This window comes from Nycticebus coucang, chromosome X (genome assembly GCF_027406575.1).
Source record: "Nycticebus coucang isolate mNycCou1 chromosome X, mNycCou1.pri, whole genome shotgun sequence".
NCBI lineage: Eukaryota > Metazoa > Chordata > Mammalia > Primates > Lorisidae > Nycticebus > Nycticebus coucang.
In genome coordinates, this window is record NC_069804.1 from 54469722 (window position 1) to 54602053 (window position 132332).

The 132332-nt window shown below is 46.1% G+C and overlaps 6 protein-coding genes, 1 non-coding gene and 2 pseudogenes across 14 annotated transcripts; 7 read left to right on the plus strand and 2 right to left on the minus strand.

The window, feature by feature from the left end:
- The first annotated feature begins 348 nt into the window (after positions 1 to 348).
- FTSJ1 (FtsJ RNA 2'-O-methyltransferase 1) lies at positions 349 to 11651 on the plus strand. 3 transcript variants are annotated; one of them, XM_053580734.1, is made up of 13 exons: positions 349 to 555; positions 2174 to 2378; positions 2665 to 2734; positions 2821 to 2914; positions 3244 to 3322; positions 5022 to 5074; positions 5160 to 5213; positions 5300 to 5402; positions 5505 to 5588; positions 6528 to 6631; positions 6732 to 6929; positions 7969 to 8010; positions 11057 to 11651. In XM_053580734.1, exons 2-12 carry the CDS (start codon positions 2258 to 2260, stop codon positions 7999 to 8001), a joined length of 993 nt encoding a protein of 330 aa, XP_053436709.1. In that variant the 5' UTR covers positions 349 to 555; positions 2174 to 2257; the 3' UTR covers positions 8002 to 8010; positions 11057 to 11651. The 3 variants fall into 3 exon arrangements, with proteins under 3 accessions (XP_053436709.1, XP_053436710.1, XP_053436711.1); XM_053580735.1 differs by having other exon boundaries at positions 11132 to 11651; XM_053580736.1 differs by having other exon boundaries at positions 6534 to 6631.
- An 18258-nt stretch (positions 11652 to 29909) lies between these two features.
- Positions 29910 to 29971, plus strand: LOC128578796 (U7 small nuclear RNA). Its single transcript, XR_008377911.1, has one exon. It is a non-coding gene; the product is annotated as a U7 small nuclear RNA (small nuclear RNA).
- An 8086-nt stretch (positions 29972 to 38057) lies between these two features.
- Positions 38058 to 50804, plus strand: PORCN (porcupine O-acyltransferase). Of its 3 annotated transcripts, XM_053579287.1 has the most exons (14): positions 38058 to 38201; positions 38897 to 39069; positions 40617 to 40809; positions 41201 to 41244; positions 41616 to 41797; positions 41878 to 42008; positions 42122 to 42139; positions 43496 to 43621; positions 43773 to 43873; positions 45094 to 45170; positions 45257 to 45320; positions 45415 to 45500; positions 46549 to 46659; positions 50669 to 50804. In XM_053579287.1, exons 2-14 carry the CDS (start codon positions 38934 to 38936, stop codon positions 50768 to 50770), a joined length of 1371 nt encoding a protein of 456 aa, XP_053435262.1. In that variant the 5' UTR covers positions 38058 to 38201; positions 38897 to 38933; the 3' UTR covers positions 50771 to 50804. The 3 variants fall into 3 exon arrangements, with proteins under 3 accessions (XP_053435262.1, XP_053435263.1, XP_053435264.1); XM_053579288.1 differs by lacking the exon at positions 42122 to 42139 and having other exon boundaries at positions 38069 to 38201; XM_053579289.1 differs by lacking the exon at positions 42122 to 42139 and having other exon boundaries at positions 38103 to 38201; positions 40688 to 40809.
- Positions 50805 to 52069: 1265 nt separating this feature from the next.
- On the plus strand, positions 52070 to 61429 carry EBP (EBP cholestenol delta-isomerase). 2 transcript variants are annotated; one of them, XM_053579290.1, is made up of 5 exons: positions 52070 to 52208; positions 54579 to 54905; positions 57789 to 57825; positions 57930 to 58060; positions 60932 to 61429. In XM_053579290.1, the coding sequence occupies exons 2-5, from the start codon at positions 54605 to 54607 to the stop codon at positions 61153 to 61155; spliced, it is 693 nt and encodes a 230-aa protein (XP_053435265.1). In that variant the 5' UTR covers positions 52070 to 52208; positions 54579 to 54604; the 3' UTR covers positions 61156 to 61429. The 2 variants fall into 2 exon arrangements, with proteins under 2 accessions (XP_053435265.1, XP_053435266.1); XM_053579291.1 differs by lacking the exon at positions 52070 to 52208 and adding an exon at positions 52715 to 52847.
- Positions 61430 to 68836: 7407 nt separating this feature from the next.
- Positions 68837 to 69295, minus strand: LOC128577199 (high mobility group nucleosome-binding domain-containing protein 3-like; annotated as a pseudogene).
- Positions 69296 to 71083: 1788 nt separating this feature from the next.
- LOC128577195 (40S ribosomal protein SA-like) lies at positions 71084 to 72251 on the plus strand (annotated as a pseudogene).
- Positions 72252 to 77102: 4851 nt separating this feature from the next.
- Positions 77103 to 96455, plus strand: TBC1D25 (TBC1 domain family member 25). The gene is made up of 6 exons (XM_053579286.1): positions 77103 to 77383; positions 78961 to 79070; positions 81332 to 81486; positions 94145 to 94272; positions 94413 to 94601; positions 94858 to 96455. Exons 1-6 carry the CDS (start codon positions 77261 to 77263, stop codon positions 96217 to 96219), a joined length of 2067 nt encoding a protein of 688 aa, XP_053435261.1. The 5' UTR covers positions 77103 to 77260; the 3' UTR covers positions 96220 to 96455.
- Positions 96456 to 108018: 11563 nt separating this feature from the next.
- Positions 108019 to 112117, plus strand: RBM3 (RNA binding motif protein 3). Of its 3 annotated transcripts, none has more exons than XM_053579292.1 (7): positions 108019 to 108143; positions 109468 to 109587; positions 109857 to 109963; positions 110603 to 110708; positions 110805 to 110895; positions 111271 to 111356; positions 111706 to 112117. In XM_053579292.1, the coding sequence occupies exons 2-6, from the start codon at positions 109485 to 109487 to the stop codon at positions 111329 to 111331; spliced, it is 468 nt and encodes a 155-aa protein (XP_053435267.1). In that variant the 5' UTR covers positions 108019 to 108143; positions 109468 to 109484; the 3' UTR covers positions 111332 to 111356; positions 111706 to 112117. The 3 variants fall into 3 exon arrangements, with proteins under 3 accessions (XP_053435267.1, XP_053435270.1, XP_053435269.1); XM_053579295.1 differs by having other exon boundaries at positions 108109 to 108143; positions 111274 to 111356; XM_053579294.1 differs by lacking the exon at positions 108019 to 108143 and having other exon boundaries at positions 109448 to 109587.
- Positions 112118 to 112431: 314 nt separating this feature from the next.
- LOC128577198 (ubiquitin-conjugating enzyme E2 variant 2-like) lies at positions 112432 to 114355 on the minus strand. The gene has a single exon (XM_053579296.1). It carries the CDS (start codon positions 113677 to 113679, stop codon positions 113254 to 113256), a length of 426 nt encoding a protein of 141 aa, XP_053435271.1. The 5' UTR covers positions 113680 to 114355; the 3' UTR covers positions 112432 to 113253.
- Positions 114356 to 132332: the final 17977 nt, after the last annotated feature.

The window sequence follows — 132332 nt, forward strand, 5'->3', positions numbered from 1 at the left end:
AGCATCCACGCGCTCGCGCGTTTAACTTTCGTTACTCGCAAGTTGACATCACCACCAGCGGTTATTTCGCTTCTCGGCACGCATAAAATGAATGGGCACTATGCTTTTTCCATCTGGAGAAATGTAGTCCGCAGGCTCGAAGACCACCGCGGTCCAAAAAGGGAGGGGCGGAGGAGTAAATCGCTTCCGGCCTTGAAGCAAAATAACCTTTCTTGGGCGTTGCTACATTTTAACCACCGGGCGCGCGAGCTTAGCGCTTTGGTCGTACCGTTGCATGTTGGGAATAGTAGTTCTCAACACCCGGATATGTCGACACAAAATGACAGGATACACGTTGTATGTTAATTTAGGTCTGGGCCGCGCTAAAGTCTCAGCCTTTGACATGCAAACTGTGCCATGCCGCACTAACCCTTAGGCGTGCATGATACGCGTTCGGGTCAGCCACGAACGCAAACTGAAGCCCTGCGAGTTCTCCTGTGTTTGCCCTTTCACCCAGGCTCTGGCTGCTAGCGGACCAACCTCCTTCCTCTGGCTCCCCCGGTTCCGAAAGCTAAGGTAAGTCCTGGAGCGCGGAGGACGCGGATCCAGGCTGAGACTGTAAGGCACACCTGCTCTGTCCCGCGGGTAGGGGAAGGAGGGAGGTCCGCCCTTTGTGCTGCAGCTTCATAGTCCGGGTGGCTAGCACCGGGTGGGCTTCAGTACTCCCAAGGTTTGTCAGCAGAAGAGGATCAACATGCAGGGTGGGCTCAGCAGAAGAGGACCAATATGTAGGGTGGGCTCAGCGGGCGGGCTGGGGGTCACAGAGGTCCACGTGTCCGTGGACCTCCCTGTGAGAGATCTGGTGGTGCCAATGGCGCCATGGTTTGGGGGGTATTAGGAATGGGGTTTTGGTAGGAGGGCTATTAATGGAAAGCTGGGTGGACCACAAGAATAACAGAGGTCAAGAGGAGTGTTACTAGATAATCAATTGGGGCTAATAAAAGTGCTTTAGTAGACACATTCATGGGACCATTGGGTATATGTTCACTGATTGATTAATGAGGAGGTGGTAGAGTTAGCACCAGAATATAATAGGTGAATTGATTAATGAGGAGGTGGTAGAGTGGGCATCTGGAATATGATAGGAGGTGGATGGAGGCATGATGCCTGAGGGATCAATGGAGGTATAACTCACAATGGGTTAGTGGGGAGCAATGGAGCATGGTAATTGAAAGGAAAATGGCAAGGCTATCAAGGGAATATAGAGAAGGATGGAGATCAAGATCAAGGAACTAATGGGAGTAGTGGTGAAAGAAGAAACAATGAGAAGCTGATAGGATATTGTAGTCAAAGAGTTAATGTGAGCTATAGGACTCAAGGAATTAATGGGGACTGAGTGAGCAAAGAGACATCTAGTAAGCTGTTGGGGGTGTGATCATCTGGTGTTCAAGCAGTGGAGGGTGCAGTGAGTGGTGAGTGGAAAATGGGGAACTGAGGTGTGATCATGTGAGAGTAACAGGAGTGTGTATTAATGAAGGGGTCGCAGGGCTAGTGGAGTGGTCTATGAGGGGGTCAGTAGGAGGGCTGAGCTATGAGGGTTTATAAATCAGTAATTGAGTGCTTATGGGGAGCTACAGGCATTAATAGGGGTTGATAAGGATATAGCAATAAAAGAATTACTGGGGACCTGATCATTTTAGGGATTAATGGGGAACGGAATCCTAGGGGCTGGGGAGTGCAATGAGGTAGTATTAGGATAATGGGAGTCAAAAGGAATTAGTTGGACTAATAGGGCTATATGAGTCTAGGGGCAATGGCGACAACTGGGGAAGTGTCACTGAGATGTTAATAGGGATAAGGTGGACAAAGAAGGGTTGATAGTGGGAGTGTAACAGGGTTTAATATGTGGAGTGTGGGTGACAGCAATGGGAAGTGGACTGGGTCACTGACGGGTCCTCTATGGGATAAGTGTTGGGTTTGTGGGGTCTTTAGGATAAACTGTGAGGTAAGTGATAGAGGAAGGGGGATCTGTGTGAGCTTTGGAGCCTGTAAGAGCTCAGTGATAGGGTCCTTTAGGCCCTATAAAGTCAGTGGGGTCAATGCCAGAGCCTTAGTTGGCCCATCTGCTGAGTAAATTGTTGCATGAGTCAGATGAGACCAGTTTGGTTTGTGTGGTTATCTCCACCCTGCAGAGCTAGGTGGTGTCGCACTCACCTGGTTACAGATACTGGGCAATATCAGCTGGCTGTTGGAGGTCCTTGGGCAAACTGTGTGTGAGATGGGACGTACGTCGAAGGACAAGCGAGATGTCTACTACCGCCTGGCCAAGGAGAATGGCTGGCGTGCCCGCAGCGCCTTCAAACTGCTACAACTTGATGAACAATTCCAGCTTTTTCAAGGTCCCTAACTGGCAGATGAGTTACTGGGAATTTGGTGTGGGGTGGGCACTGGAGACAGATAAGTGGGCTGGGTCTATAGAGCTTCCAGTGGTAGGTGGGCTGATTCAAAGGGTCTCTGGAAGCAAGGAGACAGACAGGAAGATGGCAGAATACCTGTGAGGAGTTTGGACACTTGGGCAGTGGAGAGATGTAGGTGCTCCCCAGAGGAAAGGGGTAAACTTTACAGAGTCCCCAGGTTGAAGAAGTGGGTGCAACTGACCAGTATACTTTTGCTATGTGTGCCCAGGTGTGACACGGGCAGTTGACCTGTGTGCAGCCCCAGGCAGCTGGAGCCAGGTACTGAGCCAGAAGATTGGGTAAGTGTGGGGCTCCCAGATGGGAGGTCTGGGAGGGCAGGGGCCCAGAAGTGAAACTGGGTTGACATGGGCTGTGTCATCCACAGAGGCCAGGGTTCTGGCCATGTGGTGGTGGCTGTGGACCTGCAGGCTATGGCTCCAGTACCAGGTGTGTTACAGATCCAGGGAGATATCACCCAGGTGAGAGCATGGCTGAGGGAACTCGGGTATCTCCTGGGTAAAGGCCCCCACATGGGAGCTATGGAAAGGAGAAGAGAGACAGAGTGATAGAAATAGAGAAAGACAAAAACAGAGACAGAATAACTGCAGAGAAACAGCCAGCAGTTCGTCATCACAGAGAGACAGCAAAAAGTGATTACACTGGGTCCCTAGAGATGGAACTTAGTCTTAGATGGGCAAAGACTGAGAATTTGGCTGACCCAGGGACAGTGGGCCAAGGCCATCGGCAGGTGGGGTTCGAGGGCAGCAGAGGGAGGCCCTGGGGCCATTCATCCTCCCTCTCTCCATAGCTATCCACTGCCAAGGAGATCATCCAGCATTTTGAGGGCTGCCCTGCGGACCTAGTAGTGTGCGACGGGGCTCCCGATGGTAAACAGCAGCAGGGGGTGGGAGGCCAGGCAGGGGCCCTTGTGTGTCCTTCTCTGTATCTCCCACTTCGGTTGACCTCTTCTGCCTCTTCAGTTACTCCTTGCCTCTCCCCTCCACTCTCAGCTTTCCCCCACATTGGGCAGCTTTTCCCTACCTCTGTCTTCCTCCCACCCACGTCCCACCCTTTGGTTTTGTGTCTGTTGTTTGCCTTTCCCTCTTCTCATCTCTCTGCAAACATGAATTTCTATGGTAGTGTTCATTCATTGTTTCAGTTATGAGCTATCCATTCAATACAAATTTACTGTGCACCTGTTGTACTGGGAAAACATTTATGAATAAAATTCTACCAGTGTCTGACTTCTTGGAGCTGATGTTCTAGTGAAAGCAAGTGGAAAAGAAAATAGATTGAGCCATGTAGAATGTTAAAAGGTGCTAGGTACCATAAGGAAACTGATGAGCAGAGTGGCGGGTAGGGGATATCTGTTGAAATGTTCAATATTATGGATAAGGAAGTCCTCACTGCCTTGGCAGCAGAGACCTGCAGGAGGTGAGAGAGTAAATCATGGGTATATCTGAAGGAAGAATCCCAGCCCATGCCAAGGCCCTGAGGCAGGAAGGTGCTTGGTATGTGTGAGGAACAGTGAGGAGATCAGTGGTTGAAACAGAGTGAGGGGGACAGTGGTAGGAGGTGAGAACAGAGATGACAAGAGACAGGTGTTGGAAGACATCTTGGGCCATAGTGAGAACATTGGCTTTTTCACTGAGATGAGAGTTTGGAGAAAACCATGTGAACATGGGTGGTTGTGCCCTGCTCGGGTTATGAAAAGACCCCTTGAGTTACTGTGAGCGGGGTGAGGGATGAGGGCAGAAGCAGGGCCTCAGAAAGAAGGAGGCTGCTGCAGTCGTCAGAGGACTGATGACAGTGGGGGCAGTAGTGGAGAGAAGAGGGTCAGGTTAGATCTTTTTTTTTTTTTTTTGAGACAGAGTCTCGCTGTGTCACCCTCAGTAGAGGGCCGTGGCGCCACAGCTCACAGCAACCTCAAACTGTTGGGCTCAAGCGATTCTCTTGCCTCAGCCTTCCAAGTAGCTGGGACTACAGGTGCCCACCACAACACCTGGATATTATTAGAAATGAGGTCTCCATCTGGTTGGAGCCTGTGAGCTCAGGCAATCCACCCGCTTCAGCCTCCCAGAGTGCTAGGATTACAGGCATGAGCTCCCGTACCTGGCCAGGTCAGATCATCTTTTGATAGTAGATTTGCTAAATGGCTTGAGTGTAGGTGTGAGGAGAGGACATGGGGCAGCAGCATCAAAGGTAACTAAGGTTTTGAATCTGTACAACTAGAAGCATCAGATGAGATGGGGAAGATGGTGGGAGGAGCAGGCTGAGAAAGGAAGGTCAGGAGTTTGGTTTGGATGCGTTAAAGATGTGGAGTCTGATCTATGAATCTGGCATTCAGGGCAGCAGTCGGGGCTAGAGGTAGGAGTGATAATGGTGCTTGTGCATGTGATTGTTTAGAGAGTTAAAATGAGTTCCGAAAAGTTTGGAGCTCAGAGTATGCATCCAGTTGGTGGACAGTGATTTGCATCCAGAACCTTAGCAGAAGAGCCTAGGAAATGTTTTTAAGCTTCTAATCTCTCTGATACAAGAAGACGCAAGGATTGGAAAGGCCCCCTAACACTGTCCCTCTCGCTGCAGTAACTGGCCTCCATGATGTTGATGAGTATATGCAGGCCCAGCTCCTTCTAGCCGTGAGTAACTCTGGCCTCCCCTGACCTACTTTGGCCCCCTCCTGGCTATCTCCACCTCAGCCTTAGCCATCCGTCCTGCCCACAGGCTCTGAACATTGCTACACATGTCTTGAAGCCGGGGGGCTGCTTTGTGGCCAAGGTAAGCCTCAGGGAACCTGATACCCTATAGAGAGAGGTCCATGAGGTCTGCCCTTAACCCCTTCATTTTACTTCTCTACCCCACAGATATTCCGAGGCCGGGATGTGACGCTTCTCTACAGCCAGTTGCGTGTCTTCTTCTCCAGCGTGCTCTGTGCCAAGCCCAGGAGCAGCCGGAACTCCAGCATTGGTCAGTGGTGGGGATAGACCAGGCAGACAGAGGGGGTTCTCAGGGACACAACATGAATAGGGTGGAAGTAGCAGCACTCCTCACTCCAGTTTTCTTCCACAGAGGCCTTCGCTGTCTGTCAGAGTTATGACCCTCCTGAGGGCTTCACTCCAGACTTGTCCAGACCCTTGCTGGACCATTCTTACGGTGAGAGCATGGGCCCATCCCTGGGGAAAATATGCCCCCTTATATAATTTCTGTCCCCTAAAAGCCCACAGTTTCCCCCACTGGTGGGAATTCTTTCCCAAGAGGATTCTCAGCCCCACCTCTGGTAAAACCTTCTCATGGATATTTTGTCCCAGGAGGGTCTTAAGCTTAGGCAGTCCACTAGAGGTAATCTTAGACCTGATGAAAATTCTGTCTCAGGAGGATGCTAAGCCTTTCCCCAGTGGACACTCTACCTGCCTAAGGAAATTCTGCCCTAGGAAGACTGTCAATCATATCCCCAGTGGAAACTTTGCCCTGTGTGCAACTTCTGCCCTAAGAAAGTCATTAGCCTCACCCTTAGTGGGAATTGTTGGAGAGACAAAGTACCTGCCCCTCCTACCACATTCTTTTTTTTTTTTTTTTTTTTTGTGACTTTTGGCCAGGGCTGGGTTTGAACCCACCACCTCCGGCATATGGGACTGGTGCCCTACTCCTTGAGCCACAGGCGCCGCCCTGTTTTTGTTTTTTTTTTATAAGTCAGAGTCTCTGTCATAGCTCACAACAACCTCAAACTCTTGGGCTCAAGTGATCCTCTTGCCTCAGCCTCCCGAGCAGCTAGGACCTCAGGTTCCTGCCACAATGCCCAGCTAGTTTTTCTATTTTTAGTAGAGACGGGGTCTCGATCTTGTTCAGACTGATCTTGAACTCCTGAGTTCAAGCAACCCACCCACCTCGGTCTCCCAGAGTGCTAGGATTACAGGCGTGAGCTAGTGCGCATAACCTGAGACCACATTCTGAGAGTGAGGCGACATAGGATAGAATATTAGAGCAGGGAGCTGAGGATATGTGGGGAAAACTTGGCCCATGCTGCATCCTGCATTGTGACTGGCACCAAGTATCCTACTCTTGTCTTCAGTCTTACCTCTCCCTCTTCCTAAGACCCAGATTTCAACCAGCTGGATGGTCCCAGCCGCATCATTGTGCCTTTTGTGACCTGTGGGGACCTGAGCTCCTATGATTCGGATCGCAGCTACCCACTGGATGTGAGTGCCCAACCGATAGTTAGGCAGGGGTGGGGGGAGGCTGTCCTAGGTTCCCAGGTGTTCATCATCTCCCCACCTCTCACGTCTTGTGTCCCCACAGCTAGAGGATGGCTCAGAGTACAAGTATACTCCACCCACACAGCCTCCCATCTCGCCACCGTACCAGGAGGCTTGCAGGTTGAAGAAGAAGGGATGGCTGGCCAAGGAGATCCGCCCTCAGGACCACCCCATCAGCAGAGTGGATACATTGCCCCAACCCCTGGCCGCCCCTGAGTCTCACACCCTGCTGGCCCCTGAGGTCTGGAAACATGGTTCTGAGCTCACTTGACCCCTTCCCAGTTTGCCTCTTTCTGCCCCAAATCACATGGTTTCTGGGGCTAAAATTCTTTTCCCTGCCTCCTAATAGCTATAAAAATCAGTGGGTAGGCTTGGCGCCCATAGCACAGTGGTTACAGTGCCAGTCACATACACCAAGGGTGGCGGGTTCAAACCCAGCCCGGGCCAGCTAAACAACAATGACAACTGCAACCAAAAATTAGCCTGTTGTTGTGGCGGGTGCCTGCAGTCCCAGCTACTTGGGGGGCTAAAGCAAGAGAATCACTTAAACCCAAGAGTTTGAGGTTGCTGTGAGCTTTGACGCTACGGCACTCTATGGAGGGCGACATAGTGAGGCTCTGTCTCAACAACAACAACAAAAAAAAATCAGTGGGTAAAACCAAGCTTAATGAATGGAAAAGTTCAGCAAAATATCTGAGTCCTGGGTGGCGCCTATGGCTCAGTCGGTAAGGCACCAGCTCCATATACCAAGGGTGGCGGGTTCAAACCCGGCCCCTGCCAAACTGCAACCAAAAAACAGCCGGGCGTTGTGGCCGGTGCCTGTAGTCCCAGCTACTCGGGAGGCTGAGGCAAGAGAATCGCCTTAAGCCCAGGAGTTGGAGGTTGCTGTGAGCTATGTGAGGCCACAGCACTCTACCGAGGGCCATAAAGTGAGACTCTGTCTCTACAAAAAAATATATATATATATCTGAGTCCTGGCTCAGTGCCCATAGCTGAGTGGTTAGGGCACTGGCCACATACACCGGGGCTGGCAGGTTCGAACCTGGCCTGGCCTGGCCTGCTAAAACAACGACAACAACAACAAAAAATAGCTGGGCATTGTGGCAGGCACCTGTAGCCCCAGCTACTTGGAAGGCTGAGGCAAGAGAATTGCTTAAGCCCAAGTTTGAGGTTGCTGTGAGCTGTTAACGCTACAGCACTCTACTGAGGGCGACATAGTAAGACTATCTCAAAAAAAAAAAAAAAAGAATCTGAGTCCTTTTTTTTTCCCCCTTGGGTAGATGGAAGACAATGAAATGAACTGTTCACCTTAATCCATTAAGGTAAGTTTGCCTTTTGGATTGCAACACATATGAAACAGCAAGGCAGTTTTTCAGGTTTGGAGATAGAGCTGGAAGCAAAATGGACAAGTATCTCAGCCCTCATAGAGCTTTCAGTTTAGAAAAGAAGAAACAAAGTCATAGTTTCATAAAAAGTCTATGAGTACAGGAATTTCTCTATACATACATACTGTATAGCTTGTATTTCACTATATCTGTACAAGTTTGGATAATTAAGTTCATGAACTCATCCTAGAAAAAGTGCTGCATATCTCATTGCTGAATACCACTACGGTTACCTTAGAAGTTCACCCCTTGGGAAACTATGCACCCATGCCAGCACCTTGTCCACCTTTCAAAGCAAATTTTAGAACTCGTTTTCTGGAGTCATTATACAGCACACATGCAGCAGCAATAATGAATGCACTCAGCAAGATACCACTACAAATTGACTCAAACACAGCTGTGAGACACTAATATACCAAGGTTACAAAACCATACCGAGTCATTTGTACATTGCTGCTGATGTCAGCACACTGTGGCAAGTTTGTGAACTTAATTGTCAGACCTCCTATGATGACAGCTCTGATGGCCATTCCAGTTAAAGAGTTCCACAATTGCGGGCGGCGCCTGTGGCTCAGTGAGTAGGGCACCGGCCCCATATGCTGAGGGTGGCAGGTTCGGACCCAGCCCCGGCCAAACTGCAACAGAAAAATAGCCAGGCGTTGTGGCTGGCGCCTGTAGTCCCAGCTGCTCGGGAGACTGAGGCAAGAGAATTGCGTAAGCCCAAGAGTTAGAGGTTGCTGTGAGCCGTGTGACACCACGGCACTCTACCGAGGGCAGTACAATGAGACTCTGTCTCTACAAAAAAAAAAAAAAAAGAGTTCCACAATTGCTTTGAAAGGTGGACCAAACACTGGCATTGGTGCATAGCTTCACAAGAGGAGTAACACAAAGGTGACCATAGTGATATTCAGCAATGAGTTATATAGCACATTTGCTAGGATGAGTTCTTGAACTTAATTGTCCACCCTTGTATATATGTAACATTAATACAGGATATGAAAAATTTTTTAAGAAAGTAAAGCAGGGCTCAGCACCTGTAGCTCAGTGAATAGGGTGCCAGCCACATGCACAGAAGCTGGCGGGTTCAAGCCCGGCCCAGGCCTGCTAAACAACAATGACAACTACAACCAAAAACAGCCAGGTGTTGTGGCAGGTGCCTGTGGTCCCAGCTGCTTGGGAGGCTGAGGCAGGAGAATCGCTTAAGCCCAAGAGTTTGAGGTTGCTGTGAGCCATGATGCCACAGCACTCTACCAAGGTCAACATAGTGAGACTGTCTCCAAAGGAAAAAAAAAAAAAAGTAAGTGAAGTAGGGTGAAGAGAATCAGGAATTCTAGGCATGGCAGTTTGCACTTTTTAAAAAGAGGTTGTCATGAAGTCCTCACTAAGGTTATGTTTGAGCAAAGACCTAAAGGCGCTGAGGGAGAGAACTTGTGTTTATCTGGGATAAGAGCATTTAGGGCAAGGGAAGCAGCAGAGTCTGAAAGGTGAAACAACCTGGTATGGGAGGAAACAGCAAGGGGGCCAGTTTATATATACCTGAATGGGCTAACACTAAAACGTTAGAGGATGCCCCTTTCTGTCTGTCCCAGCACATTATTCAAACTAAGTTTTCCATTTAAAAAGCTATGTTTAGGCCAGGTGCAGTGCCTCATACCTGTAATTATAGCACTCTGGGAGGCCAAGGCAGGGGGATTACTTGAGCTCATGAGTTTGAGACCAGCCTGAGCAAGAGTGAGACTCCCATCTCTTCTGAAAAACTAACTGGGTGTTATGGCAGGCACCTGTAGCCCCAGATACTCAGGAGGCTGAGGCAAGAGGATCCTTGAGCCCAAGAGTTTGAGGTTGTTGTGCGCTATGATGCCACAGCACTCTATCCAGGATGACGGAATGAGATTCTGTCTCCAAAAGAAAACAAAAATGAAAATTGTTAAAAATTAAAACAGCAAATCACAGTGGGAAAAGATATTTACAATCCCTATACGTAGTGTTTGTAATATTAAAAAAGGTCCTATAAACCATAAGAAAAAACATAAGAATGGCAAATAAGTACATGAAAAGCTGCTCTCATCAGGGAAATGCAAGCTAAAACTAAGAAGACTGACAACACTAAGTGTTTGGAAGGATATACAACAATTGCAACTGTTGTACATGCTGCTAGGAGCATAAAATGGTGCAGCCGCTGTCTAAAACTATCAGGCAGTGTCTACTGCATGTATGCCAATTCCACTCCTAAGAGATGAGTACTAGAATGTTCCTAGCAGCACTATTTGTAGTACCTCCTTTTTTTTTTCTTTTTTTTGTTTTTTTTTGGAGAGAGAGTCTCACTCAGTCACCCTGGGGTTGAGTACAGTGGTGTCACAGCTCACAGCAACCTCAAACTTCTGGGCTCAAGTGATCCTCTTGCCTCAACCTCCTGAGTAGCTGGGGCTACAGGCACCTGCCATAACACCCAGCTAGTTTTTCAGTTGAGGCGGGGTCTCGCTCTTGCTCAGGCTGATCTTGAACTCCTGAGCTCTGGTGATCCACCCACCTCAGACTCTCAAAGTGCGTTCCCAGCCTGCAGTACCTTCCTTAAATCGTAGTGTGTACCCTGTTTCCCCGAAAATAAGACATCCTCCGAAAATAAGACCTACTTACAGGACCGATAACATGTCCCCTGAAAATAAGACCTAGCGCATCTTTGGGAGCACACTTTAAAATAAGACACTGTCTTATTTTCGGGGAAACGGTAGTATATTCACAGTGAAGAGACACAGCAATGAGAATGAATACCCTATAGTTACATAAGTTAACACCTAATAGTTACTCATTAAGCTGAACATCATATATATGTTTTATGCATTTTTCTATATATTACGGTTCACAATAAAAGTAGGGGAAAGTTCACAAAAATGTTAGCCACTTGAACAGCGATTATAGTACAAGAAAACGGGAACATATATTTTTGTTTTAAAACTTCCTTTTTCTTTGACCTTTTGGTTAGCTGGCATGCTGATACAACTCAGAAACAGCTCGCTATCAGGAAAACCGGAACTTGAGTTGATGAACTTGTTTTCAGATATCTCATCAATGGGGCCTGAATGAACAAGCCCTGAGTAGGAATCTGCATCAATCATCATGAAGACAATAAGGAAAGAAAGACACCACAGAAATCTGTGCTGCAATAGGAATTGACAATACGGAAAGAAACACACTGCAGAAATCTGTCTGTGCTGCAATAGGAATTCTTGAGTGAAGTCTTACCTCTTCTCTAAACCTCATCAGGGATGTCCAGATTATATCCAGAATTTCCCCTGAAAGCAGAGGGTCTTAACCTGTATAGGAATCAGGGGTATTCATGAACTTGATGAAGGAAAAATGTTACATGTTTCACTAATGTAACAGAAATGTAGCCTTACTCTCAGTTACAAATGCTGGCAACTAATGGCAATAGTAAAAGCAGTACTTGCAACTTTCCCACCAATACTGTTACTTTTTATGCTACATTACAATTGTTGCAGGCATCTTGAAATACTATTCACATTCATCACCACTTGAAATGATAGCAGATCTTATAATTTGATGTACTAATAAATTGACCAGTATTATACTACATCTCTGTTTTGTTTCAGTTTAATATGTGGTGATAATTGTATTTCAGTGTAATTGGCTCCATTGTAACCCTATGTATTTGTGTGCGCGCGCACATGTGTACTTTTTTTTTGAGAGTCTCACTATGTCGCCCTCAGTAGAGTGCTACGGTGTCACAGCTCACAGCAACCTCAAACTCTTGGGCTTAAGAGATTTTCTTGCCTCAGCCTCCCAAGTAGCTGGGATTACAGGCGCCCGCCACAACACCCAGCTATTTTTCTGTTGCAGTTGTCATTGTTGCTTAGCTAGCCTGGGCTGTGTTCCAACCCACCAGCCTCAGTGTATGTGGCCAGCACCATAACCACTATGCTATGGGTACCCAGCCATACACACGTGTATTTTTTTTTTTTTGAGACAGAGTCTCACTATGTTGCCCTCGGTGGAGTGCTGTGGAGTCACAGCTCACAGCAACCTCCAACTTCTTGGCTTAAGCAATTCTCTTGCCTCAGCCTCTCAAGTAGCTGGGACTACAGGTGTTTGCCATGATGCCCAGCTATTTTTTTGTTGCAGTTGTCATTGTTTTAGCAGGCCCAGTCCACATTTGAACCTATCTGCCTCAGTGTATGTGGCTGGTGCCCTACCCACTAAGCTATGGGTGCGAAGCCACACATAGGTGTACTTTTAAAAATGTTCTGATGGGGGCTGGACACTGTGGCTCACACCTGTAATCCTAGAACTCTTGGAGGCCAAGACGGATGGATTACATGGACTCACAGGTTCAATGATGCCATGGCTATGACTCTATCTCAAAAAAATAAAAATTAAATAAAAATTAAAAAAATATTCTGAGGCTCGGCACCCGTAGCTCAGTGAGTAGGGTGCCAGCCACATACACTAAAGGTAGCGGGTTTGAGCCCAGCCCGGGCCTGCTAAACAACAATGACAACTGCAACCAAAAAATAGCCGGGCATTGTGGCAGGCACCTGTAATCCCTCCCAGCTACTTGAGAGGCTGCGGCAAGAGAATTGCTGAAGCCCAATATTTGGAGGTTGCCGTAAGCTGTAATGCCACAGCACTCTACGGAGGGTGACATAGTGAAGCTCTTGTCTCAAAAGAAAAAGAAAATTCTGAAAAGGGGTCCACATATTTAACCAGATACCAAAGGATTCCCCAGAACAAATTATTTTTGTTAAGAACGGCTCTTAAATGTCAGTGGGCCAGGCACAGTGGCTCATGCCAGTAATCCCAATACTTTGGGAGGCTGTGGTAGGAGTATCACTTGAGGCCAGGAGTTTGAAGCCAGCCTGGGCAGCATAGTGAGACCCCATCTCTTAAAAAAAAAAAAAAAGATAAAATGTCAGTAAATCCGCATGCAAGTCATGAATTTCTGCAACTGGCGAAGCAAACTGCAGTAGCTGATAGAAACTCCACAACTATACAGAACTGTTTTCTGCAGCTTAATGCTATGTCTTTAGAAACTCACTTTCTCTGTGACCCAAGGACTATCCACACCTCAATCCAGTGACCTGAGGAATTGCCACATCCCAGTCTGTGTGACCACAGGAGTATACACACTCAAGTCTGTGACAAGCAGTGTCCAATCCCCAGTCATAAGTGGTGTTTAAACTTTGGAGTGTATTTATAGGTGTGTCTATACTCCAGTCTCCGACCACAGGAATAACCACACCCTGGTCTGTGTGACTCCAGGAATGTCCAAACCCCACTCTATGTGGGTCAAGGAGTATCCACACCACGGTGATGTAATTCAGGGGTCTTCTCACCTAAGTTGGTATAACCTAACCACAAGAATGTCCACACCCCAGTCTGTGTGACCCCAGGAACGTCTGGCAGAATTGTCCACACCAAAGGCTATGTGATCACAGATCCATCCACACCCATTACAGTGCAAATTCAACAGTGCTCACAAAAGTCTGTGAGACCCCAGGCTTTGTGAGTCCAGCAGTGACAATGGCTTAGTCTGGAAGACCACAGGAGTTAACACAGCCCAGTCTTAGTTCCATGATTGTGCATACCTCAAACTGTGACCATACAGTTGTCCAAACCCCAGTTCCAGTGACCCCACAGGTGTCCACAGCTCAATGTGGTGTTCTGAGAATAGTTTTCCGCATCTAGCAGCCTCAGAAGCATCCACTCCCCAATCTCTATGCCCCCAGGAGGGTCCACACCAAACTGTCTGCAACAGAAGTAATGTCCAGGCTGGGTGTAGTGGCTCATGCCTATAATCCTAGCACTCTGAGAGGCCAAGGTGGATTGATTGCTTGAGCTCAGGAGTTTGAGACCAGACTGAGCAAGAGTGAGACCTCATTTCTACTAAAAATAAAAAAAACTATCCAGGCATCATGGCAGGCACCTGTAGTCCCAGCTATCAGGAGTCTGAGGCAGGAAGATGGCTTGAATGCAGGAATTTGAGGTTGCTGTGAGCTATGACACCATAGCACTCAACCCCAGGATGACTTGAGTGAGACTCTGTCTCAAAAAAAAGAAAAAAGAACAAAAGAATGTCCAATTCCCTGTGTATGTGACCCCTGTGTCATGCAAACCCATAGTCTCTGGCCATAGGTGTGTCTACACCCCAGTGTCGATGGCCTCCAGAGGGTGTACTCCCCCATCTGTGACCAGGAGGCTATCTACTCCTCTGTCAATGTTACCACAAGAGTGTGAAACTCCAGTGCTGGTGACTACTGGTGGGTCTACAGTCCAGTTTGAGTGATCCAGGGAAGGACACATCCCCAACTGTGTGACCAAAGGAGTCTCCATACCCTGGTGTCTGTGACCACAGGGGAGTCAATTCCCCAGGCAGTATGACCAAAAGAGTACCCACGCCTATCGGGATGTCCAGACCAGTGTCTATACACAAGTGAGTATGACCCAAACAGTGTCCACAATGCAGTCTCTGTGACTCCAGGAATGTTCCTAATCCAGTCAGTGTGAGTCTAAAAGTGTCTACCCTGAGCCTCTGGGACATGTCCCTTCCATAATCTTTGTTACTCAAGGAGCATTCATGCCCCAATCTGTGTACCCAGAGAATATCTGTAGCTGGGCCTGAGTGACCTCAGCCATGTCCACATCCCAATCTGTGTCACCCTCCACATGACCACATCCCTATCTGTGTGAACCCCCAAGAGCAGTGATTTTTAACCAGTGTACCTCGGCACACTGGTGCACCATGAGAAGATTTTAGGTGTGCCCTGAAAATTTTAAAGATCATTTTTGTCAAGATAGTCTCACTTTCACCCTGGGTAGAGTCCTATGGCATTATCATAGCTCATAGCAACCTCAGTCTCTTGGGCTCAAGCGATCCTCTTGCCTCAGCCTCTCAAGTAGATGGGACTACAGGTGCCTGCCATGACACCTGGCTAGTTTTTCTATTTTTAGTAGAGATGGGGCTAGTTTTTCTATTTTTACCAGAGACAGGTGTCTTGCTCTTGCTCAAGCTGGTCTCAAACTCCTAAACTCAAGCAATCCAGAGTGCCTCGGCCTCCCAGAGTGCTAGGATTACAGCCATGAGCCACTGTGCCCAGCCTAAAGATCATTAATTAATTATTTTTGAAAGGAATCCAAAGCACATTAAGCATATTTTTTTTTTTTTTAGACAGAATCTCACTATGTCACCCTCAGTAGAGTACTGTAGCATCACAGCTCACAGCAACTCAAAATTCTTGGACTGAAGCAATTCTCTTGCCTCAGTCTCCCAAGAAGCTGGGACTACAGGTGCCCATCACAATGCCTGGCTATTTTTTCTTGTTGTAGTTGTCATTGTTGTTTGGCAGGCCCAGGCTGGGTTCAAACCCGCCAGTTCCGGTGTATGCGGCTGGTGCCCTAGCTGCTGAGTTACAGGCACTGAGCCTAGTATATTCTTTTTTTTTTTTCTACTTTTTTTGATCAACATAATTTAAGTGTGCCACAGAAGTTTAACTATAAGTTCAAGTGTGCCATGAGATAAAGGTTGAAAAACACTGCCCTAGAGTCTCCACCCTCCTGTGTAACCCCAGGAGTGTCTATGTCACAATCAATATGACCCCAGGATTTCTTAGTCCCAAATCTAGTGACATCATGAGTGTCCACACCCTCACTTGCGTAATACCAGGAGGGTCCACACCCCAGGCTGTGTAACCCTGGGAGGGGCCATATACCAGTATGAACCCAGGAGTGTACTCTTTCCAGGCAGTGTGACCCCAGGGTGGGTATGTACAGAGGAAGAGTGATCCAGGCAAAGAGGAAAGCCTGTGCAAAGGGCTCAGCACCTATAGCACAGTGGTTATGGTGCCAGTCACATACACCAAGGCTGGCAGGTTCAAACCCGGCCCGGGCCAGCTAAATAACAATGACAACTGCAACAAAAAATAGCCAGGCGTTGTGGTGGGCGCCTGTAGTCCCAGTTAATTGGGAGGCTGAGGCAAGAGAATCACTTAAGCCCAAGAGTGTGAGGTTGCTGTGAGCTGTGACACCATGGCACTCTACCAAGGGCAACATAGTGAGACTGTCTCAAAAAAAAGAAAGCCTATGCAAAGGCCCTGAGGCAGGAGCATGCCTGGCACATGTGAGGGATGGCAAAGAGACCACTGGGGAAGTAGCAGAATGACTGGGGCGCCACTGGTAGAAAGTGAGCTCAGAGAGGTCCTGTAGGGCCTCGTGGGCCATGGAGGGGACTTTGGCTTTTTCTCTGAGAGTTACAGGCCATGGCAGGGCTCTGAGTGGAGGAAGGCTGTGGGCTGTCATGGATTCTAAGAGGATCCCTCCCTTCAGTTGCTGTGGTGTCGTTACCCAACTGTTTTTGTTTGTCAAAATTAAAGAGAACACTAAAAGGTTGAACATTACTGTATGGAAATTGTAATTCTTTTAATATTTAAATTATAACTTTTTTTAAAAAGTGCAATACTCTGGCTGGGCGTGGTGGCTCATACCTGTAAACCTAGCACTCTGGGAAGCCAAAGCAGGTGAATCCCTTGAGCTCAGGAACTTAAGACCAGCCCGACTGAGCAAGAGTAAGACTTCATCTCCACTAAAAATAGAAAAAATTAGCTAGGTGTGATTGCACATGCTTGTAGTCCCAGCTACTCAGGAGGCTGAGTCAGGAATTGCGTGAGCCTGGGAGTTTGAGGTTGCAGTGAGCTATGATAATGCCACTGTGCTCCAGCCTGGACGACAGAGTGAGATTTTATCTCAAAAAAGAAAAGTGCCATACTTTGGAAGCAATGAAGAATTGTATGTCTAGAAGAGAGGTTGCAATTAGGCCTTTTGTTACCTCTACTCTCCCCAGGCTTTCTGCATAGACATGTGTCAGGAATGCACCTCTGCAGCTGCTTGAGGTAGCACTTCCTTTGTTTGCTGTGTACTGAATTGGGAATTCAACAAATTCCTATGTTGAAGCCCTAACCTCCAAAATGACTGTATTTGGAGATAGGGCCTTTAAGGAGACAATTAAGGTTAAATGAGGCCATAAAGCTGCGGCCCTAATCTGATAGGACTGGTGTCATCCTAAGAGAAGAAAGAGACTCCAGAGTTACTTCTCTATCTCCCTGTGTGCACACATAGGAAAGGCCATGTGAGGACACAGAAAGAAGGTGGCCATCTACAAGTCAGAAAAAGAGGCCTCACGGGGCAGTGCCTGTGGCTCAAAGGAGTAGGGCACCGGCCCCATATGCCGGAGGTGGCGGGTTCAAACCCAGCCCCAGCCAAAAACTGCAAAAAAAAAAAAAAAAAAGACCTCACCAGGAACCAACACTACTACCAGCACCTTGACCTTAGACTTCCAGCCTCCTGAACTGTGATAAAATAAATGTCTGTTGTTTAAGACACTCAGTCTGTGATATTTTGTTATAGAAGCCTGGGCAACTGTTAACAATACCGTGTAGCTCAGGTTCAGGGCTGATTTCAAGAGACTCATCTTGGCAATGGGTGCTCAAGTGGAAGAAGAAAATTTTGCCACACTCTCCTTGTCTAGTTGAAGAGGGCTCTGGAGCTGGGGGGCAGTTAGTAGCCCAGAAAAAGCCTGAGATGAGATCCACAGCACTTCCGTGGGTTCTGGGAGCTATGTCCATGGAACATTCTCAGCCACATTGCCAGATGAGTAATAATGGCTTGGGAAGCTTTCCAGAACTGCCTCGAGGCTTTCTCTAACACTCTACCCACACCTGTTTCCTGCCAAGTTGTTCTCCAACAGAAGACAGGCAGGTTTAGAACCATTGATGCCTTGGTTCAGAGGAATAGGTGTAATGGTGTAATTTCATGCTGGTGACAGCCCAAGGGAAGAGGTGTCTGAGTCTCTCTAGATGGGTCTCTCTAGATGACACAGTGGCTGGGGACAGTGGAATGAATCATGGGTCACCTCTCATGACTCACAAGAAAGTTCTGCCAGATACAGGAGCTGAGAGCCATTACCAACCAGGCAGAGTTGGTAGATAATAGCCTTAAAGGATAACTGGCCGTGCATGCCTGCACAAGGGTGCACATACCAGCCCATGTGAGATTATGTGATGCATGCATAGTGTGCTTACGTCCCTGTGTGCACATTTACAATGCTTTTGTGCATGCATATGTACATGGCACATGTGTGTGCATTTGGACTTTGCTGTTTCGAATGTTAGTGTGGTTATAAGCATATGTGTGCAACCCAAGTTCAAGTGTGCATTCTTATGGCAATGCTAGGGTGCAGCAAGTACATGAGGACCTGTACCATGACAAGGGTATTTGTGAAAAGCAATTGTGGGTATGCATGAGCATGTGCTTATGTGTGAGATTCCATGTGCAAACCCTTAAGGCCATGGGTGTTACCCTGAGTATTTATGTCTGTGTGTACATGTGTGTACCTGTGTATGCCACATGCATGGCTGTATGTGAGTACATAGGTGCAGGGGAGCCAGTGGTGCAAACTTGTGTGTCCAGAGTCCATACATGCATACCCTCAGGTCCCCATGCACATGCAAGTGTGAGTGAACTGGTGCACACACAGGGCTGGGCCTAGATGTCCGTACACATATGTGCATGGTTTGGGGGACTTCCCTTGGCCTGGGCACCTATGAATGCACATCTGTGTGTGCACAGATGCACAAGTGGCCAGGATCCTACACTGTGGTGTCCATGCATGTGTACCTCTGGGCAGCAAGTGTGTGCACGAGTGCAGGTGTGTACACATAGCCCTGGGTGCCCACAATGTGTGTGTGTGCATGGATGCCTGGATCTTGATATTTGTACACGTATACCCTGTGTGAACATGCATGTGTATATAGGTGTGATCAGGCGGGTCCACGAACACAGGCCTCAGTGTCTGTGCAGGTACCACTGGGTGACCGTGCATAAGTGTGTGCGTGGTTTCAGGTGTGGCCATGGACCTGGGTCTGGGCATATGTGTATATGTTGCTAGAAGTCCATGCATGTGTGTCCTCATGTGTTCAGCCATGCTAATAGCCTGGGTCATGGTATCTGTGCATGTGTACCTTTGGGGACCACTATGGCATTTATGTATATGTGGCCCTATGTGGAGGATGGGGTATAGATTCACTTGCACCTATACCAAGCTGGCGACCATAAGGGAAATCAAGGAATGTTCTTCCTCTAGGAATCCAGGTTTGGGTGGGGCCAAGGGAGTAAAATTTGGGACTGTTTTCCTTTTCTCAAACCTTGTAACTCCGGACCAAGCTAGAGCTTGGAAAACACCCCTTCCTTCCTTCGACCTCCTCCCCATCCCCCCTCCCCCCAATTGAGCTCTGTACTAGTTCTGTGGCAACCCAGAGACAATGCGGCCCAACTCCAGAGGGCTGGAAAGATGAGCAATGCTTCTGTGCCACCATAAAGGAAGCCACCAGCAGCCTAAGGAGAGACTTGTGCCTGGAGATTCAGGGTAGGCTTCCTAGAGGCTGAGGTGGGAAGATGTAGTGAAGGGGGCCCATGGCAATGGGGAGGACCTGGACCTGCAGGGATGGGATAGAGGGACAGACAGCAAGGCAAGAGACACTCAGAAGCAAAGGCCTGGGAATGGGGAAGCCATGTTTGTTCAGCCAGGAAGCTGTGTCTGCCTCTCTCATTACTCGTAGGAGACCAAATGCCCAAGACTTGGAGGGGCTCAGAGAAAAATGAGGGGTTTTTTTGTTTTGTTTTGTTTGAGACAGAGTCCCACTTTGTCACTCTCAGTAGAGTACTGTGGTGTCATAGCTTATAGCAACCTCAAACTCTTGGGCTCAAATGATTCTCTTGCCTTAGCCTCCCTAGTAGCTGGGACTACAAGTACCCGCCACAACGCCTAGCCATTTTTTAGAGACTGGGTCTTGCTCTTGCTCAGGCTGATGTTGAACCCGTGAGCTCAAGCAATCCACCTGCCTCAGCCTCCCAGAATACTAGGATTACAGGCGTGAACCACCCTGCCTGGCCCAAATGCCCTATCCCCAGAACAGGGAGCTTAGGCTTAGAGAACTGTCTGATTCTACAAGCCCCTGGGGCCCAGAATAAGCTGCCTGCTCTTCCTGGGCCTTGGTTATGGTAACTGTTTATATCCCAGGCCCAGGGAAGCATTTATTCTGAAAGAGTAGCCCATGACAGGCAAGTGGCCACTCCCCAAGATTGGGCCATCCTCCTGTTCCTCTGACACTTCTAGGTCCTAACACCCTGCCCCAGGATCAAAGCTTGGATGCGAACTCCCAGAGCCATGGCCACAGGCCTACCATGATGGGGAAAGCCAGGTTTGGTGGGGCTGCAACCCTATCCCAGTAGGGAGCATTGTCATTGCTAAGCCACCCAGGCATGGGGTGGCAGGTGGGGTGGGGGAAGCACAGGGGCCTGAAACTCTTGGCCTGGCCCTGGTTGGAGAAGAGTGATGATGCCCCTGAACTCCAAATGTGACCCTGATATACAGAAGGCTTGGAGAGAGCAGAGGGATCTCCCCTTCCAGTCTTGGGACCTCAGCCTGGCCCAGTTTCACCCAAGAAAGCTCTCAGGTGCAGGGTTAAGACTTCCTGTGCTCTCACCCCAACCCCATGCTGATGGCTTTCTTTCAGATCCCCCAAGGGGCCAACCATACAGATGGCAGAATGTCTGGCAACAGTGGGCCACTAAGCACAGTCCTGCAGGCCATGCCCTGAAAAAGGGCGCCTGGCCAAGAAGGAAAGAGGGGACCAAAATGAGATGCAGCCTGGTCTCCTCTGGTGTTCCTGGGGCCTGCCTTGGGGCTATATCAGTCAGGAGGAAGGGATGTCCTTTATTCTAAAGTTCATAAAGACACTGCCGAGCTGGTGGTGCCCCTGGGAGTCCAGGTCTTTAAAGGCAAAGAAGACAGAGATTGCTAAAGTAGACATAGCCCCGAGTGCTGGGCAGGTCTTAGCCTGAAAAATGCTCAGCCACTGTCTAAGGCAGCCCTCAACTTGTCAGGAAAACTCGTAAAAAGCTTTTAAATGGGCAAGACTATTCCCAGGTGTCCTTTCAATGAAATGCTAGGTGTTGTCTAGCAGATCCTTAAGGCTTATCTGATCCTGTAGGGGGTTGTATCTTTGGCTTTGGCTGGGCCATTTTGAACTCTGTAGAGATAGAAGTTAAGCTGTGCAGGGTGGATGATTCCCATTCATAAAAATGCAAATGAATTTTGTCCTGTTTCAGAGATACAACTGATTTCTACTCTGTAGAAAAAGATGTTCCAAATATATTGCATTTATTGGCAAACTTATTTTGGTATTCTCTGGGAGCCTGTATGTCTATTCTTCAGACTCTCCTTTGAGCCTGCTGTAACATCTTACCAGTCCCTCATTAATAAATGTTCTAATAAAATCTTTGACACAGGTTCACTTTATATTTGTATGAGCTGTGTTGTTACCATTTACAATTTTTTTTTTTTTTAGACAGAGTCTCACTTTGTCACTCTGGGTAGAGTGCTGTGGCATCACAGCTCACAGCAACCTCGAACTCTTGGGTTCAAGTGATTCTCTTGCCTCTCAGGCTCCGGAATAGCTGGGACTACAGGTGCCTGCCATAACACCCAGCTATTTTTAGAGATGAGGTCTCACTCTGGCTTAGGCTGGTCTCAAACCCGTGAGCTCAGGAAATCCACCCACCTTGGCCTCCCAGAATGCTAGGATTACAGGCATGAGCCACCAGTGCCTGGCCACCATTTTGGAAATTATCCTTTTACTGCAGTTACAGCTAATAGTCCAGATAAGATCACCACGCAGGGAGAGGAGAGACTTGCTTGAAGTGACCCTCAGGGACTAAGACTGTGAGGCAGAGCTGAACCCAGGCTGTTCTGGGCTCTTCCCTGCTTGTCCAGGGTGTGGAATTGGGGGTTGTGACATGCAATGATGGGGTTGTGGAATGATCCTCTGAGGTGAGGAGCCCCCCTGTCAGTTCCCACCCTCTGTGCTATGGCCTGATTCAGAGCCAAGACATAACCAGCCCCAATTCCCTCCCCCAGGCCATCCTGGCTAATGGCAGTGCTGAAATGCCCTTATCATCATCCTGGGCTGCTGTACTGGTGACACCTATAGGAAAGGCTTTCTTCTCAGGCAGGTTATTTCAACTGTCAAGCCTCAGCTTCCTTATCTGTAAAATGCAGATAATTACAGTTCCTGCCTTACAGTTGTAGGGAGAAGATTAAATGAGATAATGGACACAAAGCTCTTCAAATCGCCTAGTACAGGATAAGCACTCAGAACACAGAAGGTGCCAAAAAATGCATACACATTTTAAGAAAGGAAAAAACTGTATTAAATTTATAGTACTCAAGTCACACTTGACTTATGCAATTATAAGAGGTGGTCAACAAGATTTATATTCATCTTTATTTTATTTTATTTTATATTTTTGCAGTTTTTGGCCGGGACTGGGTTTGAACCCTCCACTTCCAGCATATGGGGCCAGAGCCCTACTCTGTTGAGCCACAGGCACCATCCTTTTTTTTTAGAGACAGAGTCTCATTTTGTCGCCCTCAGTAGAGTGCTAGGGCATCACAGCTCACAGCAACCTCCAGTTCTTGGGCTTAGGCGATTCTCTTGCCTCAGCCTCCCGAGTAGCTGGGACTACAGGCGTCCTCCACAACGCCCGGCTATTTTTTTTAGTTGTCGTTGTTGTTGTTGTTGTTGTTGCAGTTTGGCTGGGGCTGGGCTTGAACCCACCATTCTCGGTATATGGGGCCAGCGCCCTACTCACTGAGCCACAGATCCCCTCCTGTACTCATCTATTGTTATTAATACATATGTGTATTGAGGGTGTTTTTTTTTTTGTTTTTTGTTTTTGTTTTTGAGATAGAGCACTCTGTCACCCTGAGTAGAGTGTCATGGCATCATAGCTCACAGCAACCTCAACCTCCTGGGCTCAAGTGTTCCTCTTGGCTCAGCCTCCCAAGTAGTTGGGACTACAGGCACCTGCCACAATGCCCTGCTAATTTTTCTATTTTTTTAGTAGAGGTGGGGGGAGTCTCGCTCTTGCTCAAGCTGGTCTTGAACTCCTGAGCTCAAACAATCCACCTGCCTTGGCCTCCCAGAGTGCTAGGATTACAGGTGTGAGCCACTACACCCAGCCACCAGTATTGAGTATTACAATTTTAATACAGTTTTTTTTTTTCCTTTCTTAAAGTATGTGTACATTTTTTGGCACCCTCTGTATATCACCTGTTAGTCATTAGGTCTGATTGCTTGCAGAACTTCCAGTGTTAGACATTTATGAAGGGATTCTTGGGTCCAGTTGCTCTATCCTTGGATAAAACACCCAATAAGTTCTCTTTCCCTGGGTGATGATGGACCAAAGAGATCAGACCTCTGGCTAGCCTGGCTAGCTTTCTCTGGAACCTCTATGCTGACATGCAAGAGATCCCAAGGCCCATGAGAGAAAGTGGGAAGAGCACAAGGACAGGCTAATTCCCTTCTGGTAACAGTGGAGGACCTGAGAGAGGTCACCTGTTGGTTTCCCCCTCTGTACAATGAGCACTTTGGAGCTGTGAATTGCTGAAGATCTTTACAGAGACCTTTTGAATGAAGAACGGATGGCCTCCAAGACCATAACAACCAGAAGCTGAACTCCCCCAGATCAAGTGCTGCCCTTGGAGACAAAGTACACAGAAACCACCCCCCCCCACACACACACACACACGCACACGCAGCATGAGAGGTTGCCCAGCAAATTTAGAACTAACTGCCTAAGTTTCTTGCCTAGTAAGGAGTAAGTTTGGGTGCAGGGCACTCCTGAGGCCTGCCCTGAAGGATTTGTGAGGTCAGGGGTAGGACTTAGTGACTTGAGGGGTCCCTTCCAGTCCATGGCATTGGCATACTCTGACCTCAGAGGACTAATCTGAAAAATGGGAAGATAACCCCATGTGGGCTAAGAGGGCAAGAAGGTGGATATCCCAAGGAATCTGTGGGTTGTTAGCGGAATAAACTCAAGTCAAACCAGCTTAAAGTAAGAGGTATTTTACTCAGATAGTGAAAGAGACCCGAGGCAGAGGTCTGAGGAATCTGCTTTCTCTTTGGATGTCTGAGGAATCTGCTTTCTCTTTGGGAGCTTACTTAACCCTCAGAGGGCTCTCCCGCATGGTGGCTGCCTTGCCTATACCCAAACAGCAAGGAGACTCTTTCCCTTCCAGTTTTTAGGTCATGTGGCCTGGCTTGGGTTATATACCATTCCTGACCCTGAGGTCAGGATGCCAGATTGCTTTGATGGGTCAGACTAGTCATGGGTCCAACCTGAAGATATAGGTGGGAGCTGGAGGTGGAGGGAAGTTAGCCCCCTAAGAACAATTTGCAGTGAAATGAGGTGCATCATCAGAAGAAAGTGGAGAGTGGTGTTTAATAGAAGAGGGAAAAGGTGCTGAATCGGCAAAAGGAATGCCTGCCTAGTATGGTGGCTCCTGGCATACTATCCTTAAGCAAAACCACTGGCACCCTTAGTCCTTCTCTGCCCATCATTTAGATGTCCCCAGTTTTATGCCATATAGTTACCCCATCTCTCTTAGTCACCAAAAATTCTGCCTTTTGTGACAAATTAAAAAGTGACTTATACTAAAATCCCAATGACTACCAGAAGCAATAAAATGTATTTGTGGCAAAGGTTGTCTGAAGAAGGCAAAGCCTGTGTGGACAAGACTTAATCTTCTGGTGGGGATTTAGGGCAGTGTGGCAGAAGGATAGCAAGATCTTGGGGAGACTGCCAAGTACTGAGTGGACCCATGTGCTCAAAGACAGCCCTGGAGGAGAGTGCAGCCTCCCTCTTATCTTCTGTTTCCATTCAGAGCAGATGGCCCTCCCAGGCACATTTGAGCTCCAGGCTCTTCTGCATCCTTCCTCTGAGGGATCTGTCTGTTCAGCTATCAGCCTGTCAGTTTGGCTCTGATCCAAAGCTGTTATGTAGCTGAGCATCCGTTTCTAACTCTGGTTTTTTGGAAGAGGGATGTCTGTTCTTCTGAACCCATTAAGGTATGAGTTCTGTGTGAGAGGGCAGAGGGGAGGATCAGGAGGTAGATGGGATGGGTTAGAACTTAGAATGGTCATTGACCATTCCATCCACCCACAATTCATCTGCCCAACCACTCAGCTAGACTTGCACCAATTCATCCACTCATGATATACCCACCAACCCACTTATTCATTCATCCATTTATTTTATTTTATTTTATTTTATTTTGAGACAGAGCCTTAAGCTATCACTCTGGGTAGAGTGCTGTGGCATCACAGCTCACAGCAACCTCCAACTCCTGGGCTTAAGCGATTCTCTTCCTCAGCCTCCCAAGTAGCTGGGACTACAGGCGCCCACCACAATGCCCAGCTATTTTTTGGTTGTAGTTGTCATTGTTGTTTGGCAGGCCCAGGCTGGATTCGAACCCACCACCTCTAGTGTATGTGGTTGGTGCCTTAGCCGCTTGAGCTACAGGCACCAAGCCTCATTCATCCATTTATCTGGTCACCTATTCATACGCTCACATAACTGACGAGTGCTGTGGATCCAGCCTTGTGCTGTGCTTTGGAAGCATGGAAGCACCCCTGTGCTTTCAGCCCTCCCAGTCTAACTGGAGATATGTCCACAGGCATATCTCACTGCGTGATTCTGTGATCAGTGTGTGGATATCCCAAGGAGTATTTGATTATGACAGTGACATTTCAGCTTAGTACTCATAGATGTGTTGATGTTTGCCAGGAGAGAGGAGGAGGAAGGGCGTTCCTGCAAGTGAGAGAAGTAGGTAAATCCTGAGAGATGTAAGAGAGAATGAGTGCGATTGAAGCTTGGGGTGGATGGGGGCTGAGGCAGAAGTTGACACTGGGCAGCTGAGCAGGGATGGCTTTAATTTCTGGCCCTGAGGAGCAGGAGGACGGGGAAGTGTCCCAGGAATCACCCCCCATCCAGTACTTCCAGCCTGCTAGGTGTCAGGCCTGGTCCAAAAAAAGGTCTTCACCCTTGACAGCTTGACATGAGAGTGGTGTGGTCAGATCTTGTGATGCCAGAGGCACCTAGGTGAGGGGATGATGTACAGGGAGGCCCTGGGGTGCCAAGAGCCGTGAGGAGACCCCTGCTGGCTCTGGAAAGAAGGGAAACAGCAGACTGCAGGTGGAGTGGGGCAGAAAGCCAAGGGCAATGGGGCTGCAGAGTAAGGAGGGGCCTCAACATTCCACCTAAGCCCAGAGTCCTGTGACAGCCCCATTCCACATGTCCTCCAGGCAGGAAGAGGCCCGAAGCCCCCCCTTCTCACCCCTGGTATTCTCTGGATGATGGAGTTTCATAGTCGACATTTGCCAGGCATGGCCTAGACAGCAAGCCCAGTTCCAGACAGGACAGAGATGGGGAGACAGCCAGACACTTCAGTGTGACAGGCTTATGGAGAGAGGTTCTTCCCAAAGTGTAAGAGTCCCAGAAGCAAGAGGTGGGAAAAGTCTCCCTTGCCTTGAGGTGACACTGAGCTGGATCTTGAGGGGAAATTAGGAGTACTAAAGGACTAGAAGAGAAAGGAGAGTGTTCCAGGCAGGGGACACAGCATGGGCAAAGGAGATAAGCAGGGGGAAAATGAGAGATGGGAATAAGGTATGCTCCTGCCAACGGAGTCTATGAGGTACAGACTCTAGGACACAGAGCAGCCAAATTGGACAGGGAAGATGAGGCCACTTTGACTGAGATCTCACTGTCTGAGCCTCCTTGAGGGCAGCCCTGGAGTGGGGGTTCCCTTATCCTGCACCTCAACCTGGGATTCCACTGCCCCATTCTACAGAGGGAAAGCAAGGGATGGGAGGGAATGAAGCCATCCTTCAGAGATGAGCATGTGTGCATCCTGAGGGGTAATTCCATAGCTCACACAGGGAGGACACTGTTATGGCCAGGATGGTCTTGGGGACGGGTTCCTTGTCTGCTGGACATACCTCACCTTCAGCAGCCACAGTTTATAGTCCCTACCCAGTTTCTAGTGCCCAATGGGTCTTTGAAGAAGTGACTTGATCTGCCTAGACCTCAGTTTTCCCATTTTTTTAATGGTATTACCAATGCTCTAGGCCCAAGACCACTTAATCAGGAGTTTGTGGATGAGAGGCACGCATAGATGGACTTCCAAAGAGCTCTTGATCTTGCACTCCAACTTTGTAAATGCTGTGAAATCTCTCCAGCCAAAGATTCCCAGGAATATAAGTATGGTTGAACAAGTAGATTTTATTGCTCATGCAGTAAGTAAGAGCACACACTGTGGGGAACTGTAAGCTGGCTCAGTAAAAGGGAGTTCAAAACAGGATTTGGGCTAGTTGTCTTGGGGAAGGATATTTATTTATTTTTTGCAGTTTTTGGCCAGGGCTGGGTTTGAACCCACCACCTCTGGCATATGGGGCCAGCACCCTACTCCTTTGAGCCACAGGTGCAGCCCCTAGGAGGCTTTTATTTTATTGTTTCAGGTTAACTGAGGGTACAAAGAATTAGGTTACAATGTTTGCTTTTGTTAGGTAAAGTCTCTCTTATAATTGCGTCCCACTCCCAAGAGGTGTGCTATACACCCTAACATTGTGCCCAATGGGAACACACACATACCCCCCTCCTCCTCTCTCCCAACTTCCTCTTTTCCCAGCCCCCCACCTTGAATTGATTTGGTTTTCCTCTTATGAGGGTAGGTATTAGATCATCTATTGGGTTCATATTAGAATTGAGGACATTGGATTCTTGTTTCTCCGTTCTTGTGATACTTTACTAAGAAGAAAGTGTTCCAACTCTATCCAGGTTAATACAAAAAATGTAAAGTCTCCATCTTTTTATGGCTGAATAGTAAGTATTCCATAGCATATACGTACCACAGCTTGTTAATCCATTCCTGGGTTGGTGGGCATTTAGGCTGTTTCCACATTGTGGCAATTGTAAATTGAGCTGTGATAAACGTTCTAGTACTAATGTCCTTATGATAAAATGATTTTTTTTTCTTCTGGGTAGATGCTTAGTAATGGGATTGCAGGGGTTTTGTTTTTTGTTTTTCGTTTTGAGACAGAGTCTCACTCAGTCGCCCTGAGATTGAGTGCTTTGGTGTCATTGCTCACAGCATCCTCTAACTCTTGGGCTCAAGCGATCCTCTTGTCTAAGCATCCCGAGTAGCTGGGATTACAGGAGCCCACTAAAATGCCTGGCTAGTGGTTCTATTTTGTCTTGCTTTGCTCAGGCTGGACTCAGACTCCTGAGCTCAAGCCATCTAGCCCTCCCCAGCCTCCCAAGGTGCTGGGATCACAGGCATGAGTCCCCCGTGCCTGGGAATGGGGAAGGGCTTAAAGAAGCAGGGCTTTGCTCCAGGTAGGCAGTGCAGGTAATTCTATAATGGTTAGCTTAATAAATCTTATCCAGAAGGAAGGCACAGGGCGCCAACCCCATTTGCCAGAGGTAGTGGGTTCAAACCCAGCCCCAGCCAGAAACTGCAGAAGGAAGGCACACTAGCTGCAGTAGAGGCTGAAGTTGTAATTGATAAAGAAGCAGCAAAGAAACCAGGTCAGGGGAATATTTGGTCATTTCTCTGGTTTGGACAACATTCATATGTCTGGGCTTAAATAAGATTACAGACTGGTTTTTATTTTAATTTTCAGATTAATATAAGGGTACAGACGATTAGGTTACAATGTTTGCATTTGTTAGGTAAGGTTCCTGTCGTAGTTGTGCCCGGCACCCAAGAGGTGTGCCATATATCCTTACATTGTGCCTGTTAGGTGGAAGCATACCAGTTCCGCTCCCTCCACCACCATACTCCCAACTTAAATTAAATTAAGTTTGTCACTTGTGTGGACATGTATTAGTTTGACTACTTGTTTCATATTAGAATTGAGTACATTGGGGCAGTGCCCATAGCTCAGTGGGTAGGGCACCAACCACATACACTGAGGCTGGTGGGTTCGAACCTGGGCCAGCTAAAACAACAATGGCAACAACAAAAAAATAGCTGGGCATTGTGGTGGGTGCCTGTAGTCCCAGCTACTTGGGAGGCTAAGGCAGGAGAATCGCTTGAGCCTAAGAGTTTGAGGTTGCTGTGAGCTATGACACCACAGCACTCTACCCAGGGTGACAGCTTGAAACTGTCTCAGAAAAAAAAAAAACAAAAAAGAACTGAGTACATTGAATATTTGCTTTTCCATTCTTGTGATACTTTACTCCAACTCTACCTAGGTTAATACAAAAGATGCAAAGTCTCCATAGCTGAATAGTATTCCATGGTATACATATACCACAGTTTATTAATCCATTCATGGGTTGATGTGCACTAGGGTTGCTTCCACATCTTGGCAATTTTGTTTTGTTTTGTTTCGTTTTTTTGTTTTTGAGACAGAGTCTCACTATGTCTCCCTCAGTAGAGTGCCATGGTGTCACAGCTCACAGCAACCTCAAACTCTTGGGTTTAAGTGATTCTCTTGCCTTGGCCTCCTAAGTGGCTGGGACTACAGATGCCCACCACAACGCCCAGCTATTTTTATTTTTTTTTGTTGCAGTTGTCATTGTTGTTTAGTTGGCCCAGGCTGGTTTCGAACCCGCCAGCCTTGGTGTATGTGACTGGAGCTATAATCACTATGCTATGGGCACAGAGCCACACATCTTGGCTATTGTAAATTGAACTGCAATAAACAATCTAATGTAGGCTGGGTGCCTGTAGTTCAATGGTTAGAGCAACAGCCCCATGCCCTGGGGGTGGTGAGTTCAAACCCAGCCAGGGCCTGCTAAACAAAAAAACAATCTAGTACAAATGTCCTTATGGTAAAATGATTATTTTTTCTACTGGTAGATACCTAGTAATGGGATTGCAGGATCAAATGGAAGGATGACTTTTAGTTAAGAATTCTCCCTACTAGTGTTACAGCTCTTTTAGAATTTGTCTAGCAGGTTTTCCAGTCTCTACCGGAAGACCCCAGGCAAACAAAAAAAGAATTCTCCATACTTCTTTCCATAAAGGTTGAATTAGTTTGCAATCCCACCAGCAGTGTAAAAGTGTTCCCTTCTCTCCACATCCATTCCAGCATTACAAACTGGTCTTAATTTTGTTTTACTCCATCATGGTCACAAAGCAACCTTATCTGGTACTGATTTTTTTTTTTTTTTGAGACAGAGCCTCGAGCTGTCACCCTGGGTAGAGGGCCGTGGCATCACAGCTCACAGCAACCTCCAACTCCTGGGCTCAAACGATTCTCCTGCCTCTGCCTCCCAAGTAGCTGGGACTACAGGCGCCCGCCAGTCATTATGGTTTGGTGGGCTGGGCTGGATTTGAACCCACCAGCTCAGGTGTATGTGGCTGGCGCCTTAGCTGCTTGAGCCACAGGCTCCGAGCCTGATATTGATGTTTTATTAAGTTGTTCATGTTCAACAGAAGGACACCAAACCCTAGCTATGGGTGCCAGACCAACTCCCAGATATCATGGGCTGCTTTTCTCTTTCTCAGCATGTTCTTAAAGAGAGAGCTCTTGGCTTTCATCAGATTTTCTGGGAGATCCAGAATCCCACAGAGAAACATGCCTAATATCTAAAACCAGATGTCTGTCTCTAGACAGCCCCTCAGGTTGGTTATTACATCTGAGCCTCAGTTGTTGCCTCTCTAAAATGGGCAACTTCTATGGCAGTGTTAGGTCATGTGTGGGAAGGGGTAGCCACCAGCAGAGGCTCTGTCAATGGTGAAATTAAATCACTCCGTAAAAAACAGTCTTGGTGAGGCTTGGTGCCCATAGCACAGTGGTTAGGGCACCAGCCACATACACCGGGGATGGAGGGTTCAAACCCAGCCCAGGCCAGCTAAACAACGACAACAACAACAACAACAAAAACAAAACAAAAAAAACCAGTCTTGGTGAAATTAAATCCCTCAACCTTAAAACCACCATGGACTATTAGATGTCAGCAAGAAAGACTGTTTGGTTTCTTTTGTAAAGATCAGCTTTTCTTCTTTGTTGTGCTTTTTAAAAAGTCCTTTTTACAACTCCAGTGGAGAGGAATTTGGCACTTAACAAAAACGCACATGTTTTTCTTTTTCCCTGGCAATCCCACTTCCAGCAATTTACCCTGAAGATACACCTCCAACAATGGAAAAATACAAATTCACCATGTTATTATTCATTGCAGAATGGTTTATAATTGCAAAATATTGAAAAAAATCAGTTCCTATGCATAGGCAGTGATTTAAATAAACTGCAGTACAGCCACACAATGGAGTCCTATGCAGCTGTAAAATGATTGGGGGGGGAAAGTCTATGAATTTATGAAGAGTGATTTCCAGATACTATTAAGTGGAAAAAGCAAAGTCCAAATAAAGTATGGATAGTATGCAAGCCTTTGTGAAAGAAACAAGATGACATAAGAAAACATACGCGTATTTGCTTATCTTTACAAAAATAAACATTGGAAGGATAAAGCAGAAACTATTGAGATTGGTTGCCAACAGGGAGTGGATAGAAGTGGGAAGGAAGGAGGGATACAGAGAAATGACACTTCTCTGAGTATCCCCTTGGGTCTAGTTCTGACTTTTGAAACCATCTATCTTAATGTTTCCTATACTTTAAAAATAAATGAAATTTGCAAGGATGGGGGAAATTACTGTTAGTGAGAATGAAAAATGGTGCAGCAACTATGGAAAACAATAAGAAAGTTCCTAAATAAATTAAAATAGGCTGGGCATGGTGTCCCATTCCTGTAGTTCCAGTTACTCAGGAGGCTGAGACAGGAAGATTGCTTAAGATTAGGAGTTCAAGGCTGTAGTGTACTATGATTGCACCTATGAATAGCCAATGCACTCAAGCCTGGGCAACATAATGAGACCCTGCCTCAAAAAAAATAAATAAGTGGGGCTCAGTGGCTCATGTCTGTAATCCTAGCACTTTGGGAGCCTGAGGCAGGATTGGGTGAGACCAGGAGTTCAAGACCAGCCCGACTAAAGGTGAGACCTTGTCTATACAAAAAGTAGAAAAATAGGCCAGGCACAGTGGCTCATGCCTGCAATCCTAGCATTCTGGGAGGCTGAGACGGGTGGATTGCCTGAGCTCACAACGTTTGAGACCAGCCTGAGCCAGAGTGAGACCTCATCTCTAAAAAAGTAGCCAGGCATTGTGGCAGCCACCTGTGGTCCCAGCTACCTGGGAGGCTGAGGCAAGAGAATCACTTAAGCTCAGGAGTTTGAGATTGCTGTGAGCTATGACACTACAGCACTCTACTGAGGCTGACAAAGTGAGACTCTGTCTCAAATAAAAACAAAAAGTAGAAAAATTATTTGGGCATGGTAGCATGTGTCTATAGCTATTTGGGAGTCTGAGGAGGATCGCTTAAATCCAGGAGTTGGAGGTTGGAGTGAGCTATGATGATGCCACTGCATTCTAGCCCGAGAGACAGAGCAAGATCCTGTCTTAAGAATATTATTACTAGAAAAACAATTATTACTAGGCTGGATGCAGTGGCTCATGCCTATAATCCTAGCACTCTAGGATACTGAGGCGAGTGGATTGCTTGAGTTTAGGAGTTCAAGACTAACTTCAGCAAGAGTGAGACCCCATCTCTAAAAATAGCTGGGTGTTGCCAAGGGCACCTGTAGCCCCAGCTACTTGGGAGGCTAAGGCAAGAGGACCCCTTGAGCCCAAGAGTTTGAGGTTGCTGTGAGCTATGACGCCAAGGGACTCTAAGCAACAAAGTAATCCTCTGTCTCAAAAAAAAAAAAAATTCAAGAAGGAAAGTGTGTTTGTACTGAACGTATCTAGACGTTTTTTCTTGTTATTATTCCTTTAACAATACAGTATAACTATTAACATTTACATAGCATTCACATTGTATTATGTATTTTATATGTAATCTAGAGATGATATAAAGTATACTAGAGGATGTGCATAGGTTAAGTGTAGATACTGTGCCATTATATATAAGGGCATCCATGGATTTTGGTATCTGAAAGAGATACTGGTATGAATCCCCCATGGATACTGAGGGACAACTGCACATATAATGAAATATTATTCAGCCTTAAAAAGGAAGGACATCTGCTATAACATGGATGAACCTTAAGGACATTATGCAAAGTAAAATAAGCCAGACACAAAGGGCAAATACTATATGATTCTGCTTATATGGAGTACTTAGTAATCAAATTTGTGAAGAAAGTAGAACGATGGTTGCCAGGGACTATGGACAGAGGAATGGAGAATTCACATTTAATTCTGTTTGAGAAGATGAAAAAGTTCTGGAGGTGGGTATTGCTGCCACTGAACCGTACACTTAAAAATAATTAAGATGGGCAGGGCGTGGTGGCTCACGCCTATAATCTCAGCACTTGGGAGGCTGAAGCGGGTGGATTGCCTGAGCTCACAGGTTTGAGACCAACCTGAGCCAGAGTGAGACCCCCCTATCTCCAAAAAAAAAAAAAAAAAACGCTGGTCATTGTGGCAGGCACCTGTAGTTCCAGCTACTTGGGAGGCTGAGGCAAGAGAATCGCTTCAGCCCAGTAGTTTGAGGTTGCTGTGAGCTAATATGCCATGGCACTCTACCAAGGACAACAAGTGAGACTCTGTCTCAAAAAAAGAAAAAATAGTTAAGATGGTAAATTTTGTGTGTACTCTACCACAATTAAAAGCAATTATGCAGTGTGAAAGAAACAAGACACAGAAGATCACATATTGTATTGTATGATTCCATTCATATTAAATGTCTGGAATAAGCAAATCTATAAAGACAGAAAGTGATTAGTAGTTGCCTAGGGCTGCCAGGGAGAGATAGGGATTGACTGCTAATAGGTACAAGGTTTCTTTTATTTATTTATTTATTCATTTTTGGAGACAGTCTCACTCTGTCACCCTGGGTAGAGTGCTGTGGTGTCATAGCTCACAGCAACCTCAAACCTTGGGCTTGGGCAATCCTCTTGCCTCAGCCTCCCAAATAACTGGGACTACAGGCACCCACCACAACACCCGGCTAGTTTTTCTACTTGTTTTTTTTTTTAGTAGAGACAGAGTCCTGGTCTTGCTCAGGCTGGTCTCCAACTCCTGAGCTCAAGAGATCCACTCCTCAGCCTCCCAGAGTGCTAGGATTACAGGCATGAGCCTGGCTAGGCACAATGTTTCTTTTGGGGGGGATTGAAATGTCCTAAAATTAGATCGTGGTGATTTTTACCTGAGTCTGTGAGTGTACTGCCATTGCACTGTTCATCTAACAGGGGTGAATTTTATAATATGGAAGTTACAACTCAATGAAGCTATTTTTTGAAAATAAATAAATAATTGTTGTAACTGATTTTTTTTTTTGAGACAGAGTCTCAAAAAACTATGTTGAGACTATGTTGCCCTACTACTATGTTGCCCTCAGTAGAGTGCTGTGACGTCACAGCTCACAGCAACCTCCAACTCTTGGACTTAAGCGATTCTCTTGCCTCAGCCTCCCAAGTAGCTGTGACTACAGGCACCCACCACAACGCCTGGCTATTTTTTGGTTGTAGTTGTCATTGTTGTTTGGCAAGCCCAGGCTGGGTTCGAACCTCTCAGCTCTGGTATATGTGGCTGGTGCCTTAGTCGCTGAGGTAAAGGCGCTGAGCCTGTAATAACTGATTTCAACCTGTAAATTAAAATAAGATTCCATGAATCCCAGGAAAAAACGAGAGAGAGAAAGAGAGAATGAAAAGGCTCTTCCTCACAGTAAAATTTCACCTATATGTGTAAAAGAAAACAATCATTTGGCCACCATCAGAGCAATAATTACTTCAGGCAAGAATCACCAATGAGGGCGGCGCCTGTGGCTCACTGGGTAGGGCACCAGCCCCATATATCGAGGGTGGCGGGTTCGAACCCCGCCCCGGCCAAACTGCAACAAAAAAATAGCCAGGCGTTGTGTCGGGTGCCTGTAGTCCCAGCTACTCAGGAGGCTGAGGCAAGAGAATTGCCTAAGCCTAGGATTTGGAGGTTGCTGTGAGCTGTGACACCACAGCACTCTACCGAGGATGATAAAGTGAGACTCTGTCTGTCTCTGAAAAAAACAAAAACAGAATCACCAATGAAAGCTAAATTAGTTAGTAAAGGTTTGAGAAAAAAATTGGAGAGTAATGTAATCTCAAAGTATCTCCCGACAAGCTACTTATTAATTACAAAGGGAAAATAGTACATTTACAGTGATGAAAGCTAGAAGATACCACCTTAACTAAATGATCAGTGCTTAGACCAACAATTTCGAGACTAACTGATATCTTGAGCCTCCTGATGCACTGAGAACACAGCGTCACTTCTGTGGAATTCCTGCCAAAAAATGCAGAACCCAAATCTAATCATAGGGAGACATCAGATAAACCCAAATTGAAGGACATTCTTCTGAAGAACTGGCCTGTGCACTTCAAAAACATCAAGATCATGAAAGTTAAGGAAAGACTGAGACATTGTTCCAGATTAGAGGAGACTAAAAAGACCTGATAACAAATGTATCTCGTGACAGAGGATTCCCTTTTCCTATAGAAAGACACTATAAGCATGCCCACTAGGGTGGCTAGAAGCCAAAATTCAGGTAACGATTGGTGAGAATGTGGAGAACTGGGACCCCCATACTCTGCTGGTAGCAATGTAAAGAGAAATTTTTGTTCTTAGGTAATTCATACTGAAGTATTTAGTAAAAAGGGCATTATGTCTTTAACCTCTATCAAATAGTTTAGGAAAAAATTACTGTGTAGAGTTCAAATTACATACATATAAATTATATATCTACATGTATATATAGACATAGAGAGGGAAAGAGACAAAGATGGAGACACTGAAACAGAGTAAATATGTTATTATTTTAAGGCTTGGCATTTTTGATCAATGTCATAAGTGAAAGGATATCGTTGTTTTAATTAGCATCTCTTTAATTATGGAGATGCCATTTTAAATTTCCCAGAAACCATAACCCGGAAATGACCACAAAGGCTATAAAATTTGACATTTATTAAGGGCCTTCTCTCTACCAAGCTCCAGTGATAAAGTACAAACTACCATGTCTGATAATTGTGAAATGCTATCTCATGGTTGTTTTAATTTTGCATTTTCCTGAGAACTAAAGAGATCAAATTATTTTTCATGTATTATACATATTGACCATTTCAGATGTCTTGTGCTGGGAATTATCTATCCATATCCTCTGTTCACTGGCTAGTGTATTGTTTGTCCTCTTCTTATTAATTTATAGATGTTCTTTAAATGTCCTAGAATCTAGATACTAGTTCTTTGTTTCACACATCAGAAGCCTAGGTGGAAACCATCAATTCTGTGGAGCTCAGGGGCACACATAGCGAGGGTCTTCCTTTTTTGAATGACAGGTCTTAACAAATAAGGGCAGGTGCCATGGGGCACTATTGACTCTACTTGAAAAAAAAAAAAACAAAATTTAATTCATAAAATGTGTGGCTCATATTCTGTTATTAAGGAAAGGAATTGATATTTGGGCATCTGGCCTATGCAATTATTCGTTATACACATATATATTTTTTACTTCGTTAAATAATTTTCTTTTGTAATACATGGATATTAATTATGAGCTTTAACTCCATTTAACTTCATGTTAAACTTTGTTGTAAAAAGAGAGGAGGAGGCTGAACATGGTGGCTCATGCCTCTAATCCTAGCACTTTGAGAGGCTGAGGCAGGAGGATCGCTTGAGGCCAAGAGTTTGAGACCAGCCTGAGCCAGATTCCATCTCTACAAAAAAAAAAAGGGAAAATCAGCCAGATGTGGTGGCCCTCACCTGTAGTCCCAGATACTCTGGAGCCCGGGGCAAGAGGACCGCTTTAGCCCAAGAGTTTGAGGTTGCAATGAGCTATGATGATGCCACTGTACTCTAGCCTGGGGAACAGAGCAAGATGCTGTATCAAAAACAAAAACAAAAACGGAAAAAAAAGAGAGAGGACACTCATACAATTCTCTTCAATTACCACTGGTGGTTCCAGGAAAAGAACTGCTAATCCCACTCTTTTGTTTAACAGAAAGGGACGTGGAATATGGATGAGTGAACATGACTTGCCCAGCTCCATACAAACAGGCATTAATCTGATTAGAACCTGTTTTCCTTGGCTGCCCAAGTCAGGGTGGGGTCCAGCTGGACCTGGGCTTCCTTCTCCCTTCTACATCATAGCTAAGCATGCAGTAAGTATCCAGTAAATACTCCTTTGGAAAAATAGATCCTTCTTTGAAAAGAAATAGGTCCTTTGTTAGCCTGCAGACAAAGTGGAATGCCCAGAAGCTTCAGGGTAGGGTAGGTAGGCAGCAAGTGCTGCATATATGCTTAGTGTTGATACAGCTGGAGCACAGTACAGATCTTTGTTGGGGCCACTGAAAATGCTTTATAAATGCTCCCTGTATAAGTGCTCCGTACTAGCCTCCTACCAGTTCACAGGGAACACTTGCAAATCGCTGGGGTCACCTTCAATGCAAGGTCGAGTCCAGTGGGGGAATTAAGCAAGCAAATCAGTTCTCAACCGTAAGTCAAGTGCTCACAGTTAGTCCGTAGAGGGAAGCACAGGCGCCTAATTCGTGCTCCTAGGTGACACGGTCATTACTTATAAATGTTCCTAGCCAGTCCCCGGGGGTAGGGAGGGTTGGAAATTCCTTCGAATCCGTTAAAGGATGGAGAAGGAGAGACCTAGGTTTGTTTCCCATCTGTGAGACGAGGACACTACTGCTCGAGAGGACGTGCACGGGTGAGCATGTGGGGGAGCAGGGGCTTTCCATCCTTGCTCCCCTATCTTTCCCATCTCAGCTCCCAAAGATTAGAAATTTGGCCATTCGGAACTTCGTTCGCAGACGGCCAGAAAACCTCAAGATGCCAATGCTCCAAGTCTGGGAAGGCTACAGGCGGGAGAGGTGTGGGCGCGAACGTCGGGCGCGCCGACGTCCTCCCGCGCCCCGCTCCCCTGGAGCCCGCCGCTCCTCCTTCGCTCGATCCTTGCGCTCCCCTCCTCCCGGTCCCCGCCCCCTCTCGCTCTCCCATTGGCGGAGCCAGCAACCGGGCCTCCCCGGGATTTAAAGGGCCCGCTCTCGCCGCGCCGCCCTGGGAGCCGCTGCAGGTCCCGGCCTTGCGGCCTGCGGGGGAGGCTGCCAGGAGGAGGCGGCGACGGTGGCGGCGGCAGCGCGTCCCCGGTCCCCGGGACCACGTCTTCCTTCCAGCCAGGTAAGTCACCAGTAGTGCGCACACAGCTCCCCAGCTCCCATCTCTGAGCCGCCCTCCCGGAGCGGATCTGTAGCGCGGGTCCTGGGAACCCCCTCCCCATCACCTTTCCGACGCTTGCTTCTGCTGTGTCCCCCACCACCACCTGCATCTCCCTGCAGCCCTCGGACCTGGACAGGACTTTGTTGGCGGCCTCTCGCTGTGCGGAGGTGAGATGGGGCGCGCGTAGGATACAGGACACCCTCCCTATCCATACAAGGAGAGATGCACACGGCCCCCAAGTGTCACAGAATCCCCCTCTCTGCCTCCTTGCAGAGCGACTCTACCTTGGAAACCAGGGATCTGCCCCCACACCTCACCCCCTCCCATCTCCATTTGATACGGGAGCCTAAAATGTGGGAGCCTAAAATGTATTACCATTCGACCACCATCGGACCGGACTGTTCACAGCATTCAAGACAGAGAGGTCTTTTATTCACTGCAGGTCACAGGCTATGTGTGTGCATACAGAATACCCGTGCACACACCGTTGGCGGCTCAGTCTGATGAACCTGAAGCTCACACTCTCCCCCAGAGCCCCAGTGCCATGTCTCTACAAGGGTTGGGCAGCCCCAAAACAAAATCCTAGTGCTCAAGTCCATCCCTTGAGCAGGTCTGCTCCACGGACACCCGCTCCCTCTGTGTCCTCTCTTTGGCAGATCTATCCATCTGTCTAACCATCCGTGGGGGTCCACAATGGCCACCTTCAGCCGCCAGGAATTTTTCCAGCAGCTACTGCAGGGCTGTCTTCTACCTACTGCCCAGCAGGGCCTTGACCAGATTTGGCTGCTCCTTGCCATCTGCCTCGCCTGCCGCCTCCTCTGGAGGCTCGGTAAGTGCCTGTCACACATGTGCCCCCATACCAGGCCATATCATACAGCTATGTTCATCCATACCAAACCACACCTTACCCTGACACATCCTGCCATGCCAAGCCAAGCCTCAACATGTCTAGTCCCACCAGGCCAAGACCCATTCCACCACACCACATCCTACTATGCCCTGCCGCCCACATCAAGCCACATCCTGCCGTGCTGAGCCATGCCTTTCGGTATCCCTGGGTTCTGGGATAATGAAAAGCTGAAGTTATTGGATCTTGAGATTCATCCTGAAATGTCTGTATGTCCTAAGGTTATAAGATTTTGGAAAGCTGATGTCACCAGGTTATGGAATCCCCAAGTACTGTGGTTACAGGGTTTGGAGAGTCTGACAAGTTGAAATTCTCACATACTAGGCTTCTAAAGTGTTGGCATTCTGGATTTCTGTAATCAGGCCATGGTGGGATTTCTGGATTCTAGGATTCTGTAATGTTTTCACAATCATTGCAGGCTTGTATCTAACTGATAAGAATCCAAGTCTTTGGCCAGGCGCAGCGGCTCACGCCTATAATCCTAGCGCTCTGGGAGGCTGAGGCAGGAGGAGGACCACTTGAGTTCAGGAGTTCAAGATCAGCCTGAGCAAGACCCTGTATCTACTAAAAATAGAAAAAAAATAGCCCACAAGTATTGTGGCAGGTGCCTATAGTCCCAGCTTCTCAGACGACTGAGTGAAGCAGGAGGATCGTTTGAATCTGGGAGTTTGAAGTTACTGTGAGTTAGGCTGATGCCACAGCACTCTAGCCTGAGCAACAGAGTGAGACTCTGTCTCAAAAATAAATAAATAAATACAAATAAAAAAGATTCCAAGTCTCCAAGATTCTATAAGATGCTTAGATTTCTAGAAATCAGAGATTCAAAGGTTCTACACTTTCTTCTTTTTCTTTTATTTTAAACGGATGTTTTATTTTTTCCCAGGTTTATTATTTTGAATTTTTTCAATGATACTGAAAAGTTGAAATAGTATAATAAACACCCATATATATATGCATCACCAGATTCTTCACCTATCAACATCTTGCCACATCAGCTCACTCTACCTATCTATCTTCCTATCTATTATCTTGCTGAATCACTTGAATAACCTGCTTACATCATGAAACTTCATCCCAATCCTTCAGTGTGTGGCCCCCAAGAACAAGGATATGCTTCCCCACAACCAGTGTCAACCATTGCCCTCCAAAGAAATTGGATATGGATGCAATAATATTATCCAACATAAATTGATATTTGAATTTCTTCTAGGATCCCCAAAATGTCCTTTTTAGATGTTTCTTTTCCTTAAACCCGGGCTGTGCCACCCTCTCCAGCTCCCTAACACATGCTTTGGGCTCCCTCCAATCTTACCACGTTCCAACCTTTGCCCAGGCTATGTCCTCTGCCCAGGTCATCCTCCTCTTCCTACCAGCCCACCAACCTTCCCTTTCTTGTTCTCTCTCTCTCTTCCCCCTCCCTTTCTTTCTTTCTTTCTTTCTTTCTCTCTCTCTCTTCCTCTCACCCAAAGGGTTACCATCCTACCTGAAGCATGCAAGCACCGTGGCAGGCGGGTTCTTCAGCCTCTACCACTTCTTCCAGCTGCACATGGTTTGGGTCGTGCTGCTCAGCCTCCTGTGCTACCTCGTGCTGTTCCTGTGCCGACATTCCTCCCACCGCGGCGTCTTCCTCTCCGTCACCATCCTCATCTACCTACTCATGGGGTATGAGTGTGTGTCCTCATCCTCGAACTGTTGGTGGAAGGGTGGGTGGGTCCCCAAGATCTCTAATGAGCTTGTTCAAGACAGGGAGAGTGTGAGATTCCCAGGAGAAAGAAGGGAAGCTGGGAGAACTGTTCCCCTATGAGGAGGCACAGAACAGGAAGGGCGTGGAATATTACTGAAGAAGGGAATTGGGGAGACTTACCCTCTCACAACACTGTACAGGACAGTTTGTGATGGGCTCCCTCTTGAGGGAAGAGCCTAAGAGGATTATTTCTCCATGAGATTGTATAGTTTAGGGGAAGGCAGAGCCCTCTTGGCATCTGAATATCCACCCTCTGTGGTCTTGAGGCTGTGGGATCATGGGGCCAAGACCAGAATCTTTTTTCCTCAGTGAGATGCATATGGTGGACACTGTGACATGGCACAAGATGCGAGGTAGGTAGCCCTGTCCCTCTTACCTGCCCCAGCCCTCCTGCCCACTCCACATCTCTTAACTGCCCCTACCCTGTGTCTTCCCCCTCACCTCTTCCCTTATCCACCCACACCAGTGGACATGCAGGCCCCACATTCCCCTTGAGTCTGTGTATCTTTCCACCATGCATTTCTCCCCAAGTCCATCTGTCCCATTTCATGTATGTGCCTGACTCTCTCTGTTTTAGGCTCATTTGCACACCTGCCTATCTGACCCTGTGTCCACCTATCCATCCTTATACTCCCTTTTCCTACCACCTGTCACCTGGTGTGCCTCTTCCCCCCATGCTGACCTGCTCTTTACCGGTTCACTTCATCATGGGCACCACACATAGGGGCCCAGATGATCGTGGCCATGAAGGCGGTGTCTCTGGGATTTGATCTGGACCGGGGCGAGGTGGGTGCAGTGCCCTCACCAGTGGAGTTCATGGGCTACCTCTACTTCGTGGGCACCATCGTCTTTGGACCCTGGATATCCTTCCACAGCTACCTACAGGCTGTCCATGGCCGCCCACTGGTGAGGTCCTGGGTGGACAGGTGGCCAGGGTCTGTGGGAGCTGCCACAGGGCAGTGCTCATGGAGCCTTCATCCCCATAGAGCCGCCGATGGCTGCAGAAGGTGGCCCGGAGCCTGGTGCTGGCCCTGCTGTGCCTTGTGCTGTCCACTTGTGTGGGCCCCTACCTCTTTCCATACTTCATCCCCCTTGATGGTGACCGCCTCCTTCGCAAGTGAGCACAGCCTTCAAGCCCCCTGCCCAGCAGTGAGGGGGTTGGGTAGGGACCTGGGGTCTCCCCAGCTCTGAGCCTGTCTTAATGCTTCTATCTGTCTTCTGTTACTACAGCAAGAAACGCAAAGCCAGGTAAATGAGGGCAGGTACTGAGGGCGAGTGGAGTGGGGCCGATGGGGGAAGAGGGCATGGGGTCTGTGAGTCTGAGTCTGTCAGACTGTCTGCTCTGCGACTAGACAGAGACTGTGCTGTCTGTTTGACTAAGCCTGGCTCTGGGCTCTGTGCATAACTGACACTCCAACACATACCGTGTGTCTAGCTGTCCACTTGTTCAGGTGTGTCACCCTTAGAAACAAAGTTACATGACTGTAATGGAGAATGACAAGTGTGTATTGGTTGGTGACTCTAGCCTGTCTGTGACTCGGGCTAGGAGTATGTATGGGTTGTTCATCTGTTGGCCACTAACTCCTTAAATGTGAGACTGAGTTCTGGCTGGCTGTGTCACTGTCAATGATGGGGTATATGGCTGTCATTGGATAAGATAACTCTGTGTTGATGATTAAGGATTATCCACAACTTTGGCCAGGAATGGGTGTGATTGGAGTGTGTAGTGTGCCTCTCTGTGATGGCTTCTGCCTGTGTGTCTGCCTTCTCTGACTGCTTAGTGTTGTCTAGCTAAGGGGTCGTGACTGACAGCGTGCCTGAGCCTGACACCTATGGTTTGACTACAGGATTTGATCTGGCTCTCTGATATGACCTTCACTCCACTGCTTGGCTGCTGACTAGGTCTGATGCTGAATGACTCTCCATAAGGTCAAATGACTTGACCAGTGTCACACAGATAGGCAGCCAGGCATTAATCCCAGGCCTAACCTCCGAGGCTATGCTTTTTTTAGTGCAGAATGCTGCCTGGTTTTGACAATGTCTGTATGAGAGCTGGCAGGATGAGCATGTGTACATGGCAGGATGTTTGATGGTCTTTGTGCCCAGATCAAGGGTTTTCCAGCTGTCTTCTGGTTTCTGAGTCAGGTTAGAGTGCTGGCGAGGCTAGGAGTCTGGTTGTATCTGTGCCTGGTGGGGTGGCTATTTGAAGGTTCAGGGCAGTGAGGCCAAGCCTCTGATGGCGGCTGAATCTGGCAGTCTGCCCATGTGAGGCTGCAGGGCCGTGCCGTGTTATAAGACAGCCCATGCATCCATTTGAGCCATATGAAACTAACTTCCTGATACTGGATGGATGTCTGTATATGACTGTCATAGTCTACCTCTGTTGCCACATTTCTGTCTATGAACAACTCAAGGCAGCCACGAGGGCCTCTCTGACTCTCTTTTCTTTCTCCTCTGCTGCCTTCCTGACCCCTGGGGGCCTTAGGGGCACCATGGTAAGGTGAGTCTGCAGAGCGGGGGCTGGGCCAAGGATGCTGACACACGGTGGGGTGTCATGCTGGAGCCTGGGCACAATCCCCCTCTCCCTTGCTTCTTCTTCCTCAGGTGGCTGCGGGCCTATGAGAGTGCTGTGTCCTTCCACTTCAGCAACTATTTTGTGGGCTTTCTGTCTGAGGCCACGGCCACATTGGCGGGAGCCGGCTTTACGGAGGAAAAGGATCACCTGAAATGGTGGGGAGGGCTTGACCCCCACAGGGCGTGGCCCAGAGTAGCTGCAGGGAGGAGGGAGGGCACTCCCAGAGGAGGAAACAGTCAAGACAAAAGTGTGGTGGTCAGATGTGTTGAGATCCCAAGTGGATTTACATGTCTCTTATGCCCACAGGGACCTGACAGTGTCCAAGCCACTGAATGTGGAGCTACCCCGGTCAATGGTGGAAGTTGTCACAAGCTGGAACCTGCCCATGTCCTATTGGCTAAATAACTGTGAGTTGCCAAGTCCTTGCTCCAGCAGAGCTGGGAAACCAGGCCTTTCCACACATTCGTACAATGAACATTCACTGAATACCTCCTACATGCTAGACACTGAAGATACAGCAGGGGCAAACAAAATACAAAATTATTACCCTATGGAGTTGCAATTTTGTAGGGGAAGCAGATAACAAATGGGAGAAAAAATACACAATATCTCAGGTGGTGGTAAGTGCTATGCTAAAAAAAATGATAAAGTGGTTAAAGGTGATCTGGGAATGTTGATAGGAGGAGGAGGGTATTGCAATTTTATTTATTTATTTGCAGTTTTCTTTTTTTTTTTTTGGCCTGTATTGCAATTTTAATTTTTTTTTTTTTTTTGTAGTTTTTGGCCAGGGCTGGGTTTGAACCCGTCACCTCCGGCATATGGGGCTGGCGCCTACTCCTCTGAGCCACAGGCGCCGCCAGTATTGCAATTTTAAATAAATTAGCCAGAGCAAGTCTCACTGAGGCAGTGACATTTGCATAAAGACCCAAAGAAAACAGGGAGTGGGACTGCAGATATGTGGAGGAGGAGTCTAACAAATGGAACAGCAAGGGCGAGGGACCTGAGGCAGGCACTTGGCAGTATGTGAGGAGCTGCCCAGGGCCGCTGCTAGGAGGTGAGCTCAGAGAGGTCCTGTAGGGCCCCGTGGGCCACAGAGGGGACTTTGGCTTTTTCTCAGAGGGAGATAGGGGCCATGGCAGGACTTCAAGCAGAACAGGGCTGTGAGTTGACTTGGGTTGTAAGAGGATCCCTCCGGCTGCTGTGAGGACAGACTGAGGGGAGGGGTGAGGACAGAGGTGGTAAGGAGGCCGCAGCTATAGTCCAGGACATTGATGGTGGTGGCGGTTGCTGTGGTGGAGAGGAGTGTTGGAATTTGGGTATATTCTGAAGGTGAAACTGACAGGATTTGCTGAGTTTGCATGAGGGAATGGGAGGAGAGCAGATCAAGGGTGATTGCCCTGAGGAACTGGAAGGATGGAGTTGACATTGAACTTGGGGACTGTTGGAGGAGCAGATTGAAAGGAAAGATTGGGAGATATGCTTCAGGCAGGTGAAGTTTGAGGCTATCTTAAGAACTTTATCTTGGAAGCTTCAGCAGGCTGTGGGCACCTTCATCCTGCCTAAGGCCCTGCAGGAAGGACAGGGGAAAACTCTGGAGAATCTTGACTGGTGTCTCCTCCCCCTCCAGATGTTTTCAAGAATGCACTCCGCCTGGGGACCTTCTCAGCTGTGCTGGTCACCTATGCAGCCAGCGCCCTCCTGCACGTGAGCAGAGATGAGCAGGGATGAGGGCGGAAGCTGGGCGGGAATGGCAAGGCCTCCTCACTCACTTCATTGTCCTGGGCCCCCAGGGCTTCAGCTTCCATCTGGCTGCTGTACTACTCTCCCTGGCGTTTATCACTTATGTGGAGCATGGTGAGTGCAGGTCCCAGCCCAGCAGATGGATGGAAGGTTGGTGAGCAGCCCCCGAGGTTAACTTGTCCCCCCTTTCCTCTCCCCACCACCCCAGTCCTCCGGAAGCGCCTGGCTCGGATCCTCAGTGCCTGCGTCTTGTCAAAGCGGTGCCCGCCAGACTGTTCACACCGGCATCGCTTGGTGAGGGTTCAGCCTGGGCAACCTCATGCCCCACACTCCCACATCAAAAATGTTCCTACTGTCTCTACCTTGTCTCTTAGGGTGCCCAGCTTCATCTTCTGGTGCCTGACCATGGCTGTAACCTCACCTCTATTCACTGACATCCATTTCCCTAACAGGCATTTATCAAGCACCTGCTGTATACACATCTGGCAGTTGTTTCCCCCAATGAACACTTATTGAGCACCTGCTGGTACCAGGCATTGTTCTAAGTGCTAGAGACACAGTGGTGAACAAAACAGTCCAAAGTCCCAGCCCTGGGGGATATTTTAACTGGGGAGACAGTAAATATTAAAAAAAAAGTCAGTAAAGTCGTAATAATAGTTCATTAGATTCTGAGTAGTGCTACAGAGAAAATACAAAAGGGGTGGGAATTATGGGGGAGGGTGTTTTCTGTTTTAAATAGGAAGATCAAGGAAGCCTCCCTGGTGAGGTGACTTTTGAGTCCTTTAACTGAAGGAGGAAGGGGAGAGAAGCATTCCAGGCAAAGGGACACCCAGTGTAAAAACCCTGAGATGGGAGTGGACCTGAAATCTTTGACGGACAGGGAGGACGCCATTGTGCCTTGAGCAGAGGGAGTGAGGGGGAGAGTGGTGGGAGACATGGGGCCTCTAGGTCATAGTGGGGATTTGGTTTCATTTTGTGATTTTCATTACGTTGGCAATAACAAGTACATTCAACCTCATATTTGTTTCCCATCCAACACCTATGTTCATCACCATAAAGCCCCAACTCAAAGCCCCATCATTTTTCCTCCTCTGCCTAAAGACTCCCATCTCCCCCAACTTGGATGCCTTCATTCTGAGCAGCACCCTCATCCTTGGATACTTCTGAACTCCCATAAGAGACTTCCTGAACCATCTCTTTCCTGTCTCAGGGGGGTACCATGGGCATCCTCAATCCTGGGACCCATTGTGCCTTTTGTGTCCCCCTGGGCTCCTCTGTGCAGGTGGAGGTGGGGGACAGTGAGTAGGTCCAGCTGCCAAGTGTACCCATCTGTCCCCCACAGGGCCTGGGGGTGCGAACCTTAAACTTGCTCTTTGGGGCCCTAGCCATCTTCCACCTGGCCTACCTGGGCTCCCTGTTTGATGTCGATGTGGATGACACCACAGAGGAGCAGGTGAGGTGGGGCCCTGGACTGGGGGGTCAGGCAGGGATGGCACTCTCTGCTCCCAAGAATCGGGAGGACAAAGGTGGGAAGGCCAAGGCATGAGCTCCTCGTATCATTTCTTAGCTTATGCAGCCAGTGCTCCTCGGTCCTTTTCCATTTTCCCTTTAGTTGAGTCACCCTGTTGGGTTTTTTATTTGGGCAGAGTGTGCAAAATCTGTTTACTTATTTTACTTATAAAATTCATTTCATAACAATAGAGTACAAAATCTGAGTTTTACCTTTTGTTAATTATTTCATTTCATTTTTGTTTAGGTAGATTTGTAAGATTTCTTACTTTTTAAAAATAGTTTTATTTTGCTCGGGTTGATTGTGCAAACTCTGAGTCCTGCTACTTTAAATTTTTATTTGGGATGTTATGTGCTGTGTTCATGATAAGTAGGCAAATTCCAGATTTTACTCCTTCTTAAATTAAGAACAGTTTTTTAAATGATGTTTATTCATATGGCTCTTGCAGAATCCAAGTTTTTGCTTCTCTTTCAGCTAGGTTTTTAATTTTTAATTTTAAAAAACTGTGTTTTTTGACATTAAAGCAATTTTTAATTTTTCTTCAGTTTGAGTGTGCAAAATTAGGGGTTTTGCTTGGATTTTTGTTGTTGTTGGGTTTTTTTTTTTTTTTTTAACTGGCCCAGACTGGAGTGTGGTGGTGCAATAATTAGCTCACCGTAACCTTGAACGCTTGGGCTCAAGCGATCCTTCCTCCTGGCTCAGCCTCCCGAGTACCTAGAACTGCAGGCATACACCACCACCCCAGCTAATTTTTAAATTTTTTTTGTAATGACAGGGGTCTCATTTTGTTGCCCAGGCTGGTCTCAAGCTCCTGGCATCCTACCCGAACCTCCCAAAGTGCTGGGATTGCAGGCATGAGCCACCGTGCTTGGCCATTTTTTTTTTTTTTTTTTGAGACAGAGTCTCACTCCATTACCCAAACTAGAGTGCCACGGGATCAGTCTAGCTAACAGCAACCTCAGACTCCTGGGCTGAAGCGATCTTCCTATCTCATTCTCCTGAGTAGCTGGGACTACAGACTCCTGCCATGTGCCTGGCAATATTTCTATTTTTAGAAGAGATGGGGTCTTGTTCTTGCTCAGGCTGGTCTTGAACTCTGAGTTCAAGGGATCCTCCTACCTCAGCCTCTCCCAGAGTGCTAGGATTATAGACGTGAGCCACTACGCCCAGCCTGGACACTTCTTTTTATTTTTATTTATTTATTTATTTATTTTATTATTATTTTTTTTTAATTTGGCTGGGGCTGGGTTTGAACCCACCACCTCCGGCATATGGGACCGGCGCCCTACTCCTTGAGCCACAGGGGCCGCCCTATTTTTATTTATTTATTTAGAGAAAGTTTCACTTCGTCGCCCTGGGTAGAGTGCTGTGACGTCATAGCTCACAGCAACCTCAAACTCCTGGGCTCCAGTGATTCACTTGCCTCAGCCTCCCGAGTAGCTGGGAGTACAGGCACCCATCACAACGTCCAGCTAATCTTTTGAGAGAGGGTCTCGCTCTTGTTCAGGCTGGTCTTGAACTTGTGAGCTTAGGCAATCCACCCACCTTGGCCTTCCAGAGTGCTGGGATTACAGGTGTGAGCCACACCCCCACCAAGGACACTTCTTTTTAAATAAAGTTTTTGTTTTATTTTTATTAAGGTATTTTATTTTATTTTTTTTTTGTTGTTGCAGTTTGGCCGGGGCTGGGTTTGAACCCGCCACCCTCGGCATATGGGGCCGGCGCCCTACTCACTGAGCCACAGGCGCTGCCCTATTAAGGTATTTTAAAATAGTTAATGCATATGACATGGTCAAAAACAAAACAGTATTCAATATATTCAGGGTAGAACACCCACACTTTACCCCCTGCCCTCTTATAGGTAGTCACTTTTATTAATTTTATAAAAACATCCTTCCAAAATTTAATCATATCAAACAAATATAAAAATATATTTTGAGGGCAGTACCTGTGGCTCAAAGGAGTAGGGCATCGGCCCCATTTACCGGAGGTGGCGGGTTCAAACCCAGCCCTGGCCAAAAACTTAAAAAAAAAAAAAAAAAGTCTTCCAAAAATGTATATATATATTTTGAATGCACCACCCTAGATTTTACCCTAAAGGTAACGCACACATGACATTGTTCTGCAATTCTTTTTTTTTTTTTTTTTGAGACAGATTCTCACTATGTCACCCTCAGTAGAGTGCCATAGTGTCACAGCTCATAGCAACCTCAAACTCTTGGGCTTAAGTGATTGATTCTTTTGCCTCAGCCTCTCAAGTAGCTGGGACTACAAGCACCCTCCACAACACCCGGCTAGTTTTAGAGAAGAGGTTTCACTCTTGCTCAGACTGGTCTCAAACCCTGAGCTCAGACAATCCACCTGCCTCAGCCTCCCAGAGTGCTAGTGTTACAGGTGTGAGCCACTGCCCCTGCCCTTGTTCTGCAATTTTTTTTTTGAGACAGTATCACTATGTTGCCCTCGGTAGAGTGCCATGGCGTCACAGCTCACAACAACCTCAAACTTTTGGGCTTAAGCGATTCTCTTGCCTCAGCCTCCCAATTAGCTGGGACTACAGGCGCCTGCTACAACACCCAGCTATTTTTTTGGTTGCAGTTGTCATCTTTGTTTAGCAGGCCCAGGCTGGGTTCGAATCCGCCAGCTCCAGTGTATGTGGCCGGCACCCTAACCACTGAGTCACAGGCGCTGAGCCTGTTCTGCAATTCTTTTTTTTTTTTTCTTTTTGAGACAGTCTCACTATATCACCCTCAGTAGAGTGCCATGGCGTCACAGCTCACAGCAATCTCCATCTCATGGGCGTAAGCAATTCTCTTGCCTCAGCCTCCCAAGTGGCTGGGACTACAGACACCCACCACAATGCCTGGCTATTTTTTTTTTTTTTTTTTTTTTTTTTTGCAGTTGTCATTGTTGTTTAGCTGGCCTGGGCCAGGCTCGAACCAGCCAGCCTCCGTGTATATGGCCAGTGCCCTAACCATTGAGTTGCGGGCGCTGAGCCTGTTCTGCAACTCTTTTTTTTTTTTTTTTTTGAGACAGAGTCTCATTATGTTGCCCTCAGTAGAGTGCCATGGCATCACAGCTCCCAGCAACCTCCAACTCCTGGGTGATTCTCTTGCCTCAGCTCCCGAGTAGCTGGGGCTGGCTATTTTTTGGTTGCAGTTGTCATTGTTGTTTAGCAGGCCCGAGCTGGGCTCAAACTGCCATCCTTGGTATATGTGGCCAGCACCCTACTCACTAAGCTACGGGCGCCGAACCCTGTTCTGCAATTCTTGAAACTCTTCCACATATAGAGTGTTCTCATTCATTTTTTTTTTCACTGTGAGGATCTGACATAGTTTAATTTGTCCTGTATTGGTGGACACTCAGGTGATTTCCAGTCCTTTCCTATTGCAAGGTATGCTGCAGCAAGAACTCTCAGACCCATGTGACTCCACATAGGTGCAGACAGATTTATAGAATTTCTTCCTGATAGTGCCAATTCTCAATGGAGTAGTTTACCTTTTTGCCCTCCCACCTGCAATGTGTGAACTTGCCTATTGCTCCCAACACAAAGTGCCTCTCAAAGTTCCTGGCTATGTTTGCTGGTTCAGTAAGAGGAAGATTATGAATGAGGCTGAACATATGTTCATATGTTTAAGAGCCATTTGTTTTTCTTTTACTGGAATGGCCTACTTCTTTGGCAATTGTTTTTAAATTGCTTTCTAGTTGCTCTTTATATATAAGGGATACTATAGTTCAGAGAATAGGATTGCCTTGTCCTGATTTTAAAAATGATTTTTAAAGAATAAAACAAAAACTATATCTAGTCACCTTTTCATATGTACCCAGGCTCTTCTATAAGGCTTCACCTAGGGTTACCATGTAGTCACAGAAATGTCCTTGTGCAAAGGATGGTGTTTCCTGAGACCCTCTTTGTCCTTGCTGAGTGGGACCATCACCTCTTTCTCTCCCACAGGGCTACGGCATGGCATACACTGTCCACAAGTGGTCAGAGCTCAGCTGGGCCAGTCACTGGGTCACTTTTGGATGCTGGATCTTCTACCGCCTCATAGGCTGAGGCACATCTGTGGACCTTCACAGCTCCCTCAAGACCCCTCTCAGGGTGCCAGCTCTGATGGGGAATGAGGGAAGGCTCTCTCTCTATCCCTTGACCCTTCTCCATCCTTAACACTCCACCATACATATATGCGTGCGTACGTGCGCGTACACACACACACACACACACACACACCATTTCCATGCCTGTTGATCCCCACCCCACTATAAGACGGGAAGAGGGTGGTCCCTGCTGGAGCCTGGGGGTGGAGGATGCTTGAGGAAGCAAAAGTGGGAAATACAGGGCCTCCTGCCTTCCTTTTTCCTTTTTATATACAGTTTGTTATTGTCAAATAAAAGTAGGAACTGTACAGTAGGCTCTTTCTTAACTGGTAAGAGGAGACTAGGAGTGAGTGAGGAAGCGGGTACAATGTGGATAAGCATTTGGAAGATGGAAACCATGAAGAGGGAGAAAACCGTGATTGGTTTATGTTAATTTATGATTGTTCATGAGTGGGTGCTGAGCCCGAAGATGGCAGGGTCCTGGTCCTGCTTGATATGAGTGAGACAGGGACAGATTGTATAGTTGGATGTGGAGGGGGAGGCTTGATACAAACTGGTGGGGAAATTGAATGATCCCATTCTGATTGGTTGCTCTGACTGGGACAGAGAGGTAGGGTTGTGAACCCTAATTGGATGAGAGGTCTAGGATGGGTCTGGATTCTGATTGACTGCTTGGTCTGGGTGCCCACTTAAGGGTTATGGCATTCTAGTTGGCTCTTTAGAATTGACATAGGGAGATTGAGGGTCTCCATGACAATTGGTCAGTAGGACTCAGGGCCTGGGTTCTGATTGGTTCTTCTGACTTGAAGTTGGGAGAGGTGAGGAAGACCGCTGCTATTAGGATTGAGAATTTCTGAGTCCTGAAGGGCTTGAAAGGTAGTGTGGGGTGGGGTTTGCAGTGTATAGGATGACATCTGCTTGCAATATTAACAGTTTCCTTGCTTTAGGACTGAAGGTTGGTCTGGAAACTGACTAGAAAACAAGGGCGGAATTCAGTGGACACAATACAACATTGATGTCACCAGCAGACGAAGAGGATACACACCTTAACAATTACCCCGTTGTGACTGACGGATAGAGGGAGGGGAAAATTGAAACCGGGAATCCATTGGCTACAACTGTGCACAAAGGGTATCCGGCCCAAAACGCCCCCTCCTGACTCGGTCTCAGCCAACCGCGAAAATGGCACCACGCCTGTGGGCGGGGCCGGCGGCACACAGAAAGCGTCTATTGGTTAGGAGCAGTACAGGCCTCCTTCTTCGTTTCTCCATTGGGCCGCTCCGTAAGGCGGGGAAACCGTGACTGGGTGGATCCGAGCTGGGCGTGCTACCTGACCAGTGGGCCTGACTAGAGAGAGCCGGCAGGTTCTGGGAGACTTTGCTGTGATCACGCTTTAGGTGAGAGCCCTCTTCCCGGCCAGCCCCTCCATCCCCTGGCTCTCCACAGCTAGACGGCTAGACAGCCAGCCTTCAGGTTGCCTGCACAAGACCCTTTCCTATACCACCCTGCCTTAAACCTGCGTGAGACCCCAGGCTACCGCGCAGGTGTCCCGACAACAAAAGATCCGCCTTTTCACTGGGCACCAGACTGAAGGGTTCTAGTTCTGATTGGTGGTCTTTGTATTTCACCCTTTCCCTGTTTAGCGCTTTGCACCAGACTCCAGCCTTCCCCTTTCCTCCTCTTCCGCACAGGTTGGCGGCGTAGTACGCTATTGCCCGGAGGCTCTGGCTTTCTAAACGCTGGGCTTGAGAGTTGTCGTTCTGATTATTTCTCTCGTTCCCCAGCTACACAGCGTTCAGGACTCCAGGGAAGGGAGTAATTTTCCGTGAACGGTGCAAGACACCGACCACTGAAATGGGACTATGCCTGGTACCTATGTCTCCCGCCAAACTGTGACTCCTGAGAACTGGTGCCATATTTGATGATCATGACTTTTCCACCAGACTGTGACCCATGAAGGTGGGGCCAGGCCTGGTCCTGTGTCTTCTTCTCCAGACTGACCAGTGAGGGCTGCAAGCTAGACTTTTGACCCTCAGGTGACCCCCGAGGGCTGGGACCAGGCCTGTTTTCTGCCACATCATAATATGGCGCCCAGGGAGCTGGAGCAAGCTTTCAGTCTTTCTGTGGCTTATATTTTAGTCATGTTCTTAAAACAGCATGCAATTAGATTATTATTTTTTTTTTTTGCAGTTTTTGGCCAGGGCTGGGCTTGAACCCCCCACCTCCCGTATATGGGGCCCGTGCCCTACTCCTTTGAGCCACAGGCGCTGCCCTAGATTATTATTATTATTTTATTTTATTTATTTTTATTTTTTTTTTTGTAGAGACAGAGTCTCACTTTACCACCCTTGGTAGAGTGTCATGATGCCACAGGACTCACAGCAACCTCCAGCTCTTGGGCTTTCGTGATTCTCCTGCCTCAGCCTCCCGAGCAGCTGGGACAGGTGCCCGCCACAATGCCCGGCTATTTTTTAGTTGCAGTTCAGCCGGGGCTGGATTTGAACCCGCCACACTTGGTATATGGGGCCAGCGCCCTACTCACTGAGCCACAGGTGCCACCCTAGATTTTTATTTTTTAAACAGCATGTAATTAGATGATTATTACTTTTTTTTTTTTTTTTGAGACAGTCTCACTATGTCGCCCTCAGGGGAGGGCCCTAGCGTCACAGCTCACAGCAAACTCAAACTCCTGGGCTTAAGCGATTCTCTTGCCTCAGCCTCCCAGTAGCTGAGACTACAGGCACCTGCCACAAAGCCCGGCTATTTTTTGTTGCAGTTGTCATTTTTGTTTAGCTGGTCTTTCCCGAGTTCGAACCCACCAGCCTCAGTGTACGTGGCTGGCGCTATAACCACTGTGCTACAGGCACCAAGCCTATTATTATTGTTTTTTTAATTATTATTATTTTTTCAGAGACAGATCCTCACTTTGTCGCCCTCGGTAGAGTGCTGTGGTGTCACAGCTCATAGCAACCTCCAGCTCTTGGGCTTAGATGATTCTCTTGCTTCAGCCTCCCTAGTAGCTGGGACTACAGGCGCCCACCACAACGCCTGGCTATTTTTTTGTTGCAGTTTGGCCAGGACCGGATTTGAACCCGCCACCCTTGGTATATGGGGCCTGGCGCCCTACTCACTGAGCCACAGGTGCCGCCCCCATTATTATTTTTTTTTTTTTTGCAGTTTTTGACCAGGGCCAGGTTTGAACCCACCACCTCCTCCGGTATATGGGGCCAGCACCCTACTCCTTTGAGCCACAGGTGCCACCCCCATCATTATTATTTTTGAGACAGAGTCTCATTATGTTGCCCTGGGTAGAGTGCTGTGGCGTCACAGCTCACAGCAACCTCCAACTCTTGGGCTTAAGCAATTCTCTTACCTCAGCCTCCCAAATAGCTGGAACTACAGGCGCCCACCACAATGCCTGGCTATCTTGTTGTTGCTGTTGTTGTTTTGCAGTTGTTGTTGTTTAGCAAGCCCAGGCCAGGCTGAAACCTGCCAGCCTCAGTGTATGTAGCTACAGATGTGGCTACTCACTGAGCTACAGATGTGGAGCCAATTAGATTATTTTTAAGTCTGTTAACTGGTAAATTCAATCTGTTTGCATTTCTTATGGATGTAATAAGCCATTTGGATTTTATTTTATTTATTTTTTAGGAGAGGGAGGGAAGGAGAGGTAGAGAAAGCTGGATTTGATTTTATTATCTCATTCTGTGCTTTATACTCATACAGGGTTTTTTGTTCCTTTTTTTCTCTTCCCTGTCTGTACACAGGCAGCCAACAATCAGCCCAAGAAGACATGACCACCAATGCTGGCCCCTTGCATCCATACTGGCCTCAGAACCTAAAGCTGGATAACTTTGTACCTAATGAATACTCCACCTGGCATCTCCTGGCTGGCCTCTTCTCTGTCTGTGGGGTCTTAGTCATAACCACATGGCATTTGTCCAGTCACGCTGCAGTTGTCCCACTGGGGACTTGGCGGCGACTGTCCCTGTGCTGGTTTGCAGTTTGTGGGTTTATTCACCTGACTATTGAGGGCTGGTTCATTCTTTACCATGAGGACCTTCTTGGAGACCAAGCCTTCTTATCCCAACTCTGTGAGTCCTGAGTTCTGAGTTCTTTCATGTGCTGTGGGAGGGAATTTTCTGGGCAGGAATTGGCTTGGATGTTTACCCACAAATTCTTCTATTTATTATTTATTTACTAATTTATGTATGTATTTATTTTAGACAGAGTCTCACTGTGTTGTTCCAGGCATCAGCCTAATTCACTGCAGCCTCAAACTCCTGGGTTCAAGTGATCCTCCTGCCTCAGCCTCCTGAAGAGCTAAGACTACAGGCACCACCACAATGCCTAATTTTTTTTCTTTTTTTTTTTTTTTTAGCAGTGACAGTCTTGCTCTTGCTCTTTCTCAAGCTGGTCTTGAAGTCCTGAGCTCAAGAGATCCTTCCACTGCATCCTCTTACAGTGCTGGGATTACAGGTTGAGGCAAGAGGATCGCTTGAGCTCATAAGTTCAAGACTAGCCTGAGCAAGACTGAGACCCCATCTCTACTAAAAATAGAAAAACTAGTGGAGTTGGGTGGTGCCTGTGGCTCAGTGAGTAGGGCACTGGCCCCATATACTGAGGGTGGCGGGTTTGAATCCGCCAAACTGCAACAACAGCAAAAAAAAAAAAAAATAGCCAGGCGTTGGGGCAGGCGCCTATAGTCCCAATTACTCCGGAGGCTGAGGCAAGAGAATCACCAAAGCCTAAGAGCTGGAGATTGCTGTGAGCTGTGATGGCACGGCACTCTACCAAGGGCAATAAAGTAAAACTCTGTCTCTAAAAAAAAAAAGAAAATAGAAAAACTAGTGGAGTGTCATGGCAGGCACCTGTAGTTCTAGCTACTTGGGAGGCTGAGGCAAGAGGATTGCTCAAACCTAAGAGTTTGAGGTTGCTGTGAGCTATGATGATGTCATGGTACTCTACTCAGGGTGACAGGGTGAGGCTCTGTCTCAAAAAAATAAATAAATGTTTGTTTCCTTCCAAAGCTTGTTTACACAAAAATTATACACATAAGCCTCAGTTTGCTCAATTGTAAAAGAGGAATAATAGTAATACCCAATCATATGTAATGTGCTTAGAATTTGGCAAATATATGTGTAATTGTTTTATTTTATTTATTTATTTATTTTTTTTTTTTTGAGACCATCTCAAACTGTTACCCTGGGTAGAGTGCTATGGCATCATAGCTCACAGCAATCTCCAACTTGGGTTCAAGCAATCCTCTTGCCTCAGTTTTTCTATTTTTTTAGTAGAGACAGGGTCTTGCTTTTGCTCAGGCTGGTCTCGAACTCAGGAGCTCAAGCAATCCACCCACCTCAGCCTCCCAGAGTGCTAGGATTACAGGCGTGAGCCACTGTGCCCAGCCAATTATTTATTTTTGCACAAATGATAATGTGCTATATATACTTCTGAACTTTGCTTTTTTTTTAAGAGATGGAGTCTCTCTGTAGCTCAGGTTGGTCTCAAACTCGTGAGCTCAGGCAATTCGGCAGCCTTGGCCTCCCAGAGTGCTAGGATTACAGGCATGAGCCACTGCGCCCTGCCAAACTTTGCTTTTTTCAACTAGTTCACTCTAATCTCTAAAAAGAGCTTTCAAAGCATCAATGTTACTGAATTATTTGACTTATCTAGTACTGATGGACACTTCCCCCAATCTTTTGATACTGTAAACAATACTGCTTTTTTTCGGCCCTCATAAAGCTGCTGTACTTATTTTATTTTATTTTATTTTATTTTATTTTTGAGACAGAGCCTCAAGCTGTTGCCCTGGGTAGAGTGCTGTGGTATCACAGCTCACAGCAACCTCCAACTCCTGGGCTCAAGAGATTCTCCTGCCTCCGCCTTCCAAGTAGCCTGCCACAACTCCCTGCTACTTTTTGGTTGTAGCTGTCATTGTTTGGTGGGCCCAGGCTGGATTTGAACCCACCAGCTCAGGTGTATGTGGCTGGCGCCTTAGCCGCTTGAGCCACAGGCGCCGAGCCTACATTTTATTTTTTGAAACAGAGTCTCACTTTGAGGTCCTTCATAGAGTGCCATGCATAATAGCTCACAGCAGCCTCAAACTCCTGGGCTCAAATGTTCCTCTTCCCTCAGCCACCCAAGTAGCTGGGAGTATAGGCGCCCACCACAACACCCACCTATTTTTTAGAGACAGGGGTCTCACTCTTGCTCAGTCTGGTCTCGAGCTCCTAAGTTCAAGCATTCCTCCCTACTTGGCCTCCCAGGGTGTTAGGATTATAGGTGTGAGCCACTGTGCCTGGCCGACTGCCTTTTTTTTTTTTTTTTGAGACAGAGTCTCATTATGTTGCCCTCGGTAGAGTGCTATGGCATCACAGCTCACAGCAACCTCAAACTCTTAGGCTTAAACGATTCTCTTGACTCACCCTCCCAAGTAGCTGGGACTGCAGGTACCCATCACAACACCCGGCTATTTTTTGTTGTTGTTGTTGCCGTTGTCATTGTTGTTTAGCTGGCCCAGGCTGGGTTTGAACCCACCAGCCTGGGTGTATGCAGCTGGCACAATAACCACTGTGCTATGGGCGCCAAGCCCCGACTGTCTATTTTTATATTGGCTTTTTCTTATTGATTCTTTGCTCACACTTTCATTCACTTATCTGTTCATCTGTGCACTCATTCACTTGCTTTTACTCATTACTACATCACTCCATTACCTCCACCTGCCTCCTTTTATGCCACAAACATTTCTTGAGTACCAAACAATCACAGCAACATTGTTCTGTCAGGCTTTGCATACAATACCTTGTTTTATATATATTAACCTCTAGAATCCTAACTGCTATCCCATTTTACAGATGAGGAAACTGAGGCATGGGGGCCATGAAGTCTGTATTCTTAGAGGAGCCCTCAGTTCTCACAAATGTGAGTTCCTTTTCTTGCCTTTATTCTTCATGTATCTCTCTTGTTTTCTGCAGGGAAAGAATATGCCAAGGGAGATAGCCGATACATCCTGTAAGTGTTTGGTGTGGGGTGGTGGTGAGTCAGGGAGCACTAATCAGGGGGTACTCTGGGCAGAGCACATTGATTCCAGTATCCCTTCATCCTTTCTCTTGCAGGGGTGACAACTTCATGGTATGCATGGAAACCATCACAGTTATACTGTGGGGACCACTCAGCCTGTGGGTGGTGATCGCCTTTCTCCACCAGCAACCCTTCCGCTTTGTCCTACAGCTTGTGGTCTCTGTGGGTAAGGAGAGGGCCTGCACTGGGCACTGGAGGGGTTGATGGGGGGGTCCACAGATACAAGTACATTTCTGTAGATGGGCTCTTTCAATTGTGCCCATCCAGGTGTGAGTTAGACGGAATGACAAATTCTCTGAGGTTCTGGTGCCCCTCTCTGAGCCTGTGCTATAAACAGGAAAGGTTCTGGGAGGCGTCTGTGGCTCAGTGAGTAGGGCGCCGGCCCCATATGCCGAGGGTGGCGGGTTCAAACCCAGCCCCGGCCAAACTGCAACAAAGAAAATAGCTGGGCGTTGTGGCGGGCGCCTGTAGTCCCAGCTGCTCGGGAGGCTGAGGCAAGAGAATCGCGTAAGCCCAAGAGTTAGAGGTTGCTATGAGCCGCGTGACGCCACGGCACTCTACCCGAGGGCGGTACAGTGAGACTCTGTCTCTACAAAAAAAAAAAAAAAAAACAGGAAAGGTTCTTTTATTTATTTTTGAGACTGGGTCTTACTCTGTTGCTCAGACTATAGTGCCATGGCACCATGGTATCAGCCTAGTTCACAGAAACCTCAGACTCTTGGGTTCAAGTGATCCTCCTGTCTCAGCCTCTCAAGTAGCTGGGACTACAGGTGCCTGCCACGATACCTAGCTGATTTTTCTATTTTTTTTCCAGTGGTAAAACACATTTTATTAGACAGAAATGAATAGAGAAGCAGTAAAAAAGCACTAGAGCTTTTGGCAAAGGGGAAGACCTAAGTCAGAAATCTCTCATAACAAACATTCTTTATTTTTATTTTTGAGACAGAGTCTCATTTTGTCACCCTCGGTAGAGTGCTGTGGTATCATAGCTCGCAGCAACCTCTAACTCCTGGGCTCAAGTGATTCTCTTGCCTCAGCCTCCCAAGTAGCTGGGACTACAGGCACCTGCCATAGTGCCCAGCTATTTTTTTTTAGAGACAGGGTCTTGCTCTTGCTCAGGCTAGTCTTGAACCCGTGAGCTCAGGCAATCCACCCACCTCATCCTCCCAGAGTGCTAGGATTACAGGCATGAGCCACTGCTTGCAGCAATTTTTCTATTTTGTATTTTTGAGACAGTCTCACTATGTCTCCCTCAATAGAGTGCTGTGGCATCACAGCTCACAGCAACCTCCAGCTCTTGGGCTTAAGTGATTCTCTTGGCTCAGCCCCTTAAGTAGCTAGAACTACAGGCTCCCGCCACAATGCCCGGCCATTTTTTGGTTGTAGTTGTCATTGTTGTTTGGCAGGCCCAGGCTGGGCTTGAACCCGCCACCTTTGGTATATGTGGCTGGTGCCCTAGCCGCTGAGCTACAGGTGCCAAGCCAATTTTTCTATTATTTTTTTGAGACGGTCTCACTTTGTTGCCCCCGGTAGAGTGCTGTGGCTTCACAGCTCACAGCAACCTCAAACTCCTGGGTTCAAGTGATCCTCTTGCCTCAGCCTCCCAAGTAGCTGGGACTAGAGTTACCTGTCACAATACTTGGCTATGTTTTCTTTTCTTTTCTTTTCTTTTTTTTTTTTTTTTTTTGCAGTTTTGGCCAGGACTGGGCTGGAACTCACCACCCCCAGTGAACAGGGCCGGCGCCCTATTCCTTGAGCCACAGGCGCCACCCATACATTTTCAATTTTTTTTTTTTTTATAGTAGTGACTGGGGTTTTGCTTTTGGTCTAGGAGCCACCACGCCTAGCCAGGGTTCATTTCTCCTCTGTCACAACATTTCCTATAAAGGTTACATGAGGTGGCCTATGATGGCAAGGAGCCCCTGGATCCTCCAGGATCAAGATTCTGAAATCTGAGGCTGGGTGCCGTGGCTCACACCTATTATTCTAGCACTCTGGGGCCAAGGCGGATAGATCACTTGAGCTCAGGAGTTTGAGACTAGCCTGAGCCAGAGTGAGACTCTGTCTCTAAAACTAGCAAGGCGTTGTGGTAGGTGCCTGGAGTCCCAGGTACTTGGGAGGCTGACGCAAGAGATTTGCTTGACTCCAAGAGTGAGGTTGCTGTCAGCTATTATGCCACAGTACTCTGCTGAGGGTGACAAAGTGAGACTCTCTCAAAAAAAAAAAAAAATTCTGGGGCGGTGCCTGTGGCTCAATGCAGTAGGACGCCAGCCCCATATGCCAGAGGTGGCGGGTTTAAACCTAGCCCCAGCCAGAAACTACAAAAAAAAAAAAAAAGGCAGTGCCTGTGGCTCAAAGGAGTAGGGTGCTGGCCCCATATACTGGAGGTGGCGGGTTCAAACCCAGCCCCGGCCAAAAAAAAAAAAAATTCTGAGACCCCTTTATCTGAGAGCCAGTTTTCTGGGTTTTTTTTTTTTTTTGTGGGTTTTGGCCAGGCTGGGTTTGAACCCGCCACCTCCGGCATATGGGACTGGCGCCCTACCACTTTGAGCCACAGGCGCCGCCCTTTTCTGGGGTTCTTAAAGTGATGGTTTTCTGGGTGGCGCCTGTGGCTCAAGGAGTAGGGCGCTGGTCCCATATGCCAGGGGTGGCGGGTTCAAACCTAGCCCTGGCCAAAAACCAAAAAAATAAATTAAAAAAAAAAAAAGTGATGGTTTTCTGTAGTTCTGGAAATGTGAATTTTCTTTAGTCCCAGAACCCTGGTCTATCTCAAATTCTAGGATTTTAAACTTCCTTGAATTCTGAAGGTATGAGCTCTCCTGAGTCCAGAAATTCTCAGCTCTCTGACTTCTGGAATTCTCACTTTTCTAATTTCTCAGATTTTCAGCTCTGTGATTTTAGAATGCTTAGTTCTCCTAATTTTGGATACTAAGTTCTGAGGCCTTGAGTGATGAGTTAGAAAATGCCTTGGAATAGAGTTTGGGGGTAGTTTCCCCTTCTTCACAGAGACTTTTCCTTCCCCTCTAACCTTCCACAGGCCAGATCTATGGGGACATAATGTACTTCCTGACAGAGTACCACCATGGATTCCAGCATGGGGAGCTGGGCCATCCCCTCTACTTCTGGTTTTACTTTGTCTTCATGAACTCCCTGTGGATCGTGCTGCCTGGAATCCTTGTGTTTGATTCTGTGAAGCAGCTAACACATGCCCAGAGTGTGCTGGATGTGAAGGCCATGAAAGCCAAGAGCAAGAAGAATTAAGAAGAGGTGGACTGGACTCCAACACTGGCTAATGGGGAGCTCTCCAGCTGCAAGAAGAGTCCAGTCCTGCTCCCATAGGTTAGAGGGACAAAGCTAATTGACATGTCAAATTCAGGCTGATGGATCAGAGCTGGGAAAGAAAGGGGTCATGTAAAGGTATAAGAGAAGCCAGGAGGTCTAGGATGGTGGCAGTTTTTAAAATCAGGGGATATTGAAAAAAAAGAAAAAGAAAAAAAAATGTTCAGAAAATAAAATGAAAATTGGAAATAAAAGATTTTGATTCTAACACTGAAGAGATCTTCAATTACTAACCCAAGAAATGCCCTATAACTGACCCACGGACCCCACCATCACTTCATAGACACCATAAATCACCCAGACCCCAGACACTATTATTGATCCCCCCCCAAGTCCTTTTGTCTTAGCTTAGGCTGCCATAACAAAAATGCCACAACAGAAATTTATTTTCTCACAGTTCTGGATGCCAGAAGTCCAAGATCAAGGTACCAGTAGGTTACGTTTCTTCTGAGGCCTTTCTCCATGGTTTTCAGGTAGCTTCCTTCTCACCGTGTCATCACATAGTCTTTCCTTTATGATAGAAGCTATACATTCATGCCCCTGGTACCTCTGTGTATCCAAATGTCCTCTTATGAGGACACCAGCCAGATTGGATTAGGGTCTATTCCATCAGGCTCATTTTAGCTTAATCACCCCTTTATAGGCCCTATCTCCAAATACAGTCACATTAACTAAAGGTTAGGGCTTCACCATAGGAATTTGAGGACACAATTCAGTCCTTAACATTCTGTATGCCTTATGGTCTCCAAAACTTTGTGTCCTTTCTGCATGCAAAACGTGTTCATCCCCATCTCAGCAACCCTTTTTTTTTTTTTTTTTTTTGAGATGGACTCTCACTATGTCACCCCGTTAGAGTGCTATGGTGTCACAGCTCACAGCAACCTCAAACTCTTGGGCTTAAGTGATTCTCTTGCCTCAGCTTCCCACGTAGCTGGGACTACAGGCACCTGACCCAACACCCGGTTATTTTATTTTATTTTTTTTTTTGAGACAGAGCCTCAAGCTGTCGCCCTGGGTAGAGTGCTGTGGCATCACCTCCAGATCCTGGGCTCAAGCAATTCTCCTGCCTCCGCCTCCCCAAGTAGCTGGGATTACAGGCGCCAGCCACAACACCCGGTTGTTTTTTGTTGTTGTTGTTGCATCTGTCATTGTTGTTTGGCAGGCCCAGGCTGGATTCGAACCTGCAGCTCAGGTGTATGTGGCTGGCGGCTTAGCCGCTTGAGCCACAGGTGCCGAGCCATGCCAGGCTATTTTTTGGTCCGGGCTGGATTCGAACCGGGCAGCTCTGTTGTATGTGGCTGGTGCCCTAGCCACTGATCTACATGTGCTGAGCCAGCAACCCAATTCTTAACCTAGTCCAGCATTAACTTTCCCAAGTCTCATTTAAGTATCTAAATCAAATGTGTATGAGATTTGAGGTATCATTTACCCCAAGCAAAAAACTCCTCTCTAGGTGTGAACCTGTGAAATCAGATGAGTTACCTGCTTCTAAAATTCAGTGATGGGATAGCATAAGATAGATAGTCCTATTCCAAAAAGAAGTTGGAAAGAAAAAAGGATCACAGGTCTCAAGTTTGCCTAACCCGGCAAATTCCATTAGGTTTTTAAGGCTTGAGAATAATCCTCTTTGGCCAGATACTCTAGCCTCTGGACCCACTCTGGTGGGGAGCTCTGCTTTCCTGGCCCACCTGAGAGTTAATGTTGCTCTCTCTGCCCTGGTTGGCAGTCTGGCCCACTGAAACCAAGGCAGTGTCCCCCACTTCTGGAACTATGGAGGAGAAAGTTTCCCCCTTTGGAATCACTTTTCCCTTTTCTTAAATGATAATTCCTGTTCACAGCCAGAAAGCTTATTTGTCCTGTCCTGTTGAATCCCAGAAGTCTGACAGCCTTCCTTCACTGAGTCCCATCTTTCTCCCCTTTAGTTCCAGCTAGCAGTATTTCTATGGGTATTGTCTCATCTCTATTCCTAGCTTCTGCTGAGAAAACCGATTAGATCAATGGGTCACATCCATGACTTCTTCATGGAGTGATTGCCCAACCACACCCTGAGTGTTCTCTCCAGAACACACTTTCTCAGTTTTTGTAATATTGAATAAGCTGGGAATTTTCCACATCTTCACATTTTGATTCCTTTCTGCCTAACAATTTCTTTTTCAATTCTATATTACTAGAAGAAGCAAGGAGAAACCAGGCCACATTTTCAACACTTTGCTTAGAAATATCCTCAGTTAGGCCCGGGCACAGTAGCTCATGCCTGTAATCCTAGCACTCTGGGAGTCTGAGTCAGGTGGATTGCCTGAGCTCACAGGTTTGAGACCAGCTTAAGCAAGAGGGAAACCCCCGTCTCTGAAAATAGTGTTGTGGCAGGCGCCTCTAGTCCCAGCTACTCAGGAGGCTGAGGCAAGAGAATTGCTTGAGCCCAAGAGTTTGAGGTTGCTATAAGCTATGATGCTATGGCACTCTACCAAGGACAACAAAGTAAGACTGTCTCAAAAAAAAGAAAGAAAGAAAGAAAGAAAGAAATCCCAGTGGGCCAGGCATCCTAATATTCTGGGAGACAAAGGCAGGTGGATTGCTTGACCCCAGTAGTTTTTTTTTTTTTTCCTTGCAGTTTTTGGCTGGGGCCACGTTTGAACCCACCACCTCCAGTATATGGGGCCGGCGCCCTACTCCTTTGAGCCACAGATGCCACCCATGACCCCAGTAGTTCTTGACCAGCCTGAGCCAGAGTGGGTCAAAGGCTGGGTGTTGTGGCAGGCACCTGTGGTCCCAGATACTTGGGAGGCTGAAGCAAAGAGAATTGTTTGTGACCAAGATCTTGAGGTTGCTGTGAGCTCTGATGCCATGGCATTCTACCAAAGGTAACAAAGTGAGACTCTGACTCAAAAAAAAAAAAAAAAATAGAAAAGAAAAGAAATATCCTCAGTGAAATATCCAAGTTCATCATCCCCAAGTTCTACCTTCCACAAAACACTAGAACACAACCAAGTTCTTGGCCTTCCTTCCAGTTTCTTTTTCTTTTCTTTTATTTATTTATGTATTTATTTTTTATTGTTGGGGATTCACTGAGGGTACAAGAAACCAGGTTACACTGATTGCATTTGTTATGCAAAGTCCCTCTTGCAATCGAGTCTTGCCCCCGAAAGGTGTAGCACACACCAAGGTCCCATCCCCCTCCCTCCTTTTTCTCTCTGCTCTCCACTTCCCCCACCTCCATGTGTCCTTAATTGTCATCAATTGTCCTCATATCAAAATTGAGTACATAGGATTCATGCTTCTCCATTCTTGTGATGTTTTACTAAGAATAATGTGTTCCACTTCCATCCAGGTTAATACAAAGGATGTAAAGTCTCCATTTTTTAATGGCTGAATAGTATTCCATGGTGTACATATACCACAGCTTGTTAATCCATTCCTGGGTTGGTGGGCATTTAGGCTGTTTCCACATTTTGGCGATTGTAAATTGAGCTGCAATAAACAGTCTAGTGCAAGTGCCCTTATGATAAAAGGATAGTTTTTCCTTCTGAGTAGAAGCCCAGTAATGGGATCGCAGGATCAAATAGGAGGTCCAGCTTGAGTTCTTTAAGGTTTCTCCATACTTCCTTCCAAAAAAGATTGTACGAGTTTGCAGTCCCACCAGAAGTGTAAAAGTGTTCCCTTCTCTTCACATCCACCCCAGCATCTGCAGTTTTGAGATTTTGTGATGTGGGCCATTCTCACTGGAGTTAGATGGTATCTCAGGGTGGTTTTGATTTGCATTTCTCTAATAGATAGGGATGATGAACATTTTTTCATATGTTTGTTAGCCATTCATCTGTCTTCTTTTTTTTTTATTAAATCATAACTGTATACATTGATATGATCATGGGGCATCATACATTCGCTTCATAGACCATTTGACACATTTTTATCACAGTGGTTAACATAGCCTTTCCGGCATTATCTCAGTTACTGTGCCAAAACCTTTACATTCTACATCTACCAAGTTTCGCAAATACCCCTGTAAGATGCACCACAGGTGTGATCCCACCGATCCCCCTCTACCCATCCCCCCCTTTCCCACTTCCCCCAATTGTTAAGTTGTAACTGGGTTATAGCTTTCATGTGAGAGCCCCAAATTAGTTTCATAGTAGGGCTGAGTACATTGGGTACTTTTTCTTCCATTCTTGAGATACTTTACTAAGAAGAATATGTTCTTTATTTATTTATTTTTGCAGTTTTTGGCCGGGGCTAGGTTTTAAGAAGAATATGTTCCAGCTCCATCCATGTAAACATGAAAGAGGTAAAGTCTCCATCTTTCTTTAAGGCTGCATAGTATTCCGTGGTATACATATACCACAATTTATTAATCCATTCGTGGATCGATGGGCACTTGGGCTTTTTCCATGACTTAGCTATTATGAATTGGGCTGCAATAAACATTCTGGTACAAATATCTTTGTTATGTTGTGATTTTTGGTCTTCTGGGTATATGCCCAGCAGAGGAATTACAGGATTGAATGGCAGATCTATTTTTAGATCTCTGAGTGTTCTCCATATATCTTTCCAAAAGGAATGTATTAATTTGCATTCCCACCAGCAGTGCAGAAGTGTTCCCTTTTCTCCGCAACCACGCCAACATCTCTGGTCTTGAGATTTTGTGATATAGGCTAGTCTCATTGGAGTTAGATGATATCTCAAGGTAGTTTTGATTTGCATTTCTCTGATGATTAAAGATGATGAGCATTTTTTCTTATGTCTGAAGGCCATGCGCCTGTCTTCTTCAGAGAAGTTTCTCTTCAGATCCCTTGCCCAGCCTGCGATGGGATCCCTTGTTTTTTTCTTGCTGATGCGTTTGAGTTCTCTGTGGATTCTGGTTATTAAACCTTTGTCAGAGATATACCCTGCAAATATCTTCTCCCATTCTGAGGGCTGTCTGCTTGCTTTGCTTATTGTGTTCTTAGCTGTGCAGAAGCTTTTTAGTTTGATCAAGTCCCAGTAGTGTATTTTTGAAGCTGCTTCAATTGCCCGGGGGGTTCTCCTCATGAAATACTCACCCAGACCAATTTCTTCAAGGGTTTTCCCTGCATTCTCCTCTAGTATTTTTATAGTTTCATGTTTTAAGTTTAAATCTATACTCCAATGAGAGTCTATCTTAGTTAATGGTGAAAGGTGTGGGTCCCATTCACAGTAGTGCCAAAGAAGATGAAATATTTGGGAATTTACCTAACAAAAGACGTGAAAGATCTCTATAAAGAGAACTATGAAACTCTAAGAAAAGAAATAGCTGAAAATGTTAACAAATGGAAAAACATACCATGCTCATGGCTAGGAAGAATCAACATTATCAAAATGTCCATACTACCCAAAGCAATATATAATTTCAACGCACTCCCTATTAAAGCTCCACTGTCATATTTTAAAGATCTTGAAAAAACATTACTTCGTTTTATATGGAATCAGAAAAAACCTCGAATAGCCAAGACATTACTCAGAAATAAAAACAAAACAGGAGGAATCACACTACCAGACCTCAGACTTTACTACAAATCGATAGTGATCAAAACAGCATGGTATCTCATCTATATGAATTCTTATCATCTTTTAATTAATGGGAATCACATCTGATCTACAACTCTCCTAAATCTTTAGTTGTAAAATCCTGAATCTCAATGTCTTATAATATCATGGAAAAAGAAGTAGATATCTACTTTTCTACAGAAGAAGTAGATATCTGGAACAGAATAGAAAACCAAGAGATGAATCCAGCTACTTACCGCTATTTGATTTTTGACAAGCCAATTAAAAACATCCAGTGGGGAAAAGATTCCCTATTTAACAAATGGTGCTGGGTGAACTGGCTGGCAACCTGCAGAAGACTGAAATTGGACTCATCTGTCTTCTTTAGAGAAGGTTCTATTCATGTCTCTTGCCCATTGATATATGAGATTGTTGGCTTTTTTCATGTGGATTAATTTGAGTTCTCTATAGATCCTAGTTATCAAGCTTTTGTCTAACTCAAAATATGCAAATATCCTTTCCCATTGTGTAGGTTGTCTATTTGCTTTGATTGTTGTCTCCTTAGCTGTACAGAAGCTTTTCAGTTTAATTAAGTCCCATTTGTTTATTTTTGTTGTTATTGCTTTTTTTTCTCTTGAGACAGAGTCTTACTATGTCATCTTTGATAGAGTGCTGTGGCATCACAGTTCACAGCAACCTCAAACTCTAGGGCTTAAGCAATTCTCTTGCCTCAGCCTCCTGAGTAGCTGGGACTACAGGTGCCCGCCACAATGCCTGGCTATATTTTTGTTGCAGTTGTCATTGTTGTTTAGCAGGCCTGGGCTGGGTTCAAACCCCCCAGCCCTTGTGTATGTGTCTGGCACCCTAACCACTGAGCTACGGGCACCTAGCTTTCCTTCCAGTTTCTAATAACCTGTTTCTCATTTCAATCTGAAGCCTCACCAGAAGCACATTTAACATCCATATTTCTAGCAACAGTCTTTTTTTTTTTTTTTTTTGTAGAGACAGAGTCTCACTTTATGGCCCTCAGTAGAGTGCCATGGCATCACATAGCTCACAGCATCCTCCAACCTCCAACTCCTGGGCTTAAGCGATTCTCTTGCCTCAGCCTCCCGAGTAGCTGGGATTACAGGCGCCCGCCACAACGCCCAGCTATTTTTTGGTTGCAGTTCAGCTGGGGCTAGGTTTGAACCCGCCACCCTCGGTACATGGGGCCGGCGCCTTACCGACTGAGCCACAGGCGCCGCCCTCTAGCAACAGTCTTGAAGGCAATTGTCTTAGTCTGTTCAGGTTTCTATGACAAAATACCATAAAAGAGTGGCCTATGAACATTAGAAATTTATTTCCCACAGTTCTGGAGTCTGGGAAGTCCAATATTATGGCTTTGGCAGATTTAAAGTCCAGTGAGGATCTACTTCTTTGTAGATGGTGCCTTCTCATTGTATCCGCACATGGTGAAAAGGTAGACCTCTGGTCCCTTCATCCCTTCTAAGAGCCCTAATCCCATTCACAAAGACTCCATCCTCATGACCTACTCACCTGCCAAAGGCCCCACCTCCTAATAAATCAATGAAGAGTACCTTTCAACATATGAATTTGGTTGGGGGATATAACATTTCAGACCATAGTGGCAATGAAGGCTTTTTCCTTTCTTTCTTTCTTTTTTTCAGACAAGAAAACCTTTTATTTTAAACCACAAACAGTCAGCAAGTGGCCACAACTATCCATGTTTCATTAAAATCACATAAAGCCTAGATACAAAAAGCACCACTGATAATTGCTCAAGAAAACTGCATGAAAAATTCAAATATGCACGGTAAAAACACCACAGTTTGCACAGGACTAAATTTTTAAAGCAAGTGCATGGAATGCTGAATCAATGTTACACACAGCTTCCAATATTAAATTGATATTTATTTTACTTGAGGAGATGGAAATTTCCAAAAAGCATGACTATGAGAGGGTAAAATGTCCATCTTCGTGTATTTTTGTATGCCAAGTAGTAGAATCCTAAAAAAATGGCATTTACAAAATACTTTAAAAAATAGCTTTTAAAAGTTGTCCCAAGAGATACATAAAATCAATCCCAATTTTTCACAACAATTCATTCTCCCTTGTTATCTACAGATTCAGTTTTCTGTGCCTCCTTGGCTTTATTTTCACCATTTTCAGATGGTGCAGTACCTACCTTCCAGCTTCCTGCTTTTCCTCCTTCTTGCCTTTAGCATCTCTGTTGAGCTTTGACCCAGGTTCTTTCTTAGCAGATGTTTTTCTTGGTTTAGGTTCGTGTTTCGGAGGAGCAGTTTTGCTTTTTTTTTTTTTTTTGTAGAGGTAGAGTCTCACTTTATTGCCCTCGGTAGAGTGCTGTGGCATCACAGCTCACAGCAACCTCCAGCTCTTGGGCTTAGGCGATTCTCTTGCCTCAGGGAGGAGCAGGTTTTGCTGATAAACTGGCAGATCGTCTTATGGGCTCCTGTTTAGTTACTTAAGGTCCATCTCTGCCCTCTGTGTTCTCTGGAGACTTTCTCTTAGGCATAATGACTATGTTGGTGCAGCAAAAAGTAAAGCAACAGGCTGAAAGTGCTGGTGCTGCTGCTGGATGCTGGTTCGGCTGCCACAGCTACTCCAATGTAGCTTTTTCTAACATACACCTCAAAACTCTTTCCACTCTCACTTATCTAGTAACAAAGCTACTTCCACATTTTTACATATTTGTTACAGTAGCACTCCACTTCCAGGTCCAAAATCTGTATTAATTTTCCAGGGCTGCCATAACAAAATGCCACAGACCAGATGGCTTAAAGAACAAATTTATTTTCTCACAGTTTTCTGGAGTCTGAATGTCTGTGTTCAAGGTGCTGGCAGGTCAGGTTTAACCTGAGGCCTCTCCATGGTTTGCGGATGGCCACCTTCTTGCTGTGTCCTTACACAGTCTTCCCACTGTGCCTGTACATGTCTGTGTTCTAATCTCTTATAAGGACACCAGACAGATTGGGTTGGCCCTATTTAACGTAGTCATCTCTTTAAAGGACCTATCTCTAAATACAGTCATCACATTCTGAGGAACTGGGGGGTTATAGCTTCAACATGAATTTGGGGGGGATATAATTCAGTTCATAACATCCCTCTACGCTCACCCCACTCACTTCCCAATAACTTACCTCACAAATGGACCCCATCACAAACCCTGATTATTCACCCCACAGTCTCCCTGCAGTGCTCATCCTACAGATCTTCCATCACACACCCTAAAAATCCCCATCACTTGGCTCGGCGCCTGTGGCTAAAATGGCTAAGGTGCCAGCACATACACCTGAGATGGTGGGTTCAAATCCAGCCTGGGCCTGCCAAACAACAATGACAGCTGCAACCAAAAAATAGCTGGGCGTTGTGGCAAGCACCTGTAGTCCCAGCTACTTGGGAGGTGGAGGCAGGAGAATCGCTTCAGCCCAGGAGTTGAAGGTTGCTGTGAGTTGTGATGCCATGGCACTCTACCCAGGACAACAGCTTGAGGCTCTGTCTCAAAAAAAATAAAAAATCCCCATCACTAACTCTACAGACATCCCATCACTGACCTTACAGGCCCTATCATTAAGCCTGTATATTCACCTCACTCACTCCACAGATCCCACATTACTCAGCCAATAGACCCCACCCCTGAATTATTTAGCTCCTTTGCTCACCCTACATCTAACACAGGACTCATCACTAAACCCCTAAATCCTCACCATCTCCTGTATTATTGTTATTGTTATTGTTACTTATTTATTTATTTTTTAGAACTTTGTCATTCTTCGTAGAGTGCCGTGGCGTCACAGATCACAGAAACCTCCAACTCCTGGGCTTAGGCAATTCTCTTGCCTCAGCCTCCCAAGTAGCTGGGACTACAGGCACCCACCATAATGCCTGGCTATTTTTTTGTTGCAGTTTGGCCGGGGCTGGGTCGAACCCACCACCCTCGGTATATAGGGCCGGCGCCCTACTCACTGTGCTACAGGCGCCGCCCCATCTCCTGTATTAGACAGCTTGGGCTTCTATTAAAAAATGCCACAGACCAGGTGGCCCAAACAACAGAAATTTATTTTCTTATGGTTTTGGAGGCTGGAAGTTCCAAGGTCAAGGTGTCAGTAGGTTTGGTTTCTCCTGAGGTCTCTCCATGACTTGGAGATAGCTTCCTTCTTGCTGTGTCCCTCACATGATCTTTTCTCTGTGCTCTCACCCCCAGTGTCTCTTTCTTTTCTTTTCTTTTTTTTTTTGAGACAGAGTCTCACTTTGTTCCCCCCCACCTTAAATGCAATCATAAATAATTGCAGCTTCAAACTCCTGGGTTCAGGAAAGTGGGCTAGGGCATCCTGTTGCACTCCTTTTGGACACCGACTCAGTGACTCCCACCATAACATAAAGGGAAATTTTCACAATGTCCGGAGCCCTTGATGTTCTGCAAATGAAGGAGGATGTCCTCAAATTCCTTGCAGCAGGAATCCACTTAGGTGGTACCAACCTTGACTTCCAAATGAAACAGTACATCTACAAAAGGAAAAGTGATGGCATCTACATCAGGGGTCCTCAAACTTTTTAAACAGGGGGCCAGTTCACTGTCCCTCAGACCATTGGAAGGCCGAACTATAGTTTTTTTTTTAAAAAAAAAACTATGAACAAATTCCTATGCACAATGCACATATCTTATTTTGAAGTAAAAAAACAAAACAGGAACAAATACAATCACACCGCTGCATGTGGCTCATGGGCCGTAGTTTAAGGACCCCTGATCTACATCATAAATCTGAAGAGGACCTGTGTAAAACTTCTGTTGGCAGCTCAGGCCATTGTTGCCATTGAAAACCCTGCTGATGTCAGTGTCATATCCTCCAGGAATACTGGCCAGCGAGCTGTGCTGAAATTTGCTGCTGCCACTGGAGGCCACTCCTATTGCTAGCCACTTCACTCCCAGAACCTTCACTAACCACGTCCAGGCAGCCTTCCGGGAGCCTCGTCTTCTAATGGTTACTGATCCCAGGGCTGACCACCAGCCTCTCACAGAGGCATCTTATGTTAAGCTGCCTACCATTGTTGTGTAACACAGATTCTTCTCTACATTATATGGACATCGCCATCCCATGCAACAAAAAGGGAGCTCACTCAGGTCTGATGTGGTGGATGCTGGCTGGCCTGGGAAGTTCTCTACATGCGTGGCACCATCTCCTGTGAATACCCATGGGAGGTCATGCCCGATCTCTACTTCTGCTGAGATCCTGAAGAGATTGAAAAGGAAGAGCAGGCTACTGCAGGGAAAGCTGTGACCAAGGAGGAATTTCAGGGTGAATGGACTGCTCCAGCTCCTGAGTTTACTGCTACTCAACCAGAGGTCGCACACTGGTCAGAAGGCTGCAGGTGCCCTCTGTGCCTATTCAGCAGGTCCCCACTGAAGACTGGAGTGCCCAGCCTGCCACGGAGACTGGTCTGTGGCTCCCACTGCTCAGGCCACTGACTGGATAGGAACAACCACTGAGTGGTCTTAAGCTGTTCTTCCACAAGCTCTTAAACAAGATGGAAATAAAATTGGAGAAAAATAAACATCAGTTAAAAAAAACTCCTGGGTTCAAGTGATTCTCTTGCCTCAGCCTCCTGAGTAGCTGTGACTATAGGCCTGAGCCACCATGCCCTGCCTCTTTCTCTTCTTATAAGTACACCAGTCCTATTGAATTAGGCCCTAATCATCATGACCTCATTTAACCTTAATTACCTCCTTAAAGACCCTATCTCAAATACAGTCACCTTGGAAATCAGAGCTTCAACATACAAATTGGGGGGAGGGATGTAATTCAGCTCATAACACACCTCATCACTCACCCCACAGATGCCACATCTCTCACCTCACAGAGCCTCCAACACTCATCCCATAGCCCCATCATTCAGCCTCTTGGCTTCTGATAAGTCACCCCACAGACATTCCATCACTAACTTCACAGGCCTCTCCATCACTCATCACACCATTAACCCCTAAAACACCCATCACTCTCCCTACAGCTTTTCATTTGTTCCATAGACTGCCCATTATTCACCTCACAGAAACTCTATAACTGACCCCATAGGCCCCCATGGCTCACCCTAGACTGCATAGATCACCCCATAGGCCCCTATTACCCCCAGAATTTTCACTCACCCTGAAAATCTTATAACTTGCCCCATAGCATCTCCATTACCCACCCCACCAACCCTATTACAAAGCCCACAGACATGTCAATCACTCATCCTACAGATCCCCATCACTAACCCCACAATATTCCCATAATTCACTTTCAGAACCCATCCCTCAACCTAGATCCCACCTCTCATCCCACAGACCCCTTATCACTCACCTCATTGTTCCATCTCTCAACTCAGTCCTCCACAATTCACTGTATATACTCCATCACTCACCCACAGATGCCATCATCCACTCCATAGATTCCCCCATCACTCTCCGGTAGGCCTCCTCTCATTCTCCACACAGATAGCCCTTACGCATCCCACAGTCTCTATCATCAACCTTATATGTGGTAGACCCTCAGTCATAGAACAATTGGGTACTTCAGGAATTTTGAAGAGATGGCAAAGAATGAATGATAAAACCACAGATCCATAGACTGGCTTCAGATGACCTGTGTCGGGCAGGACTTCAGTTCAAATCCGAGCTCTGCTCAGGCCGACAGTATAGCTTTGGAGAAGTGTCTCACTATTAAGATCAAAGCCCTGCATGACCTCACTTCATTACTCTCTCATGCCATATGCCATCATTCATTTAATCATTAGCTCAACTTAAAGGCATGCTGACTTCCTTGCTGTTCCTCAGACACAACAGGCATAGCCTCAACTTCCATAATTTGCACTGCCTAATCTCTATGCCACTTACTACCCCTCTGACCTTGAACTTGTTTCTCCCTGGTTTTTGGTGTTCTCATCTGTAAAATGCTAATAATAATACCCACTTGCTATGGTTTGAATGTTTGTTTCCCTTGAAACTCAAGTTGAAACTTAATCCCTACTGTAACAGTATTAAGAAAATGGGAAATTCAACTATGGTATTTGAGAGGTGGGACCTTTGGAAGATAATTAGGATTAGATGAGGTCATAACAATGGGATATTAGTGGCTTTATAAGAAGAGACAGACCTGAGCTAGCATGCTCAGCCCCCTCACAATGTGATGCTCTCCGTTCCACCTTAGAACTCCGCAAGAGAGTCCTCACTAGCAAGAAGGCCCTTACTAGATGTTGTCCTTTGACCCTGAACTGTAAGAAATACAGAAGTGTATGAAATAGAATTCTTTTTCTTTTTTAAATAAATTACCCAGTCTTAGGTATTTGGTTACCACAACAGAAAATAGGCTAAGACACTACCTCATAGGGTTTTGTTTGTTTGTGACAGAGTCTCATTTAGTTGCCCTGAGTAGAGTTCTATGGCATCATAGCTCACAGCAAACTCAAACACTTGGGCTCAAGCAATCCTTTTGCCTCAGTCTCCCAAGTGGCTGGGACTACAGGTGTCTGCCACAAAGCCTGGCTAGTTTTTCTATTTTCAGTAGAGATGGGGTCTTTCTCTTGCTCAGCTGGTCTCAAATTCCTGAGCTCAGGCAATCTGCCCACCTCAGCCTCCCAGAGTGCTAGGATTATAGGCATGACCCACTGCACCAGGCCAGGATATATTTTTTTAACAGCCTTCACTCTGTCTCCCTGGGTAGAGTATAGTAGCATCATCATACCTTGCCATAACCTCAAATTCCAGACCTCAAGTGATCCTCCTGCCTCAGCCTCCTGAGTAGCTGGGGCTACAGGCATGAATCACTATTTTCAGCTATTTTTTTTCTATTTTTAGTAGAGACAGGGTCTCGCTCTTGCTTAGGCTGGTCTCAAACTCCTGACCTCAAGCTATTCTCCTGACTCAGCCACCCAGAGTGCCTCATGGGGTTCTTATGCAGATTAAATGAATTAATACAGAGCATGCCAAAAAAGTATACACATTCTAAGAAAGAAAAAAACTGTATTAAAATTGTAATAACTCAAGTTATAAGAGGTGCTCGAATGTGACTTGTACTCATCTTTTTTTTCATTAGTGTATGTTGAGTATTACAATTTTAATATGGTTAATTTCATTCTTAAAATGTGTATACTTTTTTGGCACCTTCTGTGTATATAGCATAACATAAACTTTGTATTTGTTGAATAGAAAAATGAATAAATAAATAAAAAGAGAACGTTCTCCTCAGGACTATAGCATCTGACATCAGACCCCTGTCCACAACTTGTGCTCCAATGTCCCCAGGATCAACGCCAAGCTTCAGGTTTATGGTTTTCTCATCCCTCCCTATCATAACTTAAATGAGCAACTCTCAAACTCCTTCTTTCCATCAGAAAAGGAGTTGGACAGCAGTGCCATAGGTGTTTTTGACTTCATGCACATATGACAAGAGAGGATATGCCAATAACTCTCTTATGGTTCAAAGAAAATGAATGCCCCTGTTCGGCACTCATAGCTCAGTGAGTAGGGCACCGGCCACATACACCAAAGCTGGCAGGTTCCAGCTCAGCCCGGGCCAGCTAAACAACAATGACAACTGCAACCAAAAAATAGCTGGTCATTGTGGTGGGCGCCAGTAGCCCCAGCTACTTGGGAGGCTGAGACAAGAGAACTGCTAAGCCCAAGAGTTTGAGGTTGCTGTGAGCTGTGACGCTCCAGCACTCTACCGAGGACAACATAGTGAGACTCTGTCTCAAAAAATAAATAAATAAAAATAAAAAAGAAAACAAAATGAATGCTCCATTATTTAAACCTTCCAGAAATTAAAGATGTGTATTTAATATTAATACCAAGACAACACATTATTGTAAAAAATACCAAAATACAATTGAAGACTTGCCTAAAAAGTTAACTTTAAGGGTAGCATCCATATGCCACTGCAACAGTAGCTAAAGTTCTAGTATCTTCCAAGACTCCTTTGTTAGAAATAACATTTGTAGGCTTGGCACCTGTAGCTCAGAGGCTAGGGCGCCAGCCACATATACGCAAGCTGGCGGGTTCTAGCCCGGGACTGCCAAACAACAATGATGACTACAGCCAAAAAATAGCCAGGCGTTGTAGCGGGCGCCTGTAGTCCCAGCTACTTGGGAGGCTGAGGCAAGAGAATCGCTTAAGCCCAAGAGTTTGAGGTTGCTGTGAGCTGTGATGCCATAGCACTCTACTGAGGGCAACAAAGCAAGACCCTGTCTCAATAGAAAAAAAGAAAAGAAATAACATTTGTAAAGGCAGCCTGTATTTTGTCCAAACTATGTGAATTTTGTGCAATGAAGTAGGGAGAATGTCTTTTTGCATTTTTCCATACATTAAGTTTCTCTGAGAAATTTGAGATATGTTCAGGAGGTATTCAGTGGACACACATAGTTTAATAACAGGACCAACCTCAATGTGTGGTGAGGATTTTTTTTCTTTTTTTGCTCATGTCTGGGAGCTCCAGGACAATGTGGTGAGGATTAAGTTAAGACAAAGACAAACTTTAAATAATTAGGACTGTCAGGTCAGAGAGCATAAAAATGGCTTTTGGAGATGAATTATTTAATGAAGTACAACATGCCATACAAAACGAAAGCCATCAATAAAGTGCAAAAATAACAAATGCACAGCTCCATGAATTTTCAAAACGTGTAAACTACTTTTTTTCTTTATCTAACCTTACCGAGTCAGGGTGTAAACTTTTTTTTTTTTTTTTTTTTTTGAGACAGAGTCTCAAGCTATCACCCTGGGTCGAGTGCCGTGGCGTCACAGCTCACAATAACCTCAAACTCTTGGGCTTAAGCGATTCTCTCGCCTCAGCCTACCAAGTAGCTGGGACTACAGGTGCCCGTCACAACGCCCAGCTATTTTTGTTGTTGTTATTGTTGTTTAGCAGGCCCGGGCAGGGTTTGAACCCGTCTGCCTCGGTATATGCGGCTGGCGCCCTAACCACTGAGCTATGGGCGCCGAGCCAGACTCTGGAACAAGAAACTTTTTTCTGTTCAGCGGATTCACTTAAAGCGAAGGCCACTGGCATTTGGAATAGATGACATCATCTATTAGCAGAGGGGCGAGGCAACCTGGGGTGGGACATGGGGCCTTGACGTCATCACGTAGTAGCTTCCTTTCCCCGCCTATTTCTCGCGCCCGAACCCGTCGTCTTTAACACGTATGTAGGTGAATACGGAAATAAGACTGCCAAAACAACCAAACCAAGGGAGGAGGGGAGGCGGGGCCTCACCAGGCGCCTGCACACTGACTGAAAAGAAGCAAAATGTCCGGCTTTTGAGGGCGGGGCTCCTGGTAAGAGCTCTCCAGGCGCATGTGCACAGGCGATCTCCAGCCAGGGCCGGGTGGGAGGGGCAGTAGGGGGGGCAGGGTCTCACAGTGCCCTATGCGCCTGCGCCCCGGCTCAAGGTGGGGTTGCCGGCGCCCACACTGTAGCTTGCTCGCAGGGGCAGGGGGCAACTGTCAGCTGTCAAACCCGAGGTGAGCAGTGGCAGGATGGCGACAGCCTCTGGGTCCTCGGACTTGGCTGGCTCCGGAGCGCCCCCGCCCGGCGGGGGAACCCAGGCGGCGACAGCAGCTGAGGAGGAGGAGCGAGAGGTGGTACGGGTCCGAGTCAAGGTGAGGCTGGCAGCCGGTCGACCTACCCGTCAGGGCATCCCGGGGTAGGGGAAGGCTGTGGCTGTCATAGGATGGAGGGTGGAACCTGAGATTTGGGGCGTTACCTGAGGGGCTTGAGGGTGGAGTGATTGCTGCAGGTGCGAGGGCCTGAGGGCGTGAGGCCTTAGGGATGAACCCTAGAGCGTGTGAATGAAAACGCTGAGGGCAGGGTCTTACAGAATGGATGGGTGGAGCTTAGGGGCAAAGGGGCGGGGGCATAGGTTGGAGGAGGGTCTGCAGTGACTGAGGGTGGGGCCCTGAAGAGAGAGGGACGCTGTTGCTGTCTGAAAGGGGAACTCTGAAGTCAGTCAACACATATGTGTTGAGAATGCACTTTTGTGCGATTCCCCACCATTGATGAGCTGGCATATTCCTTAGAAGAGACAACTAAATAAACGAGATGCTTCAGACACTAGAGAATGCCGTGAGGAAATAATGGAAAAGGTTATGAACTAGGGAGTTAACTTTAGCCAAGGTGTACAGGAAAATTTACAAAGGAGGTCTTGAAGGAGCAGAAACCCGAATAAAAAGGAGTCAGCCATGTGCATATCGTGGGAGAAGATATTCTAGGCAGAGGGAACAGCAACAGCTGGGAGGTGGAGGTGAGCTTGGCATGTTCCCCCATAGGTTCCCATATTGCTGGAGCAGAGAGAGTGAGGGGAAGAGTGGTGGGAGGTGAATCAGAGGTAAGAGGGGCCAGATGGAGAAGGGCCTTTGGTGTGTACTCAGAGGAAGAAGCCTATTGCAGTAGTTCCAGCAAGCAATGATGGTAGCTCAGACTAGAGTGGTGCTACTGGCAGTGATAAGAAGAGAATCAACAGTTCACTTGATCTCTAAGATAGAAGTTTGGGAATTCAGAAAAAGGATGATGCCTGAGGTGTGACTGAGCCAGATGAAGAAAGTGGGAGGGAGTTCCAGACAGGGGAATCCACACAAGCAAAGGTCTGGAGTCAACATATGTTCAAGGTAACATCCAACAGTTTGGTTTTACCAGAGTGTAAAGTTCAAAATAACTGGAGAGAGGCTGGCTAGGGCCATGTAAGGCCCACCTGTTGGGGATCCTAGGATTGCTGTTGAAGAGATTTAAGAGGGAGGGGGGATTGTTGTAGATTGGTGTGCTAGATTGGTTGCAGCAGGTAGGACAGATTTAATAGGGGCCAGACTGGACATAGTGATTTTTTGCAACAGTAACTGATAGGACATAGAAGAAGGATTGGGGAGCCTAGACTATTGCAGGAACCATCTCCTCACTGGATTCTTTGTTTCCACCCTCATGCCCCACAGTCTGTTCTTCGCAGAGTAGCCAGAAGGATCCTGTTAAATCCCAATTCAGGCCACATTCCTTCTCTGCTCAGAAACATTCTATGGCCCCCCTCACTCAGAGCAAAAACCAAAGACCTTGATGTGGCCCAGAATGCCTGCCTCAATCTGGCCCCTGACACCTCTTTGACCTTGCCTTCTAACACTTTGCACCTCACTCCCTCTTCAGTGTGGTGATGTGGCCCCGTGATGGCCTACCCTGTGTCTTCTCTCCCCAGAAATGTGAGAGCATCTTGCCACATGAGTTCCGTTCTTTTGCTGTAGACCCCCAGATCACCTCACTGGACGTGTTACAGCACATCCTCATCCGAGCTTTTGACTTGAATGGGTGAGTGAGAAGATGCTGGGACTGGCTACTGGACCACTCAACAGTGGTTTCTGGCTTTGTTTGATAGAGGTTTTGTTTATTTTACTGTTACAAATAATCCCTCAGTGAGCAGCCATGAATGCCTATTTTGGATTGCAGTAGTCCCATATTTTCTAGGGTTTAACTTTCTGTGTTTTCAGTTACTCAAAGCCAACTGTGGTCTGAAAATATTACATACAATAAGATATTTTGAGAGAGAGAGAGACCACATTCATGTAACTTTTATTACAGTATACAGATGGTCCTCAACTTATGATATTTGGGCTTAAGATTTTTCAACTTTATGGTGGTTCAAAAACAATATGTATTCAGTACTATATTTCAAGTACCCTTATAATCATTCTGTTTTTCACTTTCAGTACAATATTCAATAAATTACATGAAATATTCAACTTTATTATAAAATAGGCTTTGTGTTGGATGATTTTGCTCAACTATAGCCTATTGTAAGTGTTATGAGCATGTTTAAGGTAGGCTAGGCTAAGCTATGATGTTTGGTAGACTAGGTATATTAAATACATTTTCTACTGAATGATATTTTCAATTTATGGTGGGTTTATTGGGATGTAAGTTGAGGAGCATCTGTGTTATGATAATTGTTCTATTTTATTATTAGTTATTTTTGTTTGTTTTTTTGTAGAGACAGAGTCTCACTTTATTGCCCTTGGTAGAGTGCCGTGGCATCACACAGCTCACAGCAACCTCTAACTCCTGGGCTTAGGCGATTCTCTTGCCTCAGCCTCCCAGTAGCTGGGACTACAGGCACCTGGCACAATGCCCAGCTATTTTTTTGTTGCAGTTTGGCTGGGGCCGGGTTTGAACTGCCACCTTTGGTATATAGGGCCAGTGCCCTTCCCACTGAGCCACAGGCGCTGCCCTTAGTTATTGTTTTTAATCTCTTACTGTGCCTAATTTATAAATTAAACTTTGTCATAGGCATGTATATATAGAAAAACCATAGTGTACACAGGGTTCAATACTATCTCCAGTTTTAGGTATCCACTGGGTTCTTGGAATGTATCCCCTGTAGATAAGGGGGGAACTACTATATCTGGGAAATTTTAGTCATGAGATAATTCCTAGCAGTGGTATTACTGGGTTAAAGGGTGTGTGCTTTCTAAATTGTCAGTAGATGGTTACAACATGCTCTCCAGACAGTTTTTACCAATTTATAATCTCACCAGCAACATATAAAATGCCTGTAGGCTTGGCACCTGTAGCTCAAGTGGCTAAGGCGCCAGCCACATACACCAGAGCTGGTGGGTTCAAATCCAGCCTGGACCTGCCAAACAACAATGACAACTCCAGCCAAAAAATAGCCAGACATTGTGGCGGGCGCCTGTAGTCCAAGCTACTTGGGAGGCTGAGGCAAGAGAATCGCTTAAGCCCAGAAGTTGGAGGTTGCTGTGAGCTGTGATGCCATGGCACTCTACCCGGGGCAACAACTTGAGGCTCTGTCTCAAAAAAAAAAAAAATGCCTGTTTCACTCACATTCCAAGAGACACTGATTACTACATGTATAAAACATTGCAAGATTTGCCAGCCTGATAGCTGAAAAGTAATGTCTCTTGGGATCAGGTGTGATGGTTATTGTGATATTTATTTTAGAGGAAAATGTGCACATGGTAATATTGAAATGGTACAAAATTGATGGGTATTTAGGATGTTTCCATGGTTACAGTGATTATCACATAACATACTTTACATAGTTACACAAGTGTATCTGAAGACTAAATTCTACCTGTGGCTCAAGGAGTAGGGTGCTGGCCCCATATACAGGTGGTAGCGTGTTCAAGCCCAGCCCCAGCCAAAAAAACTGCAAAAAAAAAAAAAAATCTTAGTGATTTGCCTTTTTTTTTGCATAAACAAGTTGTGTTGTGAAAAATAACGAACACTGATTGCTTTATTTTTTATGTAGTAAGAAGGCTGCTTTCTTCTCACTTCTATCCATCAACTACCCTGTTACTGTCCCCAGAGGGGACCAACATTTTACCAGTTTCCAATATGCCCTCCAGATACAAGCAGGTGTGTGTCTATTTCTGTGTTTATGTAACAAAGTGGGTATAAATGACCTGGCCTCAGGCTGCCCACAATCTTTGGCACAGTACTCAGCACATAGTAGAAAGTTCTTTTCAACACCTTCAATTACCCTGTTTTGGAAACTGTTCTGAGGCCTCCAGGGTACTGGGAGGCCTGAGAACTCTCTTGTATCTTCTGTCCAGGAAGAAGAACTTTGGCATCAGCTACCTTGGCCGGGACCGACTAGGACAAGAAGCTTACCTCTCACTCTTGTCTGACTGGGACCTCAGCACAGCCTTTGCCTCTGCCTCCAAACCTTACCTGCAGTTGCGTGTAGACATTCGGCCCTCAGAGGATAGTGAGTACACAGTGCCCCAGGGGTACTGCTCTGGGCCCCACCTTTTCTTCATAGAGTGACTCTTCCCCTACCTTGCAGTGGGCTGGGCAGCAAGGTGCCCTAGGTCCAGATCCTGGCACTGGATCTGGACCTAGAGCACCTGGCATTGTACCTCAATTTCTTTACTTCTAAAGCAGAAATAATGATATTTTAGGGCCATTGTAAGGATTAAATAGGGAAGTTCACATAGAATGCCCAGAATAAATAATACATGACTGCATAATGAATGTTCAAAAAGTGTTAGCTATAATAATAATAATAATAATTGTACTGTACTATTATAGTATTTAACCTAATAGTATATGTTATAGTTATATGATACAATATAACAGTATAACTGTAGTATTTTATATTTTAGTTATTATAATATCTAAATATGATGCTTGTTATAATGATGGTAATTGTGTTTATTCATTTGTCTTGTACTCATATTTGTTTATGCTCTCATTCACTCATTCATTTGTTCCCTTCTTCTCTCAGTCACCTCTTTGTTTCTCTATTCTTGCCTATTCTGGTTCTCATGAGCACACAGAAAAATTAAGACATGGTCCCAAAAATTTGAGTATGAACCATACATTAGATAATAGTATTTTATCAGGGTTAAATTTCCTGGGTGGATGTCTTAATCTGCTTGTGCTACTATAACAGAAAACAGAGTAATTTATAAAGAAGAGAAATTTATGCTTGGTGCCTGTAGCACAGTGGTTATGGAGCCGGCCACGTACACCCAGGCTGGTGGGTTTGAACCCAGACAGGCCAGTTAAATAACAATGACAACTCCAGTCAAAAAATAGCCACGCATTTTGGCGGGCACCTGTAGTCCCAGCTACTTAGGAGGCTGAGGCAAGAGAATCTCTTAAGCCAAGAGTTTGAGGTTGCTGTGAGCTGTGATACCACAGCACTCTACCGAGGGTGACAAAGTGAGACTCTGTCTCAAAAGAAAAAAAAAAAAATAAGAGAAATTTATTTCTCACCATTTTGGAGGCTGGGAAGTCCAAGATCAAGGTGCTAGCAGATTGGATGTCCAATGAAGGCCTTTTTGTTTCATCCTCATATAGCGAAAGAATAAAAGAGAGCAAATCCAGCTGGGCGCAGTGGCTCATGCCTGTAATCCCAGCACTGTGGGAGGCTGAGGCGGGAGGATTGCTTGAGCTCAGTAGTTCCAGGCTTGTCCGAGCGAGAGTGAGATCCCAACTCATGAAAAAAATTGGAAAACCTAGCTGGGCGCCGTGGCAAGCGCCTGAAAGCCCAGTGCCTTCAGAGTCTGAGGTTGCAGTGAGCTACGATGCCATTGCACTCGGCTCAGAGGACAGGGTAGAACTCTGTCTTGACAAAAAAAATAATAAGGAAAAAAAAGAGAGCAAATCCATTTCCTTAAGCCCTTTTATGAGGGCCCTAACCTCATCCACAAAGGCTCTGCCACGATGACTTAATCACCTCCTATGAGCGCTACTTCTTTTTTTTTTTTTTTTTTTTTTTTTGAGAATCTCACTCCTGTCGCCCTGGGTAGAGTATCCTAGCATCATAGCTCACAGCAATATCAAACTCTTGAGCTCAATCAATCCTCTTTCCTCAGCCTCCTAAGTAGCTGGAAGTACAGGGGCCTACCACAACACCCAGCTAGTTTTTCTATTTTCAATAGAGACAGGGTCTCACTCTTTCCCAGGCTGGTCTTGAACTCCTGAGCTCAAACAATCTACCTGCCTTAGTCTCTCAAGGTGCTAGGATTACAGGTGTGAGCTACCACACCTGGCTAGGGCTACTTCTTAATATTTTCACATTGGTGATTAAGTTTTGACATATGAATTTTCGGAGACCCATTCAAACCATAGCAGTGTGTTAATGGTATCATGGTAACTGAAGGAAAATGCCCCTGTTCTTGGGGAAAAGCACAATAAAGCATGAAAGGGTAGTGTCATGATGTCTGCAAATTTTGCAAAAATAATATGTTAATATACAGAAAGAATGAGATGAAGCACATGTGGCAAAAAGTGTTAATAGGGCAGCGCCTGTGGCTCAGTGGGTAGGGCACTGGCCCCATATACCGAGGGTGACGGGTTCAAACCCAGCCCTGGCCAAACTGCAACAAAAAAATAGCCGGGCTTGGGTGGCGCCTGTGGCTCAGTGAGTAGGGCGCCGGCCCCATATACCAAGGGTGGCGGGTTCAAACCCAGCCCCTGCTGAACTGCAACCAAAAAATAGCTGGGTGTTGTGGCGGGCGCCTGTAGTCCCAGCTGCTCGGGAAGCTGAGGCAGGAGAATCGCTGAAACCCAAACGCTAGAGGTTGCTGAGTCCTATGACATCATGGCACTCTACTGAAGGCGGTAAAGTGAGACTCTGTCTCTACAAAAAAAAAAAAAAAATAACCAGGCATTGTGGAGGGTGCCTGTAGTCCCAGCTACTCAGGAGGCTGAGGCAAGAGAGTTGCCTAAGCCCAGGAGTTGGAGGTTGCTGTAAGCTGTGTGACACCACGGCACTCTACTGAGGGCCATAAAGTGAGACTGTCTCCACAAAACAAAAAGTCTTAATAAGGGATCTAGATGAAGGATGTATGGATGTTCAGTGTATTCTTTTAATTTTGTTGCAGGTTTGAAAAAAAAAATTTTTTTTGGAGACAGAGTCTCAAGCTGTCGCCCTGAGTAGAGTGCTGTAGCATCACAGCTCATAGCAACCTCAAACTCTTAGGCTTAAGCGATTCTCTTGCCTCAGCCTCCCAAGTAGCTGGAACTACAGGTGCCCACCACAATGCCCAGCTATTTTTTGGGTGTAGTTGTCAATGTTGTTTGGCAGGCCCGGGCTGGATTCGAACCCGCCAGCTCCAGTGTACGTGGCTGACACCCTAGCCGCTTGAGCTATAGATGCCAAGCCAGGTTTAAAATTTTTAAAAATAAAAATCATGAAGTAGAAGTGGATTCCAGCTTCAGGGAGCTTATGTGCCCATTTGGGATGACTGAGACACTTTATAGATGTCATAATAACATACAAATAGCTAAAATGTATTGAACACTTGGTGTTAGTCTATGCACATAATTTTTTTTTTTTTTTGTAGAGACAGAGTCTCACTTTATGGCCCTCAGTAGAGTGCCGTGGCCTCACACAGCTCACAGCAACCTCAAACTCTTGGGCTCAAGCCATCCTCTTGCCTCAGCCTCTCAAGTAGCTGGGACTACAGGCGTCCACCATGACACCTAGCTAGTTTTTCTATTTTCAGTAGAGATAGGATCTCACTCTTGTTCAGACTGGTCTCAAACTCCTGAGCTCAAGCAATTCACCCACCTCGGCCTCCCAAAGTGGTAGGATTATAGGCATGAGCCACCACACCCGGGTTTGACTGGCATTTTATTATTTTTATTTATTTATTTATTTTGAGACAGAGCCTCAAGCTGTTGCCCTGGGTAGAGTGCTATGGCATCACAGCTCACAGCAACTTCCAACTCCTGGGCTCAAGCGATTCTCCTGCCTCCGCCTCCCAAGTAGCTGGGACTATAGGTTCCTGCCAAAACGCCCAACTATTTTTTTTTCCGACTATTTTTTGATGGTAGCCGTCATTGTTGTTTGGCGGGCCTGGGCTGGATTCCAACCCACCAGCTCAGGTGTATGTGGCTGGCACCTTAGCTACTTGAGCCACAGGCACTGAGCCTGCATTTTATTTATTTATTTATTTAATTTATTTATTTTTTCATTTTTTTTAGAGACAGAGTCTTACTTTGTCACCCTCGGTAGAGCGCTGTGGCATCACAGCTCACAGCAACCTCCAGCTCTTGGGCTTAGGTGATTCTCTTGCCTCAGCCTCCCAAGTAGCTGGGTCTACTGGCTCCCACCACAACACCCAGCTATTTTTTTATTGTTGTTGCAGTTCATCCAGGGCTGGTTTGAACCTGCCACCCTTGATATATGGGGCCAGCACCCTACTCACTGAGCACAGCTCCACCTTAATTAATTAATTATTTTGAGACAGAGTCTCACTTTGTCACCCCTGGTAGAGTGCCATGGCGTCATAGCTCACAGCAACCTCAGACTCCTGGGCTTAAGAGATTCTCTTGCCTCAGCCTCCCAAATAGCTGGGACTACAGGCACCTGCCACAATCCCAGCTATTTTTGTTTTTAGAGATGGAGGTCTCACTCTGGCTCAGGCTGGCCTTGAACCTGTGAGCTCAGGCAATCCACCCACCTCGGCCTCCTAAGTGTTGGGATTACAGGCATGAATCACTGTGCCCAGCTTTGACTGGCATTTTAAACAAAACGGATTTCTAATTACCTAGTTAACATATTCTTATTAAAAATTAAAACTTTCTTTTTTGGGGGGCGCAGAGTCTCATTATGTCACCCTCAGTAGAGTGTCATGGCATTACAGCTCACAGCAACCTCCAACTCTTGGTCTTAAGTGATTCAGCTTCCCAAGTAGCTGGGACTACAGGCGCCCATCACAATGCATGACTATTTTTTTAGAGATGGGGTCTCACTCTGGCTCAGGCTGGTCTCAAACTCCTTGAGCTCAAGCAATCCACCCTCCTCAGCCTCCCAGAGAGCTAGAATTTTTTTTTTTTTTGAGACAGAGCCTCAAGCTGTCACCCTGGGTAGAGTGCTGTGGCATCACAGCTCACAGCAACCTCCAACTCCTGGGCTTAAGCAACCCTCTTGCCTCAGTCTCCCAAATAGCTGGGACTACAGGCATCCACCACAACACCTGGCTATTTTTTGGTTTTAGTTGTCGTTTTTGTTTGACAGGTCTGGGCTAGATTCAAACCTGCCACCTCTGGTTATGTGGCTGGCGCCTTAGCCGCTTGAGTTACAGGCACCATGCCCAGAGAGCTAGGATTATAGGCGTGAGCCACCACGCATGGCCCCAGTCCTTTACTTATTTGTGCACACACACACAAAAATTCATTCACATATAAAGATATGTGAGTATATTCATATTTGTGTGTATATATACAAAATGGTATGTGTTTAACATAAATGGTATACTTTACATTAATAAGTGTCCAATATATGGAGTTATTATTATGTGCATATAACTATTATTAATGGCATTCTTATGATCATTTTCATGCCTGTGAAAGCAATAAGCATATTGTGACCACTTAGATGGCCTGATTCCCTTATTTCCAGGAATAAGCCAGTTTCTGTCCCCTCTACAGTTGGGAGATTACCAAGCCTAGGCCTTTGACCCATTTGTACATTTATGATATGAATCCTCTTTCTGTCATATGTACTGTAAATATTTTTCCCAGTTTCTGATTTGTTTTATGGCTTTGTTTATGGAATCTGTTTTGTCCTACCAAAATTTAAAATCTGAAGCTGGGCACAGTGGCTCACACTTTTGTAATCCTGGCACTTTGGGAAGCCAAGGCAAGAGTTCAGGATTTTAAAGCCTGAGTTCAGGAGTTCAAGACCAGCCTGAGCAAGACTGAGACCCCATCTCTAAAACATAACTAAGTGTTGTGGCAGGCACCTGTAGTCCTAGCTACTTGGAAGGCTGAGGCAAGAGGATCACTTGAGCCCAACAGTTTGATGTTATTGTGAGCTAGGACACCACAGCACTCTACCAAAGGCAACAAAGTGAGACTCTGTCTCAAAAAAAAAACTTTTTTAAAATTAAAATCTGTATGTATATATATACATATATATCTTTTCTTTTATGATTTCTGAGTTTTTCTTCTTACTTTGTAACATTTTCCCCATTAAAAAACTTATACAAGGGCGGCACCTGTGGCTCAGTGAGTAGGGCGCCAGCCCCATATGCCCAGGGTGGCAGGTTCAAACCCAGCCCCGGCCAAACTGCAACAAAAAAATAGCTGGGCGTTGTGGCAGGCGCCTGTAGTCCCAGCTACTCGGGAGGCTGAGGCAAGAGAATCGCTTAAGCCCAGGAGTTGGAGGTTGCTGTGAGCTGGGTGAGGCCACGGCACTCTACCAAGGACCACAAAGTGAGACTCTGCCTCTACAAAAAAAAAAAAAAATAGCTGGGCATTGTGGTGGGCGCCTGTGGTCCCAGCTGCTCGGGAGGCTGAGGCAGGAGAATCGCATAAGCCCAAGAGTTAGAGGTTGTTGTGAGCCGTGTGACGCCACGGCACTCTACCCGAGGGCGGTACAGTGAGACTCTGTCTCTACAAAAAAAAAAAAAAACTTGTACAAAATTCCACATGTTCTTCTACTATGCTTATTGTTTTCTTTTTTACATATAAATCTTTACTCTGTCAAGGTTGCGATCAATAGACCTAGCTTTAAAAAAAAAAAAAATATCCTGGGCCTGGCAAAGTGGCTCACTCCTGTAATCCTAGCACTCTGGAAGGCCAAGGTGGGAGGATCCCTTGAGCTCAGAAGTTTGAGACCAGCCTGAGCAAGAGTGAGACCCCATCTCTAGTAAAAATAGAAGAAATTAGGTATTATGGCAGGTGCCTGTAGTCCTAGCTACTTGGGAGGCTGAGGCAGGAAGATCACTTGAGCCTAGGAGTTTGAGGTTGCAGTGAGCTATGATGATGCCATTGCACTCTAGCTAGGGCAACAGAGTGAGACTCTGTCTCAAAAAGAAAAAATCCAGATAACTAGTCAATTATGCCAGCACCCTTTACTACATGATAGCCTTTTCAGCACTGGTTTGAAATGCCACATTTGTCATATGTGGAGTTCCCATATATATGTACTTGGATTCATTACTTGGCTTCCTATTACATTCTACTGACTGGCTCTATTTGTCTATTGCTATGCTAACACCATAGTATTTTTATGACAGTGGTTTTGTGGTCAGTTATAATAAGGCAAGCCATTGCATTCCTCCCACTGTTCCTTTTCTTAGCTATTCTTTAATATGAATTCTTCCACGGAAACCTTAAAATAATTTTATCCAGTTCCAGAAAAAACTCCATTAGATTTCTGATTGGCATGCATTGGGTTCACATATTAATTTAGGGTTTGGGAAGTTTGACAGTTTTATGATAAGGAAATATAGTATGTATCGCAGATATTGTGTAATAACACAAGCAGGGGCTGGACCAGTAACGGAACACTTGGATGTTTCTTCCGGGAAATGTGTGCAGCATATTCACACTAAATGGGTTATAGAAAGACTGTATATAGTCTGGTGTCAGTTCAGATCAGGTCTTGCCACTAGGTGACTTTGTGCTTGCAAAAATTCTTTGCTTATTTTATTAATAGGTTTGGGGGGGGGTTGTGTGTGGGATTTTTTTTTTCTTTGAGAAAGAGTCTCACTATGTGCCCCTTGGTAGGGTACTGTGGCATCACAGCTCACAGCAACCTCAAACTCTTGAGCTTAAGCGATTCTCTTGCCTCAGCCTCCCAAGGAGCTGGGACTACAGGCACCCACCACAACACCCAGCTATTTTTTTGGTTGTAGTTGTCATTGTTGTTTGGCAGGCCCGAGCCAGGTTCAAACCCGCCAGCCTGGGTATATATGGCCGGGGCCCTAGCCACTGAGCTACGGGTGCTAAGCCTGTTTTCTTGTTGTTTGTTTGTTTGTTTTTTGGGGACAAAGTCTCACTTTGCTGCACAGGCTAGATGCCCTGGTATCAGCCTAGTTCACAGCAACCTCAAATTCCTGGGTTCAAGCAATCCTCCTGCTTTAAGGCCCCAAGTAGCTGAGACTACAAGTATTTTTTTCTATTTTTAGGAGAGAACAGAATCTCACTCTTGCTCAGGCTGGTCTCAAACTTGTGAATTCAAGGGATCCTCCCACCTTGGTCTCCCAGAGTGCTAGGATTACAGGAATGAGCCACTATGCCTGGCCTTTTGTGAGTTTTTTAAATCAGTACATAGTGTCTCTTTCCTGTGAAATTCTTTTGGCTTTATCTGGCGTTTACAGTGCCACTGTTGCTTTCTGTTTGTGTTTGCCGGGCCTATCTAGATTTCTGTAATTTTTAACCTTTCTTTGTCACCTAGTTTTAGGTATGTCTCTCCTAAAAACCCCATTTAAATTTTTCTTAGACCATCCACAGTGAAATTTTTAGGATGCTTTTTCTCCTCTAGTCTCTCACCCTCCCTGGACCTTGAAATAGAGTTTTGGGGGCGGTGCCTATGGCTCAGTGAGTAGGGCAATGACCCCATATACCAATGGTGGTGGGTTTGAACCCAGCCCAGGCCAAACTGCAACAACAACAACAACAACAAGCCGGGCATTCTGGTGGATGCCTGTAGTCCCAGCTACTCGGGAGGCTGAGGCAAGAGAATCGCCTAAGCCCAGGAGCTGGAGGTTACTGTGAGCTGTGATGGCACAGCACTCTACCGAGGGTGACAAAGTGAAACTCTGTCTCTTAAAAAATAAATAAATAAATAAATAGAGTTTTGGAACACTTCTAATTCTTATTCTTTCTCTGACTCCTAATCCTTAACTTCTGGGTTTTGCTTAAACAGATTTCATACTTTTTCTTTTTAAATTGTATTTTCCTTTTTAATTTTTTTTCTTTCTCATGTTTCTTTTTTTTAATATATATTTTCTTATTTTATTTTATTTATTATTTTTTTTTGGTAGTTTTGGCCAGGGCCGGGCTTGAACCCACCACCCCCAGTATATGGGGCCAGTGCCCTACTCCTTGAGCCACAGGCACCGCCCTATTTATTTATTTTTTGAGACAGAGCCTCAAGCTGCTGCCCTGGGTAGAGTGCTATGGCATCCCAGCTCACAGCAACCTCCAACTCTTGGGCTCAATCGATTCTCCTGCCTCTGCCTCCCAAGTAGCTGGGACTACAGGTGCCCGTCACGCCTGGCTATTTTTCTGATTGTAGTTGTCATTGTCTGGCAGGCCGGGGCTGGATTTGAACCCACCAGCTCAGGTGTATGTGGCTCGCACCTTAGCCTCTTGAGCCACAGGTGCCAAGCCAATGGTGGCTTTATAAAAACATTTAATTATATATTTAACATGGTATCTAGAGCTAGGTCCAGGCTTAGTTCCCTAAGAAGTATGACAAGCATTTAAACTCTCTTATTCTTTCTTCCACCATTATTCTCATGATAATTTTCTTTTCTTTCCCCTCACTATGTCACCCTAGGTAAGGTGCCACACAGCAACCTCAAACTTGGGCTTAAGCGATTCTCTTGTCTCAGCCTCCCAAGTAGCTGGGACTATAGGCACCTGCCACAACACCCAGCTATTTTTTATTGTCACCATTGTTGTTTAGCAGGCCCTGGACAGGTTTGAATCCGCCTGCTTCGTTGTATGTAGCTGGTGCCCTAACCACTGAGCCATCATCTAAAGATGGCTGCCACAGGGTGGTGCCTGTGGCTCAAGTGAGTAGGGCGTAGGCCCCATATACCAAGCGTGGCAGGTTCAAACCTGCACTGGCCAAACTGCAACAAAAAAATAGTCGGGCATTGTGGCGGGGCCCTGTAATCCAGCTACTTGGGAGGCTGAGGCAAGAGAATCGCCTAAGCCCAAACACTGGAGATTGCTATGAGCTATGACGCCACAGCACTCTACCAAGGGCGATAGAGTGAGATTCTGTCTCTAAAAAAAAAAAAAAGATGGCTGCCACGCTTTAAGCATTGTGTCCCTTTCCTCTCCTTTCCTCTTCTTTCCTTTCTCCTTCCTTTCTCCTTCCTTTCTTTCACAGAGTCTCCAGCTGTCACCCTGGGTAGAGTGCTATAGCATCATAACTCACAGCAACCTCCAACTCTTGGGCTCAAGCAATCCTCTTGCCTCAGTTTTTCTATTTTTAGTAGAAACAGGGTCTCGCTTTTGCTCAGGCTGGTCTCAAACTCATGAGCTCAAACAATCCACCCTCCTTAGCCTCCCAGAGTGCTAGGATTACAGGCATGAGCCACCTTGCCCTGCCCGTCCTGCATCACTTTCAAAGGAAGAAAGAAAAGGATAGAAAAAAATGTTCTTCACTTTCTTCCATCAAGAGAATAATCTTTCCAACTAGAGCCGTGCCCCAATTGTCTTTCCCTTATATTTCATTACTTAGACCTAGGTTGCATGCCTACTCTTAGACATAAGTAGCTTTTTTTTTTTTTTTTTTGCAGTTTTTGGCCGGGGCTGGGTTTGAACCCTCCACCTCCGGCATATGGGGCCAGGGCCCTACTCCTTTGAGCCACGGGCCCCGCCCTCCTACTCTTAGACAAATCACAACTCAGCTTTGGCGCTTTTAGCTCAAGTCATGGTGCAAAGATGAAGTTGGTGTTCTTTCTGCAGGAAATGAGTCAACAGCTGATGGGTAAGGAGTGAATGATGTCTTTATATTTTCTAACTAATATACTAAATCACTTACATTTCAAGAATTCTAATATAATACATAATATTACAAACTCCCAATCACATTATCTTTGTCATTTTATGCTTAACTGTATATATGTTAAAAACCAGGCTGGGCACAATGGTTCATGCCTGTAATCCCAGCACTTTAGAAGGCCAAGGCAAGAGAATCACTTGAGACCATGAGTTTGACACTAGCCTGGGCAGCATTGTGAGACCTTATCTCAAAAAATTTCTTTTTAATGTTTAAAAACCAAAATATTTATTTCATGACTAATCGTTAAAATTATTAAGATGGGGGCGGCGCCTGTGGCTCAAGGAGTAGGGCGCCGGTCCCATATGCCGGAGATGGCGGGTTCAAACCCAGCCCCGGCCAAAAACCAAAAAAAAAAAAAAAATTATTAAGATGATTTTGATGACTGTAACAGCTGCCTTCTTAGGTGTAGGTATCATCACGGAATCCATGCCTGAATCTGCAGTACACAATTTTTAGGTGCCTCATCTGACCAGTCCCAGTGATATTTCATCTTGTAGTCCTGGCACTCCAATTACACTTCCTCTTTCACTTGGCAGGGTAGCTACATTTGCCATAGGTAGACTTTTAAGAGGGTAGGCCTTAGAGCCACAGTGGTGGCTCAATGTATGTGTCTTATTGCGACACTTTCCAAACAATGACATTCCTGTCATCATCTTGCTTCTATGGCTGAGACCAAAGAGCTCAAAAATTTTTTAAATCAGCTGGGCATGGTGATATGCACCTGTGGTCCCAGTGACTAGAGAGACTAAGGCAGGAAGACTGCCTAAGGCCAGGAGTTCAAAGTTATAGTGAGCTATGATACCACTGTATTCCAGCAAGGGCAACAGAGTGAGACTCTTTGTCTCTAAAAAGTCAGAACAAGGCCAGTCCAGTGGCTCATGCCTGTAATCCAAGCACTCTAGGAGGCCAAGGTGGGTGGATCGCCTAAGCTCATGAGTGGAGAAAAACCTGAGCTAGAGTGAGACCTCGTCTCTAAAAATAGTTGGGCATTGTGGCGGGCACCTGTAGTTCCAGCTACTCAGGAGTCTGAGGCAAGAGGACTGCTTTAGCCCAAGAGTCTGAGGTTGCCATGAGCTATGACACCAAGGCTCTCTACTGGGGGTGACAAAGTGAGACTCTGTCTCAATAAGTAAATAAATAAATAAAAGAGGCTGGGAGCAGTGGCTCACACCTGTAATCCTAGCACTATGGGCGGCCAAGGTGGGTGAATTGCCCAAGCTCATGGCTTTGAGACCAGCCTGAGCAAGAGTGAGACCTTGTCTCTAAAAAAAAAAAAAAAAAAAAATAGCTGGGCATTGTGGTGGGCACCTGTAGTCCCAGCTACTGTGGAGGCTGAGACAAGAGAATCACTTGAGCTCAAGAGTTTGAGGTTGCTGTAAACTGTGATGCCACAGCACTCTACCTAGGGTAACAAAGTGAAATTCTGTCTCAAAAAAAAAAAATCAGGCGGCACCTGTGGCTCAAAGGAGTAGGGCGCTGGCCCCATATGCCAGAGGTGGCAGGTTCAAACCTAGCCCTGGCCAAAAACTGCAAAAAAAAAAAATTCAGGTGGCACCTGTGGCTCGGTGAGTAGGGCATCAGCCCCATATACCAAGGGTGGCAGGTTCAAACCCAGCCCCGGCCAAACTGCAACAAAAAATAGCCCGGCGTTGTGGCGGGCACCTGTAGTCCCAGCTACCCAGGAGGGTGAGGCAAGAGAATCACCTAAGCCCAAAAGCTGGAGGTTGCTGTGAGCTGTGTGACACCATGGCACTCGACCGTGGGCGATAAAGTGAGACTCTGTCTCTTAAAAAAAAAATCAAGGGTGGCGCCTGTGGCTCAGTAGGTAGGGCACCAGCCCCATAAACTGAGGGTAGCAGGTTCAAACCTGGCCCCAGCCAAACTGCAACAAAAAATAGCCAGGTGTTATGGCAGGTGCCTATAGTCCCAGCCACTTGGGAGGCTGAGGCAAGAGAATCGCCTAAGCCCAGGAGTTGGAGGTTGCTGTGAGCTGTGATGCTACAGCACTCTACAGAGGGCGATAAAGTGAGACTCTGTCTCTACAAAAATAAAAAAAAGAAGGAAAGAAAGAAAAGAAGTGTTAGCTACTATTATTTCTTATAGTAATGATAATGTTCTTAGTGCCTGGAACATAGTAAGCACTCAGTATACTACTTTATATTATGCAGATATTAGAGACTACCAGCCATTTTATGAGACCTTTAATACAAAAGAGTTGTTCATGGTTTGATTTTTTTCTTTACATGATTTGAGTGATATGGGAAGAGGGAGTGAGAGTTATTTGCAGGTGGCCTGGCTTCAGCAGAAGGAGTGAAACCAGGCCCTGAGGTCTGGGTTCTTATCCCTGTGCTCATAGCACTTCACTCTGTGTGCCCAGGCCCGTTGCTGGAAGACTGGGACATAATAAGCCCCAAGGATGTCATTGGCTCTGATGTGTTGCTGGCTGAGAAACGGTCATCACTGACGACTGCCGCCCTGCCCTTTACACAGTCCATCCTCTCTCAGGTGTTTTCAGGGACCCTGGGGGGGCTAGTTGTGGTTGGAGGGCAGGGCCTACCTCGCATCCCAATTCTGAGCATGCTGGTTGGCATCACCCTCTAATCTTCCCAGCTGACCAGAGGCTTCCCTCCACACTTCCTTCATAGGTGGGCCGGACCTTATCTAAAGTCCAGCAGGTGCTAAGCTGGTCATATGGAGAAGATATCAAGCCCTTCAAACCACCCCTGAGTGATGCTGAGTTTCACATGTACCTGAACCACGAGGGCCAGCTCTCCCGCCCTGAGGAGTTGCGCCTGAGGATCTATCATGGTGGTGTGGAGCCTTCCCTGAGAAAAGTGAGCTTCTCCAGTCACTTGTTGGATGTATCATTCTTGTGCTCATTTATAGCTCATGTCAACCATGCTGTTATGGGTAGAGATATTCCAGGGAAGAAAGGTATCTTTCAGGGGCAGCTAGGAGTCAGAGGTGGGAAGGCAGATTTGTCAGAAAGAAGACAGAGGCCCGGGGAGGCTGGGGGTGGAAACTAATAGACATGGGGATGTGGTGGCTTATCTGGAGAACCTCGGCCTCATCCCTTTCATCCCTGACCAGGTGGTGTGGCGGTACTTGCTGAATGTGTACCCAGATGGACTAACAGGCCGAGAGCGGATGGACTACATGAAGCGCAAGAGTCGCGAGTATGAGCAGCTCAAGAGTGAGTGGGCCCAGCGCGCGAGCCCCGAGGACCTGGAATTCATCCGCAGCACGGTCCTCAAGGATGTACTGCGCACTGACAGGGCCCACCCCTACTATGCGGGGCCTGAGGATGGCCCACACTTGCGAGCACTACATGACCTGCTCACCACCTATGCTGTTACCCACCCACAGGTGTCCTACTGCCAGGGAATGAGTGATCTTGCCTCACCCATCCTTGCCGTCATGGACCATGAGGGCCATGCCTTTGTCTGCTTTTGTGGCATCATGAAGCGCCTGGCTGCCAACTTCCATCCTGATGGCCGTGCCATGGCCACCAAGTTTGCTCACCTCAAGCTGCTGCTGCGACATGCTGACCCTGACTTTTACCGGTACCTACAAGAAGCAGGTGCTGATGACCTCTTCTTCTGTTACCGCTGGCTGCTGCTTGAGCTCAAGCGCGAGTTCGCCTTTGATGATGCCCTCCGCATGCTTGAAGTCACCTGGAGTTCACTGCCCCCTGATCCTCCTGAACATGAGGTGGAACTGGTGGGACCCCCCAGCCAAGTGGCAGACAATGGCTTTGGTGGCCACAGGGGCCGGCCTGTGCGACAGAGGCACATGCTGAGGCCTGCTGGTGGAGGAGCCAGTGCCTTTGAAGATGCTGTTGACCACTTGGCCACCTCTGGTCAGGGGCCTGGTGGGGGGGGGCGTCTCCTGAGACAAGCCAGCCTGGATGGCCTCCAGCAACTCAGGGATAACATGGGCCCCAGGAGGGACCATCTGGTCCAGCTGCCTTGTCCAGCTGCCCTCATCAGTTCCAAGTCCCTCTCTGAGCCCTTGCTAAATTCCCCAGATCCACTATTCTCCTCCTTTTCCCATCCTGATTCCCCATCCTCCTCATCTCCACCATCCACCCAGGAGGCTTCTCCTACTGGTGACATGGTTGTAGGATCCCCCTTGATGCCAGAAGTAGGTTCCCCAAGAGACCCTGGGAAGTCCCTGCCACCCCCACCCCCAGTGAGCCTGCCCCCACCCCAGGAGTTTGGCCGGGGGAACCCGTTCATGCTCTTCCTCTGCCTGGCCATCCTGCTGGAGCACCGTGACCACATCATGCGCAATGGGCTAGATTACAATGAGCTGGCCATGCACTTTGACCGCCTTGTGCGAAAACACCACCTGGGGCGTGTCCTGCGTCGGGCCAAGGCTCTCTTCGCTGATTACCTACAGTCAGAAATGTGGGACTCGGAGGAGGGGGCTGAGGCCACAGCTCCATCTTGATCAGGTTCCTTCCAGCCCACTGTTAGTCCCCCAACCAGATGTCCATTCTTTGCCATGAGGGCCTACACATAAGACCCCACCTCCCTGCCTGCCAGTCCTAGACCTGTTGGAGTGTGGGGCCCTTTCTCCCCAGGTTCGAGCGTGTGGGGCTCTGCTTCAGCACTGCCCCATGGAGGCCACAACTTTTTTCTGTTTTTGTTGTTTTGTTTTTAACAACTATACTTTGCACACATGAAGGTTACTGTTGTCTGTGTATTTCTCTGCCCCTCTTTTTTTTTTTTTTTTTTGTAGGGGGAATCCCCAAGGGCTCCTCACCGGATGGAGCTGAAGTACTTTACTTAGTGGAGAGTGGCTCCCGTTTCCCCAGTAGCTGGGCAAGTGGATACTGAAAATTGGTTCTAGAAGGTGAACCCAAGTCAAGGACTACTTGAGGAAGGCCTGAGTCTGTTTAGTGATACATCTGTCTGCCTATAGAGTCCATGTTATGGCTGTAAATGTATGTTTTCAGAATGGGCCTCTGAATGTGAGATGAGAAAGTTCTTAGCTCAAAAAACAGCAAAATTCATTACCAAGATTGGGAAGTACAGCTTACTTAGAAACATTGAGGCAGCCACCCCTGGCATTCCACATGTCACCATTTCTAGGATCTTGACCCTTCTCTGTGAGTCTTAGGCACTAATGCTGACAACTCTGGGCAGGAGTCTAAGGCGGCTCCTATTCTTGCTACTTGCTTTGGAGTCAGCCTGAGGGACTGTGGCCTTGCCATTCCTAGGTCCCTAAACTGGGTTTCCAACTCATGGGTACCTATCTTAACTATTTCAGCAAAAAGAACCATTTATTTGCCGCCTCCTTCCCACTAATACAATCACCAGGCCCTTAAGAAAGTAACATACTTATTTGGAGGGTAATGATCAAAAGAGGGTCCTTTTTCCCACTGACCTTCTCAGAAGATAGGATTCTCTCATAGGATTCTTCTCAGGAGATAGGAATCTGCCACAAAGGATGTGGCAGGTGGTGGATGAGGTAATTAGAGTCTTCAGGTCATGGTCTAGTCATGCCAGGTTCTCCCATTCAAGTACTAACCAGGCCCAACCTTGCTTAGTTTCTGAGGTCAGACAAGATTTGGCAGATTCATGGATGGCTGTAGACTATGCCAGGTTCTAGCCAGAAGTTGCTGTACCTAGGCAATGCTGCTAGACATGAGGAGCATCAGGGCTGCCATCCTATCATCTGTCTCTTCCAAGAATGCCAGATAAAGCTGCAAATGACCCTTAAAAGGCTCCTGCCATACTGTCTCCCCAGTATTAGAAGGGAAACTGACTATTCTGTGCCTAAGGTGCCTAAATACTGTGGGTCTTACAAGTGCATGCTTGGTTAATGGGCTGAGACTTCCCCAAGGACTGTCCAAGATATAGAGATATCTGGCCCTCTAAGGACCTGAAATGTCCCTTTTGTCAGTGACCAGATGATACCTTCTTGGATACATTCTGTAATTAATGAGCTTCATATTCAAAAGGCCAGGCAAGTCAATTCTTTGGATGGTGGCTTGGAACTTCTGAAGGCCAAAACAGTCCTTTCTGTGACTAGGAGGCTCAGACATGCTGAAGGGCAGAAGGCTCTATTATTCCTCTAGGATACTTAGGGCTTCTGGTTACTGCCAAGGTAACAGCACAAGCTGCTGATGCCCTTCCCTGAACCAACCCTGAGGAAAACGTGTGTCCCAGCAACTGCAGCGTAGTTCTGATAGACCCACAGGGAAATGGAAGGCTGTCTTTAACTGGTGTGTGTTTTGCAGGCCAGATAGCCAGAGGCCACAGATAGAAGACAGATAAGAGAAAAAGATTTAAGTTAAGGCTCTTACCTTTCCCCTGTGTTGCCTTGGGAAGGTTCTTGTCTGCTCCCCTCACGGCAGAAATGGTCCAAAGCACCAGTACAGGTATGGGGGTTAGTATCACTGCAGCAAGAGCCCTGATGGGGAAAGAGATAGGCAGCTAGGGGCCATCAGTCCTCCACCTTGGCCTCCAGACACCAAGGCTGGTGGATTCCTAGGCAGAGTGCCTCCTAAAGCTGCCTTCCTCCAAAGGTTTAAAGATGAATCCCTCACCAAGGGGTGTTGTCAGCTGTTGTGAGAGGAAGTGGGAATGATAACTGTGCTTCTGTGGTACCTGGAACTGTCCAGCCTTTGGCTTATCTCTCACACATCCCTTTACTGTACAGACTCCAGGTAATTGAGCAGATAGAGGCTAGCCTTCAGCCTTTCCTCAGGACACAGTACCAGCCAGGACAGCTGATAATATCAGAGGAATGTGAGTTCCCTGCCAGAATAACTAGACACCAGGGCACTGCCAGAGAAAATCAACTGAATATACTAGTTATCTATTGCTGTGTAACAAATTACCCCCAAACTTAGCCTCTTAAACATCACAGTTTCTGAGGATCAGGAATCTGGGAACAGCTTAGCTCAGGATCTCTCCTGACGTTTCAGTCAAGTTTTCAGCCAGTATTGCAGTCAGATGAAGGCTTGACTTGGCTGACGGACTTCTAATGTGGCCACTTCCGATGTGGCCCAGCCACAGGGCTATTGGCAGGAGGCTTCGGTTTTTCACCATCTGAGCTTCTTCATAGGACTAATGTGATCTGAGCGAAGAAGTGAGAAACCATGACTAAGACAGAAGCCACAATGTCTATTATAACTTAATCTCAGAAATACATATTGGTCACATAAAACCAACCCTACTACAGCATGAGAGGGGACTATACGTGTTGTGAATTCCAGGAGGCAGGGGTCACTATGGGCCATATTGGAGGCTGGCTACCATGATGGGTAACATAAAATTTGAAGCAGAAGTAGGATTGAGACAGGTGAAAATTTCAAATATATATTAATAAGAGATAATGTTAGAATATAAAACAAGAACTAGAGATTACAAAAAGGACCCCAAAAGATGTTATGTGTGTGTATGATAGTAGAAAAATATGAAATAAAATATAAATGGATAATGTGAAAATTCAGAACTAAGTCCTAATATAATAATTACACAATATCAGAAACCCAGGCTGAGCATGGCGTCTCACGCCTGTAATCCTAGCACTCTCAGATGCCAAGGGAGCTTGGCTCTTGAGCTCAGGAGTTTAAGACCAGCCAGAACAAGAGTAAAACCCCATCCCTACTAAAAGAAATAGAAAAACTAGCTGGGCATAGTGGTGGACAACTGTAGTCCCAGTTACTCAAGAGGCTGAAGCAAAAGGATCACTGGAACCCAGGAGTCTGAGGTTGCCCTGAGCTATAATGATGCCATGGCACTCTACCCAGGGTGACAGAGTGAGACTTTGTCTCAAACAAAAAAGAGGATAGATTGAGCCCAAGAGTTTGCTGTGAGCTATGATGCCATGGCACTCTACCCAGGGGCGACAGAGTGAGACTCTGCCTCAAAAAAAAAAAAATCAGAGACCCACAGTGGACTAAAAAAAAAAAACAATCCAACAATATACATACATATATAAAGATTTAGAAATGTTGAAAATGACAGGGTGAGAAAAAGATAAAGCAGAATAATAAAAGCTCAAAGAAAGCTGAGGTTGCAGTCCTAATAGCTGACAAAATAGAATTGAAGATCACAAAGGACAAAGAGGAGATACTCACTGAAAAAGAAGGTATGTCTACTAAAAAACACATATTCCTAAGAAACCTTGAACAATACATTTTAAGTTTGATATATAGATTCAGCTACGTACTATATGTGTGTGTATATATATAGCATCTATCTCACATTAAATAACCCTCCACTTAACAAATGAAGAAATTTCCTTCTATGCTTACATCTAGCAATTACAAAAGTATATATACCATGTCAGGGCACAAAGGAAGCCTCAATAAATTCAAAAGTACCAATATTGGCCGGGCATAGTGGCTCACACCTGTAATTCTAGCACTCTGGGAGGCTGAGACAGGTGGATTGCTTGAGCTCACAAGTTCAAGTTCACCCTGAGCAAAAGCGAGACCCTGTCTCTACTAAAAATAGAAAATCCGAGGCAATGGCCGGTCATGGTGGCTCATGCCATGGCTCTCTACTGAGGGCAATGGAAAGGAAAGGAAAGGGAAAGGGAAGGAAAGGAAAGGGAAAGGAAAAAGGAAAAGAAAGGAAAGGAAAGGAAGAAAAGAAAAGAGAAAATCTGAGCTAAGAGGATCACTTGAGCCCAAGAGTTTGAGGTTGCTGATGCCATGGCAGTCAAGCCTGCATCAACAGAGTGAGACTCTGTCTCAAAAATAAATAAGGCCAAGAGTGGTAGCTCACGCCTGTAATCCTAGCACTCTGGGAGGCCAAGGCAGGTAGATTGCCTGAGTTCACGGGTTCGAGACCAGCCCAAGCAAGAGCGAAGACACCATCTCTAAAAAATAACTGGGTGAAGGGCGGCACCTGTGGCTCAAAGGAGTAGGTCACCGGCCCCATATACCAGAGGTGGTGGGTTCAAACCCGGCCCCGGCCACAAAGTGCAAAAAAAATTAAATAAATAGCTTGGTGTTGTGGCCGGCATCTGTAGTCCCAGCTACTCGGGAGGCTGAGGCAAGAGAATCGCTTGAGCCCAAGAGTTGGAGGTTGCTGTGAGCTGTGACACCATGGCACTCTTCTGAGGGCAACAAAGTGAGACACAGTCTCAAAAAAAAAAAAAAATAGGGCAGCACCTGTGGCTCAAAGGAGTAGGGCGCCAGCCCCATATGCTGGAGGTGGCGGGTTCAAACCCAGCCCGGGCCAAAAACTGCAAAATAAATAAATAAATAATAATAAGTAGGGCTGTGCCTGTGGCTCAAGGAGTAGGGCCCTCCTCAAAGGAGTAGGGTGCCGGCCCCATATGCCAGAGGTGGCAGGTTCAGGCCCAGCCCTGGCCAAAAACTGAAAAAAATAAATAAATAAAAAAATAATAATAATAAGTAAATAAATAAGATCAGCACCTGTAGCTCAAGTGGCTAAGGCGTCAGCCACATACATCAGAGCAGGTGGGTTCGAATCCAGCCTGGGCCTGCCAAACAACAATAATAACTACAACCAAAAAATAGCCAGGCGTTGTGGTGGGTGCCTGTAGTCCCAGCTACTTGGAAAGCTGAGGCATTAGAATCGCTTTAGCCCAGAATTGGAGGTTGCTGTGAGCTGTGATGCCATAGCACCCTACCCAGGGTGATAGCTTGAGGCTCTGTCTCAAAAAAAAAAAAAGAAAGAAAAGAAAAGAAAAGTAAATAAGGGGCAGCACCTGTGGCTCAGTCAGTAAGAGTGAGTAGGGCGCCAGCCCCATATGCCGAGGGTGGCGGGTTCAAACCCAGCCCTGGCCAAACTGCAACAAAAAAATAGCTGGGTGTTGTGGCGGGCACCTGTAGTCCCAGCTGCTTGGGAGGCTGAGGCAAGAGAATCGTGTAAGCCCAAGAGGTAGAGGTTGCTGTGAGCCGTGTGACGTCATGGCACTCTACCCAAGGGCGGTACAGTGAGACTGTCTCTACAAAATAAATAAATAAATAAATAAATAATGGGGCGGCGCCTGTGGCTCAGTGAGTAGGGCGCCGGCCCCATATATCGAGGGTGGCGGGTTCAAACCCGGCCCTGGCCAAAATGCAACAAAAGCCGGGCGTTGTGGCGGGCGCCTGTAGTCCCAGCTGCTCAGGAAGCTGAGGCAGGAGAATTGCAGAAGCCCAAGAGCTGGAGGTTGCTGTGAGCTGTGTGATGTCATGGCACTCTACCGAGGGCGGTAAAGTGAGACTCTCTCTCTACAAAAAAAAAAAAAAAAACAACAGCAGGGCATTGTGGCGAGTGCCTGTAGTCCCAGCTGCTCGGGAGGCTGAGGCAGGAGAATCGCTTAAGCCCAGGAGTTGGAGGTTGCTGTGAGCCGTGTGAGGCCACGGCACTCTACCAAGGGCCATAAAGTGAGACTCTGTCTCTACAAAAAAAAAAAGAAAAGAAAAGAAAAATTAGCTAGGTGTTGTGGTAGGTGCCTGTCCCTGCTACTTGGGAGGCTGAGGCAGGAGGACGCTTAAGTCTAGGAGTTTAAGGTGGCTGTGAGCTAGGTTGATGCCATAGCACTCTAGTCTGGGCAAAAGTGAGACGTTGCCTCAAAAAAATGCGTAATAGAAAACTTTTAAATGCATCTTCTCTTTAAAATCAGGAATAAGGGCGGTGCCTGTGGCTCAGTCGGTAGGGCGCCGGCCCCATATACCGAGGGTGGCGGGTTCAGTCCCCACCCCGGCCAAACTGCAACCAAAAAATAGCCGGGCGTTGTGGTGGGCGCCTGTGGTCCCAGCTACTCGGGAGGCTGAGGCAAGAGAATCGCTTAAGCCCAGGAGTTGGAGGTTGCTGTGAGCTGTGTAAGGCCACGGCACTCTACCGAAGGCCATAAAGTGAGACTCTGTCTCTACCAAAAAAAAAATAAATAAATAAATAAATAAAAATAAAATAAAATCAGGAATAAAAAAATAAAAACTTTAAAATAAAATAAAATAAAAAATTCAGGGTTCAGCTCCTGTAGCTCAGCAGCTAGGCCACCAGCCACATATGCCAGAACTGGTGGGTTCGAAACCAGCCCAGGCCTGCCAAACAACAATGACAACTACAACAAAAAATTAGCTGGGCATTGTGGTGGGCGCCTGTAGTCCCAGCTACTCGGGAGGCTGAGGCAACAGAATCACCTAAGCCCAGGAGTTGGAGGTTGCTGTGAGCTGTGACACCACAGCACTCTACCGAGGGCAATAAAGTGAGATTCTGTCTCTAAAAAAAAAAAAAAGACAACAGAATCTGGTTGGATACCATGATGTATTAAAAAAAAAAAAAAGAACCAACAGAATGACCCGAAAAACTAATAGGAATAATAAAAGAGTTTGGCAAGGTTTTCTGATACGATATCAACCAGTAAAAATCAAAAATATTTCTCTACATCAGCAATATCCAAAAAGAGAATAAAGTGAAATGAATGTAACCAAAACAAAAGACTTCTATTAAAAAATGTAAACTCTTTGTATTAAGCTGGATGGAAGTGGAACACATTATTCTTAGTAAAACATCACAAGAATGGAGAAGCATGAATCCTATGTATTCAATTTTGATATGAGGACAATTAATGACCTAGTACACTGTGGGGGGTGGGGGAAGGGGAGAGCAGAGAGAGAAGTAGGGAGGGGGTGGGGTCTCAATGTGTGACACATCTCTTGGGGGCAAGACACAATTGTAAGAGGTACTTTACCTAACAAATGCAATCAGTATAACCTGGTTTCTTGTACCCTCAATGAATCCCCAACAATAAAAAAATAATGTAAACTCTTACAATAACAGAAATAGATCTAAATAAAAAAAGAGACATGTCATGCTATTTGCTGGACCCAAAATATATTGGCTTAAAACCCATGTGGTTTCAGAGGGTCTGGATTCTGAGAGTGGCTTAGCTGGGTGGTTCTGGCAAAGATTCTCTCATGAGGTTGCAGCCAGCATGTCAGCGAAGACTACAGTTTTCTGAAGGATTGCTCACATGGCTGTTGGCAGGAGCCCTCAGTACTTTGCCACCTGAGTCCTTTAATAGGGCTGCTCATACTATACCAGCTAACATCCCACAGAGTGCATAATCTGCGTGAGAGAGAGCAGGAAGCTAAAGTGCCTTTTATGACCCAGCGTTGGGAGTGACACACCATCACCTCTTCCTCATTCTGTGCTCTACAAGTGAGTAACTCCATCCACACACAAGTAGAAGAAAGTTGGGCTCCAACACTTGATGGAGGTTGTATCAGAGTGTGGACATATCTTAAAACCTCCACTGTTGTCTGGGTGCAGTGACACATACCTATAGTTCCAGTGACTTGGGGGATTGAGGCAGGAAGTTCACTTGAGCCCAGGGATTCAAGTCCAGCCTGGGTAACAGAGTGAAACCTTGTCTCTCAAAAAAAAAGAAACCCCTGGGCGGCGCCTGTGGCTCAGTGAGTAGGGCGCCGGCCCCATATGCTGAGGGTGGCGGGTTCAAACCCAGCCCCGGCCAAACTGCAACAAAAAAATAGCCGGGCGTTGTGGCGGGCACCTGTAGTCCCAGCTGCTCGGGAGGCTGAGGCAAGAGAATCGCGGAAGCCCAAGAGTTAGAGGTTGCTGTGAGCCATGTGACGCCACGGCACTCTACCCCAGGGCGGTACAGTGAGACTCTGTCTCCACAAAAAAAAAAAAAAAAAGAAACTCCACAGTTAATATTGTTAAGATGTCACTTCTCAGGTGGTGCCTGTGGCTCAGTGGGTAGGGCGCCGGCCCCATATACAGAGGGTGGTGGGTTCAAACCCGACTCCAGCCAAACTGCAACAAAAAAATAGCCAGGCATTCTGGTGGCTGCCTATAGTCCCAGCTACTCGGGAGGCTGAGGCAAGAGAATCACCTAAGCCCAGGAGTTGGAGGTTGCTGTGAGCTGTGAGCTGTGACGCCACAGTACTCTACTGAGGGGAATAAAGTGAGACTGTCTCTAAAAAAAATAAGTCACTTCTCAGGCCCAGCAGGCACAATGGCTCACACATGTACTCCTAGCACTCTGGAAGGCCAAGATGGGTGGATTGCTTCAGCTCAGGACTTCAAGAACAGCCTGAGAAGAGAGACCTTGTCTCTAAAAACAACAACAACAAAAAGATAGTACTTCTCAGGTGGTGCCTGTGGCTCAGCGAGTAGGGCACCGGCCCCATATACTGAGGGTGGCGGGTTCGAACCCGGTCCCGGCCAAACTGCAACAAAAAAAATAGCCGGGTGTTGTGGCGGGTGCCTGTAGTCCCAGCTACTAGGGAGGCTGAGGCAAGACAATCACCTAAGCCCAAGAGCTGGAGGTTGCTGTGAGCTGTGACACCATGGCACTCTACCAAGGAGGACAAAGTGAGACTCTGTCTCTTAAAAAACATATATGTATGTGTGTGTGTGTGTGTATATATATATATATATATTACTTCTCCCCAACTCCATAAATTCAATGCAATCCCAAGAAAACTTCATTACTTTTGTTTTAGAAGTACAATATACCTACATTAGAATTTAGAATACTAAAAGATGATGGACAGCTAAGATAGCCTTCAAAAGGAAGAATTATGATGGGAATTTGCCCACTCAATATTTAGACATATTACATGTATATTAAGGGCCTAAGTAACTAAAGGCAAAAAAACTCCTGATATTGTTCTATGAGCTGAGAAGTAGACCAATAGAAAAGAAAAAAACAGCTCAAAGACATGTGTATGCCTGTAGTAGTCCTAGCTACTCAGGAGGCTGAGATGGGAGGATAGCTTGAGCCCCAAAGTTAGAGGCTGAAGTGAACTATGATTGCACTACTGCACTATATCTTGGGCAATAAAGTAAGACTGTCTTTAAAAAAAAAAAAAAGAAGAAGAAGGACGGCACCTGTGGCTCAGTGAGTAGGGTGTTTGAACCTGGCCCTGGCCAAACTGCAGCAAAACTAGCGGGGCGTTGTGTCAGGCACCTGTGGTCCCAGCTACTCAGGAGGCTGAGGCAAGAGAATTGCCTAAGCCCAGGAGTTGGAGGTTGCTGTGAGCTGTGACGCCACAGCAGTCTACTGAGGGCGACAAAGTGAGACTCTGTCTCAAAAAAAAAAAAAAAAAGAATTAAAAAATCAGTGAAAGAGCCATATATTTATGGAACTAAATATATGATAGAGGTGGTAACGCAAACAAGGATGGGATGGACTGCTTAATCGATGGTGATGAGACATCTGGCTCATAACGTGGAGAAAAGTGGCTTGGTGCCTGTAACTCAGTGGCTAGGGCGCCAGCCACATACATTCGAGCTGGCAGGTTCGAATCCAGCCCAGGCCTGCCAAACAACAATGACAACTACAACCAAAAAATAGCCGGGCATTGGGGTGGGCTACTTGGGAGGCTGAGGCAAGAAAATCGCAAGAGCCCAAGAATTTGAGGTTGCTGTGAGCTGTGACGGCACTGAACTCTACGAAGGGTGACAAAGTGAGATTCTGTCTCAAAAAAAAAAAAAAAATTGGGGCAGCTCCTGTGGCTCAGTGAGTAGGGCGCCGACCCCATACACCGAGGGTGGCAAGTTCAAACTCGGCCCCGGCCAAACTGCAACAAAAAATAGCCGGGCATGGTGGCATCTGTGGCTCAAAGAAGTAGGGTGCCAGCCCCATATGCCGGAGGTGGCAGGTTCAAACCCAGCCCCAGCCAAAAAAAAACTGCAAAAAAAAAAATAGCCTGGTGTTGTGGCAAGCGCCTATAGTCCCAGCTACTCGGGAGGCTGAGGCAAGAGAATCGCCTAAGCCCAAGAGCTGTGATGCCACAGCACACTACCGAGGGCAACACAGTGAAGATTCTGTTTCTAAAAAGAAATGGAGAAAAGTAAAATCAAATCTCTATATCATACCACATATAAGGACAGACTCCACATGAAATAAAGACCTAAATATCAGAGAAAATTTTTATAGTTAATAAGAAACTGTAGGATAACATCTTATGAACTGGGAGAAGAAAACAGTTGATGTAAATGCATAGGACATAAGGGAAAATTTATTTTATCAAAATTAAAGGTCTTTATCCAACTAAGGTTACTACTTATAAAGTTAGTAACACAAAAGCCTGACCCAGAGATTCTACTTCCAACATTTAAGGGATAATAATTAGACTATGTTGGAAACCCCTAAAAATTAGCAGAAAGAGAAATATGTGAATTAGCCCAACAGGACCTCGGATGAGTAGCAGGCCATTGGCTGTTTGGTTATTTCAGGGGGCAGACCCTTAGAAGGCTGGACATATCTATTCTATGGATAAGAATTTTAGTCTCTGAGGCAAACTTACCCGTTCTTCCTTGCTGGGTAGCTCAGAAATGAAAAATATATTACATCCATTTATTGTAAATGTAGCTCAGAAATTGAAGGCTGGACCAGATCAAATTGTGGGCAGTGCGTTCAGACACTACTTGCTTTGGATAATTCTACTGTGTATTGTGAAAGTCCTGATCAAGGGCTTAGCTACTCAGTTACAGCAAAAACTGTTCTGTGGATTGAGTTTTACACCCTCTGAAGGTTGGAGCATCATGTTTTTTAGAGGGCCCCTCCGGTAGTCTGCTGTTGAGAAAATCAAAGGGCTGGCTTCAGTGGGGCGGAGCAGATGAAGATGAGGGCTGAAGTCAAAAAAGAGAAGAAATGAGGCCAAGGAGAACTGTCCCATTACAGGCGGCTAAAAGTTGGGCACAGAGGAGAGAACAGCAGTTAGGGTCAATCACTAAAAATGTACAGCATGATGTGAAGGATTGTTAAGGTGATGACATTAAGAACAGGAAGAGATAAAACGTCAGGTTTTGTTTTTTTTTTTTTTTTTTCAGTTTTTGGCCGGGGCTGCGTTTGAACCCCCCACCTCTGCCATATGGGGCCGGCGCCCTACTCCTTTGAACTACAGGCGCCGCCCGAAAACGTCAGGTTCTTAAGGAGTATGAGGTTAAAAGACTAGAAGGTAAAAGAGGATGACATCAGAGGATGGTAATTATGCCGGCAGGGACCTAGAAGACGACCTCTGTGATGGGGAGGAAGACATTAGATACGCTATGAGAATGGACATTAAGGACAAGACGGTGACGTCAGGGACCAGAAAGAATGAGAGGGAGAAGCTCCCTATGCGGAAAGGAACAAAGACAGCTCGATTGGTGAGGGGATGCTTGACGTCAGGGTGCACCTATCGCACAAAAGTTGCCGCCATTTCCAGAAGCACCCAGAAAGTACCGCTCCGTCAGATCCGCCCCACCACCCCCCCGCCGACCTCAGCCAATGAGCACACACGCCGGAGCGTTTGGGCGGAGATTCCCTGACGTTTTCGCTACATAGGCTTTATAAGTCGTCCTTAGGCGTCACTGCTTCCTTATTCTTCTTGCTGTTCGGTACTCGATAACTGTTCTATCCTTCTACTCTTTGATTTCCAGGTAAGCAGCTTATGTCCTGCAGAGTAGCCATTCCTCGCTTCACACATTTGCCGCGCTGTCTGGAGTGGGGGGCATGAGTGGGGCGAGTAACGGCTACTGTCACGAAGTTTTGGGCTTCTCCGGGACAGGCGGGTCTCATTTCTGGAGGTGAAACATTTCGGACTGTGGGAGGCTGGCGCGCTGTATTCAGGTGCGAGGGATACCGGGAGGGGCTGGCGACATTGGTAGCAGCATTGACCACGCGACAGCAGATAGTCCGCTGTACCTTTTATCCCACGTGACCGCAGCCATCTTGTTCTGTTAGCGGAGGGGAACACCAGAGTATACTGGGCTTGCGCAGTGACACGAAATGACGGGCTTGGCGGCAGAGAATGTTCTGGGCATGTGCAATCGTGGCCCGAAATGGCGGCCGCCTAAAGTCAGCTCCGCAGATTCCTCGCCTTTCGGCGTTCCTTTTTAAGTTCTGTTTACTCTATATTGTTTCTTTTGTCTATTTACTGTGAGCCTCTCCCCCCTCTCTTAATCTTTTTTTCCTCCGTACCTTTTTTTTTTTTTTTGAGACAGTCTCACTGTGTCGCCCTCAGTAGAGTGCCATGGCGTAACAGGTCACAGTAACCTCAAATTCTTGGGCTGCCTCAGCCTCCCAAGTACCTGGGAATACGGGTGCCCGCCACAATGTCCAGCTATTTTGTTGTTATTTATTTATTTATTTATTTTTTTAAGAAACAGAGTCTCACTTTATCGCCCTTGGTAAAGTGCCGTGGTCACAGCTCACAGCTCACAGCAACCGCCACCTCCTGGGCTTACGTGATTCTCTTGCCTCAGCCTCCCGAGTAGCTGGAACTACAGGTGCTCACCACAACGCCTGTTTTGTTGTTGTTGGGTATTTTTTGTTGCAGTTTGGCCGGGGCCGGGTTTGAACAGGCCACCTTTGGTATATGGGGCCGGCACCCCATCCACTGAGCCACAGGTGCTGCCCATCTTTTTATTTTTATTTTTGAGACAGTCTCAAGCTGTCGCCCCTGACTAGAGTGCTGTGACATCACAGCTCACAGCAACCTCCAACTCCTGGGCTCAAGCGATTCTCCTGCTTCTGCCTCTCAAGTACCTGGGACTACAGGCGCCCACCACAACACCCGGCTATTTTTTGGTTGCAGCTGTTATTGTTCGGTAGGCCGGGCTGGGCGCCTTAGCCGCTTGAGCCACAGGCGCCGAGCCTATTTATTTTTGTTTGGCAGGCCCAGGCCGGGTTTGAACCCGCCAGCCCCTGTGTATGTGGCTGGCGTCCTAGCCGCTGAGCCTTTTCTCCATACTCTTCCCACAGGACTCTAGTTCACTGCCATGTCCTCTGAAGAAGGGAAGCTCTTTGTGGGAGGGCTCAACTTTAACACCGATGAGCAGGCGCTGGAAGACCACTTCAGCACCTTTGGGCCTATTTCTGAGGGTGAGACATGGACCAGACCTATTAAAGCTGGATGAGAGGAGGGGATGAAATGAAGCCTGAGACCCTTTCATTTCAAGGAACTTGAAGGGAAAAGATGAAGGCTGGACATCATACGTCAGGCTTTCAAATTCTCTTCCTAAGCCCAATGTGTGGATTAAGACTAGAGAGAACCTGATAATTTTCCAGATTGGTAGAGTGAGTCTATTCTCCCTACCTGTCTCCACCCCCTTGATTGATCCATTTTTCTCCATCTCCTTTCCCTTCCTCAGTGGTCGTTGTGAAGGACCGGGAGACTCAGCGATCCCGTGGTTTTGGCTTCATCACCTTCACCAACCCAGAGCATGCCTCAGATGCCATGAGAGCCATGAATGGAGAGGTGAGGTCTCTTATCTGCAGAGGGGCCCTGCCCCCCTCTGCCACTTCTTCCCTTCTTTCTGTTTTTCCCTCTGTGTCTGCTAGGGGCACCGTGGCCACCAAGCCCCGCAGTGCCCACTCACAGGAGCGTGACTGCCTTCTGTTCTAGGGGGTGGAGGGCAGCGGCAGACAGAGCCGGGCTGCCTGGGAGGCGACGACTGGTCCTGCATGAGGCCGAGAAGCCACCTGTGGATGGTTCACCTGCCTTGGGCTTAGGTAGTAGAGTCTGCAGACCTGTGGGCCTGGCCCGGAGAGGACCTCGTGAGTCTTCTGGGATGGACTCTGAAGCCTCAAACCAAGAGAGGTGTTTATCTAGCCCTTAATAGTTGGGCAGCTTAGAGGAGTGGGGAGGAGAACTCGGCCTGAGTTCAGTCAAGATGTAAGTAGTGGCAGGGGGAACATGGTGGATTCAGGTTATTTCATGGGATTCTGTAGCTCCTGATGAAGCCATTCTGGTCAGAGGAGCTTATTCTGGAACATGGCACCCAGATCCTGGTGCCCAGCAGAGATTTCTGGACTCTCGCCCACCTGCCCATGTCCCCTCACTACTGCCCTGACTGACTGCCAACCCATCCTCCTTGTGTCTCCCTCCCACGCCTAGTCCCTGGATGGTCGCCAGATTCGTGTTGACCGTGCAGGCAAGTCTGCCCGGGGAACCAGAGGGGGTTCCTTTGGGGCCTATGGGCGTGGTCGCGGCTACTCTAGAGGTAAGTGCAGTGGTAGGTTTGATCATGGGGTGAGAGGGAGAAGTCACCTATTAGCGGCCTGTGGACAGATGCCTTGTAAATATTTTTCTGCCGTAGGTGGTGGGGATCAAGGCTATGGGAACAGGTATGACAATCGACCTGGAGGATATGGATATGGATATGGACGGTCCAGAGACTATGGTGGCAGGTAGGTAGCCAAGGACCTGGGGTATTCTGCTATTGCTTCTCTCTTCTGAAGAACCTAGATGACTGGGTGTTGACAGACATCACATCTTGGTACTGCTAGCATATGTGTAAAACAAGTATGAATCTTAATGTTTTGAGTTATGTAAAATGCACTATACTGTCATATAATTGCAACATGGTAGATGATGTGTGTTGACAGTACTGTGTTGGTTAATTAGCTCTATATTGCTTTAACATGTAATATGACCGTACTATATAAGCCGTGTCACAAAATTGTTTACCACATGATACTAATATAATTTTCTGTTTCATGCCTATAAGATGTGACATATATGGTTATTAATATTAGTGGTATGTAAAACTTTCCTCTCCTCAGAAGCCAGGGAGGTTATGACCGCTACTCAGGAGGAAATTACAGAGACAGTTATGATAACTGAGATGAGGCATGCACGCATACTGTAGGTGAGGCTGGATATTGGTACTGAGCAGATCCTGTTTGTCAAGCCCTGTTGTGTCCCTCTTACCTTTTCTTCTGGCCAGACTGCCCCCCATTTCTGCTGCCCTATGTACCTCAGCCAGCCAGCCCACCAACCACCATTTCTAAGCCTCCCTTGCTCTGTGGTACATGTCAGAGCTAGTCTGCTTGGAGGAGGGAGGGGTCTGAAAACCCATCTGTAATCTGCTCTTGGGCGAGATGGACAAGTGTCTCTGTTGTCCAGCCCTTGGCATCTTTATCAACTCTGGGAGTTAAGCATGCTGTTGTCCTCTTCCTTCCTAACATCACAATTCTTTCTCTTCTTAATGTCCTCAGATGCACAAGGAATAACACTTGTTGATCCAGGATCATCCTTCCAGATGGCTGTATAATAAGATTTTTGGAACTGCACTGAAACATCTGTTTTAGTACACCAACTTCTATTTTTGAATTGCTCTCTCGAAGTAGATAGATAAAGCCATTTTAGAAAGCTCTATGTTTTTAATTTTTTTTCTCCCATTTAAAGACAAATTTTGGGACATTTGTAGAGTCTGAGTATTTTTCCTCTTAACCAATTTTTTGTTTGGGCTCTCAGGATTATTGGTTTTGGCAAATTTAGCCAGACTTTTTTTTAAATAATGTAATAAAAAATCGAAGTAGTATCTAGGGACATTTTACAAACATGTATACAATGTTTATCAGGGTTGGGAAACAATTTCTAAATGTACCTGTAAAAAATATGCTCCAAGATCATGATTGCCTGAGGGTGTTTTTTATTCAAGTTTACCAAACTGATCATATATTAATAGAAGAGCTTCTTAAAAATGTTTATAAGTCTCATTTTTTTTAAATACTGGAAGAAAATAATATTCTGTGTCTGAGTGTTTAGGATATCCTTCACAAAACATTAAACAGATAAAACCTGAAAACTTTTTTTTCTTTAAGTTTTTCTTTGGTCCTAGAAATCATTGATACGATAGTGCTTTTTCTTTACTCAATCCACTTAGCAAATAAAATATAAACATCAGGAGGTTGGACACCTGGGAAAAATTTGGTGGGGATGGGTGAGGACTGCCAAAAGGATAGAGGTTTCCTGAAATGGTCTTTTGGTCTCATTGTCTAATTAGTGTTTGAATTGGAATCTCCCTAACTTTTTTTTTTTTTTTACGTTCCACATTTTATTTACATTTTAAGACTAATTTTAATCTCAAAATCACATCTCCATACGCCTATTTCCTTTTTGTTGACTTCACTTAAATGCATGGTTTGTTAAACAAAGACTATAAACAAATACTTACCATGTCTGTTACATGTAACACACAGGAACAGCTCTTAACAGAAACTCATCACCCCCCCAACATTTTATTGTAAATACAGGTATCAAAACAATCCTGAATATATTTTTCATACTACTGGTAGTAGCACCCACACTGCTTCAAAAATTAACACAATTTGCGACAATATTCATTATACCTGCTACTTTAAACAATTTCAACTGCAGCTCTTTCACTAAGCAAGATGGATAAAGCATGCCATTTCTGTTTTTCCTTCTGGAGATTTTTACTTTTCAGAAACACATGCTTCCACTGCCATCTGATACCCCTCTTCACACTTTCATCTTGTAAACCTGAATTCTATTTAGAGTATATTCCAGGTTTATGTTTAAATGACAGTGCCTTAATAAGAGAAAAAAAATACTGCATTTTTCCTCTTGTTACCTGAAAGCATACTGGGTGTACATATATTAAATATATTCTTACAAATGTCCAAGTCATGTTTACCAGGTGAAATTACTTAATGTGTGGGTATTTTGCATTGTGATAATCAAGACATTAACATGAGTAAAAGGTGGTTGATTTAAGACGAGTTTGAGATCCACTAAAATTAATTGTATGTTTGTCCTGGTGGCTGTGGAAGCTTCATATTTTCTTTGGACATCATTAGACATCTTAGCTCTTGAAGTACAACTTTAATGCTATATGAATTTTGCCGTTTTGCTAAAACTGGTATGCTACGTGCATCCACCATGCCACTGGAATTATTTATTCCATTCATATTAATTTTTGTTACAAATCTAACTGATGGAGGAGCTTCTGGGTATTTAGGTCCACATTCTACTTTCAAGCTATATATTCTGTTTTCATAATTTGTCCTTGGTGGCCCAATAATCATGCCTGTCCACCTTGTAAATGTCGTATCTTCATCTTGAAGGCCCCAGCTAACTGTACCATCGCCTACTCCTTTTTGTCCTTCAAGTTCTTCCAACAAGCGAAAATTATGAGGAACTTTAACTCCTGTGGAGACCGCCATCTTATCCTCAGAATCTCCCTAACTTTGAGCATTAGGTGGGCACTCTTCCCCCCCCCCCCAGTTGTAAGCAGCCACTCTCAAGGTATGTTACAGAGTGGTGCCTTCCTCTGAAATGAGGGTTGGGGGGAGGTGCTGAAATCATCTTTGTGTATGACAGACCTGGATTGAAAATAGGGTTCTGGGCGGTGCCTGTGGCTCAAAGGAGTAGGGCGCCAGCCCCATATGCCGGGGGTGTTGGGTTCAAACCCAGCCCCAGCCAAAAACTGCAAAAAAGGAAAATAGGGTTCTAAGACCTCAGACAGGATTCAGATTCCAAGATTGAAATCTGGGCTCTTCTACTTCCCAGCTATTTGACCTTGGCTGAGTCATTTAACCTCTGCATGCCCCAGCCTAGGCTTTTACGTTTTCTGTGGTGAAGGGTAGAGTTAAATAGGGATCTGAAGCCATTAAGAAGACCTGACAAAGCTCTTAGTTTGGGGATTCAGTCTTTTGGTGTGGGTGATGAGATGTGACAATAGCCCTTCTTAGTTTTTGTACCTCTAGCTCTTTTTGAACCTTTTTTATCTCACGGCACACTTGAACCTATAGTTAAATTTCCACAGCACACTTAAATTAGTTGATCAATAAAAGATTTAAAAATATACTTATCATGCTTTGCGCTTCTTTCAAAAATAAAAATTTTCATGGCACACAGGTTGAAAATCGCTAGTCTAGCTGATCTTCGTCATGGTTCTCTCTAGCCATAGGTCTTTTGTAGCGGCTATATTGGGACTCTATGGGTGTTAACCTTTGTTGGTTCCAGTTTGGAACAGAAAAAAATCAGTATGTTCGTGGCTAGTATTGAGTCAAGTACTACCAGGTTGTAAACTCCAGGACATTATAAGTTGTCTTATTCGGTTCATGGGGCATTAATTCCTATTCTGGAGGCCTCCCTCCTGAGTCCTTTTCAGTCGTGAATTTGCTTTTGCAGGTGGATGGAGAATTTACCGTATTTCTGATTGAGTCAGGCACCAATTATGGGGCAATGTGGCTAACCCCACTGGGTGGGTACTTGGTTTGAGGAGGCATTTTATCCTGGGCTTTTGGGGAGCTAAGGCTTTTAGAAGATGCTTTGTGGTAATCTCTGCCAGGGAGGACCTATCTCTTTCCTGTTAGTTTGCTCAGAGGAAAAGGACCCCAGAGTGCCCACAGTCTTCTATGGTGCTACAGTATTGACCAATGAAGTTATACAGTAAAGTCAGAGTCCCATTTAAAATGCTTCTTAGTCTGCTTTGGTTTCTCTCCCGCATCCCACTAATGTATATGCATTCCCAAACACTAAAAAGGCTTACGTAATATATCCTGAGGCCTGCAAAGACTAAACATGGTTTGCAAATTTTATTTTAGAGTCCTGGATCTTAACTATACCAATGGTCTTTTCCACATACATTGCACTAAGCCCTTTGCAAGGTCCAGAATAAATTACAAGAGATTGACTTTAGTTTTCAACTTTGCTTTTCTACCCAACCTGGACAGAAATTACTGTTTACAGACCCTGCTTCCTGGCTTAATTCCTCTGCCTTAGTTTCTTTTTGAGGCAAGTATGAAATAACGTTTATTGAAGAGAAAGAGGCTTGCAAAGTAAGGAAGATTACAAAGCAGAATATATTCACCATAGACAGTGAACAGGCCTCCACTGCCAGGGCAATTAGGCAAAGAGGCCTCTGCCTCAGTTTCAACATGGGTAAAATGAATATAAAATCCACCTCAGGGCCCGATGCCTGTGGCTCAAGCGGCTAAGGCGCCAGCCACATACACCTAAGCTGGCGGGTGAATCCAGCCCGGGCCCGCCAAACAACAATCATGGCTGCTACCAAAAAATAGCCGGGCGTTGTGGCGGGCGCCTGTCATCCCAGCTACTTGGGAGGCGGAGGCAGGAGAATCGCTTGAGCCCAGGAATTGGAGGTTGCTGTGAGCTGTGATGCTACAGCACTCTACCCAGGGCGACAGCTTTTGAGGCTCTGTCTCAAAAAAAAAAAAACATCTCAGGTTGAGGGCATTAAATGTAAAAGGTTACAATCTGGCTAGGTCCCTAATGGTGCCTCCACACCCTGTTCCATACTCTGGATTTAGGGGAGGGGAAAATTTTAGAAAGCCTTTAAAAATAAGTTGCTCTGAAATTTTCAGGTATAGACTTGGCGTCCGTAGCACAGTGGTTCTGGCATCAGCCACATACAAGGCTGGCGAGTTTGAACCCAGCCCAGGCCAGGTAAACAACAATGACAACTGCAACAACAACAAAAATAACCGGGCGTTGTTGGGGTGGGGGTAGGGCTGTAGTCCCAGCTACTTGGGAGGCTGTCAAGAGAATCACTTAAGCCCAAGAGTTTGAGGTTGCTGTGAGCTGTGACATCATAGCACTCTACCGAGTGTGGCATAGTGAGACTTTCTCAAAAAAAAAAGAAAGAAAGAAAGAAAAAATTTCAGGTATATAAAAAGCATATTGGGCTGGACACAGTGGCTCACAACTCGTAATTCTACAACTGGAAAGCTGAGGAAAGAGGATTGCTTGGAGCTCAGCTGATGCCATGGCATAAAAAAAAAAAAAAGGCATATTGGATGATAATCAGTAGCCAGTGTTCCCACCATTCTTATCTGTTTATCAAGACAACCTGCCTAGTTGCATTACAAGTATTTTCAAGACTTGACCTAAGGCTTTTCATAAGCTTTACTCAGTGGGAATATGCATACAGTTTACTGCCCTGGAGCTTCTGGGGAGTGGGTGTTTCTTGTTGGTTTGTTTGTTTTAGGAGACAGTCTCACTCTGTTGCCCAGGCTAGTGTGCTGTGGCATCAGCCTAGCTCCCAGCAACCTCAAAAACCTGGGTTCAAGTGATCCTCCTGCCTCAGCCTCCCTAGTAGCTTGGAATACAGGTGTCTGCCACAATTTGTGGCTAGTTTTTCTATTTTTAGTAGAGAAGTGGTCTTGCCTTTGTTCAGACTGGTCTCACTCCTGCGCTCAAGGGATTCTCCTGCCTCAGCCTCCCAGAGTGCTAGGATTACATGCGTGAGCCATCGTACCCAGCCAGGGAGTGGGTATATAAAGTATATACACAAAGTTTAGGCTTCTAAATGGTTAGAAGCAATTTGTACCATTATTATTATTTTTGAGACGATCTCAAGCTATCGCTCTGGGTAGAGTGATGTGGCATCATAGCTCACAGCAACCTCAAACTCTTGGGCTTAAGCATTTCTCCTGCCTCAGCTTCCCAAGTAGTTGGGACTACAGGTGCCCGCCACAACGCCCAGCTATTTTTTGGTTGTGGTTCTCATTGTTGTTTGGCAGGCCCATGCTGGATTTGAACCAGCCAAGTCTGGTGTATGTGGCTGGCGCCCTAGCCGCTGAGCTACAGGAGCTGAGACTGTACCATTATTCTAAATAAACTTTTTTTTTTTTTTTTTTTTGTGACAGAGTCTCAAGCTATCACTCTGGGTAGAGTGCCGTGATGTCACAGCTCACAGCAACCTCAAACTCCTGGGCTTAGGTGATCCTCTTGTTTCAGCCTCCCAAGTAGCTAGGATTACAGGCATCTGCCATAATACCAGGTTAGTTTTTTCTATTTTTAGTAGAGATGGGGTCTCACTTTTGTTCAGGTTGTTCTTGAATCCTGAGTTCAAGCAGTCCACCTGTCTCTGCCTCCCAGAGTGCTAGGATTACAGTCTTGAGCCACTGCATCCAGCACCCTCGGTAGAATGCCATGATGTCATAGCTCACAGCAACCTAAGACTCCTGGGCTCAAGTGATTCTCTTGCCTCAGCCTCCAAAGCAGCTGGGACTAGAGGTGCCCACCACAATGCTTGGCAATTTTTAGAGATGGGGTCTTGCTTTGGCTCAGGCTGGTCTTGAACTTTGTGAGCTCAGGCAGTCCACCTGCCTCGGCCTCCCAAGTGCTGGGATTACAGATGTGAGCCACTGCACCTGACCATAAGCATTTCTTTCTTTCTTTTTTTTTTTTTTTTTTTTGTGCTTTTTGGCCAGGGCTGAGTTTGAACCCACCACCTCCGGCATATGGGACCGGCGCCCTACTGCTTGAGCCACAGGCGCCACCCCATAAGCATTTCTAATACACTGTTGAGTTAACTTATTTTGTCCTTATCCATTTTACTCATGTTATACTGAAGGCTAGAAAATCAGCATATGAGTAAATTTGAAAAAGTAAAGGGGCGTGACCTACGTAAGGAACCATTTGTTTAAAAAAGTGGAGTAGCAGAGTGGTTTAAAGGCAGGAGTTGCAGGGGCAGCCTGCTGCATTGAAATAATCCAAAGTTCATGAGACCTGCTAGCTTATACTCCATGATATCCAAAGTGCACAATGCATAAAACAGATAAATAATTTGCTACTTAACCTAAAGACCAATGTATGTATTGATATCCCTAGTTTGTCTACAATGAGGTTTAACTCATACAGAAACTTTAGGGAACGTGCCTACTTGAGAAAGGATACACACCTAATCATCACCCAGCAGACTCCTTTTTTCTTGATAGTTCAAGCAGATACATGGAATTTTTTTTTTTTTGAGACAGAGTCTTACTTTGTCACCCTAGGTAGAGTGCTATGGCATCATAGCTCACAGCAATCTCAAACTCTATGGCTCAAGTGATCCTCCTGCTTCAGCCTCCCAAGTAGTGGGACTACAGGAGCCCGCCACAATACCTGGCCATTTTTTTAGAGATGGGGTCTCACTCTTATTTAGGCTGTTCTTGAATTCTTGAGCTCAGGCAACCCACCTGCCTCGGCCTCCCTGAGTGCTAGGATTACAGGTATGAGCTACCACTCCTGGTCAATATTTTTCTAAATGCTTAAAATTACATCTGTAAATATTCCTATTGTAAGATAAATTAATATCTCAAGCTTGTTTAGCAAGTCTTTTCTTGATAGTTATTTTTTGGCATCATTTTTTTTGTTAATTTCCCCTCTACTCTTTTGAGGTGTGATTTAGAAAAATAGTGTATATTTAAGGCATACAATAGGATGTTGATAAGTGTAAGATTTGAAAAGATTACTACATTTGAAAAGATTACTATGGTCAAGCTAATTAACACATCCATCACGTCACATAGTAACCCTTTTTGTGTATGTAATGTGATACATGATCTACGCTCAGCAAATTTTAGGTATATGGTGTGCTATGCTGTATGTTGGATCTCTAGAACTTATAATTGAAAGTTTGTATTCATTGATCAACATTTTCCCCAGTCCCTAGTTTATTACACATAGCATAATGTCCTCCAGGTTCGTACATGTTGGAAATGGCAGGATTTCCTTTTTCATGGCTGAATAATAATTCTATTGTGTATATATGTATGTGTGTGTGTGTGTGTTTATCCATTTATCTGTCACAGACATTTAGGTTTCCATATCTTGGTTATTGTCAATAATGCTGCAATGATAATGGGCATGCAGATACCTCTTTGAGATAGTGATTGCATGTCTTTTAGAAATATACCCAAGGAAATGGGATTGCTGGATCCTGTGGTAATTTCATGTTTTGAGGAACTGCCATACAGCTTTCCCTAATGGCTATATAAATTTACATTCCTATCAACAGTGTACAAGGGTTGTGTATACTGTGTAATCCCTTCAATTTAGGCTGGGCACAGTGGCTCGAACCTGTAATCCTAGCACTTTGGAAGGCCAAGGCAGGTGGATTGCTTGAGCTTAGGAGTTGGAGACTAGCCTGATCAAGAGAGAGACCCCATCTCTAAAAAATTGGCCAGGTACTGTGATGGGCTCCTGTGGTTCTAGCTACTTTGGAGGCTGAGGCAAGAGGATCACTTGAGCTGAAGATTTTGAGGTTGCTGTGAGTTATGATGCCACGACACTCTACCAAGGGCAACAAAGGGAGACCCTGTCTCAAAAAAAAAAAATTCCTTCAACTTCATTCTATTTCAGGATCACTTTGGCTCTTTGGGGGTCTTTTGTGGATCTATATGAAATTTTGGATTTTTCTTATTTCTGTGAAAAACGCCATTGGATTTCGATAGAGACTGCATTGAATCTGTAGATTGCTTTGGGTAGTGTGGACATGTTAGTGATCTTCCAATCCATGAATTCAGGCTATTTTTCCATTTATTTGTGTCTTTAATTTCATTCATCAGTGTTAGGTAGTTTTCAGTGTAGTCTTTCACCCCCTTGGCTAAGTTTATTCTCTTTTATTTTTATTTATTTATTTATTTATTTTTTGAGACAGAGCCTCAAGCTGTCACCCTGGGTAGAGTGCCATGGCATCACAGCTCACAGCAACCTCCAACTCCTGGGCTCAAACGAGTCTCCTGCCTCCACCTCCCAAGTAGCTGGGACTATAGGCACCCACCACAAACCCAGCTATTTTTTGGTTGCAGCCGTCATTGTTGTTTGGCAGGCCTGGGTTGGATTCGAACCTGCCAGCTCAGGTGTATGTGGCTGGCGCCGAGCCAGTTTATTCTCTTTTAATGCTATTGTAAATGAATCATTATCTTGATTTCCTTTCTAGATGGTTGGTTGTTAGTGTATAGGAATCCAACTCATTTTTATGTCGATTTTATATCCTGCAAATTTACCAAATCTTTTTATGCTAATAATTTTTATTGTTAGAGTCGTTTTTTAGAGACAGAGTTTCATTTTGTTGCCCTCGGCAGAGTGCCAGGGTGTCACAGCTCACAGCAACCTCCTGTCTTGGGCTTAGGCGATTCTCTTGCTTCAACCTCCCGAATAACTGGAACTACAAGGCGTCCATCACAACACCTAGCTATTTTTTTGTTGCAGTTTGGCCAGGGCCAGGTTCGAACCCATCACCCTTGGTATATGGGGCTGGCGCCCTACTCACTGAGCCACAGGCACCACCGCCTTTTTTTTTGTTTAAAGACAGTCTCACTATGTAGCCCCCAATAGAGTGCAATGGCATCACAGCTCATAGTAACCTCAAACTCTTGGGCTTTAGCGATTCTCTTGCCTCAGCCTCCCCAATAGCTGGGACTACAGGTGCCTGCAACAACGCCTGGCTATTTTTTATTGCAGTTTTCATTGTTGTTTAGCAGACCCGGGCCAGGTTCGAACCCGCCAGCCTGGGTGTATGTGGCTGGTGCAATAACCATTGTGCTACAGGCACCAATCCTTTGAGTCTTTAGGGCTTTTTATATATAAGGTCATGTAATCTGCAAAGAGAAAGTTTTATTTATTTATCTATTGCTAGGACTTTTAGTGCTACATTAAATAGAAGTGGTCAGCATGGACATCCTTGTCTTGTTCATGAGCCTAGAGGAAAAGCTTTCATTGAGTATCATGTTGGCTGTGACCTTGTCATGTGTGGTATTATGTTGAGGGTTACATCCCTTCCGTATCTAATTTGTTGAGAGTTTTTATCATGAAAGTATGTTGAATCTTATCAAATGCTTTTTCCACATCTATTGAGATGATATGTTATTTGTTCTTCATTATGTTAATATGTGTATCACATCCTTTTAATGTGCAATTGAATTGTTTGCTGGTATTTTTTTTGAGACGGAGTCTCACTCTGTTGCCTATCTAGAGTGCCATGGCCTCAGCCTAGCTCACAGCAACTCAGTGAGCTCAAGTGATCCTCTTTTTTTTTTTATTTTTTTTTTGTAGAGACAGAGTCTTACTTTAAGGCCCTCGGTAGAGTGCCCTGGCCACACACAGCTCACAGCAACCTCCAACTCCTGGGCTTAAGCGATTCTCTTGCCTCAGCCTCCCAAGTAGCTGGGACTACAGGCGCCCACCACAACGCCCAGCTATTTTTTGGTTGCAGTTTGGCCGGGGCCGGGTTTGAACCTGCCACCCTCAGTATATGGGGCCGGCGCCCTACCTACTGAGCCACAGGCGCCGCCCTCAAGTGATCCTCTTGCATAAGCCTCTTGAGTAGCTGGGACTATAGAATTGTGCCTCTATACCTTGCTAATTTTTTTTTCTATTTTTAGTAGAGATGAGGTCATGCTATTGCTCAAGCTAGTCTTGAACTCCTGCGCTCAAGGGATCCTCCCAGAATACTAGGATTACAGGGGTGACCCACCACACCCTGCCTAGGATTGGTATTGATTGTTTAAATGTTTGGTAGATATCTCTTTTGAAGCCATCTGGTTGTGGAATTTTCTTTTTTGGGAGCTGTTTCATTATTGATTCAATCTCCTTACTTGTTATTGATCTGTTCAGATTTTCTGTTTCTTCATGATTTAGTCTTGGTAGGTTATATGCCTCTGGGAATTTATCCATTTGTTCCTAGGTTATCCAATTTGTGTATTAGTTGTTCATAGTAGTCTTTTTTGATCCTTTGTATTTCTGTGGTATCAAATAAAATGTTTCCTTTTCTTTTTTTTTTTTCTTTTATTTTTTTTTGAGACAGAGCCTCAAGCTGTCGCCCTGGGTAGAGTGCCCTGGGTAGAGTGCCATGGCATCACAACTCACAGCAACCTCCAATTCCTGGGCTCAAGCGATTCTCCTGCCTCCACCTCCCAAGTAGCTGGGACTACAGGCACCGCCACAATGCCCAGCTATTTTTTGGTTGTAGCCATCATTGTTGTTTGGCAGGCCGGGCTAGATTTGAACCTGCCAGCTTAGGTGTATGTGGCTGGCACCTTAGCTGCTTGAGCCACAGGCACCGAGCCAAAATTTTTCCTTTTTCATTTCAGATTTTACTAATTTAGTCCAGGCATGGTGGCTCACGCCTATAATCCCAGCACTCTGGGGGGCTGAGGTGGGCGGATTGCTTGAGTTTGTGAGTTCGAGACCAGCCTGAGCAAAAGCGAGACCCCTGTCTCTAAAAAATAGCTGAGTTGGCTCGGTGCCTGTGGCCAGCCACATACACCAAGGTTCGAACCCAGCCTGGGCCAGCTAAAAAACAATGACAACTGCAATAAAAAAAAAAAAAAAAACAGCCAGGCGTTGTGGCGGGCACCTGTGGTCCCAGCTACTTGGGAGGATGAGGCAAGAGAATTGCTTAAGCCCAAGAGTTGGAGGTTGCTGTGAGCCGTGACACCATGGCACTTTACTGAAGGCAACATAGTGAGACTCTGTCTCAAAAATGAATAAATAAATAATAGCTGGGTGTTATGGCAGGCACCGGTAGTCCCAGCTACTTGGGAGGCTGAGGCAAGAGGATTGTTTGAGCTCAGGATTTGGAGGTTGCTGTGAGCTGTGATGCTATAGCACTCTACCAAGGGCAACAACAAAAAAATGATTTTACTAATTTATTTTGTTTAATCTTCTCAAAAAACCAACTCTTAGTTTTGTTAATCTTTTCTACTGTTTATCTCTGCTCTGATTTTATTTCCTTCTTTTTTTTTTTTTTTTTTTTTTGAGACAGAGCCTCAAGCTGTTGCCCTGGGTAGAGTGCTGTGGCATCACAGCCCACAGCAACCTCCAACTCCTGGGCTCAAGCGAGTTTCCTGTCTCCGCCTCCCAAGTAGTTGGGACTACAGGCACCCACCACAACGCCCAGCTATTTTTTGGTTGCAGCCATCATTGTTGTTTGGCGGGCCCAGGCTGGATTCGAACCCAACAGTTCAGGTGTATGTGGCTGGCGCCTTAGCCACTTGAGCCACAGGCGCCGAGCCTTTTATTTCCTTCTTTCTGCCTACTTTGGGCTTTTTTCTTTTCTAGTTCCTTGAGTTATAAAGTTAGGTTGTTTATTTGAGATATCACTCTTTTCTTAAGTAGGCATTTATCACTATAAACTTCCCTCTTATTGCTTTTGCTGCATCCTATGTGTTCTACAATATTATGTTATCATTTTTGTCTCAAGATTTTTCAAATTTTTCTTTTGATTTCCTCTTTGATCTCTTGTTTTTTCAAAAATGTATTGTTTTATTTCCATAATTTCTAGGAATCCATATACAGCAAAATAAAAATTGATAATTTCCATAATTTGTGAATTTTCCAGTTTTCCTCCTACTACTGATATCTGGTTTCATACCATTTTGGTCAGAAAGGTTCTTGATATGATTTCAGTCTTTTTAAATTTGTTATGATTTGCTTTTTATTATCTATTTGTTTATTTTATTTATTATTATTTTTTTTTTTTTTTTGCAGTTTTTGGCTGGGGCTGGGTTTGAACCTGCCACCTCCGGCATATGGGTCCAGCACCCTACCCCTTTGAGCCACAGGCACCGCCCTCTATTTGTTTATTTATTTGAGACAGAGTCTCACTCTGTTGCTTTAAGTTAGAATGCCCTGGCATCATAGCTCACAGCAACCTCAAACTCCTGGGTTCAAGTAATCCTTATGCCTCAGCCTCCTGAGTGGCTGGGACTACAGGCACCCACCACAACACCTAGCTAATTTTTCTATTTTTAGTAGAAGTGGGGTCTTACTCTCACTCAGGTTGGCCTTAAATTCCTGAGATCAAGCAATCCTTCTGCCTCTACCTCCCAGAGTGCTAAGATTGCAGGTGTGAGTCTCTGTACCTAGCCACAAATTGTTTTTTCAAGGTTCATTATGTCAATGCTATCCTTCTAGGTTTGAAATTTTCTATAAAAACTGTAAAATCAGAACTATTAGGGTGTGATTTGTTCAACTCCACATTGGCATAGGAGATGGATGGCTGTCAGGTGATTTTTGCTGACCTGCTCTGTTCCCAAAGCCCTCTCCTTAGTTATAAGCATCTCTACTCCAACGGCCTCAAGAAACCCTATTCTATAAAAGTTAGCTTCCATCTCCTGACATCTGATATTTGTTGATATAGTTATATTTTCCAGATACTGGTCCTAGAACCTTTTCTTGCTTCCCCCTCCCCAGTCACAGCCCTCAAGAGACTACTCTGATTTCCTCAAACAGAAGGACCATCCCTTTGCTCAGCATCAGAAGTCTGCCTTCCCTTTAAAAACCTCAGTTTCCTTGCCTATAAAATGGGTAAAATAAAGGTAGCCCATTAAATGAGGGAAACAGCTAGAACAGTGTCTGATAGTTGGCACAGAACCAATAAATGTTTAGCATTTGTTGTGTGAGGGACACAGTAACAGAAATGACATTCTTTTCCCTCAGGAATTACAACACACTGGTGGGGTCTACGTAAATAAACTAAAAAATTGCTGCATGATGTCATGTTAGGGAGAGGGAAACATTCTGAAGGAAAATAAAGTAGGCTCAGATGGAAAGAGAGGTGATGTCCTGCTGTATGCAGGACAGTCAGAAAAGGCAACTCAGAGGAGGTGGCTTTCAACAGAGGCTTAAGTTAGAAGGAGAGCAAACAAGGAGGAAAGCTGGTGCGGGGGAATGGTTCTGCTATGGTGCTCTGGCTATCTTGGCATATCTCCATACAGGCCACATAGGTAAGCTGATCTAAGTCTTGGCAGAACACCCTGTTATCCTCGGAACACAGAGCACAGGAGACTCATGAGGCCATTTCCCACTCACCTCCCTATCTACCAATGAGGCAGTTAGAAAGTTTCTCCTCCAGAGGTCCTTGTGAGGTTTGAGGCTTTCTGTCCCCACCAATTCAGGGCTATAGAACTGCTTTACCTGCAGCATGAAATTAACTTCTCAGCACCGAGGTCTCCTACCATCTGTGACGCAGTCATATCGCCCCTTATGTTATGGTGTCGCCCAGCACAAGAGACATGAGCTGGAATCTGTGCCTATTCTTGCTCTCACTATGTATGTAAGTAGTATCTGAATCCTATGAGAGTTCGTTTCTTCCCCCCTCCCCTTTATTTTTTAATAGGGACAGGGTCTTGCCTTTTGCTCAGGCTGGTCTCAAACTCCTGAGCTCAAGTGATCCACCTGCCTCAGCCTCCCAGAGTGTTAGAATTTATAGGCGTGAGCCAGTGTGCCCAGGTCTATTTGTTATTTATTTATTTATTTATTTATTTATTTAAGAGACAGGGTCTTATTCTGTCGCCCAGGCTGGAGTACAGTGGCAAGCTCACTGCACTGAGCTCAAGTGATCTTCCTGCCTCAGGCTCCCAAGTAGCTGGGACTATAGGCTTGCATTACAACACCTGGCTAATTTTTTCTATATTTAGTAGAGACACGGTCTCACTCTTGCTCAGGCTGGTCTTGAACTCATGACTTCAAGGGATCCTCCCACCTCAGATTCCTAGAGGGCTAGGATTACAGGCCACCATGCTCCACCAAGAGTTCATTTCTTTATCAGCCACATCTGTTGGCTTTACCTTGCCTTGACATCTGGAAGAGGAGAATTACAGATAGAAGGGAAAGCAAGCAAGTACAAAGGCCCTGCCCTGAGGTGAGTACTTGTATGGTGTGTGTGAAGAGCAGCCAGAAGGTCAGTGGGGCAGGAACAGAATGGTTAGGGGGCCACTGGTGGAAGGTGAGCTCAGAAAGGTCCTGTAGGACCTTGTGGGCCATGGAGGGGATATGGGCTTTTTCTCTGAGGGAGATGGGGGCCACAGCAGGACTTCAAATAGAGGGGGCTATGGTCTGACTTGGGTTGTAAGAGGATCCTTCTGGCTGCTGTGAGGATAGAAGCAGCGAGGAGGCTGCAGCAGCAATCCAGGACGACCATGGTGATAGTGGCAGCAGATGTGGAGATGAGAGGTCAAATTTGGGTATATTCTGAAGGTGGAACAGACAGAATTTTCTGGCAGATCAAAAGAAGGGGGATGGGATGAAAGAAAGTACTTGTTAGGAATCTGCACTGAAGGAGCTCACAAAAACGTAACTTAGCAGTCTGTGTTAGTCAGTGTAGTGGTTAAGAAGAAGCATTCTGGAGACAGGTGGCTTAGTTGTGAATTGAACTCCATTGCTTGCTGGCTCTGTGACCTTGGCAGGTCACTTCATCTCTCTTCCTACATTTCCTTATCTGTGAAGTGAGATGGTAATAGTAGCAACTTAATAGGGCTATTGTAGGGGTTAAATGAGCTTTTCCATTTACAAGAAGTGCTTAGAAGAATGCCTGGCAAAAGAGCTTGTTATTAGTAACATTAGTGTAGGATGAGATGTGTCAGCAAAGTGAGTACATAGGAGAGAGCATACAGATACCAGGAAGAGTTTGTACGGTTTTCAAAGGATGAGATGAGACAAGGAAGCCAGTGTGGCTGGAACATGACTTGATGTACTAGGCACCAAGGGACAAGGTTGGAGAGGAGGCCTAGGAGATCAGCTTTTATAGTAGCTGGAAGCTAGTGTGGACTTCCCAATGGATATGCCAGTCTGGGAGGTCAAAAGAAAGACAGGAGCAGAAATAGATTTAGGACTTAATGCCAGTGATGTTCAGAGAAAGGAGAGGGATAGAACACTATGTCACCACTGCTGGCTGGTTACCAGGGGTTGGAGGTTTCTGGGGCCCATGAGAAATGGGCTAGTTGTGATGGCTCTCAGTTATAATCCTAGCACTCTGGGAGGCTGAAGCGGGAGGACCCCTTGAGCACAGGAGCTTGAGACCAGCCTGACTAGTAGAGTATTTTCTCTACTAAAAATAGAAAAATTTGGGCCGGGTGCGGTGACTCATACTTGTAATCCTAGCACTCTGGGAGGCCTAAATGGTCGGATTGCTTGAGGTCAGGAGTTTGAGACCAGCCTGAGAAAGAGTGAGACCCAGTCTCTAAAAATAGCCAGGTGTTGTGGCAGGCACTTGTAGTCCCAGCTACTTGGGAGGCTGAGACAAGAGAATCACTTGAGCTCAGGAGTTTGAGGTTGTTATGAGCTATGAGCCAGGGCACTCAACTAGGGCAACAAAGTGAGACTTTGTCTCAAAAATAAAAATAGAAAAATGAGCCAGGTGTTGTGGGGGGCATTTGAAGTGTCAGCTACCCAGAGGCTGAGGCAGAAGGATCACTTGAGCCCAGGAGTTTGAAGTTACAGTGAGCTATGATTGAGAGAGCCATGGCACTCTAGCCAGGGCAATAGAGTGAGACCCCCCTCTCAAAACAAACAACAATAGCAACAAACCATGATAAGAACCAGCCCAGGCTGGGCACCTATAGCTCAAGCGGCTAAGGCACCAGCCACGTACACCAGAGCTGGCAGTTTCGAATCCAGCCCAGGCCTGCCAAACAACAATGACAACTACAATCAGAAAAATAGCTGGGCGTTGTGGCGGGTGCCTGTAGTCCCAGCTACTTGGGAGGCTGAGGCAAGAGAATCACTTAAGCCCAGGAGTTGGAGGTTGCTGTGAGCTGAGATGCCATGGCACTCTGCCAAGGGCGACAACTTGAGGCTCTGTCTCAAAAAAAAAAAAAAAAGAACTGATCTAGTTTGACTTCCTGCTTGAGTCCAAATACTAGTTCTAATCTTTTCTATATCTGTGGCCACGGGCAGTAAACCTCTCTAGGCTTCACTCTGTTTGTCTTGAAAATGGGGCTAAATGTCACACCTACCTTGTTAGGTTTGTGACAGTACATAAGATCAGTATAGTAAGCACTCGGTTAAAGCAGGCTGTCACCACTATCAGGTGGGGCCTATTTCAGGAAAGTAAGGGTAGCTTGACATGTGAAAAACATGAGATGTTCAATATACCAACAGAAGAAAATGAGTATCAAGGGCTGTACCCATTAAGGCTATAATCACCCATGACTGGTAGCAACCCCAGGGTCTGATTCTTTTCTAGGCCCACAGCCTGACCCTGAATCCTTCACTGGGCAAATTGAATTGAGATCTTAAGACCAGAGTGACCCTAGTGCTACCCCTGTAAAATGATTCCCCCCTGCTCTGAATCTGTCATTGACGTGTCTCACTGGCCACCTCACACTTGGCAATCCAGAGCTTTGTGTATCTGGCTTCTTTTTGCTCTAGTACCAGCTCAAATTTATGTATGTCTCATACCCCCACCCCAGTCCCAGCAAGGCTAGCCAAACTACTATCTTATTTGCAGTAAGTGCCAATTATTCTTGTTTATCTTGGCAGTTAGAACAGCAGGCCCATGAAAGCAGGGACTGCTTTGCCTGAGTTATTGTTTTCCCAGTGTGTGGCACCTAGAAGAGATATTTGTCAGAAGGCTGGCTCACTATTTTTAGTATGCTGAGGGCCACTCCATTGGTCTGTTGATGTTTTTTTCTTTTTTTTTTTAATTGATTATTTATTTATTTATTTAGCGTGTGTGTGTGTGTGTGTGTGTGTGTGTGTGTGTGTGTGTGTGTGTGTGTGTGTGTGTGTGTGTGTGGTTTTTGGCCAGGGCTGGGTTTGAATCCACCACCTCCAGCATATGGGATCGGCGCCCTACCACTTTGAGCCACAGGTACCGCCCATGTTGATTTTTTTTCTAACTGCAGAAATTTTGTTTCTGACTTAGGCAATGGAGAGTTGTCACCATTACGACTTTAGGGGTTGTGAGAATTTTGGCTTCAGAGGCAAATGTTTTTCTACCAGGAAATGATGAAATTTAAGTTATGACCTCACGTCCTAACCCCTACTTGGCCCATTTAGGAAGAAACTTCAAGGGATGAGATCAAGTGAATAAAGATTCAGTGTGGCCACTCCAATCACACCTTAGTTCCACAGTCCCTTTTCACTATCTACCCTTGATTCTCAGCACACTCCTGTCACCCCAAACCACCTACGCTTCCCCTCAAATCATGCTTCACTTCGTCCCCTGAAGTTGGGGTCCAACTTAAACTTTTATTTCAGCCTGTGGTAATAATGAAAAGCAGACACAACCAATGTGGTACAGGGCTTTCCTTTGCATTTCTAAACTCTGGGATCCAAATAAACAGGAGGCACATTAAGGAAAGAGGAGTCTGGAAGAGACAGGGCTCCTGCCTGTTTCTTCCACCATTGGAGTCACTGTGATGATGCATATTATCTTCAAACAGCTCTGGCTTGTCTGTCTTTTCTATCTGAATCTATTTTTGTTGTTCATTTAGCTGGGGCCCTAAACTGTCACTCTGACAGTAAAATACCCCTGAATCCTGTTAGAGCGAGAGGGACTTGTTCCCTATGGGCTTGAGTTTCTTTTCTAGCAGTCGTGATGGTAACCAAGATCACTCACAAATTCTAGGAGCTGACTTGATACCACCAGGCCTGAGACCCTCCTTTCTCCTACCCACTGACCTGCCATTCATGCAGATAAGTCTGCCCCTTTCTCTCCAGGCTCCTGACAAATTGAAAGTGCCTTCTGTCATCAGCTCCTTTTAAGAACCAGGCATTGTGGCTAGAGCAAAAACCCATTTTTAGGCTGGGCATTGTGGCTCATGGGTGTAATCCCAGCACTTTGTGAGGCTGGGACAGGAGGATTGTTTGAGTCCAGGAGTTCAAGATCAGCCTGGACAAAAAAGCAAGACCCCATCTCTAAAAAACAAACAAACAAACAAAAAACATCCAGTCATAGTGGCTGGCATACACCTGTAGTTCCAACTATTTGGGACACTTAAGCAGGAGAGTCCCTTGAGCCCAAGGACTTCAAGGCAACAGTAATTTATGATACTGTTACAGCACTCCAGCCTGGTTGACAGAGTGAGACCCTGTTTCAAAAAAAAAAAGCAAAACCAACCATTTTCAATCTAGTGAAAGCATGTAAATGTTTTAAAAAGGCTGGGAAGTATGGTTCACACCTATAATACTAGCAACTGTGGGAGGGCGAGGCGGTAGATTGCTTGAGCTCAGGAGTTCTTGACCAGCCTGAGTGAGAGCGAGACCCCATCTGTAAAACCAGATGGGCATTGTGGCAGGCACCTGTAGTCCCAGCTACTAGGAAGGCTGAGGCAAGGGAATTGCTTGAGCCCAAGAGTTGAGGTTGCTGTGAGCTAGAATGCCACAGCACTTTACCTAAGAGGACAAATAAAGTGAGACTGTCTGAAAAAAAAGAAAAAGAGAAAGAAAGAAAGAAAAGAAAAATGCAGAGCACAAAACAAATGCAAGAGGTGACTGTGGTCATTCTAATTCAAATGGCTTCTACACCAGAACTATTTCTGACTGGAAAATCTGTTACTAGGAAAAGTTTTTTGAAATAACTAGCAGCCAGATGCAATGATTTATGCCTGTAATCTCAGCATTTTTGGAGGCCAAGGCAGGAGGATCACTTGAGGCCAGGAGTTTGAGACCAGCCTGATCAACATAGCAACACCACATTCCAAAAAAAAAAAAAAAATTGAGATGGGTGTGGTAGCGTGTGCCTGTAATCTTAGCTCCTTGGGAGGCTGAGGCAGAAGGATTGCTTGAGCCCAGGAGTTGGAGACTACAGTGAGCTACAAACATGCCACACTTTATTCCAACTTGGGTGACAGAGTGAGACCTGGTTTTTAAAAAAACAAATAAAAATCTAACAATAGTCAACATTTATTGGATATTTCCTCTGTTCCAGATGCTAGTCTAAATTTTACAAGTATTAACTCATGTAGTCCTTACAATAACCCTATGAGACAGCTATTTTAAGGTAAGTCACAGGTTATATTACTTGCCTAAGACTATACAGCTCACATAGTTAGCAGAGCCTATGCCAGTGGCCCAGTTATACCACCTTCTGATATATGTACTGCCTCCTGAAATAATAGCGAATATCCATACAACAGATGTTATAAATACTTTGTGTGCATTAATAATAACAACCCTACTGTTTTTTTTTTCTTTTCTTTTTTTTTTTTTTGAGACAGAGCCTCAAGCTGTCGCCCTAGGTAGAGTGCTATGGCATCACAGCTCACAGCAACCTCCAACTCCTGGGCTCAAGTGATTCTCTTGCCTCTGCCTCCCAAGCAGCTGGGACTACAGGCGCCCGCCACAATGCCCAGCTATATTTTGCTTGCAGCCCATCATTGTTGTCTGGCGGGCCCGGGCTGGATTTGAACCCGCCAGCTCAGGTGTATGTGGCTGGTGCCTTAGCCTCTTGAGCCACAGGTGCCAAGCCAACCCTACTGTTTTATCTGGTATCTTATAGCCTTATACACTGAAGTTTTAAAAATAATTTTTTTTTTGAGACAGAGTCTCATTATGTCACCCTTGGTAGAGTGCTATGGCGTCACAGCTCTCTGTGGTTGAGGTTGTGTTTGAGGTGAGCTGTGATGCAACAGAGCTCTACTGAGGGTGACATGGTGAGACTCTATCTCAAAAAAAAAAAAAAAGTTCCACAATAGTCAGTTATTAAGATTAAATGGAGGCCAGAGGAGATGGCACATACCTGTAAATCCTAGCACTTCTGGAGGTCAGGAGGACAGATTTTTTTTTTTTTTTGAGACAGAGCCTCAAGCTGTGATCCTGTGTAGAGTGCAATGACATCACAGCTCACAGCAACCTCCAACTCCTGGGCTCAAGCGATTTTCCTGCCACTGCCTCCCAATTAGCTGGGACTGCAGGCGCCCACCACAATGCCCAGCTATTTTTTGGTTGCAGCCCTCATTGTTGTTTGGTGGGCCCCGGCTGGATTTGAACCCACCAGCTCAGGTGTATGTGGCTGGTGCCTTAGCTGCTTAAGCCACAGGCCCCGAGCCAAGAGCAGATTTCTTGAGATCGGAAGTTCGAGACCAGCCTGGGCAATAGTGAGACCCCATCTCTACAGAAAATAGAAAAATTGGCTGGGTGTCGTGGCCAATTTAGGGTCCCAGATATTAGGGAGGCTGAGGCAGGAGGATTGCTAGATTCCAGGAGTTTGAGGTTGCAATGAGCTATGATGATGTCACTATGCTCCAGCAGGGACAACAGAGGGAGACCCTGTCTCAAAAAAAAGATCTATCTATCTATCTATCTATCTATATCACTTTGAATAGTGTCCAGCATGTCATCCAATAAATGTTAG

What these genes read in the sequence shown, in the direction of transcription:
- PORCN (XM_053579287.1), top strand. Translation starts at nt 38,934, where the DNA reads ATGGCCACCTTCAGCCGCCAGGAATTTTTCCAGCAGCTACTGCAGGGC. An exon ending in CTCATCTACCTACTCATGGG is followed by an intron (nt 40,810 to 41,200) that starts GTATGAGTGTGT and finishes TTTTTTCCTCAG; the next exon opens with TGAGATGCATATGGTGGACA. An exon ending in ATGACACCACAGAGGAGCAG is followed by an intron (nt 46,660 to 50,668) that starts GTGAGGTGGGGC and finishes TCTCTCCCACAG; the next exon opens with GGCTACGGCATGGCATACAC.
- RBM3 (XM_053579292.1), top strand. Translation starts at nt 109,485, where the DNA reads ATGTCCTCTGAAGAAGGGAAGCTCTTTGTGGGAGGGCTCAACTTTAAC. An exon ending in CTTTGGGCCTATTTCTGAGG is followed by an intron (nt 109,588 to 109,856) that starts GTGAGACATGGA and finishes TCCCTTCCTCAG; the next exon opens with TGGTCGTTGTGAAGGACCGG. An exon ending in TCCAGAGACTATGGTGGCAG is followed by an intron (nt 110,896 to 111,270) that starts GTAGGTAGCCAA and finishes TCCTCTCCTCAG; the next exon opens with AAGCCAGGGAGGTTATGACC.
- TBC1D25 (XM_053579286.1), top strand. Translation starts at nt 77,261, where the DNA reads ATGGCGACAGCCTCTGGGTCCTCGGACTTGGCTGGCTCCGGAGCGCCC. An exon ending in CGAGCTTTTGACTTGAATGG is followed by an intron (nt 79,071 to 81,331) that starts GTGAGTGAGAAG and finishes TCTTCTGTCCAG; the next exon opens with GAAGAAGAACTTTGGCATCA. An exon ending in CATTCGGCCCTCAGAGGATA is followed by an intron (nt 81,487 to 94,144) that starts GTGAGTACACAG and finishes CTGTGTGCCCAG; the next exon opens with GCCCGTTGCTGGAAGACTGG.
- LOC128577198 (XM_053579296.1), bottom strand. Translation starts at nt 113,679, where the DNA reads ATGGCGGTCTCCACAGGAGTTAAAGTTCCTCATAATTTTCGCTTGTTG.
- EBP (XM_053579290.1), top strand. Translation starts at nt 54,605, where the DNA reads ATGACCACCAATGCTGGCCCCTTGCATCCATACTGGCCTCAGAACCTA. An exon ending in AGCCTTCTTATCCCAACTCT is followed by an intron (nt 54,906 to 57,788) that starts GTGAGTCCTGAG and finishes TGTTTTCTGCAG; the next exon opens with GGAAAGAATATGCCAAGGGA. An exon ending in ACAGCTTGTGGTCTCTGTGG is followed by an intron (nt 58,061 to 60,931) that starts GTAAGGAGAGGG and finishes AACCTTCCACAG; the next exon opens with GCCAGATCTATGGGGACATA.
- FTSJ1 (XM_053580734.1), top strand. Translation starts at nt 2,258, where the DNA reads ATGGGACGTACGTCGAAGGACAAGCGAGATGTCTACTACCGCCTGGCC. An exon ending in GTGCGACGGGGCTCCCGATG is followed by an intron (nt 3,323 to 5,021) that starts GTAAACAGCAGC and finishes CTCTCGCTGCAG; the next exon opens with TAACTGGCCTCCATGATGTT. An exon ending in ATCGCAGCTACCCACTGGAT is followed by an intron (nt 6,632 to 6,731) that starts GTGAGTGCCCAA and finishes GTGTCCCCACAG; the next exon opens with CTAGAGGATGGCTCAGAGTA.